The sequence below is a fragment of the Numenius arquata genome, chromosome 8, assembly GCF_964106895.1.
Source record: "Numenius arquata chromosome 8, bNumArq3.hap1.1, whole genome shotgun sequence".
NCBI classification, from domain to species: Eukaryota; Metazoa; Chordata; class Aves; order Charadriiformes; family Scolopacidae; genus Numenius; species Numenius arquata.
The window spans coordinates 40,926,909-41,069,652 of NC_133583.1; the positions used below are offsets into that span (position 1 = coordinate 40,926,909).

Below are 142,744 nucleotides of genomic sequence, written 5' to 3' on the forward strand. Positions count from 1 at the left end.
CATGGAAGTACACTAGGCACATGCGGCTTGAGAGGATTAATCCCATTTCCTTGGTATATAGAACTTGTGAGTCATCACCACTACTTGTTTGAGCAGTATTAAGTGTAAGCATCTTAGTTGTATCTATACACCCACACTGAAGTTTTTATATAAGATTCAAATGTGCCTGATTAACATAAGAAAACCCAGTGCATATTTGTAGAGCAGGTGCAAGCAATGTCTCATCTCTTCCTGAACAAAAGGTTAATACATTCCCACAAGTGACTTAATCCAACCTTATCGCTAAAAATGATATGATTGTAAATGGATATAAATGAAAGTTAAAAAGCTTCAAGTAATGCACTGTAATTATTGGTTAATATTCAAAAAGGGCAGGAAGTTTTAAGAAAGAAATGTTACACCACTAACTACCAATAACTAATTTGCACACACTGCATTAATTTTAATAATTATGCTGTAAAATTTAAGCTTAAGTACATACATCACATGCAATGCAGGAGTGTGATGTAACAAGATCTGCAGCTCATGTTTTGACTTGCAGATTTAAAAATCTAAGTGAATTGAAAGTAAATGTAAACCCAGAGGATTTAAGTTTTATGATTCAAGTTTTTCCGTTGAAAAGGGAAAACAGCAACTTGGTAGAATATGAATGATACTTGTAGTTCCAAATTCATTTTATGGATTTTATTACCTCAGTTAAAATTTGCTCGAGTGTTTCTGCAGTGGTGGCCCCAGTTGTCACGTCACAAGAGAAGGCTGGACGGGCCTGCAAGGAAGCTACCAAGGACTGCCAATAATTAATGATCAGCTGCTCTTTTTAACCGGCTTGTGGAGGGCAGGGAGGTGCAGTAATAGTTGTCGGTATTGTTGTGCTGCTGTTTATTGTACATTTACTAAGAGGAGGTTGAAGAAACTTTTTCTGGTAACCTGAGTTTTGTTAATCTTTAAGTATGTTGGCTGAGCATTTATATGCTTTTGTGTGTCGATCTGGAAGACATGAACTGCATTTTAATTTTTCAATGGGAATTTTTTGTTCAGCTGAATTTTGCTCTGTTTTGTTGATTATTTTTTTCTATTCTCCTTAGAAACAAAGTCTGCACACTTTAAAATTGTTTCCAAAAGAAATTTTTGGTTAAATAGACCTGATTTCAGGAAGTGTTGGATAGAGCTAGAAATTTTAACATGAGATAGTTCTCTCAAGGTTTCGCTAGCTCTTCTTTTTTGCTGCAATTGTTCCAAGACAGTTTTGGGCATTTGTGAATGTGGGAAAAATTTTGGTAGCGCTGCAGACTGGCATAGTTTTTTTCAGAAGCAAAGAGAAGCTATGAAAAAGCTATGAAAAGGTACTCCAGCCAGGCTTTAAGCAGATATAAAATCATGCTGAAGCTTATCCTATTTCTTATGCATAATGCAGTATGTGTATGTGCACAAATATGTAAAAACCTGCCTCATCTAAAAGATTTAATTTAGCTGTTCTTTTATTCATAAGGGTTTCTTAATATGACAGGAGCTAGTTATGCTGATTTATTTAGCCTTTAAACCATCTAGGCATTAACATCTAAGTATGCTTACAGTCCACAAAGAATCTATTAGGCAAGAAAGCGGGTCATTCTTATTTGATTGCTAAGGTGAAGCAGCAATTACAGGGCAAGAAGGCCAAGTGTGTAAGGCACTGGCTAAAGAGTTTAAAACCTAAAGGGTTTTAAACCCCTAAAGAGTTAGTTGCTGGATTGTATTTCTAAAGAAGTACACAACACTGGCTTACTTTGAACAATAGTACAAAGAATGTCTCTCAATTAGCATAATTTCTACAAATGCTTGAATTGCATAATAAAAAACAAATGTAATTGCCTGCACTGAAAGTTGCTTGATTGGATATTGGTAAAAAGATATTTTTTTGAGCAACCTGGTCTAGTGGGAGGTGTCCCTGCCCACGGCAGGGGAGTTGATGATCTTTAAGGTCCCTTCCAACTCTAACCATTCTATGATTCTATATTAAATTACAGAGAACCCAATGATTGAATTCAAGAGTAATAAAAAGGAACACTTTGTTAATTACAACCTGTATTCAACATGCTTTTTTGTACTAATTTTAAGCAATACTATGTAACTATTTGTAATTAATTTTCAGTCTTACCATTTTAGTTCTAGGGTTTACTGAAGATTCCTTGGTCTTAGCTGCCAGAGCAACCTGAGGATTCCCCACGTACCAGAAATTTTCTGGGTAAGATAGAATTGATCATCTAATTTTCTTCTGCTGTGTCTTCTTCTGAAGAAATAGTGAAGCACTGGTATACTGCTAAGCTCACCTTTGCAATATGTTTCCTGTAGCAGAAAGTAACTTGCATTTAAGAAGCAGTCCCTCAGCTTAAGAAACAAACAAACAACTCCACAAAAGCTAAAACACGCAGTGTAACCCTTTTCCCTGCTTACATTAAATGCCAGCTCTGGGAGTGGTTGAGCTCTGTTAACAAGTTGCACAGAAAAATTGTAGAACCTTCATCTTTGAAAACTTTCAGAACTTGACTGGACAAGGCCCTGAGTAACGTGATAGAACTTTTAAGTAGCGGTGCTTTGATCAGGAGGTTGAATTAAATTACACCTGGCCATCCTTTCAGCAGGAATCTCCCCATTAGAAGTAAAATTAGTCAAGTATATTAATTTTTTGAATTGTAGAAACAGGTAAAGATCCGTTGAAATGTGGCTTAGAAGAACCTGTTTTCTTAAGCACAGCTCCTTGGGGGTTTTCTTTCAAGTTGTTTTTTTTGAAAAACACATTCTTGAGTTCTTCCAGAAAGAATCACTGAAAATGATTAGCAGCGCTGACCGGTTGTTCAGAAAGGTGCTGTCAGCAGCAGTCAAGTATCGGTGTTACAGACTTCAGCGGGTATCTGCTGCCCCCTTCAGACCATTCCCAGTGTTAGAGAAAAGTAATTTCCGTTTAGTCAGACATTAACGGCATCCTATTCTGTTGCACTAGTTTTTGGGTGGGGAAAGGGGAAGAACCCTAAGAGGAAAGATATTATTCAGTAGATACTCGGTGAACGTTTCTGTATGTCAGTAAAGGATCTCTGTCGCGTTTGAAATGCACAGCAATGCAACTATCTTAGTAAGACAAACCATACTTCAAGTTACATCTTTGGCTGTCAGATTCAATAGTCACAACTGAGAAAAAAAAGATCTTAAAGCAAGGGCTGAACACCAGGCTGTGGAAAACCTGGAAATCAATTCAAGCGTTCAGGGTGTATTTATATAGTTTTGGTTAAGTGATTCCAACTCAGTGATTCAGTTCTTCATACACAAAATGAATTACAGCCTCTCTCTCCTTTATCTTCTTTTTACAACAGGAAAAGCTTTTGTAGCACCATCAAGACTGGGAGGTCTTATGTATTTCAGCCATAGATGGGGGATGATGCAACTGGATTTTATATTCCTGAATACACCTGTGTGTACATGAAGTATTGCGTATATACATGTATGTATCTGTGGGTATATATGTGTGTTCAACAGCTCCCTAATCTCAGCTGAAATTAAGTACTCCCTTTAAAAAGAACAAACAACGGCTTCATGAAAGTGTAGACCCAGGTAGTACAGTAACAAGGACAACTGTAGATAGAAAATCCTATCATCTCATAAAGTTAACATTTTGTGTTTCAGATGTAATGAGGTACATTTTTTTAGCTTGCTTGAGAAGGTTTTTTAAAACAGATGAAAAGATTGAAAAGTAGATTATTTTATGCATTGAGTGTTCCTTCTGTAGGGAGAGAAAGAAATTATGCTTCTGAAAAGTTGCATTGTATCCATCTCCCACTAACACAACCTGCTGAGATAACAGCAAATATAAATAACAGGCTTTCATATCGTGATATTGCTTTATTATTTCCTCACGCACAATTTAAGCAAAATGGTTAAGGAAGACAGCGATACAGACTTGATGGTGCACTTCATTCCATATACCTCATAACATAAAGGCTCCCAAAGAATAAAACTTACGTTTTTTTAAAGTGGAAAGAATGTATCAGTATTTTTTCAAAACTGAAATAGTTATTTTCCACTCTGGTGAATCTGGATTTTCAAGGCTTCTAACTGAAGCTCTCAAATACATACACTGTATTCTATTTGCTGTCCTGTCTGTATTCATTTTGCTGCTAATAGTTTAAAAAAAAAAAAAGGAAAGAAAAGAAGTTTCCATTTTTCACACCACAGATTCTCAGCACACTAAGGAAAAACTCGACATCAGCCTTGAAGTTAAGTCGCTCAGATGTGACAGAAGGCTCCTCCTGTTCACGTGCGTATTATACATCCATTGAAATGTAGTGCAGTTCATCACTGAGGTATCTTGAGGTTTGCTTTTGTCAGCTTGTGTTGTATTTTTTTTTACCCCTATAAATTTGGGTTTATCATCCCCATTCCTTGGCACTCAATGATGTAGGTATCTTTACTGGGATCTTCCTCTTCCGATTTTGTCACAGTAAATTTGGCCTAAAACAGGATTAGAAATATATCACTAAGTTATAACATACATAAGTTTAAATATTCCATATCTGATGTCCAATAATCATACTGCCATGTGTTTACGTATATTATAGCTCTGATTTAATAAAAAAGCATTTAAATAAAGGCGGTAAAAGTATCTAACCATTCTAAAGGCATTTAACTCTAAAGCACATTCACTTTCTACAGATAAACTTCCATACAAATATTGTAGTAATTATTTTGTCAGTCCTTGTCCTCCACAATCAAGTTCAGTTCACAATGCCTGCTAAACTGCATGTTTCCTAGTTACTGGATGAAAACTGACAGATAAAACTCCCTGAAGTTCTGGACTTACCTTTGTTAGCTGCTCTGCAAAGTGTATAGCCGTTTGAGTATGAAGCGTAATTGGTCCACTTTTCACTCTAGATACCCCGTTGGCTAGTGCCATAAAAATGATGAGCTGAAAGGGAGGGAAAGCTAATTAAGTAACTCTACAGATGCTACTAACTTATTGATATAAAAAAAAAAAAAAGGAAAAACATACAACATATCCGTAGATGTAAAAATGTGGTCTGCCAAGTTTCATAAAAGCTCATGGTGCTGAGTGGTAAGAGTGATCCAAGGCTCAAGGAGTTTGGAAATGACCACTGTAATGCCTATTACACAAGTGCTGCTACTTTTCCACAGTGGAGTTCAGCACTGAATTTCTGTTACTACACTGAACTTTGCTCTCCTTTACCCTCCTGCCTTGAAATTCCCCTGAGTCATGTCAGACTCCAGATTGCTAGATTACTTTTGTGTGGAGAGAAAAACTCAGGAAGAGGTTTTTTTTCATTGTAACACTTTATGATCACATATTCACCCAACAGATATTAAAAAAATCTGGTTTGACTTACACATCACCATGACAAATACTCTGTAAAGCATCACGTAACTGAGTGGTTCCCATACATGCTGAATCTAGCTGTGGCATGTTTCCACCAATTGTACTGTGCATACTTTGGAAAAAGTAGGATGAGTCCAAGACCTAAATACTTCCTTTTATACTACATAATAGTAATGTGTGGGCAGGTGTTTACAGCTAAGGTAATGTCATCCTATCTAGAGCAGCCCAAGATTCTTATCAGGCTGTGTTATTGAAAATAAGATAGTGGATGGTGGAAGGCCTTAATTCTCAAATGAAATTAGGCAAGCAAGGCAACTGGGAACACCTCCTACATATTCTCATTCTTAATATGTAACCAGGGACCTGTTTTTAGTCCACTACATGGAGTCCCAAACAGAAGCAAATTCCTACCTCTTTCTTCCATACCTACTAAGATTTGCAGGAAGGGAAAATCTAAGAATGTTGATGCAAAGTCAGGAGGATCTGGGATTCCCAAGAACATATGTAATTTGCTAATCCTAGCGATGTTGTGACCACACCCAGAAACCTCCTAAGACTTCTAGTTATCAACTAATTAGGTAAAGCCTGTGGAGATGAAATCTACATCTCATTCTTTCCTTGTACAGATTTATATTCTTTACAAGTAAGATATAGATGCATGTTCTTGCTACTTCACCTTCATGTAAACCCATACAGGAGCCTTACTTGGTCTTGCAGAGAATCATCCACAGTTCCACCATGTTTAAGATTCCTAAGCAGTATCTCAGCTGCTTCAATGCCAACTTTATCAGAATTCTTTCCTAACGGAGAAATCCAGGAGATTAGGATGCTGCCAATTATTTAACATTTAAAAAGTACAGAAGTAAAAAAAAAAAAATCAAAAAATGATCAACTTTTAAAACCTTATTCCATGCTTTTGCCTCAAATGTCTGCTTAAAAAAATCCTACCATCTTATGATGACATACCGTTCTTATTTTCTAAGCAGTGGGAAGCAAGTAGCCCCACTTACCTTCAGAGAAACACTTTATTCAAAACATTTAAAACCAAAATAACTTCTGTTCCTTTTAATCTAGGTACACATCTAGATTCAGTGCTGAACAAAAACTTCACAGGTAAACCACCAAGACTGTATGTTCTTAAGTCCAGACATTTTCAACTCGGTGATCCTTAACAATCCATTCTGATAAAAGGCAAGTTCAATAATTTTGTAACTACGCAGAAGTAGCTTAGAAGTATAAAGTGTAAGATTTCATTTACTACATTTAAAACCTGCTTATTTCCAGTCCTTTATTACTAAACAATATACATTTAAAATTTCAACACTCAAAGCATCAGATCTCTGAACAAATTATACTTCAGATTCCTATTTGTTAATAGTACATGAAGTTAAATCTAGAAGAGGTATACTTTATACAACTCTCACCTCTCTTGCCAAGTGATGACCCAGCTAACAAACAACCTGTTGAAGTCTCTGCAACAATGCTAAGCAGAAAAAATAGATTGATATATTAAGAACAAAATCACTCACATTACACTTTACTTATCAAATATGTAATCGAGATCTAGCTAATTAACCAGCCAGGTTACAGGTATCAATAGAAAGTTTGGGCTTGTCTTACATTATTCCACTTCCAGTCCCAAAGGCTTGATCATCAGGTTCTCGAACAGGCTGAATGTTAATGTAAAGATCTCTGATTTCTTTTCTGATGCATCTCACTGCTGCTGCTGACATGTCTTTTGCCAGCTAACAAGGTAAGAGGTAAAAAACGTTATGTAATTATAGTAATACTTTTTTCTCCTAAGTCTAATTATTACAGTGGGTCCCTGAGTAAAGGGGCTACTTGAACTCAAAAAAGAGATTGGTGTAGAACCCCTGAACAAGCACTGAACACCATTTTCCCACAAAATTAAGGTAACATTAAACACTGAACAAATGACAATTACAGTGATGTATGTAGAAGCTTCCATATCAATAGAAATTTAAGAACTCTTCTCCATTCATAGGGAGGAAGATTTTTGTTATCTCAAGAGATAGGATTGTAAACCCCCCCAATTATTATGTACAAGATGTACTCTATAATATATAAAATAATAGTTTTAAATTGCAAGCGGGTGGGGGGCAGATGAAGCTTATCCCATCCTTGTGATCCAACCATAGCCAATACTCATGGCTTTGGAGATTTTTAAGACCAAAACCAGCAGTCCACAGCTCTTCAAAAAGTAGCTCAGTTTCTCCTCTTCCTTCCTCTACTAATTCCTAGTCTGTGTGTGAGAAGGGGCCTTAAGAAGATCCCACCACTCATTTTCTCTAAACACAGACAGGATAGGAATAATAGAAAGAAGGGGGCTATGAAGGAGCAAATCTCTGTTTTATCTTTGGCTAAACCTACCCTTAACTTGTTCTGTCTAATACCCTTAGCAATGGTTGAAAAGTATGATGTAGTCTGACCTTTGCCTGTTACAGTGCACCACAGTTTACCCATAAATCTATGAATGAGGGCCATGATTTCAGATTTACAATAATCCATGTAAACATGAATAATATGTAAATGGGATATAAGATACCCTCAATATATGTTAAAGACTTTTCAACAGTCGTATGAAGGATATCAAGGATACCATTCTCATTTCCTGTTTTAGCTGCTACCACGTTCCTGTGCCATAAATGCATTTCAGAAACACCCAAAATTCTATTCTACGGTCTGAATAACTGAAACTATTTAATAAGGCTACTTAGTTTGTATGTGAAAGACTGCAGAATACATGAACAGTAGAGGTATGTTAAGCAGATTAGATAGAGATATATGAAGTTGGATACTACTGGAGCTATTATTGGCACTTACTTTTATAGGCAGTGCTCCAGCAACAAATGCTCTTCCATATATCTTTGTCACTGTGCCACGTTCTGTTAAGTTTATTGGACTCAGCTCTTTGACTGGTGACATCTGGACTACAACTTCACCACCTCCCTGAGGATAGTAGCCCCTATTTAGATACAGTAATCGGATATAATTAAATGCAAAAATCACAAGGAAAGCAAGAAAAGAGCCAGAAGGCTCTGCATATATTTCACTATATATTTTTATGTTTTCTATCACTGAACATACAAATTTTGTTGATGTGTGCCGTAGAAATCTTTGTAATAGAATTATGTTCTCTGTATTACCTCATAGCACACATCTTATTAAGTACCTAACACCAATATAACTGGCACCTCAGAAAAAGCTCAGTAAGGGAATGCCTGTTCAGCATGCGCTTCCCTCGGAGATAGCCCATTGGAAACATTAAACAGCAGCTGAAGACTCAGCAATGAAACAAAAGACAGGAAAGAACCACATCACATTCATAATATGGTGACACTGCACACAGAGGCAGCTAATGCAGGTTAATTCATGTATTATGAATTCATCCCTCAGCTTGATTCAGGGCACCTTGTGTGTGCCTCTGTGCTCACATTCAGGAAGGTTCAGGAAGACCTGACTCTGATACGTGTCTTCATAACTCACCTTTTTTTTATATCACAATTAAATGTGAAATTGAACTTTTCAACTACTGGCTTGAAAACCTGAAAAACAAACATACATAAAAACATAGGGTAAATCTATTTTTGCGTTTATCATTTCCTACTATTTTATGCAGTCTTCCAAAAAAGAGAGTTCGACACAAAAATTTCAGTTACACTGTTAAAAAAAAATACCAAAACAGATAGCCAGTCTCATCCATGCAGCTTATTTGATGTTCCTCATACTTCATTCTGAATGACACTTTGTGTAAAAGGATTTTCTTATGGAAAGAGGGAGATAAATTCTTAAAAATTCACAGCACTTCTAGAATAAAGAATATATTTTAAGTGACATTTTCTTTAGTAATTAAAAGCAAGCAGACTAGTTGCTGTTTCAGCCAGTTCCATGAAACACTGGTTGCTCTCTACATACAGGACACTGGTCGTGTAATATGCCTGTGCCTAATTCCATAATTACAAATAAACTTGCAGTAAGAGCAACAGAAATACAGTAGTTACATTGCATATATATGCATGAAAGATGCACCAAGCCAAAGGAATTTTCCCCTACCATGACTGTGTAGTCTATCTGAGGAGCCATCTCAGCATTAGTCCCACCTTTTAAATGAAGTTCTGATGGGGAAGCGGCAAACAGCACACAGGGCATTGCCACCTGCATCAGTAGACACACACTCCTGAAAGCAATTATAAGACACTCAAATGTTGTGCGGTCATAATCCATAGAATTCCACAGAATCATTACATATCAAAGGCAAATTACTTTCCACAACATTTACACAAGTATTTGATTTTGAACATTACTTGTAAAGTAAACTCAAAAATTACTTTAAAATTACTAATTTAAGACTTCATGTCCTAAATATGAAGGTTTTTGTTTCACAATAATTGCATCTTTAATACTCCTGTTTGAAATAAAAGTAATGTAGCTTACTTGGTGTACTGTGGGATTATGAAAACTGTAGGTTTAGCTAGCAGATGATAAAAGCCGAAAAGGCTTAGGCAGCAATTTTACATTTTAATACTTATTAAATAAAAAAATATTTAGAAAACTATGAAATTGCTTAGAAGCTGGTCAGCAGCCCACACAAGAAAATACAGGGGCATAGAAAACATGCTTTTACAGATAAGATTCCCCTATCATTGAATTTCTCCACACTTCACAGATAACAAAAAACTTCCAAAATACATTTTCCAAAATAAATTTTCCAAAAGTAAGTTTGTTGAGCAAAACAAAAAAGTTATCTTGCAGGGGTTTCAAACATAATTTTGAATTGTGAAAACAAGAATCACCACTGAACTGAAGAAAACATGGGTTTTGTTTTCTTAAACAGCTTCCAAGTGTTTGTGAACCGTACTGTTTCTCTTTTCTTTTTTTTGGCTTGTCTTAATTACTAATTCTGCTGCATTGTTGCTTACTCAAAAATATCTGTGTTAATTAAAAGACATCACCTTGGTTGTTTAGGCTACTGAAGCTCAGAAAAATATTTCTCTTAAATTAAAGGAAACTTTAACTTATGCCTAACCTAGCTTATGGTATTAAAGTTACCAAAAGCAGTTAAGAGCAGTTATTGGTCAGTCATTATCTGTGTACAAAGACATACCCTGCTGTTTTTGTATCTGCTATGTGGGTTCCACCTTTGATCTTCCCAGGAGTGAAGGTTATTTCTGTTGAGCCAATTTCTCCGCCTTCCAGCTTCCCCTCACATAGATCCCGAATGATCTCCAATCCAGACAGATGCTGAGGCCTTGGAGTGATGATACAAAGTTAAAGATACGTTCAAGTAGACTACATACTCAGGTTGTATTAAAAGAACTACTAAATACCAACTAATAAATACTACAATTGCAAGTTTCAGATCAAACAAGGATCAGAAATTCAGTCTGGCTCCTTCTGGAGCGTGTCCAGAGCAACAAAGCCGGTGAGGGGTCTAGAGCACAAGTCTTTTGAGGAGTGACTGAGGGAACTGGGATTGTTGAGTCTGGAGAAATGGAGGCTGAGGAGAAACCTTATCACTCCCTTCAACTACCTGAAAGGAGGTTGTAGTGAGGGTGGGGGTCAGTCTCTTCTCCAAAGTTAACAGGCAATAGCACAAAAGGAAATGGCCTCAAATTGTAACAGGGGAGGCTTAGGTTGGATATTAGGAAAAATTTCTTCACTGAAAGGGTTATCAAGCATTGGAACTGGCTGCCCAGGGAAGTGGTTGAATCACCATCCCTGGAGGTTTTTAAAAGATGAGTAGACGTGGGGCTGAGGGACATGGGTTAGTGGTGGTTCTGGCAGTGTTAGGTTGATGGTTGGACTCAATAATCAACCTTGACAACTCTATGATTCTGTGACTCTACAGTACTTCTCCCAAGTTTGCAGGAACCAAAGGAGCAGCATTCAGGCCATTCTGGAATTCGCAGGATTCTGGTGTGATTTCAGCAATGGGCTAATGATGGCAATACAGAACTGGAGCCCAGCCAGTAGCTGGTTGCCAGAGCCACAAGAGAGCTAACAGGCTTGCTGTGCTTGTGTTTCCACGCCTCTGAGTAATTTAAACAGGAAAGAAACGAACTGTTCTTAATACTCTGCACTCGGTGAACCACATTTTGCTGAGGCATTACATGACCTCAGCTGTACTTCATGTTTCATACCCTGCAGTCTCCTTAGCACCTCTGAATACGTTTTGAGACGCTCTGTAAGCCGGTGGGCCCTGACAGGAGGCGACCGGGGCAGTGCCCTCGCTTGCCCCGGCAGCCGGCCGGGGCCAGGGGCGGGAACAGCGCTGAAAGGAGCGGGCGGAGGCTCCGAACGCCCCCGCCGGGAGACCGCCCGCTTGATACCCCTAGCTTTCAGCCACAGGCGGGATTTTCTGACGAAAAGGCCCCCCTAAAGCAATGGAAATACACGGGGTTTGTTCTTGGAAGCCGTTCAGACAAAAGCAAGCCGAGAGGTCTGCACAGCTACTCCCCCGGCCCGGGGGGGGGGGATGGTGCCCGCACACGCAGTAACGCGACCCCCACCGCGCAGGGGACAGCCGCCGCGCCAGAGGCCGCAGGGAGGCGGGATGGGGCCGTTACCTGAGGCCGGGCTGGCTCCTCCCGGCGCGGATCCGGCGCACCCGCAGCGGCAGGCCCAGCAGGCAGCTCAGGGCCGTGGACACTCGCAAGATCTGCCCGCCCTGCACGGAGAAACGGTGCTCGTCAGGCACTTCCCACCCGGCCGCCCGCTACCGGCCCGCCCGTCACCGCCACCTGGGGCGAGACAGCGCGACGCCGGCCCGCCACCGATGCTCACCCCCTCCATGATGCCGCCGTCTATCTCCACCCTGTCCCCATCCATGACTGGCGGCGAGCAGAGCTGCCTCTCACAGGGGCCCCCGCCGCGCCGATGGAATCCCGGCGGAGCCCTGCAGACGGCGAGCTCCCGGCGAAGCAGCCCCCCGGGGCCGCGAACGCTTAGCGACGGTAGCGCGCCCAAGATGCACTCCGGTGGCGGAGCAGCCCCAAGGCGTCGGTGCGGGTGCCTAGGCCGGGCGGCGGCGCTGGAGCAGGCGCAGAGCGGAGCCACCTCCCCGGCAGGGGCGGCTCCGCCGCGCGAGGGGCAGCCGCCGGGTCCCAGCGCCCGGGCAGCCGCGCAGCGGGCGGGGGGAGGCTCCTTCTCCCCCTGTTAACGGCCACGTCCCGCCACAGGGCAGCGCTGGGGCGGTTCGGCGTCCCGCAGGAGGCAGTGTCATTCCCGGCGACCAAGCGTCGGCTGGGTCGGCAGCCCCGCGGGCACAGCGCTGCCCCGCCGCGCCCGGTGCCGCCGCCGAGGGCCGGAGGAGAGCGGCCGGACTCCTGCCGTCACAGTTACAAGCGAGTCGTTTTCCCCAAAAGCGAGATCGCTACACGAAGCACGGAGAGACAGGCGTGTTGGCCTGGCAGCCACGGTCAGGACTTTATTACAGGTGTACAGGGAAAGGCCGGGCCCCTCGCGCTGCCCTTCACGCCGCTTCGGCCAAGGGACGCCGCACTCCCTGCGCCGCCACTCTCGGCTCTGCTCCAGGAACACCCGTGAGGCGCTCGGGACAGGTGACACCCTCCCGTTACTTCCCGTGGGCGTCTGACGGGTTCGAGGCGCCGCCTGCGCTCCCCGAGGGGTGGACCGGGACCAGCCGGCTACTCCCCACCCACCGCCCCGCGCTGCGGGCCCCCTCCGCCGCCGCCCTCCCTGGCCCAGGCCCAGGGTGGCCGCCCGCCGCCTGGTTGGCTGCGGTCGGCGTGGCTGCCCTCCGGTTGGCTGCTCGGTGGGAGGTGTGCGGGGCCCCCCGGCTGCCCCTTCCCGGAGTAAGATGGCGGCCGTGACCGCTCTGAGGAGCAGCTGGCGGACTGCGGGGCGCCTGGTAAGGGGAGCAAGGGGACCCTGCGGGTGGTGGTGCGGCCGGTTAGCCGGTGAGGGGGTGGACAACGCGCAGCCATCTTCGCCTCGGCGGCATCTTGAAGCCCCGTTGCTTCCTTCCAGCCGGGAGCGGGCGGCAGACCCTCGGAGCAAACACAGCACGCTCGCAGACTTGCCGCCTCCCTCCAGCCCTCCCGGCCGCCGCCTCCCCCGCGCCGGCGGGCGGGCAGTGCCCGAGCTACCCTCCCCGCCTCCCCTCAGCCTGCCCGGCCGCCTCAGCCCGCCCCGCCGCTGCCCCACAGGTGACCGTGGCCCGTCAACCGGCAGCGCGCGGCCCCGCACACCTGGGGGTGAGAGTGCTCTCGCTCCCCAGGGACCCCAGAACGCTTCCTCCGCCCCACGCTGCTCCCCCGTGAATGTCTTCTCCGTTGCCCATCTTTCCCGTGAAGGAAAGGCGTGCCTCCTGTCATAAGCCACTGGCATCCTTCTCTTACGTTAATTCCGTAGTCATCCGATTCATTGCATCGCCTATACCTTACTGCCGTCGCCGCGCCTCCGCCCCTGCATCGGCCCCCTTTGCGTACCGTGTCTGCACAGAGACGGGGTAGTTACACACACAGAGAGGGGAAACATATTTCTTTGAATCTCAGGAGCCTTGATAGTTGGAAATTAAGTAGTTGAGATACTTTACCACGCTCCAAGAAGCGAATCTGCTTGTTTTGCCTTTTAGGATGCAGGTAATCTTGTGAGCATATACCATCATGAAGACTTCCTTCATGCTTTCTTCTGCCTTCCTGCATTTATAGTCTTCCTGCTGTAGTGAAGAGTGTTGATGTCCAATTGTCACTGCTGTTTTATGGAATGTCAGGAAAAGAAATATCTTTTTGTAACATAACACAAGTGAAACAAAATTAAAGATCAGCTCTAAATTCTCTTATTAATTTTTGATTGTAATAATTCATATTGTATTTTAAAAGCCTAGTAGTGAGGAATTTTTTCAGTGATACTTTTGTAATTATCTAGTTTTAGGCTACATATAAGTCATTTTTCTAATTAAGAATATTGAAAGTGGCAGCTTCTTTTTAGTTTTCTTTCTAACTAAACCATCTACTCTTAAATCCAGAGAGGGAGAGTCTGATAAGATGAAAATGCTCATCTTATCTATGTGCATGCTGAACTATAGAATTGGCTATTTATAGTGTGTGTTTCCTGCAAGCACATTTTAAATGTTGCTAGATACTAATTCTTCTTGTGACCATCTACTGTGAACCAGTGATAAGATCCAAGAAATAATGTTTATTATAATATTAAGACCATTTTTTTTCTAAATATTCTCAATGTTTTTGCAAACACTTTGGCTAGCAAGAGGAAGCAGGACAAAGTAGTGGTGGTTGTGAAGAAGAAAAGAAAGGAGCCTGGGGGTCTTTGTGTTAAGTGGTAAGGAAATAACAGTTACCTGGACACTAGGACATGGTGCCAGTTATTTAGGTGAGGGATGATGTCTGACTGAAACACACTACCAAGAACATTGTTTTTGTTTTGCATACATATTCTGTATCTCCAAGTATATAGTTGCCTATATACTGAACCAATGTAAGTAAATGTTCGTTAAAATGACTCAATGGGACAGCAAATCAAAAGAGTTCTATAGAGGAGCATCCTTTAATGTGAAGTCATTGCCTTTGAGCACAAACTGTTTCATTTGACTTTGAAATTCAGTGTTACTTCATCAGGTGATCAGTTGCCTGCAGGCTGCATAAAAACATTTTGTTCCACAGCCAGCAGTAGTTTTAGGATCAGTGGTGATTTTGAAAAGCACAATGGGCTTCTTTTTAAGGAAACAACCAAAACTGAACAGGGGCAAGACACTTGTTCCCCAAATAGCATACAGCTCCCGTGTTGTCTTGGTTTGAACCACAAGCCTTAGTCCATCAGTTGTCAGCGGCTGATGTGTCCTCAGCATCAGTGAGAGACTGGAGTGGGTCCTCAGTTTCTTCTCCCCACAGTAACTCCACGCTTTGAAGACTTGCACAGGAAAGGTGTTATCTTACCAGGGAATTATCGCTTTAGATTGTCATATAGCATAATAGTGGTGATGTAAGCATAACAGCTAGCACTGTGCTTGTTGGTTTTTTTATTACTGTATTTCTCCAGACATCAAGGTACGTAGATGGGTAAGCTATGAATATTAAAACTAATTTTATCTTTTATATGCTTTTGTTATGTCCTTATTTGGCATTACACAGAAAATAGTATTACAGTGATTAAATACTGAAATTAATAAGCATAGTGTCTTTGTTTCATGTGTTTTCTTTTTTCCCCTTGTTAGAAAGGAACAATGTTCTATGAAGAGATTGGGTACTGTATTACTGCTTTAACATACTAGCACACCAACTTTTTTGTAGAGAAAGTGCAGAACTGCAAACCAAAAAGATTCCATTTTAAAAAAAATGCTGTAGTTTTGAATTATTCTTACAAATATAATTTGAAACAGCATTGAAACTCTTCTGTAACAAAACCAGTCTGGTTTTTTGGCAGTGACATTACTAATTCACTACCTGCATTAGTTACCAAATGTTAAAAACACATGGAAAGCATTATGAAACTTCACATTTAGAAATAGTTCACAGATTTGATGTGCTCGTTGTGATCATCTTCACAGGTAAATTTTGAATGTTTTCCATGTAGGGTCATATAAAGAGAAAAGAGCTTTATTGTAAGTTTGGGACAAAAAAATCTTGTTAGACAAAAAATTGTAACCATGGACTCAAGTGGGAAGAAAAACAATTAAAAATAGGAGAAAACACGCTTGTGAAGATGTGCATTATATATGAAATTTTTAATTGAATGAGAATTTTAAATATGTTCATAAAATAAGATTTGTCATTGCTTAAAATTACCATTCAACCTTATTTTTTAATAGGGAAAATTGTTTGGAGGACTGATGAAAAGTTTGCTCATTATAGAAATTAGAAAAATACGTATTCTATATCAGTAGATACAATATTAGTAGCAGGCAGCTGATAAGTAACTCAATATAACTTTGTTGTATCCTTTATTGCATATTGTATTGTATTAATATTTGTTCCTGAAAGAAAGGTGATATTAAATATAACTTGCAATGCTAGATTAGATAATATAGAAAATATGTACATTGTCAGTTCAGAATTATACAGTTTTCTGAATAATCTACTTTTTAAAAGTGTAATATGAAATCAAATACTTGAACAGTTTGGGGGGTGGGGAGGGCAATCAGGAAGTTTCATATTCTCTGTAATTATTGAAAGGATTTTTTTAAAAAAAAAAAGTTAAAATGAACTTTCCCATGCAGGTGTGCTGTTTTCTGGCTCCTCTAAGAAGATAATTTCTAAATTTTACAGTTTTGAGCTACTTGAGGTACATTGTAGCACCTGAATTTTTTTCATATCTCTAAATTAATTAGAGATAGTATCTACAGATAAATTGTTATTTTTATTGATTTTACAGCACTCTAAGACAACATAACACCAGAATTACATTAGATTTAAGAAATCTTACTAAATAAGAAAGGGTCTGAACTAACTTCTGTTGAGATTAATGATAAAATGCCTGTTTATGTCAATGCAAGTGCTACTGGCTTTGCTTTTGACCAAAATCATGACTGATTACATGATGCTTTAAAGCTTAAGGTTCTGTCTGAAGAAACTTTCAGAAAATTCCATTGACCCTTTAGGTTGATTTCTGGATAAATGTAGTTGTAACCATGAAAGAAAACCATCTTGCACTCAGTTCTTAAAAAATGTCATTAAAGTTGATGTGAAATGATATTTACTTGAAGATGATTGTCTCCTATACATTAACAGAAATAAAAGGGCAACTGCCTGTGCCCCCTGGTGTGAATTCCCTTTCCAATTAGTACTTCTGATCAACCTTTGATTGGAATAAGAACTGACAAAGAAAAACATCTTTCCTGCAGTCTAGAGGACCCATCCAGCATCCATTCTGGATAAGAATATTTCAGATGGCTGATGTAGTTGATATTATGTATGCTTTTTGTGAGTGTGTCCTGATTAAACTAATTGCTTAGAGAAACAATAGCAAGTATGAATCTCTTACCAGATCCTGTCATGATTTTTGTTAATTGGTTATGTTATTGTGGCTTTGATCTCCCCATGTGTTGTGTTAGTGAAAGAAGTTAAAGACCTGGCAAAGCTTATGCTGATTTAATGGTTATTGTACATTCAGTATGTATTCAGTATAACTGTGTTTCTGTAAGAACTTCTCTTATATAAGCTAGAATTAAACTATTTTAGTATTACTATTGCATCAGGAATATTAAAAGAACTCTACTTTCTTTGGTCCATTGTATTAACACTTGAGACTTTTCTCCCCCAGGTTTGCATTCACCGTGTTAGATCGTGCAGCGGCATTCGCTTTATAAAATCAAAATATGTGTGCGTGTTTGACAAATCTGCCCTCAAGTTTAGTCATCAACAGCGATTATTCAGAACATCTGCTGGTAATCTTTTTCATAATAAAATAATTTATTTTATTTTGCTATTTTATGCGTGTTATGTTAGCGGTTTTTCTATGACTGGTATGTAGACTATTTTTGATGCATTTAGATTTTTGTCTGATATATTTAGTATTAAACATGCTGTATTTCCTTATTGTCTGTTTTAAGTTTCATGTGGCCAAATTGTCCAGTTTAAGCTATCTGACATTGGAGAAGGGATTACGGAGGTGACTGTAAAAGAATGGTAAGCTCTACTTTCTTAGAAATACACTAAGAAATCAGCAAGTAGTTTAACAGCTGTATTGTCAATTATTTATCTGAGAAAATGTTTTCTGGGTTACTTGTGAAGGTTTTCAAGTTTCATTTTCCACATTTTAAAACCTTGTATATACCGAGCTTTACATTTTGTTTACTTGCAATCTGGTTTATTTGGGAGTGGAAAAGGTGGAGTGGAAAAGGTGGAAGGAACGGGGTGCCCTAACTGTACCTGTATATAGGCTTTCCTTCAGTGATTAATGGTTTTAGAGTGCGGGAGCCTGTCTTTTATTATACTTACTTAGGCTGAACTTTAGAAACAAACGGCTATTCTGCGGAATCCACATAATGTTATCCTATACCCCTTCTCTATTGACTTTAGTAAAAGATGTAAATATTTAAATTGTTTGTAAAAAGCCAATGATGAATAGATTAAGCAAAATCAAAGTGTACAGTGAAGAAAGGCAGCGTTGAAATGCCTTGTGCTTTGTACAAATAGGTAAAAATACTTCTTTCTGCATAGAAGACAGTTTCCCACTTCCAATTTCCTTTCTGAAACTGGTCGTGTATTGATCCTGGCAATTTGAAACTAAGAACTTAGGTTAGGACTAAGCTGGGCTCATTCTTATTTATAGATGGTTTATAATCTGTCAAGAAAACTCTGCTTTACTAAAGTAATAGTAAAAATATATGTCTGATGATACTCTAAGTCATTGTGTCATTTCACACAACAGGGTACTGGAGCAGTCAGGCAAAAGGTATATAGCAAATGTATCCATTATGTAGAATTTGTCTTCTTATCTGGAATGTGTTTTTGTGTTGTGGGGATGTACATAACTGAATTAATCAAAAGAATACACAGCATGGATTTTTACACTTAACATGTTTTATACTACCCTGTGTCTTTTCTCTTAGGTATATAAAAGAAGGTGATAGTGTGTCTCAGTTTGATAGCATCTGTGAAGTACAAAGCGATAAAGCTTCTGTTACTATTACCAGTCGTTATGATGGCATCATTAGAAAACTCCATTACAATTTAGATGAAATTGCTTATGTTGGAAAACCATTAGTGGACATTGAAATCGATGCTTCAAAAGGTATTGTAAGTCCTTTTTAGCCTTGCATATTTTTTGTTTGTTGTCATAAAGCCATCAGTGATAGAGGAGTTTACTTTTTCATCTTAAAAATCTTAAAACTGATTTTTTTTCCCCCCTTTATAAAGTCAAGAAAAGTAAGTAGAAAAAGTTGTGATATTAGGATTTAAATTCTCAAAAGCCAGATGTTTCCTATTGAAAACTTAGCTTAAACAGCAGCCGTTAGCATGGTATGTTCCTGTCCACAGTAGCTCAAAGTAAATGTTAAAAACTTCAGCTGTCACAGATAGACAGCATGGTCGAGGTTAGAAATTAACAAATGCTTATAATGTAGTAAAGTTAAAATTTGTCTTTTTGTTTACAGGCGTTTCCCCAGAAGAAGATGTTGTTGAAACACCTCCTATGTCTCATGAAGAGCACACTCACCAAGAGATAAAAGGTCATAAAACATTAGCAACCCCCGCAGTTCGTCGTCTGGCCATGGAGAACAATGTAAGTTTGCTGGATCAGGTCCTGCTATGTTTTATCCATCTTTTCTATAGCTGTTTGACTGACTAGGAGGAGAACATTGATCTAGAGGAAAGTGCAGTGAGAAGTGACTTGTTTTCAATACATTTAAAATGTATAAAAACTGTTGTAAAGATGAAGAGTTCTGTGCTTTCTTGTGATTGTGGTGGTTAGGAAAAGAATTACTGGGTTTAAAATGCAGCTAGGATGCTTTAGGCTGGAGATTAAGAAAACCCTTTTAGAATAAAAATAATAAAGTATCAGAATAGATTCCTGGGATAGAAAAAGGAGGAGGGTAAAATGGAATCTCAGCTTTAGCAACCTTGTTCTGTTTTTCAGATTTATATTAGAGCAGAAGATGTACTAGGTGATCTTTTAACCACTTTTCTAATTCTTTTTTTTTTTTTTTCAAGTGAATATGCCATTGGTTTTGAAAGCTTGTGGTACATTTTTAGGAGAAAAATAAAACAATAAGTAGGGAAAATTAAGTGACAAATTGCTTTCCTCAAATTAATATTTCACTATTGATCCTGTGAGGAAATTTAGAGGTAAGTAGTATTCATAGCTCCTCCTTAAAGTATGCAGTCAGACTCCTAGTGGGCCTTCTAGATGATTTGAACAATGTTGAGTACTTAATAAATCATAGAAAGGGAAAGAGAACTGTAGGTATGTTAGATCAGTAACTGGAATAATTTTTAACCATGGCTCACAATATAGGATATTTTTATATTGCTGTAAAACAAAAGTGTCATAGCTTTTTATGTACTTTTCAGATTAAATTGAGTGAAGTTGTTGGAACAGGGAAAGATAACAGAATTCTTAAAGAAGACATACTCAATTACTTGGCCAAACAAACAGGAGCTATTTTACCTCCATCACCGAAGGCTGAAATTATTCCACCTTTGCCAAAATCAGAGACTGTGCCAGCTGCTCCAAAGGACAGAGCACGCAAAATTCTTGTGCCTGTTTCCAGACCCATTGTGTTTTCAGGAAAAGACAAAACAGAACCTGTAACAGGTAAATGATGAAATATAAAAACTTGAGACCACATTCACAGTAGACTACCAGTAAATATTACTCAGTGAACAGTTGATTCCTTTTGATGGGAGTGTGTTTCATGTTATTGTCATGCGAGTGAGCAATAGGAAGACATGCTCTGTAAGAAGGTGTTGCGTGAAAGTATCATTTTATGAAATTGTTCATGTTTGGGTTGGATGGAGTTGGGCTTTAAGTTGCACTTGCTCATTTTTAATCCATGTTTCTTCAAATGTAACAGGTAGGAATTCTGAAACATGTTAATTTGTTGCACTATGAGTCATTATGCAATTATTGGCAAAGTGCAGTGTATGTAAGGGATTATCAGTGCTTAATAATAGTGTACTTCAGCGTTCACACTTGTTTTGGGAAAGAGTGCAATAAAAGATACGAAGGTAAGAAGCAGCACATTAAGAGAGGAAGAGAATAGGTTTTGCTTGCCTTTCAGGCAATGTTTATTTGGAGAGGCTGAAAAGAGTAGTGCAGATTACTGTATTATGATTTCATATATACACATACGTAGGAGAGATACACAGTAATATAATCTGAAGTATTACAATTGTAAAAATTGAGTTGCATGTGCTGAATAACTGTTGATCCTAAAGTGAGCTTTACCCTGTCCTTTTTTTGTTGTTGGGTTTTGTTTGGGGGTTTTTTGGAATAATTTTTTAAATGGAAACAAATAATTGAAATTTCACCATAACTTCCCAGAAGTTCATTTTGTTGGTTTAAGAAGTCAGTGAATATTTTCTAGGTTTTCAAAAGGCAATGGTAAAGACTATGAGTGCAGCCCTGAAGATACCCCACTTCGGTTATTGTGATGAGATTGATTTGACTCAGCTTGTCCAGCTGCGAGAAGAGCTGAAACCTCTAGCACAAGTTCGTGGAGTTAAGCTTTCCTTTATGCCTTTCTTCATAAAGGTGAGACGTGCAGCAGAGCACTGTATGGAATACTGATGCAGATCTTGCCAAAATCTGATCAATGATTGTTGTAAGTTTGGAGCACCTCTATCAACTGAATAATTACAGGTCACAAGAAAAGTCTCAACTTTCTTGTTTATTGCACTACTTATGAATTTATTGCTGGAATTGCAGTTAGGGTTATTGTATAAGCTGTCCTAAGTGGAGAGCTGAGAATTGTTGCTGAATCTCATAACTTTTGTCTTGGGATATTTGATTTGAATTGTGGAACAGAAATAATAACTGCAGATTCAGCTTCAATTATACTTGGGAAAGGGATTATCATTTTTTATATGTCTGTCTGATTTATATTTGGGTTTTGTAAGTTGTCTTTTTCTTCTACTATCCCTAATAATGGCAGAGTATCAACAGACAGGTTTAGGAGAGTTCAAGCCAAATTTGATTCCACTGAGGAAATCCGTATTGTTATTAATCTAAATTGTCTCCCATTGTTCCTTTCTTTCCATGCAGCTCTCTGGTTATAAAATATAAAAATCTATCTTCTTTTTTTTTTTCTTTTCTATTTAACAGGCAGCCTCTCTGGGATTATTGCAGTATCCCATTCTCAATGCTTCTTTGGATGAAAGCTGTCAAAATGTCACATATAAGGTTTGTAAACTACTGATAAAAGTTGTGAACAGAAAACCTAAACTAACAGCTAACAACGGCTTTTCAGAATGTCTGAGCTGATTGTAAGAACCAAAATTATGGTGTTGTGCTGGAAAATAATTTGTGTCTCCAGATTCTGAGATTGGATGTGATGTATTATTGATCTCATTTCAGTAGTTTGTTTAATGAGAGTCACTTTGTTATTCAGGCTTGCCTTAAAAATGCATATTAATATAATGATTTCCTATTTTTTACTTGAAGATGTGCCAAGCATTTAAAATGAGAACATTTAAAATTTAATACAGTAATTTTTAGTAACAGCACAGTGGTTCCACTATTCCAATGCTCAATCCTTATGTATTAAAGTCATATTTTAAACTCTGTTTTGATAAACATTTAGTTTTCATACAAGGTGCTGAAATGATGCTTGCGTGCAGCAAGTGTCTGTTTTCATAAGTGATGTGTACATACTCCTTGCAGCACAAACTTCTTTTGTGCTGTTATATCAATATCTCTCAGATGAATCTTTATATATTCTTTACAGTAAATGAAAGGTAACTCAGTTTCCTTTTTTTAAAAAATTGTAGTGTTCTCTTTAAAATCTGCTAGTCATGTTGTGTTACACATATAATCATCCTAAAGTAAGATATTTTCAGTGTGAAATTGATTCCAGGATTCTGCATTTCCTAGATGTGAAACTGCCAAAATCAATTTGCATTTTGCCAATGTGGAAAGCTAATATTTAAAAATTTACATCTCCTTCTACCCTCGAAGTTGTACAGAGGAGTTGCTTACTGCAGATGGCACTTTCTACATTAAAAAGATATATAAAGAATACATTATTCAAGTGCTTTCTTATGTAAAGTATGTTTTATATTGACTGCTTATGTTAATGACCAGTTAATGAAACTTGTTGCAGGCTTCGCACAACATTGGAGTTGCTATGGACACAGAGCAAGGTTTAATTGTCCCAAATGTGAAAAATGTTCAAGTCTGTAGTGTGTTTGAGATTGCTTCTGAATTAAATCGCCTACAGTCCTTGGGCTCTGCAGGCCAACTGGGAACAAATGACCTCACTGGGGGAACGTTCACACTTTCAAATATTGGCTCAGTAAGTACAGGAAAAATGAGAACTTATATCTGAAAACTGCTTCTGAAATGAGTACCCTGGTAAAGTTTAACATGCAATGAACAAAACCTGTAGTAATTAATGCAAGACAATCTGCTTTAAAAAAAAAAAAATTATCTGTTAACTAATACCCTCAGCTTTTTCTTTTCTAGATTGGTGGCACTTACGCCAAACCAGTGATACTACCTCCTGAAGTAGCCATTGGAGCACTTGGAAAGATACAGGTATATTAAATTTATCTCAGCGGTGTGAGTGTTTAACTCCAGCTAACTAAGATCATCTGTAATGAAAATGAAATGTGGAGTGTCCCTTTGTTTTATTTTTCTTATATAAACATATTTTCACTTTACATTACAGAAACTGCATGGCTTGTGATTGAAAAGTTTTGTGATGCTTTTAGATAACTCTGCAGAGACACCAAATGTTTAAATAGAAGCCTCTTCTGCCAAAGGTTCAGATTTCCTTTCTAGAATCCTGTTATATTTCACTTAGATCTACGTTTGGCCTTCTAGTTATTAAGAAACAACACAAATATATTTTTACAAGTTTGGCAACGTGGCAACAGCTTTTTTGCTCTCATTAATGGAAGAACTTGAGACTAAAAAAGTATTCTGATAATGAAGTATAATTTCATGAGCCAGATAGCTGAATCCATACAGAGCTCTGAGTGGTGAAGGCAGTTTCATATTTTCTGAATGTCAGGCTCTAATTCTCTAATGTAGAGATTTGAGATCAATGCTGGAAATGAAATTAGTATTAATTTAAAATACTTTTTCTATGCTCTTCCTATGAGCCTTTTGTTTAGGGATTGCTTTAAAGAAACCATTACTTTGAGCACTAACAGTGCAATAAACTATTCAGGAAGAAACTTTTGAGTCAAGAAAGGTTTTCCCTACTTCAGTATTTCTGTGATGGTGGAAACAGGATGTAACTGTTTATCATGTAGGTTTGTAATATATTCTAATCCACAGCACAAGCAGTAATGGGAAGATCTTTGTTTTTTGAATGGCACTACTGCTGCCTGTCTAATTTAGCAAAATGTTTAAATTTAGATTAAGAAATTAATAATAAAAAATTAAAGATTTATTGTTGAAAGTATTTAATACTTCTGTTTTTTTCCTTCCTCTGATTTTTAGGTTCTCCCTCGGTTTAATGGAAAAGGTGAAGTATTTAAAGCACAGATAATGAATGTGAGTTGGTCAGCGGATCACCGCATCATCGATGGAGCTACAATGGCTCGGTTTTCTAACCTGTGGAAATCTTACTTGGAGAACCCTGCTTCAATGCTGCTAGACCTTAAATAAAGGAACCATGGCTAAAATATGGCTTTAAACTTTGGATTAGACTGAACAATTACAAAAGCTAGCTCTGCTAGCATGTGCCCTTTGCTACTCACATTATATAATAGTTTTATGTGGTTAAAAGTTCTCAAGAGCTGCTATCAGTCTATCAATTATTTGTTACTTCTTTTAATTAGTAGTGCTGTAATTACTTCTACAGCAGACTGTCAAACTTAATAGGTCACGGTGCGACTTCTGAATGTGGTGATGGAATGTCTTTATTTTGCCTTTTATAATATGTATGGTTGTGAGGCTGGTGTGACTGAATGATGCTGATCTACATCTGCAGTATTTGTAATCTGATTAACCTGTTTTGAAGGGAAATACTCATCGTTCTTCCTTGTTGGAAATGCAAATTTATTTTAACAAATAATATCCAAATTCCCAAAAGAAGTTATGCAAAAATCATATACAAATAAAATGCCTTTTATGCTTGTGGTCTAAGATGTCCAGAGAGCTTTTTGTTGTTTAACTGAGTAAACTTTTCAAGTCTTTTGATAGTCCTCCTGGCAATTACTTGCACAGGTACTCTTTATTGAATTATAAATGAAGAGGCCATATTTATTCAAATGCTTTCTGATAACATTTATTGATAACCATCAGGGCCTTAATACTCTATAGAATATCTTGTACTTTTGTCGGCTGTAAGTAGTTGCAGTACTTAAATACTTTCCAGTTATTTTTGTTTCTTATAGAAAGCATCTGTCTGTTTAAAAGAAAAAAAAATAAAGGAAAAAAGGAGGATCTCATTTGTTGTTCTGTCATTAGGTAAGCCTGACAGTAAGCAGAATGTTTTTTAAAAGCTTGCGTAGTATTATTGATGTTCAGATACTAGAATTTGACAGATTAATCAGATACAACAACGAATTAACAATTAACATTAAAAAAATACTATGTGAGGTACAGACTTTTTAAACTTGGATATGAGGCCCATAATGAATAGGTTCAAGTTAATGCCTTCAGAACAGACAACAGTTATGTAGCTTTAAGGTAAACTAAACGATGATGAAGATTACACTGGTTATTTAACAGGAGATATGAAGAAAACCTTCTAGAAATGTAAGTTGCAAACAGACACAAGAAAAGAGACTTACATGGCCTTAAAAATTAATTTGTGAGACACAAAATGGACATTTTCTCCTTTCTTTAGATATATCAAAAGCTGAGCATTTTCCAAAATTGTAGACCAAAGCTGTCTGTTGCATTTGGTTGTGAAGATGCAGGACAGAAGCTACCAAAGGTAGAATCTCTGCTATCTTTGATGCTGAGACTGAGCAAGAGGAAAGCTGGTAATGGAGGGGAGGGAGCATGGCAGCATACACGTAAGGTGCTATTTATATTGTGGTAAAAGGGTCTTTTATATATAGGTTATTTCTTGCGAAGTTTGACTAATATATCATGCTTATCACCTATTCCATTTTTACCAGATTTATTTATTCCTAATAAAAAAAACTAAAGCCACAAAGAATTGTAGTAATATTGTTTTTATTTGTGAATTTTATGCAGGCAATCCTGTACAGGTGACTCAAACTTCTATTTCTTCTTATCGTAAAGAACGTACTGCACTCAAGACTACCAAAAGAACACAGCTTAATGGCTACTTTCCTACAAGTATATTGTTGTGGTAAGGGCTTAGTTTTTAATCTGGTGACTGTGGAGAAAATAAACTGAGAAAATACAAGTGTATGATAGAAAGCAATAAAGTGATTTTGAAATATTTGAGACAGAATAATTTTGCTCACACAAGGAGCCTGAAATTTCTGTTTCTCAAAACTCCAGTAAAAGAGAGGTTTGTTTTGGCTGGGTTTTTTTCCTAGCTCTAGTTACCTGTCTCTTCTAAGGAGCAGGAAATGAAGTAGTTAGGTTTTTAGTTACGACTTTTTTAGATAAGGGAAAACATTGATTAAAAAACAATGTCGGGGTTGAATCTATACTGAAACTGAAAGAAATACCTATACCAAACAACCTGTTTGATCATTTTTGCTTTTTAATAACTTTTTAATAAAAAAAAAAAAAGGCATAGTTACTGTCTGTTACTGTTAAGCAGTTACTGTCTTTTTAAATAGGTATTGGTGTTCAGGTGTTCAGTTGGGCATGGACAGGAGAGGGTTTTTTTGGTTATAAAGTTCTATGTGGTAATGCTAGAATCTAAGGCTAATAATTTTCTACTGAAAGAGGTTATAACCAAATAAATGATATTTTTAAAATTTCATCTTCACATTTTATACTCCAGTGCAAGAATTTGTTCAAATTATCTAGTTTTATGGCTTCTGCCTCAAGTAGTGACCTGTGATTATTGCTTTCTCTCCATTTGGTTGAAGAGAAAGATTCTGAGAGTTGTCCTTTTATCTTCTCCAAGGGCTCTTTGAAGAAATAGAACACTAAAAATATTTCATGATTGGAAGCATGAAAAGGGGTGAGTAATAACCCCTCTACACATCCTGCTAAAGATTACTTTTCTGTCTAGACTTTGATAATTTGCGCTAAAATTCTTCAACAGGAGAATTCTTCAGCATGGGCAAGAGTAATGAGTAAAATAGTGATATAATACGTTTTCTAGTCTAATTAGTCAATGTTGCTGCTTAATAGCACTTTGAAGCTCATTTATCTTGCAGAGAAACATTACTAGAGTAAAGCAAGTAATTGTCATTTTGAATTCAAAACTAGCTTGTTTTTTATTGTGGACTGTAACAAGTACTTCTGTGTTCTTTTTGTTCACAATTGCAACTTTTGTTAATGTGAGTCCAGGAGTTTATGGGAGTCCAGTCACGTTCAGCAAACTGGGGAGACATTAAGAGTTGGTAAATGCTTGGGGGTTTTGCAGAAGTGCCTCATGTGATACCTTCTATTCTCAGCATAGGATAAAATTAGAACTAGTCTGACATTGCACTGGTGCCTGAGTGAGAGTTCTAAATGGTTTTGGTAGTACAGACAGGATTTGTAATTTTTCTCTGCTCTTGCCCAGAAAGCAATGGGTCACAGAAAATCCTTGAAAACACCAAATAGTTGAGGTAAGTTGTTGTTAAACTCTTTCAAATGCTTGGATGGGAAGCAGTTGGGAGATCTGATTACTTGGGAGTAAATTCGCAGTTGTTCCACAGCCACGCTTGGGAATTCTTTTCTGAATTGTTGGCTGTGATGGCATGCTTATTATGTTTTTTATTTTTGTGACAAATAATAAGATCTAAGAGCAAGAAGTTTTTGATGGTAGTCCTTTTATTATATAATTAAATCTCCTAGAAAACAAAGTCATATACTTAGGCCCTCTTTCATATTTAATGATTCTAAAGCAGTATTTATTGAATATGCTTTCTGCAGCAAAAGAGAGTTGCCTAGTGTAAGCTTTACTAAATATTGTTTCGACTGTATAGTCTGATACTGCTTTTAGTAGTATAAGTATTAACAAATGTCTCTTTTCTGCACAATTTATATAAAATGATTTCTAGTTTTTTACCTAAGAAGTCTTATAGTTCAAAAAATGTCCCAAAACAGCAAGAAATGATAAATCGGGTAAATCGCTTATACTCAGTAGAAGTTTAATCCTGAAAAATAAGGCAATTTGAGTTGTAACCACTAATCAGAGCAAAAACCTCATACAATGTCTTAGTCATTACTGTTGCATATTGGGATGAGGAATGGGATCGCTTTTATGGGGGGGAGGGAAAGAGGATACAATCCTCTCTTTACAGGAAAAAATTCAATCCATTTTTCCTTAACAAACAGAGAACAGTTAAGAATCTTTAATAACAATGTATTCGACCAGATTCTTCTTTATTCAAGCATTATAATTTGATTTATATGCTGTCATTATTACAGGAAGCAATCCTGACAATTTGCGTTTCTTATTATTTGCCTATAGATTTTTAATTGAGTACAGTATAATCAGGTTTTACAAATAAACATGTTAGCAAAAGACATGGTAAACATAAAACAGAATGATTGACAGTTTGAATACAAAAATTTTCACTAAGCAACTGTGGCTTGTCCATGACACATAAAAGTATAATGGAATAAATATGATAAAAAAAGATTGCTTTAAAGGACAGACTTTCAGTAATTATTGTAGGGAAATACATGTACGAAAAGACCTGAAATTCCACTTTTATTTTAATCTACCTGCTTGTCTGGAAGAAAGTTGTCCTCACTTTTTAAATTTGACTGGATGTGTAAGACATTTTTCTTATTTGTCCCTGCAAGTATTAGTAAAAAGTTTGAAAGGGAGGACTCAGATCATCACTGTTCAGAGTACACTGCTCTTGGCATGAAGTTTAGCCCTCCAGGCTTCTCTGAATATCAATATCTTGGCTTCAGTTTACTTCCAAAAAAGTCCTTCCCCAAATGACTACTGTAACAGCAATAAGTGCTTTTTAGGGGGATGCAGTGGTTAGGATGACTGAGTATCTTATTTTGCTGCTCTTCAGGAAAATATATATTAATTATCTCAATAAGACAGATGACTAAGTTTTTAGGCTGATTTTCTGTTGTTTTTTTTTAATGTGGATGCTGACGCTCGATAGGGCTACAAGAAGATTCAGAGAGAGATTTGAAGAATTTAAAAAGCCTTTTCTTAAAGGTAATGCATTGCTAATTATAAAATATATTATAATGAGTTAAACTATGAAGAAAATGAATGCAAATAAAGTATACTAATTTATTTCCAGCAACAATTCAGTTTTTCTAAAGCACAAAACTCCTTTAGTTACAAGTATTTATACCAGGTAGCTGCCAGGATGCAGCTATCAGGATGTAACTGCCTTACATTGCAGGTAACAGCTTAATTTCTTCCTGGGAAGGGAATGAATGCTCATATCTGCATTTAATAATTATGGTCAGTACTGAGCCTACCATTGGAAGGAACTGAGAGAAGCAGTTGTTCACTGACTAAGAATGCAGAGAGATTGTAGGAATACCATTTCTACTTATAAGAAAATTTAACTAGTTGCAGTTATCTATTTTTATAAAGAGAAAGCAGTTGGTAAAATTCTGTCAGTTCTATACATTAAATAAATTTAATAATATAATCAAGTGGGTATTGCAGTATTTCAGTTTTCATGTCACTGTCCGCATCTGGTAGCTGATACGTGCAGTGATGCATTGAGCCTGGAATTCACAGACAGATTCCTGTGACTGAATCTGAACATGCAGGGATCATGTCTGAAACTGCAGTTTGCGTTGGAACGTTCACTGCTGTGAAGACGCTTTGGGAAGTGAGAATACACAAGATAAATGAAGAATTACAGAAAGAGAAGGAATTCAGACAGAGATCTGCAGGAAGGTAGGTAAATTGTAGATCTCTAGGTATGTGAAAAGCTGGACCATATGTTACGTTTCAAAAGACTATAACTGGTCTTTTCAGACTTATCTGGAGTCTTAATTCTTTAGTCGTTACTCCAGCAGAATTCCCACATGTTAGGATCTAGCAATATGGTTAGGTCAAACCAAGAATTCTGTTCTGTATTAAAAATACTAGTTTATATACTCAATCCCCTAAATTCAGATATTAAAATTCTCTCTTATTCTAACCAGTGGAGATTTAGTTTGTTATGCTTTCTTCTCAGTGGAGCATTTAACTGGGTCACTTGGCCTTTTGTCTGGCCAATCTGGCCAGCAATTTCATGAAATGTGAAGAAATGTAGCATTCTATTTTTGGAACTCTTCCTAATCTGTCAGATGTGTTTGAAATGGAATAACAAATTCAAAAGTTACTAATCGAAAATACAAGCGGAAAGAAAGAGAATTAGCCCAATTTTCTTAATTCTTGTTGAAGTACCTTTGGAAATCAAGCTAAAAGAATCCCTATATGATTGACCTTGTTTGATTGCACTTATATTTGGTGGAACTGAAGGCTTACTTCTTAGGAGACTGCTTCAAAATTACTGGCTTTGGATCTTAATTCCACATGACTTTATATTCGGTTGCCCTGCTGCAACGTGATGAAAGTGAATGAAGTTGTGCCTTCTGACTGTAAATTCGAAGAACTGTAAAACAGAATTTGTGTAAATTATTTCAGCCAAACATTACTTTATTTTCCTGTCTTCCCTCAAATTGACAGTGTATTGAGCATCCAGAGATAATAAATGTTGTTTGACATCCAAAAAGGCTACTGTCTCTTTGTTCTAGTAAATAGAACGGATAGTAATTATTGCCTGTTCATTGTTGCACCATTGATCTTTCCCTTGCAGGCTACTACTTGTCTGGGAGGAGAGAGCTGCTTTAGCAAAGCTCAAAGAAAAAGTTATTCACGAAGATGGAAGAGCTATTTTGAGGATAGAGGAAGAAGAATGGAAGGTAGTGTTGATAGGAATGAATGTTGTTTGGGTTGGATGACTGATGCGTTAGAAAACTACTATTTACAACTTTACACTCACAGCTTTACTATTTTTAATCTATGAAGTGCTCACTGTGTGCTTTGCTAACAATGAATTGAGACACACTGTTGTGAGTGTAAAAGCAACCTGCTGTTTTTTAGTACTGAGTATTAAGCATTACTCCTCAAAAATATAGCCCAAAAGGCTCTTCTGCATTAGAAATTATTTACATTGCAAATGATGAGTTTAATTAGGTAAATTCTCATTTAAGATTAGCATACCAGAACTGTTGAAATGTGTCAAGGTGAAAACCCTCTGTGTTGAGGTGCATGAAAATGTTTCTTACTGTTGTTTACTTTCTAAGAGTGAAAATGAGCCAGTTCCCACAATACTATTATTTTTGTTTCTAATTCCCACGGGGAAGCGGCTGTCGAATCAATGACAGAGTGGAAGCTAACAGTCTTCATGCAGAAATGCAGATGCCAGCTCCTACCAAGTGATGAGAATGAGACCCTGTTGAGCCACACCCAGCAATACTCAGGTGGTCCATAGGCCAGTGCTCCTTGTTCAGAACTCGCAGCATACAGACATTGTAGTTTTTAATATCCCTCAGCTCTTCTGCTCTCAGCTGCTCACTGTTTTTCTTAACAGAATAGGAAATACTATTTAGATCACCATTAAAGTGCAAAAAGCTATTTAGAGCAGTTTCATCTTCAGTTATACTGGCTTTGTTTAAAAAAAAAAAAAAAAAAAAAAAAAGAAACAAAGAAAAGCAAGCCCAAGGCTTTTCAAGCAATGACAGTAGTGCAGGTATCTAAATCCTGGGAGCAAAAAGTGGGCAGGTTAAATCTGTGGTCAGAATGACCTGCATCGATGGTGTTCATATTGGGGGTGCTACAGTATAGCTCGAGAAGGAGAGATTTCTTTTTTCCTTTTTTTTTTTTTTTTTAATCACAAGACTGTTACTGTTTCAAATAAAATTTCTACCTAAGCCTGTATTCTTGTTGTATACTAAGCTGAATTTCTTCTGGTTCGTATTTCTTGTCTTAGACACTGCCTTCATGCTTATTGAAACTAGCCCATCTCCAGGAATGGCAGCTTCATAGAACTAGTTTGCAGAAAATTCCTCAGTTCATTGGAAGATTTCACAATCTTGTTGTTCTGGATCTATCCCGGAACTCAATTGAAAGTGTACCTAAAGAAATTGGTGAGCTGTGCTTTCTTTTATTTTAAGCTGCTTTTCTAAGAAAATTAATCTTACATAAACATGCAATTTTTGCCTGTCTGTCAATCCTATTGGGTAGTTAGAAAACAGATGATTTAAATCTGACAGTGAGATAGAGATCTTAAAACCATGGATTCCTTATAAATTAAAAAAATGGCTGGATGGATGAGACATATCTTTATGAAAGCTCACCATGAGAAAAAAGCTTGTAAGCACAGCAGATACTAGACATCAGAATGCAGCTAGAAAAGCGATATTGAGGTCCCTTCCAACCTAGGCAATTCTATGATTCTATGTTCTCCGTCTACAGCATGAATAGCCTATGTTCATAAATGTTTTCTGAGGCTTTTCTGTAGCACTCCACTCAACTAGAGTGCAGTTTTGTACTAGAGTCCTAAGTCCTACTATTTGAATTTCATTGAATCTTTTTTTTTTTTTAAGCGAGAACACAGAGCACTTGTATAACAGAATAACACAAAACAAGTGATACTGTATTTCAAACAAAATGAACATTTATAATTTCTCATTTATGCTCTCTGCAGGCCAGCTGACTAGCCTCCAAGAGCTGCTTCTCAGTTACAATAGAATAAAATCTGTTCCTAAGGAAATAAGTAACTGCGTCAGTCTGGAAAGACTGGAACTGGCTGTCAACAGGAGTATCAGTGATCTTCCTCCTCAGGTTTTGTGGGTTTTGTTTAGTTTTGTTTAATGCATATTTTGAATTTATCAAAAAACAATTATCATTAAATGTTGCACTCCATGTTTTCAGATTTGCTTTGATACTCTGATTTCACAGCTACTCCACAGAAAGACATATGTGAACAATATTGATATGATCAGTCAAACTGAGGCCGCATGAGGACGGACAGGTGTATACCTGTGTAGTTGAAGGACCCAATCTTTGTCCAGAGAAATGACGTGGTAGTGCATATAGGACAGCGATACAATTGATGATAATTTGTTTAGGTCTTCTCTGATTTACCCCACTGAGGATCTGATGCCTTAGCACAGAGAAGTTACCTTTTATGGTTGAGAATAGAAATTCATGCCATGTGCCAGGACGCAACTGTAAGCATCTGTACCAGAGCTGCTAGCTGTGAAAAGGGCTTGCCAGAGTTGACAGCAATCGGTGCCTTGCAAAATTGAGTGAGTCCAAACAGTAATACGTAACAACAAATCTTCAAATGAAAATATACACTATTAATTAGAATCCAGAATTTACAAAATCTATGCGGATACAGTTTACACAGTGTACTGTAGAGCAATAGCTTTTAAATTAACAGCTTACAGCAAATACATAGTTGTATCCTATTGAGACTGCGGTGATGTGAACACTGTGAAGCTTTGGTTATATGTACATGAGAGGCATTCAGTGTTTAGAACAGCTGGACCAGATTTGCAATGAAACATCTCTGCATCACTTGAACGTTGGTGAATCATGCCATCAGGTGCTTTTACAAAGGCCTTAGGCATTGCAATACTGAATGTTGCTGTCTAATTGTTAGAATGTCTTGCCATAATAGTAGACTTCACAACATGCAAGATGTTTAGGTTCAGTCTAAAATAGAGTCCAAAATACATTCCATGCCATCTGACCCACAAAAATCAAAATACTTGACTAATGAAGAATGGCATATTACATGGAGTGTGAAATACTAAGGACAGTGGTATCTTTAAAATTCCTCTTCTTCAGTTTCAAACCTACCTACCTTCCAGACAAGCATGGTAATTGTTAGGTAATATCAGCTAACGTAACTCAGAAACTATTCCATCTTTACTAACTCCAAAACGTGTTATAATATTTTTAATTATTTTTTTTTCAGTCAACATTATTACAGCACTGCTGTAATGGAACTATAGAAACTTGCACTAAATCGCCCTTTCGTTACAGCTCAGTGATTTAAAGAAGCTATCACACATAGATTTGTGCATGAATCAGTTTACTACCATCCCTTCAGCTCTTCTCAACATGCCAAACCTAGAATGGTTAGACATGGGGGGAAATAAACTCCAGGAGCTTCCTGATGCAATTGACAGGTAAATAAAGCTCAAAACTCACATCTTACTCTCAGTTCCATTCCACTGAAATTCTAATTATTAAATCCTACTTCAAAAGATTATTTTAATGTTAACCTCACTGCAAACTTAAGATTTATCAGCCCTAATGTGATATTTTGGATGAGCTGGAATAATCCATTCAATAAACAATAAATTCAGTATCAACTACCCAGTTAAATATTTCTTGCCAAAGACATTTTCGACCAGAGGTTAGGTGATTATCTTGCATATGAGGTTTCTTTTGAGAATTGCTGTATTCTTTATGAGAGTTCTTTATGGGGCTGTAAAAAAGAATCAATTACTTTATATTAATGATGGATAAGATTAATTTTCTAAAATCATGATTGATTGCACAAATACCTATTTTACAGAATGGAAAATCTCCACACTTTATGGCTCCAAAGGAATGAGATAAACTCTTTACCAGAAACCATTGGTAATATGAAAAATCTTAGTACTCTTGTTCTTAGCAACAACAAACTTAAGGATATTCCAGCCTGTATGAAGGACATGACAAATCTGAGGTAAGAAAAAGCAACCGGAATGTAAATAAAAATACCAGAAGTTTTAAAGCCTCCCTTAAGTGGTATATCATGAAGTCACACTAAGGAAAAGGTATGTCAAAGGTTGTACAGATGGGCACAATAATATATAAATTGGCATAATTACACAGATGCACAACAGTGGAGGATCTGGCCAAGAAAGCTTTGTGTAGCACAACTCATTTAAATAAGTAAGCTATGACAGTTACAGTCCCAAATGAAGACCGTAATATATTTTCTCATTTCTGAAAGGTCCAAATGCCCAGTTCTAACTGACATTTTATATCACTCTCTAAAGCCAAGAGCTTACAATGACAAAAAGTAGAACTTTGGAACTGGGAAATCAAGCATTCAGAATTAAATCTGGTATAAGGATATGGATGAAACTCTCCTGTAATTGAGTTGAAAAATGAAAAAGAATGAATGTAAATTTTTAATTGGTAGAATAGGAATTATTATTTTGTATATTGTGACAGAAACTTTCCTGTTGTTTGCATTTTCATTTGAATTACTGGATGCTGGCTATTTTAGAGAAAGAATGCTGGTCTAAATAAATCACGTTTAACCCTGTAAAACAGTTCCTGTTTTCAGATGTTTTGGAAGCAGCATCATCTCTATAAACATATATATATATATATATATATATACACAAGCATAGGCCCAGGGCTAGACCAAGAACAGAGGGAGTCAGGGCTGGCTCTTGCCTTGCAAAGGTGGGAGCATTTGCACTCTTGTTCTCATCCACTCATCTGTTTGTGGAAGCTCAGTAAGGCTGACAATTGGTTGAGAACCTGAAGACAAAACAATGAGGACTGCAATGTTTTCTCCCACCACAGTCAGCTACTGTTGGTATAAGTTGTCTTCTTAGGTTCGTTTACTTAATGCTACCAATATAGTGGTGAGTTTAGTATAAGAAAAGGCTTGTTTTGCTCAAAATACTGTTTGAGGAATCTTAATTGAGTTTCAAAAGAGTTGTTCTCTCTGGACAAAACCTATTGCAAGAGTAACCTTTTCTGGTGAACTGTCAGATTTGTCAACTTCAGAGACAACCCACTGGAGTTAGAGGTAACGCTCCCTCCATGTGAGAATACAGAAGAGGAGGAGCAACAGGAAATGTTTGGCATTGAATTCATGCACATGTATATCCAGGAGTCACTTAAGAGAACAGGTATGGCTTTTTTATTATTCTCATCTCTCTGGAATACAATGAGGAAGGGAAGGATAAACCTGGAAAAAAGAAAGCTAGGATACTATACAAATGAAACGTGAATGATCTTCTTAATAAATAGCATTTTCCAAAAATCTGTAAACAGATTTTTACTGAGGCCAGGGGTGCTTTTATCAGGAGTTGGCAAAGTAGGTCTTCACATGAACGGCACATGTTCTAGTAGGAACATACCAGAACCATGGAACGTTGAAATTAATATGCCTGAGTTAGACTGTCTCTTGTATTTGCAATTTAATCAAGAGTTTACATAGTGTGCGTCTTCCACCACTGTTTGTCTCACAAAGCTCAGCTTCTCCTATTTTTGGATGTTGTCCAGATAGAGACTACCAAATAAGGATGTAAGAGAGAGATGCCTACATTCCCAACATACAGCATTTTTTAGCAATGAAGTACCAACACCTGATAAACAGATGTTTCTCAGAACTTGCTTTCCCTGACAGAATTTCCTCCCATTTCTAAATCACTGCGACCCAAAAAAATGCTGTTACTAGGCTCAAAAGTAACAGCTTAAAGGTTGCAGTAAGAGACCAAAATAAGCGCTTCTGAACAGATGTGGAGGTGGCAGCTGTTACTTGCAGACAGAACTTCATTGCAGATAGAAAATGTTCTCTCTGATCTTCATTCTATATATGGCAAAGGCTTAAAAAGCAAATGACTGAAATGCTCTTGGCTTTAGAACGCTAAGCCAGCTTTTTTCTTATCCATATTTCATGGTTGAATAATCAAATTAGCAAAAATACATCAAGATGAGAATTTACAAATTAAGTTTTCTTCCTTAACAGATTCCCCCAGCAGCACAGGCTGATGAAAGTACCTAGGCCTACTTAAATTTACAGAAAGTTTTCCTGAACTTCTAAGTTAAAATGAAGCATGTTAATTTATTTTAACCCATTGTCTTTCAGGAAATCTGGAAAGTTGTACTTCTGATCCTTCTATCACAAACGCTAATGAATAAAGAACTTAACTGTGAATGGAAGAAAATATGAAGTATACTTCCTCCTAGTAAAGAGGCGTACAACAGGTTTTTCAAATATTCTTAGGTATTTTATTTTTCTGCTCATGAGAACTGTTTTGCATATTTGTAATTCCCAGTGAAACTGGGAAATACAGGACCTTTTCCTGGTCCAGACTAAACCAGTTTTTTTGTAAGCATTGAATTAGCTTTTCAAAAAAGTCCAGATAAGTTTTTTATAGGTTTTTTTTTTCCTACCAATTCCAAATCTATCTCCTGTCACATAGTTGGCTCTGGTATCAAAGACGGACTTGGGACAGCTGTCAATAGGACATTCTCCAAGGACACAGCGGACTCTGTATAATACTGTAGTGCAGCCTTGTATCCGCGTTGTTGTAAATATTCAATCCGTCCATGATCAATCAGCAGTTTACAGAGGCAACCTATCTCCTTTCGTTCTTCAACAGTAAGTATCCTAGTTTCATAAAAAGGAGGAAAAGAATGAACATGTGTCAGAAGAATAGTTTTGTTAATGTTAGCAGTTAAGCTTAGAAAAACTGTTGAAATCGCTGTATGTTCATTTCAGTTCAGGCAAGCATGACTGTTTAAATATTTTGAAATGTCCATGAAAACTGTATTTTTAAAGTAGAATATTTCTATAAATTTAGTAATTGAAACGTTTCTGTAAAATTAGTCATTTTGAGGACCTGAAACAATTTAATATACCAGTATACATAATCTTGCTTTTCTGCAGGAGTCCATTTGCTAGAAAAAAAAAGTTACATACCCTTGTAAAGTATCAGAACCGCTATCTGTCTTGCTGAATGTTTGCTCATGTTCTTCTGTGTCATTAGTTTGATCTTCACTTTCTTCACTTGTAAAGACTTTGGTTGTGGTTTCTCGCATGCCACAAGTAGCCCAGCTACTCATTCTCTGAAAATAATGAAATTCTAATGGTCCAAGACCAACTGATTTAAAGAATTCTCTGCCTACATAGTGTGTCCAGTCACACTTGTGATGGCAACACAGTGCAATAACAATTCCAGCTACAGGCTTCCAGTTGTCTTTGTTGCTTTCATTATCAGCAGAATTGTTAGAAGCCACCTCTGTCTTATCAGTCCTAGAGCGTTTTGTTGCAGGCTCTTCATTTTCTCCCTCATAGCAAGTTGTATAACTTTCAACCAAGCATCTCAAAGCAAGATCTGGGAAAAAACAGATATAGCCCCCTCAAAAATTAGTGATGAACATCATGCCACTATTTATACAGGTTGTATCATGGTTGAGAACGTACTTCCCACAAAGATGAATAAAAGTATACATCACAAACAAAGTCAAAAACCAATTTTAAGGATAACTACATATTACAAGTGTGCTTTGAAAACATGAAAACCCTAAATTCTAAATTAATATTATGAAACCTCTGGAGCTACTAAGGGCTTATCCTCTTGAATATTTGTTCTACACAAGTGAATCTGAAATACTTTGGTTAACAAGCTGGCATGTTGTAGAGAATTTCCTCCCTAAAAAACGTGTGAGTATTTGCTCTAAAAGTTTGATATCTAGGGTACAATTTATTTAATATATAAATGTACTTCTTAAATGTTTAACTGTGTAATCGTTGTAACAGTAACTATATAGGTGTCACATTTGAGATGCCTTTCCCTACTTAGTAGACATATAACATTAGAAAAAGTGTATTAGTTTAAAACTATCAGGACAGAAACACATTCTTCTCACTTCCACTGAAGTCAATAGATATTTAGAATGTAATTGCTACACCTTCACCAACAAAGGCTTAGAGGGCAAGAAAAGCTTAAAAGGACAGTTTGGAAGATCATTCCATTCAGATAGTAAGATTTAGTATCCTAACTTTCTGCAGTAAACACATAAATAATTCATACCTGTCGCAGCACCACACAAATGCTTCCCAATTCCTACCACTGGCAGTTTTTTCTTCTCCAAAATAGGCACCTTCTCTGGAGGGAAAAGAAAAAAAAAAAAAAAAAAAAGAAAAGAAAATAAACACACACAATCCCCAACAACCCCAGAACCTCTATTATTATAGTTGGGGCAATATTTTTTCTGGATAATATAATTTTAGAACACTTAAAAAATGAAATACATGTTTACCACTACTGAAAATACAGTGGTCTGTACATACAGTTATAAGCTATTAAAAGGAAAATTTCTTTTTCTAAAACAAATGAAGAGAATCAGATGCTGTGGCTGAGAAGCATATTTAACCATTTCAGCCTTTCTATACTGCCTATGAAATGTAAATATGACATAATGCTGATGACAGGTGTTCCCACAAATTCTATAGTATTGATATGATTGATATCAATGATATGCAGGACTTACTTTATTCTGTGCATCTAAAACAAACAATGCAAAGGTGTTTACCTTGCAGATTCTAAAAAACCTTCAAAAGTTTCTTACCTATAATTGATGTCCTGTAACTGTATAAAAAGCAGAAAAATTTAATTCTCCATTTAGTGTATATATGTGTATGTATATGTATATACACACAGCATTAACGTGTCCAAGCAACCACTGAGAATAATCTTCAAAACAAAGCACATTTAAGCATGCTACATACAAACTGACTTGAACTCCAGCATTCAAAATCTAGAATTAAGCCTTTATTTCAGAATTACGCAAGCCAAGAAGGAACTTACTTAAAAATAAATGTTGAATATCAACTTGAAGCCTTTCAAATATAGAATCTCTGCCTTTATGTTTTCCATCCACCTGTGTAAACAGAACAAGATCATTAAGTAGATCATTAATAATTATAATTTTTCTTCAGGTATTAATGTTAGACTTTTTTCCTGTCAAGCCAACATCTGCACATTTTCAACATTCTACACCAGGATTTTTTTCTAATAAATTTGCTCTGGGTAAAGTATGGAATGCAGGCAATCACGCTTCCAAAACTTTTAAAATTTAAAGACTTTATGTTATTTTTGAAGATAAAAAGCAAATACTAACAGTTTCAGTGACAACAGTTTAATAATTATACTCTGATAATGTGTCAATATCCTCTCTTACCTTGAATCTTGTAGTTGCCCTTTCCACAAGCAAAAAATGAACATTTTCAACATTCTGTAAGGCAACATCAACCCAGTGAGACAGCTTTCCTCGCCCAGCTCCAAACTCAACAAAACATCTTCCTGGACCAAGTAAATGTAATTTTTCCATATTACCTAAAATAGAAGCCTACAAACATCAAAAGCTTATTTACGAACCAAGCAAATATACACATTGTGTACTGTAACACCTAATAGAAAAACTACTGCTTCACCAAGCTGCATAAGACTTTTTCAAGTCTTCCCTTCCATGAGGGATCAGAGAAAAGATCTTGTGTGTACAGACGAGAGGGATTATAAATTCTGGCTAGTCAGCATCGCCCTGCCCCTCTTCCACTGCTCACAGAACTTCACCCAGAAGTTTTTGGGATAGATTTTGGGGATCAGGTACACTTCATAGTATTCTTCTCTGCTGATTCTTGAAGTAGCTATCCCAAATATGGGTACTATACTGTATTTTCTGCAAAGGATCAGTGCCTGCAGAGCCCTCTCTTTGTATGCTGGATTTAGGCATTTTGTAATACATAGGAATGTAGCACGTGGGAAGAAAGTGCAGGAAACGGACATTTCTCACTTTTAATTTTTTCTTCACGAAACTTTCTATTTTGTTTTGGTATGCAATCCACCTCATATTCTGTTCAATATACATTAAAAAGGCAGAAGGTAAGCTCAGGCTTGTACTTATCTGTTACACAACCAGGAAATCTAGGATCAGCTCTTACAGAAAAAGTAAAAAAATTCCTCTTACTTCCTAGCAAATACAACATTTTACCTTTTGTAGCTCAGATTTACTATGAGTTAATATAAAATAAGAAAATATAAGTAAAAAGTCAGAAGAACACCACCCAATTTGTAATTTATTTCAGTATCCCAATAAAATTCATACTAACACTTAACAAAGCAGCCATTCAAAGGCTATATATGTTATTATTTGAAGAGCACAGAGTTATAGAGCATATCAGATTTCCTCTACATGAAGTGACTAGCATTATGCACACACAGTCATTGAACTTACAGCAGCATAATTCCACGTTTAAAAACATCTATTGCTATTAATAAAGCAGTGACCATACCTGTTGTTTCAAGTGTTTGAAAGCAGATTCCCCATTCTTTGGGTCATTTAAGGCTTCCTGTAAAGCCTGGTGGGACAGGATTTGTTCCTCAAGGCGAAGTTCCAGGCCTGCACACAAACGCAAAGCTTTTCGGTATAGGTTTCCAGTTTCCAAGAGTTTCTCATTTTGTAACACACAGGTTACAATATTCAGACATGAGCTCAATTTGTAGCACTAACAAAATAGTCTGTTGGGAGCATAAATGTATCATCATATATTTATAACAGAGCCGTATTGTTATCTGTAGTGATATTTGAGTGGGAAACAAAAAACACAAAAGGAACGGAAATTATGAACAAAAGATCTGCGTTCTATCATTCTCTCAATCTAGTTTATTCTTCTGAGTAAAATTTAGCTACTGGATGATTGCCTATATCTTAATGATAATTACTTCAGATGTGACTAGTGCCGAATATCTCACATTTTCACAGCTATCTAGCAACAAAAATAACCATGAAATTTTTAATGAATTCAGTTTAAAACACCTTATTTTCATTATTACATAAGCTCACCATTACTTGCTTTTTTCAACTTGATAATTAAGCTTTGCAGCTCTTCTTTGGATAGAGAAGAGATAGGTACCTTTTAAAGGAAACAGAAAAGAAAAAGCACCACCCATAAATAAAAGACCTTTTATTTTTGCTAGTTCTTTAGTGATGTGATAAATTGCAACATGTTATGTAGGTACTGAGTTTTAGAACAAATAAATGTACTCACTTGTTTTTCTGGTATTTCTGCTGCATCTTGTAAACCTGCATTAATATCTTGAACAAAGTAGACCTTTAAAAATCAGAAGAAAGGAAATACGATTCTGTTAATTACCAGGAAGGAAAAAGCTAAATTCTGCAGTGTTTTTATCACTAAGGTATGTAGCAATAGGAATCCACTGCAAACAAAAATATTCCAAGAAGATTTTTTCCTACATCCTGAATCCCCAGCAGAAATGACTGTTCCAACACATTTTGACAAGATTGAACATGTTCATAAGAGTCAAGCTCTCATACTTACTAGACTGATTCCAGAGACCATTTTAAGGTTTCCCAGGTAACACTAAAGGTGCAGTATTGATAAGGCAGAAAGGCAGACAATAAAGAAGCCACCTTCTGTTTTTTTGAAACATCCATTCTATTCCTTCCCTCAGCGCTGGCTGCAGCCACCAGCCTTGCTGTCCGTAACTCACAGCAAACCAGGGCAAAGCAGGCAGCTGGCCAGGAAGGAAGCGCCTACAGCCTCCCTGCTCGCTTTGCTTTCCGAGGACAGTCTCTCACCAAGCCTCTAAAATGAGAGAGACTAAATTGAGAGAGACTGTTCTCGGCGAACATTCTTGAGAAAAATTAATTCAGCATTTTCATTTGTAACTAAGAGAGCTGAAAAGCTGAACTACAGGAGAGGGGACGTGGAAGATGGGGAGACTGGAATGTGAATTCCATTTCAGCAAGTACTTATTCAGCTTCCAGGCTGTCCTTAGGAGTGCTCGCCAGGACTCCTGTCCTCCAGCTCACAGCTGCCGTCAACACGATAGGTAAATTCTCTGCCCAGCTGTGATGTTTAGGGTCTTAAATCTGCAAGGAAGTAGTGCTGAATTTACACTGCACTCACTGGCTTTGGCTTCTCTCGTGAATTACATTTTTTTAAATGTTTTTGTAGTTGGTCTTCATATACAGTGCTAAAATCCAAACAGAAAGAAAAGTAAGTAACAGCCCTTATCGTGTGCACTCCGACAACAAAGGCTAAGCGAAGCATGTACATATACTTACTGTTTCGGATCAAGAGGGCATGGAATTCTTTTCCTGTCATTTTCCTCCTAGTTATAAAACAAAAGTTTTAGACAGCCCTTCAGCATTCATTCAGTGTACCTGTTTTAGAAAAGCTGTAAGGGACATCTGAGTTTCATAAAACATCTACTCAGAGGTAGGTGGGTTAACGAGAACGGAGGAATTAAAACAAGATTCTAATACTTAAACGGATCCTAAGAGAGCAAGCCCGTAACTCGATGGCAGCGTTCCTACTGGGCTGAACTGATGGCCTCAGCACATCCAGGGGAAGGCGCCGGCGCTGCCTCTCCTGCCCGTGCTGCGGGGCCAGCTCAGGCGGACAAGCCACCCCTGACCCCGGGTGCCGTCGGGGCTCGCCGGCCCCAGGAGCCCATCCTCCCCAGGGCCTGCTGCCCCGCCCAGCCAGGCTCGGTACCTCCTGCTGCCCATGCTCTCCGCAAAAGCGCTTCCCAGGAGCCGGGATCATCTTGCAGAAGCGCTTCTTCCTCGCCACGAAATACCCACATCTCCCCGGCTCCGGCGCCGCCATTTCCCTCCCATCAGCCCCCGCGGTGGCCGCCTCGGGCTCCATCTTGAGGCTCCTCCTCCGCGGGAGCCGGGCGCCAAACTCGAAGCTTAAGATGGCGGCGGAGAGTCTGTTCAACCGGCCGGTGTGCGTGCAAGTGAGGTGCCAGGGCTGCGAGGAAAGGTGAGGGGCCGGCTTGAACGGCGCGGTGGGCTCTGGCTTGGTTTCCTCACCAGCTGCGCGGAAACTTTATTGCATCCTTTAGGAAACGGGCTGCCGAGCGACGGGCTCTTTCCTCCTCTCTGTTCTTCCTGCTTTGTGCCCAAACAGCTGGGGGCGAGAGGCGGGGCCCTGCGCGGTGAGCTGAGTAGCGCCTGCTTTGGTCTTGCTTTGGGACTGTTTATGGGGTCCCTCTGGGTTAGAGGGAGGGGGACTCGGTCGCAGGAAGGCTGGAGGTGATCAATGAGGGCTGGAGCGGCTCCTATGGGTGCCATGCTGGGGAGAGGGGGCGCTGGTAGCGGAGGAAACAGGCAGGGGCTTTACAGAAACGCTGTACGGGTGCGGGGGCGAACGCGTCTCCCATGAAGGCGACGTGAGGGCCGGGATTTCTGGCTGCGGGTCTGGCCGGCCGGGCCGCTGTTTGCCCGTCTCCCAGGCCGCAGCGGTTGCCCCGCGGGCAGGCCCGCCTCCTCCTCTTCCTCCTTCTCCTCCTCCTCCTCCCGGAGCGGCACTGCCCCGACAGCGCGGGCGAGCCCACACGTCCGTCCCCGTGGGTGTCTGCCCAGGGGCACGTCGATTTGTGCGTGTGTGCAGGGCTCAGTACTGGTGCTTGGGAACGCCCGGGAACAAAATATAGTGGAATTTCAGGAATATAGGTGCTGTCTGGACCTATTAGTGCGTTAGGGCTACTCTGGCTTGCCTGTGTTAGAAGGTACAGAAAGGCTGATGGCTGTGGGTGTGTTTTGTAATGCAATTAACTTCTCGGGTAATTCAACAAGAAGTAAATGGAGACAAGGTAGCACTGTACGAATGATTATCAAAAGTTTCAGCAGTCATTAATAAATTTTAGCGGGCTTTTCCAAAGGTTCTAGTTTCTGGACAAAGTTTCAAAACATCTGCCTTGCTATTTAAAGTTTGGTGGATAATAAGCAATAAGAAAACCTGAGCTGACTGAGGAGCTGGAAACTGGGGGGCTTTCAGATATCTCAGTAGTAGTTTCTCAATATTTCTGCCTAAGTTTTTGTTTTCAAAATGTCATCTAATTCCTGCAATGTGTCTATAAACACATGTTATTCGGAGAATGTGTTCTTGATTTGTTACTAAGTTTCATCTTTTTGTACACAGGAGGTTAAATGTTCGAGTGAATATTGAGCTACTGTCAATTTCTAATCCTGTTCATAAAAAGGTTTGTGGAATAGTTACATTTGTGTCGTTCATTAGGTTTTACCTGAATTTCATTGTATAAGAGGACAAGTAGGCAAAAGCAAAATAGAATTTTAGTATGTTTGTCACTTGACCTTATTTTATTTTTGATATAATTTCTTGAGTAATTTAGTTGGTTTCATATGGTGTTTTTTTTTCCCTAGCATATTTAGCCCTCTCTTTTCGTTCGGCTGTTCATGGGCCTTAGTAAAGTTGCAAATCAAAAGTATATGGAGACCCTCAAAGGAACCCAAGTTAGAGCTTAAGAGCAGTCTCATGTTAAATATACTCAACACTTTTATGTAAGAATAAGAGCAGCAGTTGTCTTTGCAAAGTCCTCATCTTAACTAGCAAAAATGACAATTTGTATGTGGATGTAACGCTTTGCTTTTTATTGATAAGTGTGTTAGTCTTGAATGTTTGGAATTCATCTGGGAGGGTAGGAAGAAAGTAATGTGCAGTTACTGCAGTAAAAAAAAATCTTTATCAGGAAAAATAGCAATGAGATTACTACTGGAGGTTATAAAATCTTTTTTTGTTGTATGTCTAATTTGTTACTTAAACTGCACATGTACCTACCGTGATGTCAAGATTGGCCATTAGTTGGTTATAGTGTTATTGAGTAAAGATTTGTTTGTAAAGGAGTACAGTATTTCTTCATAAGATTCTGCTACCTTTGACAATGGTAATGTTAAGTTCAGTTAAGAACTGTGCACCAAGTTGCAGCCTGTCTCAGCAGGAGCCTGGAAATCCTGTTGGGTACATCAGTGAGCGATCAGTCTAAAAAGATAAATGCTTGGATCACTTAACGGAACATCAAATGAAGCAGGCATTCTTATCCTATTCAACGACCTGCCCTAGTTGGTTTGGGGTGGCATTAGTTTTAGCATAAGCTAAGTGCACATGTAAATCCCCAAAGCTTGTCTATACACCTCCAACTGAGAGTTTTGTAAGCATTACAGGTTTACTGAATTACTGAAACTTGTTTCAGCTCCGTGTGTGTACATGTGCTGGGGTCACACATCAGTTACGTTGGAAGAGCTGTCAGGGTTCTACTTCCTGTCCTTCCTCTGCTGGGGAATATTATTTTATTCACACAGGTTTGAGCCTCCTGATAGAGAACAGGTGCCTGGGCCTAATGTAGCAGGTGTTTTGCATAACCTCAGCCTCCTAATGAAAGACTAATGTTTACAGAGGGGCAGTTTTTCCAAAACACTATGTAGACCTCCAGTGAACAAATGAGTTTATTTTTAAAAGGAAAGTAGCATAAATGCTGTATTTCCTTATGAGCTTATGGGACTTTAGCTGTATCCATTTTATGTTTGCTTTGCAAAGCTCTGTATTCAAATATATAAGCTCTTCAGAAGGTGGTTTCTTAAACTTTTAGGAGCAGTATGCTCTGAAAAACTTCAGGTTTTGGGAATGATGTGTTTGTGATCCATTGCAGTGGATTGCTAGTGCTACACTATTTCATGATGGGGAAAAATAGCGGATAGTTTTCTTTCTGTAAAACAATGAAGACACATTGAATTTTGAAACCTTTGCTGCTCAAAGTTGAAAGCTTTTACTTGGGTTATTTTTGTAAGAAAGAGTTTTTCTGTTTTTCTCACTGTAATATTTGAAGTTATGTAAAACGTTAATGTTTTCCACCTTCTGAATTAGTTGCCACAATTCAGTCATATTTTTGGCTAAACAGTAAAAGCATTAAATACTGTTTGCAATATTGGTTTACAATATTTAAATGGTCCTACAGGGTGGTTTATAGCATTTTAGATCATATTTAAATGTCTGTCTTTTCAGGATTTAGCTGTTCGATTGACTGATGATACTGATCCTTTTTTCCTTTATAACCTTGTCATATCTGAGGAAGATTTTCAAAGGTAAGCAAAATGATAACATCTTGTGTGTGAAATGCTTCTAAATGCCGGGGGGAAAAAAAAAAAAAGAAGAAATATCTTTAGCTTAGAAGAGTCTATCTTGGAATTTAAGTTTTGGCATTTTCACTTGTTGAGTTTTGTCAGTATTTTTGTAGTATTGTTCTCCTTGACCAGTTGGTGAAACAGCCAAGTACAGGAAAGTGATTGGCTCAAGATTATACAGATGAATGACAGAATGCTCATGTTAAGTTCCCTGCATAGCTACAGTACCACAGTTCATGTTACTGCTTGCATCTTCTGTTTGTCATTACTACTTCTTATAGACTACTGTGAGCTATTCGAAGAAATAATTGCCAGAGGAAATTGCAGGGACACGGATTCACAGACCTGAGCCTTTGTCTTACGGGTTTCTTGCATGCTAACTGTACTCTTGGGTCTCATTTTACTTGCTCAGAATTTGATCATCAAATTTTGGCACCAGGCACGAGCAGTTCAGTTTTCTGCTTTGTTGTTTGGTGGTTGGCTTTTTTGTGTTGTTTTGTTTTGTTTTTGTGTTGTTTTGTTTTGGTTGTGTTTTTGTTGGTTTTTTTGCTGTTTGTTTTGGGTCCTGTTTGGTTTCTGTTTGTTATTTGGTTTTTTTTTTGGTTTTGGGGTTTTTTTTTTAAAGAGATGTGATCCGTAAGTGGATCAAAAGGCAAAAGTGAAACAGTGTTTATAAAATGGATGTGCAGAAGTGTTTTCTTACACAAGGCGTGGCTTTGTGTGTACCCTGTTGAATGTCTGATTCTGTCTTTGAGTTTACTGTGTCTATGGTGAAGGTGCACAATTAAATAAACAAGTAGGTGGATAAAGTTTTGATAATGGTTGAGTCTCTGCTCATTGTCCTTTGCTTCTTCCATGTGCCCTTATCCAATCACTGAACTGCTCCGTGCTGTAAAGAAGGCATTGTTTTTAGTGCAGCCCATTTACAAGAACTCTTGAAATCAAAAATGTCCTCTGGTGATTATTATCCAAGATGTGTTCGCGTTTCTTCTGTGTTCAGGATTGAAAATAACACGCTAGCAAACTTTAATGACCTGATCAGAATTAGTTCTTTCTACTAGCGTAAACAAAGTATTTTATAGGAAATAAATTAGACTTCTATATATTGTTAATATTTTTTTTTTTTCAATCTGTTTATATAGTTTAAAATCCCAGCAAGGTCTCTTGGTAGACTTCTCTGCTTTCCCACAAAAATTTATAGATCTGCTTCAACAATGCATCCAGGAACAGAACAAAGATATCCCAAGGTAGGTAATAAGTGAGTGCTGTAGCACTCTGTGTGTACTTGTTCTTAAAATACTTATCAGCCCCTCAGACTGAGAAGAGTCAGTAGAACAAGGATAATTTAGCATTCCCCTGGGCGCATCTGAGTATCAGTTGGTGGACATGCAGTGCTGGTGTGTCATGTTCCCCCTCCCTTTTTTTTTTTTTTAAATAGTTTAATGCTGGAGAGCTAATCTGAATTTGATGGACCGAGGTGTAAATTGTTCTGTTTCACAGGAGAAGGAAAAGTTATAAGGCATTCTGGCAAAGATTTTTTTCTTTCGTTTCAGTGTTCAGGTGTTAGGATGTGAGGAGGGAGATCTGAGGTCCACTCGTCCCTGTAGTGGCCTTTTCATATGTTATTTTTGTTCGTGTGGGTACCAAGGAAAGCCTTGTCCTGAGTGCCTGGCTCCCCTCCAGTAATCAGGCCACTTCCTGAAGTATCTACTGTGTGCTATGATTTTTAGTCTGTTTTCCTTTTGAATTTGGTTACTAAGGTCTTACTTTGTTTTGGACTCCTAAGTCTAAGATGGGCTTCTGAAAATTTTACAAATAAACAGATTGGTTTTGTACATTTCTTATTGTAAGGTTGATTTCTTGTTACATTAGTTGATATTTGTTTGTAGTATTTACTACAACGTAGGGTTTGCGTTTCATAGTTCTTTTTCAAAAAAAAACTGAACAAATTTTATTGCACCTATCAAATTATATTTTTATTTGAAAATAGCTTGTAGGATCTATAGGTAGTTTTGGGGGAAGAAATATGCTAAACATTTGATTATTTTTGATTTTCCCCTAGGTTTTTGCTGCAGTTAGTTTCTTCAGCATCTCTTCTAGATCACACACCTGTCTCTTTAAATGTAGTGGAGACCAACCCTTTCAAACATCTCACCCATCTCTCTCTGAAATTCCTACCAGGAAATGATGCAGAAATAAAGAAGTTTTTAGCCAGCTGTTTGAAATCCCTTAAGGTAAATGAAGGCGTGTCGTAGCTGCAACTAGGCCTTGATGCTCTGTGTACTTAAGCATTTTTTTCAGTCTTAATACTTCCAAAGTATGTACCAGATTGCATGCTCTGGTTTATCTTGTATTTTAGCTCATGTATGTTATTTGGGTGCATGTTATAAAACTAAATTGTTACTGTCACTTCAGCTATGAAAATATTATGTGTATATTCAGCCAAGCGTTATAATTTGAACTGGCAGAAAACTGGGTATTTTACACCTGCAGCGCCTGTAGTCTGCAGCTCTTGGATGCTGCAGCGTCTCACGCTTCATAGCCTTGTGCTGATTGCCAGATCGACTGCAAGAGTAAAATACTCTAAGTTTTCAGTCTCTTTGTTCTGCAGTTGGGTTTAGGAAAGAATCCATGTGTTTAGAATTCTAAGGCTTTATGGACTTCAAAGAGCTCGTAGCTATAAATAGCAAACTAAAATTGTAATTTTTCTGCAGTTGGTAGCATGCTGGGTTTTATTTAGTGAGAAATTAGTGCTCTCATAGTTTGACTGTTGTCTGTTTCAGTTTCATAGCCTGGGATTTGTGTCTCTCCTACTGTGATGTCATGGCTATAGCCACCTAATAAGCCATTTTCATAACATAAATTTACAGTATTTCACTTGATTGGTTGTTCATGCAATTCCTTTGTAAACAAGTCTTTATGAAAAGATATTTTTCCTTATAGAAACTTGGTAAAAATTTAATTCAGGGTTTTTACCTTGTGAGCCAATGCCTTTTCTTTTAAATGTATTAATTATACATTATTCAAAATTAAGTTTGTTTATTTTTTCCACAAATATAGTGGACATGTGGTTGCTTAAGCAGGGCATGCTGATAAAATGGAAGCTAAATACTACTTGTATTTTGGGAGCTAAGGATTTGACCTGATGTCACTTTGTACATAGGAAGACAAAATGATGTTGGAAGAAAAGCTTAGAAAAACTGAAGAGGATCTTACCAGACAACTGAGCTACACTCAACAGGTAATGTCAATTTTTAACTTTCCTGCTGTAAGTTGCACTTTTTTTAATCTGTGGCAAATGTACCTTCGTGTGGGCTGGTTGGTCAGCCACTCCCCAGCCAAGACAATCGACTTGGGAGTGAGTGAAGTACTGTCTGCTGTAGCATTTCCTGAGAACGAGCAAAGCGTGCAACTGAACATAAAACGTAGTCCTTACAGTACTAAAGCAGAATTTTACTTTATTTTGTACAGAGGTCTGTCTGTAAATGCACATATGCATTGGATGCTAAATATATGGTAGCGTGAAGATAAATATAGTCTACAGATTCTGTGAATAGTTGGAAGCTGTTATATTTGGAAAAAATGTGAAACCATGATAAATAAATCGAAAGTCTTAGACTTCATGTTACTCTACTACTTTTTGATTTTTGCAGTCAGCCCAGTAATGCCTTCTCATTTATGTATCAAGAGGTTGATTTGGGTCAAATTCTAGAATTATCAAGGTGACTTTTTTGACCCTCATGAAGCAGAAAAATTTCATTAAAACTCCTATAATGGAACTTTTTTGGAATGAAATACTTGTTTACCTGATCTTTGCAGTTTCAGCTGGAGTTACTGTGTGTGTTTGCTGAATGGGAACACAGAATTGCAAAGCAAAAAGAGGAAAAGATACTGCTGAAGAACTTTTTTTTCCCTACTAACACTTTGTGTTATAAGGGCAGGGAACGTGAGCAGACAGTTTCTTCAATCTTAAATAGCTGTTAAAAGAAAATAAAAGTGTAAATGAAGATTATTTTATCCACAGTGTCAGAAAGGTGCTCTTTGGCTTCTCAGTGCTTTACTTTTTTGTTTACAGAATGAATGGATATTTTGGCATCTGCTGCTGAAATTTAGATTTTTCTTAATAATTCCATGTCCTTTTTAAGAACTAACAGTAAAGAATCATTGAGTATTGACTGAAATGCTTAAATTTTTAAAACTCTATCTGTTTTGTCAAACTTAAACAGAGCTTGTCAGAGAAGAGCCGAGAACTAGACAAACTGAAAAATGAATGGGCATCACACACTGCAGCTCTAACCAACAAACACACCCAGGAGCTGACAAATGAAAAGGAAAAAACTCTCCAGGTATGATAGTAGAAAAGAATTAACAATATTCTTATATGTTGATAGTTTCTTGGCTTAATTTTCAAATTTATTGAAGAACTACTTAGTTTCTTTGCTTCTCATAGGCACAAGTTCAGTACCAACAGCAGCATGAACAACAGAAGAAGGAATTAGAAAATTTTCATCAGAAAAGTATTCAACAGTTGCAGAACAGACTCTCAGAACTCGAGGTCATCAATAAAGATCTAACAGAAAGGAGATACAAAGGAGACTCCACAGTCAGAGAACTGAAAGCAAAGCTTTCTGGAATAGAAGATGTATGGCTTAGTAATTTCCGTAACCAAACTTACTATATTTAGAGCACTAACACTGCCTGCCTGTGCATGTAATACCAAATATGGCATATTAAGTTTGTTCGGCTCCTCTTCACTCAACATTATTCTTACTGTTTAGTTATATCTGTTTAAATTACTATTACAGGTTTATTGTTGTTTTTTTTAAATAAATAAAATTCCTTCTCAACTTTCTAGGAATGTCAAAGAGCGAAGCAGGAGGTGCTGTCGCTGCGTCGGGAGAACACCACTCTGGATGCTGAATGTCATGAAAAAGAGAAACTCGTTAATCAGCTGCAGACACGAGTTGCTGTTTTGGAGCAAGAGATCAAAGATAAAGATCAGCTGGTGATTAGAACAAAAGAAGTATTAGATGCGACACAAGAACAAAAGGTTCCTTCAAGTTTCAAAATAACTTTCTCTAAAGCTCTGTAGGACCTTCTTAATTGTAGTCTCTGTAGATTAGCAGCTGACTATTTTTATGAATACAGCAAATAAGCTTTCAAATGTTGTTAAAGATTCTAAGTAATGGCATCAAAAGTATAATGGGTTCAGTTTTACAAAGGTCAGTGCTTCTAAACAAGAAAGTGGATGAATTGAGGGACTATAATTTGACTGAAAAGCAAGGTGTGAATTTCTTGTGAGGATTAGCTCAAAGAATTATTGAGGTTCTACTTGAAATCATAAGTGACGTCTATCACATCTTTAGTATAATTTTAATATTCTTTTATTCTTTAAAGGCGATACTGGAAGAAAGTACAGAGAAGAAACAAAGTCATATTGAAAAACTGGAGACAACAATTAAGTCGCTGTCTGCTGAACTTCTTAAGGTTTGTTTAAACTTGCCATTATCCTTATTTTTAAGTTTTTATTTTGAGAATATCTGCTTTATTATATTTTTTTTTAATAGGCTAATGAAATTATCAAGAAGTTACAAGGAGATTTGAAAACTCTAATGAGTAAATTAAAATTGAAAAATACAGTGACAATTCAACAGGAAAAACTATTGGCAGAAAAAGAAGAGAGACTTCAAAAAGAGCAGAGAGATTTGCAGGAGATGGGACAATCTCTGCGAGTGAAAGAGCAGGAGGTACCGTGGCACATTCACCCGCTCTCCTGTAAATGCCGTTGTATGTACTGTGTTGGGGGTTGTTTTTAACTTACTTATTTACAGCAATTAGGTCTTAAATGTTTCCGTGAAATAGAAATAGAACTTTTACTTAGTTAACACCTTTATTTAAAGGTGTAATCAACTTGTCATTTTTTTCATGTTAAACTGGTTTGTAGGAGCCATCCATCCATATGGAAGGAAACTAAAATTGTGTTAAGAGTAGAAAGCAGTACTATGGATGAACGGACACCCTTCGGAGGCATATTCATGTGGAAGTCGGTGGAGGAGGCAAGAACAGGAACAGAGGGAACTTTTTGTTCCATTAAGCAGATTCCCCCGCTGAGAGTCCTTGTGCTATTTAATCAGAGAAGAATTAAGGTCGGAAGGGTTTCTGGCTATCATCACCCTAGCTAAAAGTAGGGCTTATTTTAAAAGAGTTATCGTGTTGCTTTTGTAAAACACTGAGTTCAAACTTCTCTCAGGAATTTTAGAACAACTTTATGGCTCCTTTATTTATTTATATAATTTCTTCAGTTTGTAATTAGTAGTAGCTGCTGGTGGTGTTATAATTATTATGGGAACATTGCAGGTCAGCAAGCTACAAGAACAGCTAGAAACGACAATACAAAAACTAGAAGAAAGTAAGCAGTTACTGAAGACCAATGAAAATGGTAGGTTTATACAATTTCACTACTTCTGCTGTAAAAATGACACAATGATCTGGCTGCTACTGAAAATTAACGGAAGCCGCTTATATTGCTTTACCTGGGCTCTTTTTTGTAACAAGCTGTGTTATGGTCATTTATGGAAAAGAAGCCTCTGGCTGCAGCGTGTGTAACAAGGGAGAGCTGGAAGCAGAGGAGACTTTTGCAGTGGTCACTTGGGGTGGTGTGTGAGGGGGGGCTGACTCCAGAGGAAGGAACGTGCAGGGACGCGGAAGCTTGAACAAAGAAACTTTTCATGAGACTAAGGCTTCTGGTGATGCCTGAGCTTCAGGAGGGAAAACAGCCCAGTAAGCTGTTGCTTTTTTTTGAAGAAGGGCTACTTCCTGTTTGAAATGGCTTGTAAGAGGTGGGAAGTGAGCTTGACCTTTTTCTTCTTTCTCCAGTAATCACGTGGTTGAACAAACAGCTGAATGAAGTTCAGGTGGGCAAGAAGCTGGAGCCTTCTGCCGGTCCCCACGGAGGTGTGAGGGCTGCCGTTTCGCCTCATGGCATGGTAAAATACAGCTTTCCACAGGCGTGGTTATGATGTAGCCATTATCTCCTGAAATGTATGTCCTTAAAAGAAAAAAGCAAAAGCGCTTTCATCATCTTTGGGCTGTATAGTTTTGGGTGGGTGTAGGTTTTTTGTTTGGTTGTTTGTTTTTTTTTAATAACATAGTACCCTGTTGGGTGCTACTTGATGCTCTGGCCTTCTCGGTGAGAATGGTCTAAACTCTCATTTGGTAAAATACACAAACCAACGCAAAATTAGCTTGGAAAAGATGCAGCGCAGGGTGAGGGGGGGAAAAAAGGCAGCATTTTTGTGTTGTGAGGTTAATTTACATACTAATTATCTTGGTATAGGTTGAAAAAGACAGCGTACTATTTGAATAATCTTATTAGTGATATTTAGAAACTTATGACAATAAGGGGTAAGAAGCATTACCTGCTTTGTTAAACACCACAGCTTGTTGGTTCTTACTCTTTGTTGTCCCGTGTATACGGACGCCTGTTGTCACCCAGCAATTGATGAGCTGCTCACTCAGTAGTGGAAAGGCATGTTCATGGAAAGAGGTCTCTGGTTTATAGCTAGATACATTTAATATATTAATCAGTTACGGGGTGTGTAGCTTATTATGAGCTTATAATTATTAGCTAAGTGCTTATCTAACTTTTAAAAAGTTATGTTTTCCTTAAGAATGTGACTCTTGGGAAAGTGATGTTTTCTTCCCATCAGGAAGACTCAAATGTCTTTGTAATTGTGGTTAGTTGATAATTTTGGAATTCTGCATCTCTGTAAGCAATTACTTCAAGACTTGTTTTTCTTTTTGGATGTATTCTGTTTCTCTTCCAGCCCGACCGACCATCCTTTCCCAGCTCAGGAATCAATCACCCTATTTCTCCTCAGTACACTTTCCACAACTTTCCGGAACCAGCACACAGCAAAAATGTCAATTCACGCTGTCCAGTACCAAAGGCAAGCACTTTCACTTTTCTCTTTGGTTAAGAACAGGAGAGCATAAAATATCAAAGCTTAATGTTTTGAATATTTCTCAAAATGCATAAATATTTACTTGTATACTTGTATATCCAAGTACTCTTAGACTCCCTGTGCTGAACACTATCAGCTTGGCTTTCGGTTGCTGCTTCTTGCACGCTTAGCTGCACAGAGGTGCTGTGCAAGGAGTGGCCACCTTAATCCCCCAACAGCTCACTCCGGGGCCGTCGTGTCTGGAGCAGCTCTCTCTGACCTGCAACTCTTACGGTTCTGCAGATCCAGTTTAACACGCAGCTTTCTAAAATTAATCGTTGTTCGGATGTTCAGGCAGCGACCACAGCCACTCATCCAGCAAATAAGGAGAAGTAAGTGTCATCTATTGCATTTTTACTGGGGCTTTTATTATTACTATTTTTATCGAGCCGTTTGTCTTCTATGTGTGTCTGGAACCGAGCAAAACATTTCCAGTACCAAAGCTAGTTCTGTGATCTGCCTTTCTCCATCAATGTCTTAATGAATTTTAATTTGTGGCAGAGGTAACTGGTCACTAAGCATGGTTTGTAGATAACAAAGGAAGAGCCATGCTTTCAGGAGTGGGTCCCAAGGAGTACTGTCCCTCCTGGTGACAGAGGTGAGGCTGTCAGGCGATGGGTCAGTCAAAAAATTAGTTCTAGACTGTTCTTAACCTATTCAGCGCTGGTTTACCTTTAAATGAAGTTCATAGGAAATCAGTAGTTCCACTTCAAATTAAGATTTTTCTGAATGAGTCTGTATCCACAGTTGGTGTTCGTGCACTGCTAGTTAACTACATTTGTTTTAAATTTTAATTAGCCTTTTTTTTTTTTTTCTCTAGTGGTGATAATCTGGGGCTGGATTCAAAGTATTTCAAGAAAAAAGACGACAGCATTCCTTTACGAGGGCTTAGCCAAAACACAGTTAACTCAGGTATGTATGGAATAGGAAAACAAGCCCTTATTTGAAATGTAGCTAGAGGAATAGTTATGGTTCTAAGAGTAGTATCTTGTTTCTGTTGTTCTACAGAGTATCTGAAACCGTACTTGCCCACAAAAGCCCAACCGGCACCGAAAGCTGCAGTCACACCAGCCTCTGCTTATTTTCCTGGATAGTAGACAAGGGCTCTTAAAGTAAGAGTCCTCTTCTAACTATTGGGGCGACCATTTGACTCTTCTGTAATAACCTATTAGTAAAGTATCAACGTGAACTGACAGATTCAGACTTACAAAATTATGTTTTCTTTGAGAAAGATGCCTTGACTGACCTGGATGACTTTTCAGGATACTTGAGCCTGAAGAAAACATGGAGCTTTAGGCAGCCTCAGCCGTAGCGGGAGGGATGCTGCAGTTACGTCACTGGGGCTGTGCAGCATTCTCTTAGCACACTGGAGACCCTCCAGTCTTCCTCAAACCCACTGGAGAGCACTGACTTTTTTGTTACAGGAATTGAGAAGTGTGGCTGTACAACAGCTGGAATGTGCCCTGTGAGAGACCAGTCCTCTCTCAGTACTTTTCTTGCTTCCCCTCAGAGAAAGGACGGTGCAAAGAGGAAGTGCTGGAGAACAGGGTGGTGCAGAGGGTGATGCTGTCCCTGCCACTAGTGGCCAAGCCCGTGGGTCAGCACGACTGCCTCATCCGCCCTCACAGTTTTAATTTTTAAAAATTGCTTAGTTTTGGAACCAGCTTATTGCATATAGACTTACAAATGTATTTAGTATTAAAGGTGCTAAATTATTTCATGGAAGGTATAAAATTATAATTTAAAATTACCATTCTTGGTTACCCTAACTCTTGTATGAATCTGTCAGTATTATATTCCAGAGGCCACCATGCACAGCAAAACATAAGGGGAAGTAGCTGAACAGTTAACTAGTGACAGTATCACATCAGGTAAAAGCTACTTAATTTTTACTAATCCTACTTTACACTGGTAAGACTGCACCGACGTGTAGGATACTCTGCCAGGGGAGTTCAGGGGGGCTGAGTCTGTCGGGCTCAGACACTGCAATCATGTAACAACTTTACTCAGTGCCCTCTTTTATTTGGGGTCCCAGTAAAGAACTGGAGTGCAAGTATTTGTAATGTACAAAATACATCTTTTTAACAAGTACTTACATAGTTTTGTTGTTAATGATATTTCATACCTTTTACCTTAGTTATTTAAGTGCATCCAGAGGATTGTACATTTAAGTGGTTTGTTTTGCAGTGCAAAATGTGTATATTTGTTTATAAATCAGCACCATGTCAATGTATATTCACTTGTTTTGGCATGTGTAAGTTTCAGTGGAAATATTAAATGGTTTTTATCAAAAACTCTGCTTAGTAATGGTGTAAGAGCACTCCACCCCCGTCGCCCCCGCGCTGCACTCCCAAGACCGGTCCATTCCCCTTACCTTCTTCTGGAGTTTTTCTCCCCAGCGCATTCATTTCCCCACAGAAGGCCGCTACTGGACCGGCGCTACGATGGCAGCCACCCCCATCTAAGGTCTGTGCTTCAACTGCTATTTCTACCTAAGTTTTAGTAGGTAAGTTAGTGTAAATTTGGTCTATTTGCCTAGGAGTATTATAAGCCGTTATCAAACAGGAAGCTGGTAATTAAATAGTGGTAGCTTTCTAGCTCTCACAGTCCTATTCAAATCTGAAATGAAACAAAAGTGCTGCTGAACAAAAGGGAGATGATCAACACACTCAGGGCATCCTCTAGAACTTCAATTACGGGTTTAAGAGACGTTAACAATTATTTAAAAATTCATTAAAATATTCAACTTTATTAACAGTATATTTACATATTTTTTTTCCTGCTCTTGGTCAACCATGGTGAATGTTCAAAGGTAAAAAAGCATTAAGCAATAACCACAAGATGAAAACATTTTAAACCTATACAATACTTTATACACAAATTTATACAAAGAACACTTAAATAATACAACTGGACACAAAAATATACACTTTTAGAGAAATTCACATCAGTAATTGTATAAAGCTCTCTTCTGTACTAAGGGTCCTGAAAATTTAGGACTAAAACATTAGCTCTGTAATGCAAAAGGGTTATTGTGACAGTCCTCAAAGGCCACTATATAGCACACGGACAGAGTCAAGGCTATCAGCTCATAGTTCAGTCTGTGTATTCAAGTTTTGAGGTCCTTTATGATTCCGAAGTCTAGTGGTATAATAAACGGTACCTAGAAAGCAGAGTTTTAGAGCCAGTATTAAAACCTGTAAGCTCAAAACACCCACTTAATGCTTAAATGAGCGTTTGGTACTACCGTTTATTCAAAAAATAGAAAGAGTAAATGCACTTACATAAAAATAACTTTTACTGTTCAGCAAGCGTGCTCATGTGATTTTTATATTAGTACAAACTTAAAAAAAAACACCTGCCATATGACTTTTAAAATAAGTGATACCAATTCACCGTCTCCCTATTTGAATACATTTACATTAAGGCTTTGAATCGTCTGACCCAAGACGTTACAGCACGAAAATGACTGGGTGCAGGGGGCTGCCCGTCCCTCTCCCCGAGACGCCGCGTGACTAGAATTAAAGCTCACCACCTTAAGGAAACAGGACACATGCTCATGCCGTGACGTCATTCTTTTTTTGTCTCCCAGCTAGAATGTAAAGTTAAGTAGTAACAGTATTTCATGGCAAGAGACAAGTATGTAACAGTTTGTTTTCAAAAAGCAAATTAGTCACTCGATGGCAACATCTTTGGAGAAACATCCTTTTTGTTTGTTTTGTTTCAATTCTTACAAACTTCATGCAGAAAGATACTTCTTAAGATTACCTTAAGAAATTACATTTTTGATGGGACTGGAATGTGTATCCCAAACTGCTGATGAAAAAAAACAGTCTAAAAGATATTCCTGGATTTTTGTCATACGTTTGTGTCTTGCAATAAGGGTTCTTTAGCTTCACCAGGAGCTTGTGGACTGTGGGGATGGCCGTGGCTGCCACAGTGTTTCTTCCAGTTGCTGGATCGTATGTTCAGGTTGGTGTGTTCAGGAATAAACAAGGCAACGAGTAGCGCCAACAGCACAGAGCATGCGCCAAATAAGAAGGGGGGTCCAGGAATTATAGAATTCTGAAAACAACAACAGTAACAGCACTAAGTATTAATGAACCTTTAGACACACATTAACAGACTACAATTGCTAATTATACAAATTTCAAGAGCAGGATGAACTATTTCTTGCTACAGTAGCCAATACAGGATTTGTCCCCGTGTGGAAAAAATGTTACATCCCAAGACTGAGGAGAGGGAGCAGGTGGCTCTCGGTAACACCTGCCAAGCTTCCCTTCCTAGTGCAAGTTCTTGCTCCTGAGTTTCCTCAACAAATTAATATCTAGTAGGAACTAAAACAACCACAGTCAGCTTGGTTAAAAGACTAAAGGACAACAAAACAAAAATGTACCACACGTGAAAAGTAACTACACTGTCAGGGAGACAAGAGCGAGATGCTGTAGTTATTAGTCCATCCTTCCCTCAAACTATTCTCTTTATAAGGGTCATCAGTCCTCTAATTACTATCACCCGTATCTCTTTGAAAGTTAAACTAAACCGTGCCATCTAGTTCAAACCAAACAGATCAACAACCCTCCCCAAGAGTGATTTCAGAACCTCTTTTTACAGGCTTCACACCATGTAATGCAGCACCATATTCAACAACGGGTGGGCACGCGATCCCTTCCCCATTTCTTTGTTTTGGAATTAAGAAGAAAAAGAAGCCCACCTGTTGTAAATGGTATTCTGTGACCACACTACCTCCTCCTGAGGGGGATTCCGGCATGGGGAGTTCATTCAGTTCAACGTGAAATATATAGAATATGAAACCATAAAGTGCGGGTCCCAAACCATTACACAGTCCTCGAATTCCTGTTATCATCCCTTGAACAACACCTGGGAGAAGTAAAACAGGCTGTTACCTCGATTTAGACATACGGAATTAACTATTTTTAATGGATTATGAACAAATCACTAAGACTTTATTCACTTCACCTTCAAACTGATGCAAGCAGGAAAGTTTCTCTAGATGCTGTTGCGCTATGGGAAGCAATAAACAAGGGGTGCAAAATACCTGTCATTATAGAACAGGCAAGTTTAATTTCCATCTCCCTGTAGGCAGAGAGCGGTGCTTCCCATGGCAGGCTCACTCAGAGGAGCACTACAGAACTCCACCCTCACTCTCGCTGTCACACAGGAGAGCGTGCACTGTATGTGACCTGGACAACTAAGCAAACTTTTCCCAAAAGTGAGGAAAATAAACAGCATATTCAGTTTTTCTAAATATTTTGCTGCTGTTGGGGATCTGTTGAATGTTTTCCCCCCGTGGCAGACAGAGGGATGCACGTATTGCAATTCCCAAGTAACGCGGATTTTAACATTTAGTGAGCTACGCTGAGGTGCGAGGGCTGCCCTGTGCCCGGCTTCAGGCTGACTGACCCTGCGGGGGCTGCCCCTGCGCTATTCGCTGACTGGAATTCAAAGTATTAGGGCAAAACCTACCCTGTTGGTCAGCGTCGGCCGTTCGGGAAACCAGTGCGCTCACAGCTGGGAAAGTTATACTGGACATGGCTGCAACAGCGCCGGCTGCCCACATCATCCTGCAAAAAACGCAGGCTCAAAGTAACTGCTCCGCACGGATGCACTCTGCTTTGAGCATATATACACACATAGGTACACATGTACACACACTGCAGTGTCTTCCCGTGACAACGGATAAGATGCAGAAAAAGACCACATTACTCAGATATTAAAGTGAAATTTACATACCATGGCTCCGATCCAAAGCCGTACCACGCCAGTTGCAGTATTTGAAATCCTAGGCCCAGTAGGATGGTATTTTTATTCCCAATGGACCGCATAAGTAAACTCAGAACTATTGTCTGGCAGAGAGGGGAAAAAAGAAAAAAATAAAAAAGTCAAAGAAAAATAACCTTTTATTCTACATGTTAAATACAGGCAGATAAATTAATAAAGCAACAAAAAACATTAAAAAAATCTAAATGTTAAATACATGCAAATAACTAAATTAATTTTAAAAAGCCAAGTAAAATTCTCCGAAATCAGAATCTGCCAAGCATTCAGGAATCTCTACCAAAACCATGGCAAATAATAGGACTAAACTGTCAGCCCTTCTTTTATGCACAAAGGCTTTAGTTTTCCCAACACAATACTCTCTGGATATTAGTGCGCCAAACCCTGTTTGACAAGCTGTTTTTTCACGCAGGTTAAGGTGAGAATGTTAATGAATTATCAGAGACTTAGAAAAACAGCTAGAGCAAGGGTGGGTCACCTTTCGGGAAGCGCAGCGCTATGGAAGCTCTCCACAGGGCTCAGCTCCTTCCAAGTTACCACATCAATGAAACACACGGGGTAACTCACCTGTGCAATGATGGACAGAATCCCAAGGACTGCTATAAACGCTGCCACGCTTTCAGATGAAAATCCCATTATCTATATTAAAAAAAAAAAACACAATTTGACTATCAACCGTAAACCATGTATCATGACATCAGAAACATCAGCGGGGGAATATGTGATGCAGAAAACCAGTATTATTCAACTCCTCCCTAACTTAGGAAAAAAGTTTGTTGCTTTTTGTTGTTGTGTTTTTTTTTTTAAATAAATCAAGTATACAAAAATAAAGGGGCATAAACCGAAAATAAGAAACAGTTCCCTCAAAATACCCAAACAACCCTAACAGTTTAACATAGTAAACCTCATAGTCCAAGAATAATGCAAATAATTACAAAAAATGAGAAATTGGTTTATAACTCATTCATCTCTCTCCTCTCTTTTTGTCTCTCTAAAAAGAGAGAAAAACAGAAGAGCAAGAGCACTTAAATCAACTGCTGGAAGCTTTTAAATTACACCAGTGATCTATACTTTCTGTATTAACTCAGCAATACTGAAAACTTTCCTAGAATTTTACTTTTGTTCCAATCTGTATCAAAACATTACATTACCTGTCTGAGGTATAGGAAGAAGCTGGAATATTGACCTGCCTCTGGGAGGTAGGAAAGAAAGACTGTTATGCAGATTAGCAGCACAATTGAGTCCTGGCCGACTTTCTTCAGTGACTACGGTGAGAAAAAAGTATTGTAAAACATTTAGTCTTCATATTCAGAGAAACGCACATCCAGCAAGAATCTGAAAAGCACAACAGTTAATGAAGCTCTTCCGTGGTACCACCAAAACATTCCCTGAGTGTTTAGCAAGATTGTTGGCAAAAGCATTAGCAGTGACACATGGTTAAACTCGAAAAACTGTGGGCTTTGTTTTTCAAGCTTGAAATGTAGGAACGTAGACAGACTCTTCCCTGTCTCAAAAGCTCAACATTTGCAAGTAACAAAATATCCCATATTTAAATATCTTACTGCAAAAGGGTCAGCCTGTTCCCATGAAATGGGTGCTCCCCAGGATGCCGGCCTCATCTTCTCTGGCAGCGACTCCGGTACAGCAACAAGAATAAAACAAATGTCTAAAAAGGCGATTGCTGTAGCCAGGACCACAACCAAGCTGTCTCCGTAGACTCGACCGAGGTAGGCACCAATAGCAGGGCTGGTCACTAGACTTGCCGCAAAAGTTGCTGAAACCTAGAACAAATAACAGCTGGTAAGATTTTCAATGATGTAAGTCAACAATATTATTTTCCTCATTTTCAGAAGCCTAACCATTTTAATCAGGTAATGATTTAAAGAAACCTTTTTCCTGTGACTATCTGCTAGCAGCTGTGTGTATTGCAGACGGCCAAAATTTTTCAAGAAAAAATGAGGGGTTTTTTGATAACTGGACAGCAATGTGGTGCTCACAGCATTCTTGCACGCACTGACATAATTAGGTTTAATTAACTATACAGTCTGCTGATATCTCTGGGAAGTGATGAGCTGTATTTAATCTTCATACTAGTGAAATATGCGATGCCTGTCAAGAAAAAAATCAGATGTATAAAGGACTTATTAAATTGAATATGCTGGTTAATCCAACTCAGTACAATGGCCTTCGGAAAGCAGTTCTTGGGCAACCAGCTGGCCTCGCCGTGGAAGGTGTTAACTTTAAAACTGAAGGAACTTTCTCAACCGATCTCAGTCCCTGATGTGTACAGGCAGAAAGAAACTGGTTCTATATCCATTGTGTTCGCCTCTTTCTGCTGAATACAATAATGCATTTTGTAACTTGAACGCAACAAATAATCCTGCTAATCCCTAACAGTCGGGGCTGCGAAGGCGCCTGAGATCTGGCAGGTTACCAGGAGGCAACGGAGAAACAGAGGTGAGTTGTAAGAACTTCAGACAGGAAGGTTCCTGAGCTGCACTGGTTCTGAACTGCAGCACAGCAGTGACTGCAGGCACGAGCAGAAGCGGTCAAGATCTCATGCAATGGCAGTTCCAAAATTAGCCAGGAAGAAAAGGTTAGAATTTTGAAAACAGGACAGAGTAGTACTGGTGTGAGAAACTATGGAGGAATAACTAAAGCCCCTCAAATTACATCACTAACACTGATAATAACTGTTAAGACAGACAGCTGAAAGACAGCTTTTAACACAGTCATATTTTATTTAAGTTAGAAGCAGAATATTCAAGAGATACAGGACAGGTTGACGAGAACAATTAAACAGAAAAACCTTACTCCAAACTAAAACCAACTTGCCAGGGAAGAAACAGAAATAAAATTGTAAAAAGCTTGACCAACTGAAGCGTTCAGTGCTGAATACCACAGGAACAGAGCCGAAGAGATACACATACCAAACCATAGGCCATGCTTCTTTCATGTTCTTGGGTTATGTCTGCTACATATGCAAAAACCACGGAAAACGTCACTGCAAAAACTCCAGAGACAGAGATAACAGCGAAGTACCACCTAAGAACATTAAAAAAAAAATTAGAACAGCTAAGTAGAAACAAAAGGTCTCTATTTACAATCCAAGGACAGTTCAACAGTAAATCATCTTGTCCAACTTTTCCTGATAAATGTTACGATAAACTTCGATAAAGCCAATGTGAACGTGTCTTGATACAGTTGTGTAATTCCTCCTTATTGCACCGAGTACAAAGGGAAACAGCATAATACTGCAATATCTACAAAAAGCTGCTGTTATTAAGAACTTGTAGGAAACGAGGTGTTAGACTAACTTCGACTGGATGCCTGTGACCCAAAGCAAATTGGGAACTGCAGTATTTTGACGATCTGGTCATTGAGAGGTCTCAACGTTACCCTTAGCTTTACGCTATGGACAGTACCACTCATCATCTGAAACATTAATCTACGCTGAGAAACAAGCTACTTCCCAGAAAAGGGACGAAGAATCCATGAACAATCTGTGTGATGGGAGAGAAAACTGAAAATGCTCACGGAGCTACCTGAACAGCTGGCTCTGCCCTGCGCCAGTGCCGTCTGTGTTAGTTCAGCTGCACCCTCAGGGAGAGCACGCGGGTCCAACAGCACTGGGAGTCTGACTCATGCACTACCTGGGGAACGTACGTGCCAGTTAAGAGCTAACTTGCACACAGCGTGAAAGCTGGTGGATTTTAAAATTTGAGAAACAAAATTATAAAATTGCAGTAACATTTTAGGTTACAAATGGTTACTTCATGCACTAGCTAGCATTAGGTAAGGTTTTTCATTTCTGCATAGATGGTTAGTATTTGAGTAATACGGCCCCAATAAAGACCTGCGCAGTTTACTGGAGCACATTCTAGTATCTGTTGTGAATGTGCTGCAGGAGGAAGCAGGGCCCGCAGCACAGAGCTCAAAACCAGCGGCTCTCAGAATTCTGCCCAAGGCATTTGGCATCATGGCAGCTACTTCAGTTTGACTCTGTTCTCCCAGCTTTGTACCCAAGTAATACAAAAGCCTTGACCTTCCCTGGAGCACAAAGAGTATTTTATCAACAACGCTACAAACTGTACAGCAACCTTGACAAGAAACGGCCAATCTAGTTTTACTGGATTTTACTAACCAAGTAAAAATTTACTAACCAAGGGCTGATCTTCATTAGTGGTATTGGTGCACAGGTGAAAAATACTGTTAGCAGCAAGAAAGACTTTCGTCCCCACACATCAGACAGGGCACCTATGAGTGGGGCACTGAGGAACGATAATAAGCCCTAAATGAAACAAAACATTTCAAGTTAGAACTAAGTGGTTAGAATCGCGATAGCCGACCGTACCACAGTCCGACAGCAGGCTGGCCTCTATTTTTATTAAAGCTGATGACTACAGCGCAATGCATCAAAGGCAATATGGGCAAGCATTAATGATTTCTATTCTATTCTGGTTATATAAAATTTGAGATTTATTACCTCAGAGCTACACAAAATACAAAACGCACACGATCCAGTCATACTAGCAGTGTTATGAACAGGGTTTTATAGTTTTATATATTTAGAATTCACTTAAATGTACTTAATTGAAAGTACCCACTGCAGCCATGAGCTCCAAGTAAAAAATTCTGAAATTTTAACATCATGTGTCATTTGGGATTAGTCAACTACCTTTTGATTTGCTGAAACCTAACAGCAGGTACAGACTAAGCAATATCTTAATAAAACGACGCATATTTGCTTTTTTAGCAATAGTTTTATTTATACCCTGAAAGCCATATTGATAAACCTCTTGAATGTTTCTCTCAATAGGCAGCCATTTCTCTATTCCTCCCACCATTCACTTTAAATTGTACTTGTGATTAACTGTTATCACCTTACCTTTACTCCTTGAATTAGACCATTCATAAGAAACGTATGTTTTGGGAAGGTTTCATGCAAAACCTGGAGAAGAAAAACAAACACTGTCATTTACATAATATTAGCTACAAATTAAAAAACAAAAAAAAGCTACACCACAAATGATCTACTTAATCTTTAATTTACATGGAAGGTACTTTGAGATTTTAGCTTTACTTGACAGAGGCCTTGGTTCTCTCAACACTTCGGGAAGGATTCACATCATTCAACTTCAGTGTCTGAAACCTAAATAGACCACAGAGAACCTAGAAAATTATCTCTGACCAGACTCTCCACATGTTACTATGTCATCTGTAGGGGGCTGGGGAGAGAGAGGAGAGACATCATTGTCCTGAAGTGCCTCTTGATCTGGAGACCAGAGCCCAGATACGCAGGTTAAAACAGGCACCTCTCTCACTCTGACTTGTGTTATGTGAGATGGATTCCATTCAGTGACCGACGTGCAGCGTACAGAGCCACACCAAGACTGCATTTTAGGTGGAGTTTGCTTGAAGATCTTTAAGCCTTCGCTCCTTTTAATTTGTAAGCATGTGTGACTTCTCAAAGATTAAATTGAAATGCAAAGCAACCAACTACCTTAGAAAATAATTTGGTATAAACATGTTGGAATGACTGTCTCACTAATCATAGGGAAGCTTTGACTGGTATAACAGGGTCTGTACTCTGAAGCTTCCATTTAAAGCACAGCCAGGTCAGCAAAGATCTCCCTACCTACACACACAAACACTCTTGCATAATTTTACCAAATTTCAAGTGTATTTCTGTCCTTACATTTGTAATGTGCCAACTTTTTGTAGCATCTTGAAAGGAAAGATAATTTCATTACTGTCTTACTGGTTTCAAGTCAGAAAATATTTACATGTAAGGCTGAGCATTAGCAGACTTGCGCATAAACAGCTATGCTGCAGCATTGCACTGCTTTAATGAAATAATTTTGAATTCCCAATTATGTGTAAAAATACAAAACTTTTCACTCGCACAAGAGAGCAGCTCAATGATATATAATTTTCATTTAATTCAGAAGACTTTCAGTGCCTTCGCAGTAATCGCCCCATCTCCCATAAGTGGATCACTTACCACCAGAGTGGGCGCTGTCAAGAGTCCCCACGCAAAAAACTCCAAGAAGATCACTATAACGGCGTGGTAGACACTAGGGGAACCTATTCCTTGGGGCTAAAAGAAGAGAAAAAAAAACCGTGATTAAAATATCTAACAATCTTTCACAGTAATGAGAAATGCATCTGAACGCTATAAACAGAAGGATTAAGAAATGAAACAGGACTCAAAACATCGGAATACAGTTATTCAAGCTAACTGGTACTGCGTGAAATTCCTTTTTTAACCCTTTGCTGCTAATGTCCTGAAGTGTCTTAATCCTCTGCAGAATACAAAGTGTGCTCCCATCTCAATTGAAAAAATAAATCATTTATACTGCCAGTCTGGGAAACAAGGATGCTACTGAAAGCAGAAACAGACTCTTCAGAGAGTTAATTCCTTTTCCTTGAGAAAAATACTTAAGACCGCACAATGCTGCATGGAATCAAGTTTTCATAATTTCAAAACATGGTAGCATTCACACTCAGCTATCTCCAAGTCTAATTACCTGGTCCATCAAACCGCTTCATAGTACTTCTGTTAGTAAAAGGCACCACGGCTACACACAAAACTTTGATAGCCCAAAATCAGGAAAGAAAATCTGAAATAATTAATGGCAGAAGTGAACCTAAGCAACAGCACTGTTCCCTTCCCAGATACTGAGAGCAGGCCTACTAGCTACAATGTGCTTCAAATGTTGGAAGAGATCTGGGTAAAAGATTTGAAATAAGTAACTTCAAATTCTTGAGTGATTTAGCATAATCAGAAGCAGCATAGGTGGGACAACCTGCTCATCTTGTACTCTCTGTAAATGCTACCTTGTCTAACAACATGCCACAGTTCATCATTTGCAAATTGAGGAAACGGTGCACTAAGTATTTTCGTATGAATGTCATATGAATAACTCATCTGAAATCTCACGTGCATTCTTCAAGCTTAGAATTGCTGCCTTAACATCTACTTTCCCGGTTTTGTGTGAAGGTGAGTTACTAACAGAGTGGCACTGATTTGATTAGACCTAGCATTTATACTGAGCAAACACAGGCACGCTAAGGTCCTCAGCTGCTTCTCAAGAAGGTTCAGGGGGATCTTATCAATATGTATAAATATATCTGATGGGAGGGAGTAAAGGCGATACAGCCAGACTCTTCTCAGAGGTGTCAGTGACAGAAAATTCTGCTTAGCTCTTGAGCAAAACAAACCCCTGCAAACAGGCTGCCCGGTGGGGTTGTAGAATCTCCATCCCCAAACCTGACTGGACACAGCCCTGAGCAAACCGTTCCAGTTGACCCTGTTTGGGGGAAGAGAGTGGGTAGTTGGATTAGAGGTGTTCAGAGGTGCCTTGCAACCTCAAATACTACGCTATTTTAAGTTTCAGTTAGGCAATACTAGACTCTTTCTTTTACTACAAGATTTACCCAAGTCATACCTAGCTTTTCTTTCCAGATTCCAATATTTCCAACACAGGAAATAACCCAAGCCTTTTGAACAACTATATGAAATAAATACAGAAAACCACGCTGGCCTATTGCTAGGCCATTCATCCCTATTGCTAGAAAAGATCATAATTTTCAAAAGTTACCACATCAATATGTAAAAGGTGAGCTACGAAAGTACCTTAGCACTCTACTATTTTTCTTTCCCAAGTTCTCTTCAGTAAATACAGACATACCATACCAACATTTCTACTATTTTTTCATCCTATTCTCTTACAGAGGTAAATTAACAGTCTTTATAGGTACAGAAAGTAGCTATAATTATCTTCACTTCCCACAATTCCTTTCCCTTTCCACCCACAACCCTTATTTTAGTTTTGGGTTAAAAATTTATCCAGCTCTTCACAAATGGTAAGTAACAATCTTAGCTGTTTGCCTCAGTCCAATACAGAAAATCAGGTTCATTCCCATAGTGCCCAGATGCCTGTCAAGTTACTGGCTTCTGACTCCCCCAAGGTATTACCAACAGTGAGGCAGGAGTCAGGAACTGTCCCGTCCCTCCAAGCACCAGGGGTCACAAGCACCTCCACTCTGCTCACATACAGCAAACACAAGCTCAACAGTCTCTATGCCGCCCTTGTCCCATTGTGGGCAGCTACTCGGAGATCACACGCACAAACCAAAACAGCAGGATGAAACCAGTGGCTGCTCTACAGAGCTAAACTGTTGGCGATTTCAGAGGCATACAAGCAAGTGACTGCTGCCCTCTGCCATGTCACCCAGCTGTAAGCAACCTGATCAGATGTTTCCATTACATTGGCAGAACAAACAGAAGTGACATTTAGATCACTAGGGTTAAACTTCCTTGCTTTCTTGTTGCTAATGCTCACTTACCACAGGTACTCCAATTTGTTATCTATAAAAAAAGCAGTAATTTAGTCACATTTAGATCATCACCTCTATAGCTATTTTTAAAGATGGTTGCAACTATAAAGCAGCAAAAATACTCCTGAGGTGGACAAAAGGAGATTAATAGGTGGTTACATTACAGTGCATTAAGATATATTATGTGCATTCAGTCCACAAGACCTAAGTACTAGTCTGATGTACCCTCCTACCCCAACATGTACAGCGCAGGCGTTGGGTGTTCAGCCCTGTCTTACGCTACAAACCTGCCCCGCTGCACTTTACAAACTGGCTAATGTAGCGTAATGTAATGTAGTAACCCAAGTGCAACCAAATCAGAAGGCCTTACACCTGGCTATGAAAGATACGGAGCCTTTGTGTGAACAACCTGGAACTGAGATCTTCCCCAGGAACAGCAACCCTTCTTTGCAACCATGTAGCCAGAGCAGAGCACATTTATGTTTGACAAAATCTGTGGCACAAAACAGTGCTGTAACAATGAATGCCCCTTTCTCTAGTTACAGAGAAAATGTCTTTAACCAAATACTTTGCACTATCAGTCATGCCTGTGATAAAGTGTATATACCAGGCATCTGACAACAACAGAACAACTATCAAAGCAACAAAAGCATCAGATAAGATCATAGCTCCTGCTCCTCCGCTGGAAAGGAAAAGGCACCAAATAAAGCACTAAGCTCTAATTCTCTCTAGCACTGCCCAGGGGCGTCTCCTAATTCATTTCATGACTGCTACAAAAATGCATAATCTTACATAAGATGAATTCCAACGGGTCATAAAGGAAAGCAAAATTAAGAACAGTGTTGAAATGGCTTCACTGGTGTTACTGCCTCTCCTCTGGTGAATCTGACAACACACACTTGAGTACGCACACTATCACACGTATTTTTTCTGCGATACAGCTACTAAGCTGCAAGAAGAACACCACAAAAATACCACCATGCACCAACCCAACCTCCTGCACCACCCACCGCCTTGCCAAGGGGACCAATGTAAGCGGTGGCAGGAGGAGAGGCTTTGCAGAGGCAACGGGTGGTTTATCCTTTTTGCTTGTTTTTTCTTTCCACATCAGAATCAGTGATTCTGTGTGACAATAAATTAAATTGACTAAAGTTCCCCACCAGTAAACTCTTTTTGCCTGTGACACTGCCTCATTCAACAGCTGTATATTCTTGCTGGCAAAAAGTCACACAGTTTTCTTTGATGTCAAACAGTTTCAAAATAAACCAATCAGGCTGGAAACTGTACAATTAGACGCTTGATTAATTACTAGTTTGCCAATTGTAGACATTTGAGACGTGGGCCATTTTCATTTACCTTTTTCCGTAATGTCACATAGTTGGGTAATGTTGGGCATGTTGGGTAAGCAAAGAAACTAAGGAGACTGAGCACAGGCAGCTAACGAAACGTTTCAGCAAACATTAAAAAAAATCCAAGCATAAAGTTTTTGCTGTCATTACAAAGAATACTCTGCTATACCAGACTTTATAACTTTAAAAATGTATTTAAAACAAATAAATTCTCAAAACATTTATTTGAAGGCAGAAAATATCACGAGCTTGTATTTTTGTTATCTAACACCAACGCATATACCTTCATCTAATGTTTATAGCCCATTTTTCCCCTGTTCTAAAAACAAGTGAAAGTCGTACAGAACTCATCCAACTTTGCACTCTGCTTCTGAAACTGGAGCAGACAGGACAAGACACTGAATGCAGCACTGTAAGAGTTACTGAATGCAGTTACTACAATATCCTTCCTCCTCACTCAGCAAAAGAAAGTTAAAGTTGAGAGATAAAGGACACTTGGAAGTATATTTTATTTTAATCAATGATTACTCCAGAGAGAAATTCTGAAGCACCATGTCCCATAAGTAACAACATTTACTCTGCATTTATTACTTATTCTAAAATATTTCACATTTAGCATTTATACAAGGTAGTCTCATACATTTCTATCTTTATAAAGAGCAAGAAAACATGTACTGGAAAACACCACCATCCATCACTGGAATTAGTTTTGTTTCTTACCACTAAGTAATCCAGACAGCTGGTCACCAGTTCAATGAACAACTATAGTGACTATGACACCTCCCTCTTCTCCATTATTGTCCCCAAAAGATGAACTGAAAGGCCCCAGCAATTTAGTCTGTCAAGATGTCTCTTTATTTGAAATAATGATAGTGTATTTAGAAGAGTGCTACACAATCAAAGCTACACAATGTTACACGGTGCAAAAAATCCAGGGCGATGATACATTGGAAGTAATGCTACTCATCAATTAAACCAAACAACAAGCTCCAGCAGCCCAAACATGTAACAGCTTCCTTTCTTTTTAAAATTTATGTATTTAAGAGGAAGCAAGATAGTGGGAGGGAACTGCAAAACACTTCTTCCAGACAGCCCTTATGGGACTTCTCTGATGCAAGAGTTTGTCCCACTTGCCGGCCTATTCTTCCTCAGACTATGGAAACAGAGAGGACAGAACGCTGCTGTGACGGTGATCCATCCCAGACGGGCTTTGCACCACCAGCAGAAATGCATCCTCACCACACTCAGCACTTCCTGCTTTCCTTTACAATGGCCAACTGGCTGCCGGCACCGTCCCAGGCTATTGTGCAGCCAACTGCTGCTCCCAAGCATAGAGCTGGCTTCCTAGCAGCTCTTCCTTCAGATTTCATTTAAATAATTTTCAATGCAAAGTTAGGCTTCGACACGTCCGCACGATCTCAAGCAAATGTAAGTGATCTGCAGTTCTATGCTTAACTCCTGAGAGGACCCTGTTTTGTACACTTGCTCCTGAGCCCTAAAAATCGGCCCACACTGAGAAAGCGCACTTACGAAGACCTGAACTGGCGTGACACCCTGACAGGTGTTTCTCGGGCAACTACCTCAAGGAAACCAGCCCGGGACGCCGGAAAGAAGCTATCGGGGCTACAGCAACCCGCAGCATAAAACAAACTGAAACCTCGCCACAGAGCTCAGCTCGCCGCCGGAGCACGGCCCGCTCGCACGCTGCCAGCTGCGGCCGCCCAAGGCCCGCCGGCCCGCCACCCCGCGCCGGCCCGGGCCCGGCCGCACCTGCCTGGGCCCCTTGCCCGACCGCTGCCAGCCCTCCGCATCGCCACGGGACCCGGGGCTTCGCTGCCGCCAGCTCGTCCCACACCGGCCCCGGCCCCGGCCCCGACCCCGCCGGGCCTCACCGTCCCGCCGTCCTTAATGATGATTTTCTTGGCCAGCATGATACTGCGGTTCACGGCGCGTTTCTTCTTCTTCCCCCCCTGCGTCATTTTACCATCCTACAGCCCCGGGGGGGGAGCGGGGGCAGCAGCGGACCCTCCCCAGCAGCCGGGCCTTCGCCTCCCCTGCCTATGCGGCCGCCGCCACCCCTCACACACCCGGCGCCATCTTGGCCAGCCACCCCCCGCGCGCAGCCGCCGCCGCGCATCACGCGATCGCCCCATTGGCCGGACGCTGGTCACGTGCGCAGGACGCAGCGCCCGGCCCGGCCCGCGCCGCGCCGAGGCCGTCGGCCCGGGTGGGGCCTCGCGTTGCTGCCTTTCGAAAAATTAATGGTTAGAGTTGGAAACAAATAAATACATTGAAAAAAATAAATCAAAGAGGCTGGGCGAGGCCGTGCCCGCGGGAGAGGGAGCCCGCCGTCCCGTGCCGCTGCTTCCCGAGCGACGGCCACCTCCGGGCGCACCTGTGTTCTGGAGGGACTTGACTTTTTTCCCCTACCCAAATGCCACCGGCTTCTTAAAATACGGGATCGCGGCCTTTCTCGCCCCTCCGACGCCTGGGTGCCTCACGTACCTCCGCGAGCGTCAGTCCTCCGAGCTGCCCCCTCCCAGCCGAGCCCAAGGGATGGATACCAGCCGCCTCCTCCCTCCCCGAGCTGGCCCAGGGGCCTAGAAAAAGGAGCAAACCAAGGCATTTCATACGGGATATACTTGCTAGACGTCGATAGACATTTCTAGAGCCAAAGTACATAAGCACACATAGAATCCATTCTAAAAACCCAACTCGGAGGCATTCTGCTTTCCTACACTCCAGTTTTAAACTTGGCCTATGACAGCTTTAACAACTTCAGCCGTGCAGGCCATTTCAGGCTCTGACTTAAGACACAGCCCACAGGTAACGAGATAGCAGGGACTGGCTTTCCCAAGGCATCATACCCCTTGTTAGTGGAGAAAATATTTTAGAAATACGTACTATTATTACTAATTATTCTGTGGCTTTTTATTTATTTTATTTATATTATTTTTATTAATATTTTTTTAAATTCCTTCCCCACTGATGTCTGGCAGCACTAAATGGAGCAACATCTGTCCACATCCAGTATACGACGTTCACAATTTCAGACACAGCTCTCCATGGCCATATCCACATACCAGTCTTTTCTCCATGTTCTTCACTCAGTCCTCCATCTTCCAGCCCTCTTACAGCATATCCCTATGTCCCCAGCTCCTGTGACATCCCTGTTTTCCCTAACCTCAGCTGCCCATTAACGCCCTCTTTGTTCGTACAGTGGCTGCTGCACTGAACCTCAACCCTAATGTACAGCCCTGTACTCCAGCTCCTTTACAGCACTATGGTAAACAACAGGGTATAAATCACCACATAAGATCATGTGAGCTTAAGTTAAACTATTAGCCTTAAGACCAAGCATCCTCTTACGATCTTATCATAACGCAGCTTTTAAAGAATTTAGAATTTCATGAGGCGCGTCTCTCCTCAGGCCAGCGGATCTACTCTGGTCTCAGTGAGACAAAGGCAATGGAGACTCTAGATCATGACACAAAGTGCGGATCTACTGTGGTACCCACAGGGGCAGAAGGACGTTTGCAGCCACTGGAATTAGCAGTCATTTGTTACAAACCTTAATATGTTAAGCCAAGTATGTGACCATTGCACTACATTTCAGGGTTTCTCACCTCTTCTATTTGAAAAGGTGAGCAGTCCTAAAATTTTGCCGTGGTTTCAAGTCTACTCCTCGGAGAAAGTGCTGTTACGTTTTGGTGGGAGTGTCATAGACAGACATGTACATGATACATAAGGAACTCATGTAAAAAGTTAATAGAACTACATCTCAGCAAAGAAATTTTGTAACTAGGCTGATTAAACAGCTGTTTTTCCATCCACACCTTAATATTAGACCAACCCCTGTTATTGATGTCATTATCGCAAAATACCACTACTGAATCACCAGCTGCCTCCTGGTAACTTCTGGCAAATCTCTTCTACAAAGGATTACAGTGTTTTACAATCACACACCATACTATAACTTGGTACTTGATACCCAGATGCTCCCTACCACCTCCAGTTTCAGGAAGCGTAGTCCTGAACAAGGAGATCAGGATTTTCAGACCAGTAGAGCGGAGAGACAGACAGTCACAGCAACAACGGTGGAATGTGATTCACAAGAAGTCATGATACAGTGGACAAAAAGAAGCATGTCTTAGTCAAATTTCTGGCAAAATTCAGTAAGCTGTATGTTAAAAGATACCACTAAGAAACATATTACAACAGCCTTCTGTAGTTTATAGAAAATTATGCCAAAAATTATATTCTGAAATAATAAATGTTAATTAAAACATTGTTTTATTTCTGCTAAAATATGCATAAGGCAAGCCTCTCTATTTACAAAGCTCTCAGTTTTACATCGTATTCTTAATAAAGACAGTGATTAATTTTAACCAGTTTATTACTCTAGTGACATTATCTACACATACAGGAGAAAAAAATACAGTATTTTACCCCAATATAGATTAAAAAAAGATGCATTCCATGGTTCAGCAGTGTTATACCAAAAAAATAACCTGTTTCCAAACTGCCTGGAAACAACATATACTGGAATTGTATTCAGCGTAATCAGAAACAACTACCAAACATCAACATATAAAAAAATCCTAAGACTACCTTAAAAATTTTGCTACAATGTTTGAATGTATGATTTCTATTTGGGTTCATATATGTAAAATTAAATTTAAAATATATTGACAATAAAGACAAACTTTTGAAAATCTAAAAAAGTGTTCCTCATGGCAGCAACTATAAACATACGCTTAGCATATAAGCAATTTTTACTGAGCTATACATTGCTAATGAAATTAATAAGGCTATTTACAGTCAGAACGATGATAGAAGGTTGAAAGCAAGAGTTAAAAATGTCATGTCTACTCTTGGATGCAAATGTGCAAGAGACATTCAAGAATAAGCACTGAATAGCACCTCAGGACAGTTGGGGTTTTTTTGCTTCTAGAAAGAGTTAGAAATTCACCTAGCAGGAAATAATTTGAAAAAGTTATAAATTCAACTGAAGAGAAATTTGTAAACCGGAGCAGAAGATATCATCTAATTAATCCCACTTATTTTGTTACATTTTCCCCTGCATTTTTTCCAGTAAAAATATCTTAATTCTAGATATTTAAAAACATATAAGGAGCTTACCTGGAAAGAGTAGAAACTCTTTAGTAACTTCCTGTGGAAAATAATCAGCATTAAAAATGAACAGAACAATGAAAACAAGGGAAGAAAACACTTCTTGGACGATCTTACATTAACTGAACAACAAAGGTAATGATACACTACCACATATATGGTATAATACCACATTATAAATAAACATTACCATTCTAATACACAAAAACCCTCAATGATTTTTAATATCTCATTCTTACAAAACATGGATTTCAGAGAAGAAAACAACGAATAACCTTCCTCATTCACAATATCCAGCAAGAAACATGCTCAACAAGAGGAAAATGAGCAACAGCTTCAAATTTGGAAAATGTCAATTGCTTAAATACAACAGAACATGCACAGCTAATAAGGAAATATATTAAAATATGAACGTTACTGACAATGAAAACCAGAAGAAATGCAACATTTCGTTTATCAATTTTAAAATAATTTAACAAAATCAATTACAGTTTTTTGAATTACAGCCATAAAAATAAGTTAGGAACAGAAAACAATTATGTACTTCTAAAAATCTGTGGAAGAAGTGTATGAGTAACTGAAACACAAGTATATGCTATCAAAATAAGATCATTTTTTTAAGGAAAAATAAAATAGTTTCTAAAAAGTCACAAGCTGGATCTAGAACATTAATCTACCCATTAGCAAAACTAAAAAAAAAGGGAAGTTTTCTTATAGTTTTTCTAAAACAAAGAAGTTAAATAGAACTATAAAATTATTTGAATTCTTTGAGAAAAAAATATTATTGGGCACTTGTGGCTAGCACAGAAATACAATGTTTAAAGAAAAGTTTATCTTACTTTATTAGACTCAAGATTTTTCACCACTGAACTGCCGATTTATTTTGGTTTGAAGACAGTTCTACATTTATTGTTATTTGACCATTTATCATGTATCCCAGAGATTCTCAAATAAAACTACCAAGTATCCAAGTATTCAATAAATACTAGTATTCCCACTATGCAAGTCTTGAAAAAAAAAAAATCATGTAATTCAAGTTATTGCAAATAAATACCTAGCTATAACTTTATAAATATTTAAATAAAATTCTGCTAAGTATAGGTTAGCCTCCTAAATATACAACTGAACTAACAAATCCATTGTCTACAAGTCAGAAAAATAGTTCAGAAAAACAGGTTTCTTTTTGGAAAGTTAGACTCCTACAGATTGCTTTTAGGGCAAACTCAAAGCACACTATCCCCTACTTCCCAACGCTCTGTGCTAGCTGTGCTTCTTTGGTTAGTTAATGAGTTATAGACTTGAATTAGGTTTTTGTTGATTTTTTTTTTTAATTTTAAAATCCAGATAGAAAAGTATCTCAATGAGAAAATATGCATATGCTGTCAGTTTGCAAAGGTTACAGAAATCGGCAAACCCACCTCAAATCCCTTCTGTTCTTAAGAAACATACGCTGTCTTCCCTCTGTCTAGAATAATTCCTTTCAACCTGGAGTGCCTCAGACGAGAATCTTTCCTTAGCCTGTAAATGGCCAAGGAAAGCTCAAAATGCAAACTGCTATTTCCTTTGCAGCAAAAAGTGTATGAAGAGATCTATCCCTCTACTGGAAAATGTAATGGAAGTGTCAATTGGAAGCATAGAAGAGTCACTGATCTACTGACAGGAGTTACTGTTCCTTAGTACAGTAGATATGTTGTTTTCCAGAGCTGTATGGCATCCTATTCAAAAGCAAAGAGCACATATTCCTGCTCTTTCCTTTAAACTGATGCTTACTGACAAATATTGATGGGTGCACCTGAAGTATTAAAACTGGGTTGTATGTAACAGAACTCCAGCAATGTGGTGATTATTCGGTTCCTTCCTGTGTAACTGTCTTTAAAGTGTTCTCGACCTGCTTCTTATGTTTTTTAGAGAAATTCCTCAAGGAATTGACCAATTTCCATGACTGTGATTTATGGAATTAAAAGTATTATCATGTAGGCCAAACTCCAATTCAGGTATTACTACCAGCACTTCTCAGATCATTTCAGAGTTAGGCTCTTCCCATTCTACAGCAAGCGATACTGCAAGCCACTGTTCTATGCATCTTACCTCACACTGTATTTCAGTGGCGAAATTACATTGAGTAATTTTTCAAAGATTTTGCCACATTGAGTGTTATAGGTAAAAGGTTTAATATTAACATAGAATGCCAATTTAGGGCAATATGAGATAGTTTTCACTACCAAGTAGCAAAGCTCCTGCAATTATGGCATGCTGGGATAAATTCACAGTTCACAAAGCTTAGCAAGCACTTGGCATAACTCTGAAATTAACGTCTTGCTCTGATAGGATAAACAAACAAAAAGCTGATAATCCATGTCATTGCCAACAGAAGAAAAATGCTATTTTTACTTGGCTGACGTAAGCAGAATTTTTCCTTTGCCATTTACAATACTTCATTAAAAAAATCTTACGAGCACTCTTACAGAATCTCTTTGTTAATCCACCACTAAAATGTGGGAAAGAGGATGCGGTACTTTGCTAAACATTTTAAAACACCTCTCTCACAACATGTTCATTAGCAGAAGACAGAAGAGAGAAAGAGTGTGAAGGGGGGAAATAAAAAAAATCATACATTTTTACCACTTGTCATTCTGCAAGTAAGGGACGATTGATATACTTTTGTATAAATGTATATACCTTTACAAGTGCAGCATGTGGATAAGAAGTCACTCTGCATTAATATCCATTGTGAATAGGTCTCCTGAACACAAGTGATTTTTAAGACAGCTTTTTTTGTTTATTAGTTCTGGCTTTTTTTTTTTTTTTGGTGTTTCTGGTTATATGCAAATACTTCAACAAGCGAAGTGTTCATAACAGTGTAATTGATCTAAGTTCTAATTGCATCTAGGTTTGTTTGTGAAGGGTTTTTCTTGGTTTAAAACAGAACAGCATGCTTTTATATCTACCTATTGCACAATTAATTACTTTTTCATTGTGTTTCCTATTAAAGTAATTCCTCTATTAGACTAAATAGCTCCAGAGAACCCATTTTGGTCTGTTGGCTCAAGGACTCCCAGGAAAAAATAATAATAATAATTAAAAAAAACCAACCTCTAATTAAGCCATTACATAGAAATGTACTGAAAGAGTCTTGGAGAGTTTATGAGTAAACAACACCTGTTTAAAAAACACCTCTGTAATAAAATGCAGTACAGTATAGAAATGATATACCATAATAGCTCCAGATGGAGCTGCTACAGACAACAATGCACTTAAAATGTTTATTATGGGCTTTTTTTTTTTTAAACTGTGGTTAAAAAAATTCCCCAAAGGATATTTAAAGCATAAAAACTACTTTAAAGGTTCTGCCAAAAAGCTGTTTTTTAATCAATAAAAATAAAAAGAACAAACATTACATCTGGGCGAGCACTGCATCATAACCCTACTCTTAATGCCAGGTTAGTGCAGTAACCTCCGGCCTGTGCTCACAGAGCTATTGCATCTGTTGGAACACCACAGCCTGTCCTGACGAAGGCTGGAGTATCAACAAATGTTTCGCTCTGAATTTCTCCCTTTGCGTACTTAGGTGAGAACATTAACATTCTTACAATAGTTTTATATAAGCAACAGAATTACAATATTATGATTTAATAACAGATTTCTGCTATTAAATCAGGCTTCTAAAAATATAAAAATATTGGATATTGTGAGTGTCTTTCAATCATACTTCAATCTTCACAGTTTTAATAAGGAATACCTAATTAGAACCATCACTTCAGAAGTATGATGTGTATTCAGCTGATTTCATGTAAATAGATAAACAGTTAAAAACATTTACTAAGATTAAGTACAGTCAAATTGCAAAAACATACAATCTGACAATATTGTCATGTGCTCTTTCAAAGAGTGCATAGGACATATTTCTGCAGCAGTCAATACAGTAAACTCTTTTGATGCAATCCCAGTCAAAGCTGTAAACATTCTTAATTGCAGTTTCTTGGAAACTTTTTGTTCCTTTCAAGTTTTTATTAGCAAGTTGCACTGGGCATTCCCCTGCCATTTTTTTTTTTCCATCAGTTACAGACAGTATCATCATCCACCTTTAACCCCTCTGGCTGTTCAAAACTACTCATAAGCATTTCTTCAATAGATTCAGGGTAGTAATCCTTTCCGTGCAGTGCAAAATGACACTTTCCACGTGCCATTGTTAGCAAGACCCGCAATGCATGATCTTGAGAAGCAGGCTGATGAGGAAGTCTGCTATGCCTTAATGGGATTTCCTGCAGGTTTTGGATCATAACCGTATAGGAAAGTAGCTGCTATTACAAGGACAGCTCCGAAGAAAAAGACACTGAATAGAATAAGGATGAAAAAAAAAAAAAGGTTAGCTCATTTAGTTGATGCAATTTTATTTACATAATACAATCAAAAGAAAGGACATTTTTCCTCTGTGAATAAAGAAAGATAACTTGTATTTGTCCCATTTATAAAGAACAAAATAATTCACATATATTTATTATAAAGGATGTAGGAAGAAGTTGAAATAAGAAACTTACATCCACAAAATAATGTACCATTACACTAACATATTCTGAAAATGAAAATTATAGTTTCATGGAACAATCGTCAAAAGTAATCAGACCAATTGTTTTTCTGTTTTCTCTTGTTTTTCTTTTGCTTAAAGCTCTGTGCAAAACACAAGCAGAAACTAAAGAAGTGCAACTACCATGGTTACCCAGCCACTTTTAACATCTTACGTACATCACGTTATTGGAGTTGTGTTTGCTTTGAAGTCCAAAGCTTATGTCAAATTACTGCTGCCCAAGAACCAGTTCGCAAGTCAGTATAATCTAATTTTTGGCAGATACATAAAGATTTATGTAAGGAAAAGATAATAAAGGCATCTTTTGTATTATGACATATGGTCCTTTCAAGTTGTTTTGACAGTTACAAGTCTGAAACAAAATATGCAAAGCCAACAGACAATCAGTACACATTTTAGAAAAGAATCTTGTCATAAAGACATGACAATGTTGACAATTTGATCTTCTGAACCAAATGCTAAAAAAACTGTGGCACATGATATGATAATCCTTCAGAGAATACAGTTATCCTGTTTCTGGACATGATCCACTGCAACACATTCAAGCACTTAAGTACTTTACATCTATTATCCCAATCAAAAATATTTGTTGAAGTGACAGAAACAATCATGGTTTCAGTTCAAATAAATTCAGTTGGCATAAGCAAGGTACTAAAGATTAAGTTTGATTAACTCAAGTTAATCAAGTTTTATTAAACGAGATTGCTTTAAGTGCTACATGCTGCTAGCTGGCTCCATCACATTTAATCATTTACTTCTGTTTTCATTTTCACCATGTTTGCACACGCTGATAAGTTACTTATTAATTTCCCATTTCAGCACAGAGGAATTCTTAAACTACTTTCTATTTGTTTTGCGAGGACAAGTATAGGCTACTTATAATTTAAGTTCAATGTCTTCCACTTTTTAAGCCTTGTTCTATTTCCTGTTTTGAATGTTTAAAGTAAACTCCTTCAAATATTGCAAATAATACTTTTAGATAAGAAGATGTTTCTTTGTATCAGATACAAAAGTTGTAAATATTATTCAAAATATTTTTACACTATGAGTAACATACATGAAGTTAATTATAAGCAAAATCCTAGTAACGTATCTGAAAGTCGGAATATCACTTCTACACGCCATATATTAATATGTATTGCCAAGATAAGCAGTATTCTGGAGCCTACCCACGTACAAAACCTGCAGTGCACAGAATTACTAAAATCTGATTCACAAAACATAAGGACACAGTGTATTGGGCCTAGAACCACATAGCAAGCATTTTTGTCTCTCAGTTGAGTGTTTTCACTAATAAATATTGTCTCTAGAAAAAAGCTTTGCCTTTGGGCTTCCAGGTGTCCTTGGGCTGTAGTGTAACTTCCATGTGTGTGTGATTGCAATTGTCTCAGAATGTTTTGAGATTGGATGAAAACCAAATAAAAAGATCATCATCATTATAATTGTTTGGCCATAACTCCACTTGCAATGAGATGACTTGTGGAAGATCTGTCCACTTAGAGGACAAAGAGGAAACAAGAGATAGGCAACCCCTTTGTCATGATCTTACTCAGAACAGCCAGCAGGTGGGGACTGGTTCAAGGAGCAGAGCCAAATGCAGTGCAAAGCAAGCGTCAAAACTGAAGAGCTTCAGCATAAAAGCAAAGTAGGAGCTGAACAAAACTGAGGGAGATCAGGGAGGGAGGAAAAGAAGAGAAAGGGACAGTGAACTAAAACCACAGAGCCTGCAAGAGAACGGTTTGGCAAAAGCCAAGAATTGAGATTCAATTATTCCTCACCTGTGGGGAGCTGTATCTTACAGAAAATTTAATCTTGCCAACTATACTGAAAAAATGAAATACTAGTTACAGTATGCTATGAAATCTAAATATTCTAAAAGCGTGGCTTGGACTGTTTTTTTTATTTATTTTTGCAGCTATATCTGGTAAGCATTAAGTTTTCAACTTTTTTTTTCCTTCAGTATACCTGGAAAATAATTCTTACCTTGTAGGGACAAAATCTTGCAGCCAGAAATAGGAGATCAACGTTGACAGTATAATAGAGAGAGAAGTTGCAAATCCCTTTAAAATGTTGTCCGCATACTTTATAACAGCAGCAATCACCAGCCCTCCAAGTGCCTGAAAAAATACTGAGGTTCAGATTTGCAGCCTGACAGTTCCACTGATAGCACATATTTTAACAACACGCGCTTACTTTAGGAAAAGCTTTTGTCTATGTTTAAGAGCATTACATTTATTTTATGTTATGGATATGTACTGTTGAAGATAAATATTTGAGGAGTCCTTCTTTCCCCATTAAAGAAATTGTTGATCGTATTACCATCTTTAAATTAATGGAAATGCTTGTACTATACATTTCTAGCCATGGGATGAAGGGTATATATATATTATTTTTTTTAAAGATTGCAAAAGAAATAATGCTTACATGCTTTTATGTTTCACAATGCTTAGTCATATACTTGCTATATATTTTCCAGGTTTTTATTTAGAGGTTTATTCTAATAGTGATAGATCAGGCTTTTGACGATAGAATTCTCAATGGCTTCAACGACACCCATTAGTTTTCCCAGTCATTTATAGAAGAGTAAATCCCAAGCACCTTCACAGAAACATGGGATGCAAGGTATCTCACCTGTAGAACAACAACTATCCAAGTAAGTTTATTGTATCCTTGAAAAAATCCATTCTTTGACAGTTGTTCTCCGTCATAAATGTATACACCCATCAGTCCAAATATGCTACCAAAAAATCCTGAAAGTACAAGATTGATTTAAAAGCTTTAAATCAAAAAACATGCAAACAGGTTCCTTGTCATCAAGGACTGCTCACATATATCTAATTTTAAAAATAGGACCGCCACTTGCAATACCATTACATTCAAATGCAATCAGGATTCAGACAGATATTCTCTTTTAAAAGCTATTTTCTACACTTATAACAAGTTCTGTCTATTTCCATTAGGACATTCTTATATACTTATCTTCCACTGCTTTCTACAGGAATGGGGTGATTGCTTTCTACTGGAATGGGATGGCGTATAGCAAAATTCATTTAAACACAGTTTCAGTTTTCCTGAAACTAGTCATAACTGAAGGCTGAAGTCACACTATAACGTGGAGAGAAAAACAAGGAAAACTTTCAGTGGAGGAGACGGTCACTGACCCAGCAAGAGCAGGACCTGTCAGTTTGACAATTCAGACAAGTATCTTAGAAGTGGGGTTCTTCTGAACCGGGTCTCAAACACAATGAATGTTTACTAGTAGAGACATAATGTCAAAAGAAGAAATCGAGATGAGATTTAAAAGTTTATAATTTTATGAGACTAGTGTTCTTCTATCAGGTGGGAAATTTTCCTAGTCCCCCCAGGCATGGAAGTAGTGTAAGCTCCTTCTCTATGACTGACATATGCTCTAGTCCTGAGCAGGAAAGGGGGAACATTTTTTCCATTCCATTTCTGTGAAAAGCTGATCTCTATTTTCACCACATTGCTTTGTGTCTGAAAAGGGGGCATTGTTTTGACCAAAATAAAACCTTCCATGTGACAAGAAATAATTCTTTTTGTAGACGTAACTAAAAATGTAGGGTTCATTTAGATTAAACCAATTACTTCCATTTTCCAATTGATTTGCTAAATGAATAAATAAAATCAATTATTCATACATCTCTAATATGATACTGGTATGCATTAAAAACTGAATTTTTCGAAAATTCTTCAAATATCTTTTCCAATATTTTCTACAGTGCTAATAATTCTCTACAGATATAAAAATGCCAGCCAGGTTGGACATACGGTTTTTGTTATTTGTGTTTTAAGAAAAGCTCTCCCTCAAAGCTCTTCCTTATGACCAACCTGCACCCGAAAGATACAATGTCTTCTGTGGGCAACTATCTTGCACTTATAGAAGGGATACACTAACGTATTTTTGAAATTGTGGTTTCACATTTTAAATATTTTCTAAAAGCTGTATCAGGAAACTCTCTATGAAATATGACAACATAAATTTCATTTTTGAACTGAAAAAAACCTTAATAATAAAAAAATTCTACTGAATTTCATATTGAGGCAAATTTAGCTCACTGAAAAAATAAATACAAAAAATGAGGTGATTCAATTTTCACTATTATCACACACATTGCAACACCCCTGTGATAAGCACAGACATCTTTAACCAGATCAGGTTGCTCAGAGCCCCATCCAACCTGACCTTGAATGTTTCCAGGGATGGGGCATCTACCACCTCTCTGGGCAACCTGTGCCAGTGTTTCATTACCCTCACAGTAAAGAATTTCTTCCTTGTATCTGGACTAAATCTACCTTCTTTTAGTTTAAAATCATTACCCCTTGTCCTATCGCAACAGGTCCTCCTAAAACAAAAGGATATTGCTTAAGTCATATTTCCAACCTATAAACCTGGACAAGATTGCTTGAGGTGAGAGAAAACTCATTCAGGAAAATGGATCAACTCTGTGGCCAGTTTAATATCTAAGGTCTAGAAGACGCAGAACTACTTCAGTAGTCTACTGCAAAAAGAATCCTGCATAAGATAACAACATTCTTTAGAAAATTTTAAATACAAATTCAATTGACAGATTCTGTACAAACTTACAGACACTTTATAAGCAAGTTAAATCAAGAACTAGGATGAGATCAGAAAGCAACTGCCAGAATTCTATCTCGCAGAGTCTATACCTTTGGTTTTAAAAGTACATTTATGCAGAACACTAAAATGTTGGTGATATTTTTTATTTTTATTTTACATATTTATCTTAATTCTTCAAAATGCAGTATCTCTAAGAGATGACTAAAATTAAACTTACCAAGCTGAATGTTTCTGATCCACACAGACTGCTTAGTTTCCTTTAAAATTTTCTCAAAATAAACCCCAGCAAATCCACTAGAAAAGCACGCTATAAGAACTGCGATCAGGCCTACAAATTGAGATCCTGCTGAATGTTCCTTAGCTGCTGTTGCTTGAGAGTCTGAAGGCCACTAAAAACAGTTATACAAAATTCACTGATAAAATCAAGTCATGACCATCTATAAAATGCAAATTTTTTTCTAGCAATAGTAACAGTTACTAAATGCAGACAATCACATGCTTGCGAAGTTCTGTATTTTGTACCATAAATACTTTTAAAGGGCTGAAAAGCCAAAATTTTTCTTTCTACATATTTGTAAGGAGTAAAATTGTGCCTGAACTGGGAGAATACCCACCAATTTAAACAGGTCCAGAATTTATTATAAGCCGTAACTGCTTCTCTATTCCAGCATGACTTATGGTCATTCAGTCACCAACTTTTGCCACCCAACAGTTAATTATTTTACAAATATAAGCACACTTAGAAAACCACTTACGCCAGCTGCCTTTAAGATGTGATGAACTGCCTTTTGCATGTGCACCTCTTCACTGATTATGCAGACGACTAAAGCTGAAATATATTAAGCTAAATCTTGCAATATATCTAATGCTAACAGAATAAAATGCAATGCCATAGACAAAAACATACTGAAGAGTCTGTTAGTTATCAGAATGTTTTGTTCTCATTTTAATTATTAAATTTGAAAACTCAAATAAAATTTAATCCTCAGAGTTGTTTCAAATATTTAAGTTTTAAAATAAAGATTTCAAGGATACACTAAAATCTGCTAAAAATTCCTAGAATATTCTCTTATCTCATGATCCTGCCCTCTGAGAACTACAAGCCTCTATGCCTGCACTATTTAGAAGAGAGGCCAAGTTTGCCTCTTGAAAAAATTCAAGTAAATTTCCCATGCTGAAACCACATCATAAGGTGAGCAGCAGGACTGTGCTGTACAGAAGATCTGTGAATTCCTAATGTCTGAAGAAGTGTGCTAATAAGTACTGCTATCACTGTTATTTATTTGCAGGTTGCTCCAGAGGCCCTGTTACATTCTACAAGAGAGCACCAGGACATGAGAGAGGTGTTATCTTCTGCATTTGAACCATTTCTGTTGTCATCTAGCCCTGGCCAGTTGTGATTCATAGTTCCTGACAGTACTCATGTGCAGCTATAGAATCAGAAAGCTGTATAACCAGTATAGAAATGTAAGTTCCTTGAATAAACACATTAAATAAACACAAACCACCTGTTAAAGTTTACCTGCACAAATGCCACTCCTGTCATCAGTATTACTAATGAAAGCCATTGGTATACACCCAATTTCTTGCTCAACATGGACACAGAAAACAACGCTGTGGTAAGAATTTTCAGTTGATATGTAACCTAGAAGAACCCAGAAACAATTACTATCATATAAGTTGTGTTTTTTTGAAACTTACAGAGAAATCCAAATGTACAATACCTGGTATGTGGCTGCATCTAGGTTTGACAATGCTACATAGAGCAAGTTATTCTGAAGTGTATAAATTCCTGAAGGAATAGCAAGTTTAAGAGTTTCCATGGGTTTATTAAGGATTTCATCATGTAGCACTCTGTTCAGAGTCCGTAAATTGCACTCTGCCCAAAGAAACAATAAAAGAAATAGACATTCACTCAAAGGAGAGTAAAAAACCCACAAAACCAAAGATAGCTATCACTGCTATCAAGACCTCAAAATACTGTTTGACTTTCATGAGCTTCATATATGTAAAAAAAAGACACTCTGTCTTCCTAGAATAATATAACTAGAACAATTATTCAAAATATTTTAAGTAAAACTTACTGAAACCATAACAATATTTGAAGATGATACATTAAAGAGTATCACCTAAAAATGCACATGTAGGAGCTTAGAGAGTCATCAATATTTATGCATATACAATATTTTTAAGCTGTTGAAGATAAAATATGTGTGTCAAGAAACCGGATAAATTCAGTATAAAATGTACAAAATAAGAATTTGAGTAAATCTGAATATATATATATATTTTTTTTTAATCTTAAAACTGTGCTTATTCCTGTAGTAATGAAATTGCTTCCTCCCTTCTGTATCTCCTGTTTAATATAGGCTTCTAAATCATCATTCATGGTTTGGACACACTTAAAGCTTTTCATTTTTTCCTATTTCTACATATGAATTTATTAAAATGCCTGAGCAAACACAAGCTTCAAGCTGTTAGTAGAAAAATTATCCTTGCACTCCTCAGTATTCACATTCTTTAAAGAAAACTCTTCAACAAATATACAATATCTTCTGTCATGCGTTGAGGAGTGAAGTATGATTAGTGTCTTTCCAAGACTATTTCTTACATGAGAAGGGAAATGCTTTGTTGCACACCTGTACTCACATGGCTGATTTGCAGTTGCCACTACAATACAGCATATTGATAAGGAAAATTACTTGGTGCAAAATTTGACACATACTGCTGTCTTTGTAGACCAATAGAACACAGGCCAAAATCTTCAGAAGTTCAGCAATAACTACTGCAGTAGAGGATAAGTAACGAGGTCCTTCTTCTTTCAGTGTCCGAGAATAACGCATGGTCAAGACTAAACTTGTGGTCTGAAAAACCAGGATGCCCAAGGAAACGTATTTTAAATTGGTAGACATTTCTTCACTTTTTTCTTCCTGTAACAGGAAAAAAACCAAACACAAACACAAACCCAGGCTTAAAAGCTAATATTGCAAACAGATGTTTCCCTTAGAAATCAGCACATTAAAAAATGTTGCCCAGGGAGCTCAACCAAAGGAAAACAACAAACCTAATCTGATATTTAAAAAGAAAAAGGAGGTTAACAGTTTAAAGTGTTTTTCAAATACACAATGACAAATGGAGAAGGATATCAGAATATTAGGAGAAGTGATAACTAATAGAGAAATGAAATATTTCTTATCTGTAATAATAATAAAGTAAAATAAGGATTAACTGATAATCAGCTTCCCAGTAACAGGTTTCACAAAAGAAATCTCCCAATCATGGATTTCTTTATGTAGGTGAAGGCTCAGAAGATATTTTCAAAGCAAAAAGGCCCCACGCTGTGGTACTGCCGAATGCCAGTACCCTTGCTGCAATGAGTTACTCCTAGAATGAAGGGATCTTCTCATTCTTCCATCTCTCTAAAGTTTTACAGATTGCAGTTTCTGCCTTGTCCGATGACACAGTGCCAGTATAAGATAGGGTGATGCTTTAAATGAAAGTGAGAGGTATGCCTGATGCTGAAGGAAAAGGAAAGTTGTGGGAAAGTAGGGTTAGATAGGAAGACGTGGGATGGAGGAGCTGCAGGGGAGACAGCACTAAACCTGTCCTACCGATTATCCTGCTCAGAGAAAAATCAGTTGAGTAAAGCTGTATCACTCTTATCTTTACCACAAACTTTCATTAAGCTGACATGGTTTTCTTTGCCCTTTGTCACCAATTAAAGCATTCACTTAATGCAGGACTATCAGAGAAAGTGATTCTCATTTTGCAAACATAATATATTACAAGGAAATGAAAAATGCATCACTGCTATTCAGAATATCATATATTTTTCTGCTATTCTTCATATTAAGTATGAAGAATTTCCATATGCACAGAAATTAATGCTCTCTATAAGAAATTAACTACTACTGCCTTCACTGCCCACATATTCAAAACCAGCAGTGTTTTATAATGCCAGTAAAATCAAACCAGTAAAAGTTAACAAATATGTTTTCAAGTAAAAGAAAAACAGTAACAAGTCAAGACAATGAATGTGGTTCTCACTTGTAGAAGTCTAGAGATGGCATAAGCAGTACTTACTGGATGCATATGCCAGAGCTGTCCCTATGCATATTTTACACCTACAGACAGACAAGTTTTGACTCATTAACTATCTAGTTTTGTACACACTGCTGAAGGATGTGCTGGTGCCTCTAAATATTTGCAGCTGAAACTGAAGCTGTTTCTTGCTGACTACCTCAAGATGCGTTTCATAACAAATTTACTGCTATTTTTTCAGAAATCTAAAGTGTTGTGCTATTCAAATATTTATGACTTGCCTTTATCTTGTCTCTAAGTATTAATAGATTTTCTCCAGTCAAGTATAAGAAGTCAAATTAATACCTATATGACATGGATACTTAAGAGACATTGCAGTAGTGTGCAAAAAAATATGAACTGTGAACAGCCACAGAGATATGAAATACATACTTGTATCCTACACAATAAAATTGTTTACCTCAAGAATCATACGGATGTAAAAATATTTGTAAAAGGCTATCAGAAAATGAGGAAGAAAAAGATGCCAGGATGCAGAAACCAAGGAAGAAATACACAAAGATTTCTTTAGGGAATTTTAATAGAAGATACTTTTGTATGAACTATGATCTCATTTAAGTTGCTGAAGAGACAAATACTAAAGATGCAATTGCAATGGACAACATAAACCAGACAGAAATGTAAAGCACGAAGGAGAAGAAAGCTGCAGACAAGGTTCAAGATTTACTAACTTCTTCCACAGGTTCTGCTGGAATAACCCTTTACATGAGGATGTTAACTGTAGACTTACGCACCCTCAACAATAAAATGGAGAAGATCAGTTAGTCACAGGAACATCTTCGAAGAACAAATTTTCTACAGCTGAGAACAAGGAGGAGAAAGAAGAGAACAGCTGCTGTGAAGGGATGAAGAGGGGATATGCAAAGTCAGAGATCATACTCTCTGGAGAAATATCAGCAGCATAGAGAAGACAGAGGGAGAAAAAGGGAAAGAAAAAAAAATACAGAGAGAGAAAATACAGAACTGAACTTTATGAAAAGGTCTGCCTGTGCTACTGGAGAAAACTGACATTGCAAAACATATTCATGTGAGCCAACTTGCACAATTTCTTCCACCTTTTCCATCTATCTCATTTTTCATTATTGAGACCTGACAATCTGGAAACACAAAGAGCAATATATGGTCAAGATGAACAACACCAAATTTCATGAAGGCACACTTAGAGATAAATAAGTTTTTAAACTTTTGGGGTTTCAGTTTTCAAAATGCTTCTGAACAAAATACAGATAATGGGAACACACGTCTCCTGAACTCAGACCCAAATTTCTGCATTCTGTGAGCCTGTGAAGTGACAAAGGGTTTTACAAATGTTCAAAATTCTCAGAGATCAATTCCTGAACCTTCAAAATAGGTCACAATATCAGAAAATAATGTTCACATTAATTTCTTGCTGAAATACAACCATCATTTACTAAGCAGCTTGAAATGTAATTTTAGAAGTAAATCACCAATACCTTATTTATGAGCAAGTATCAGAGCATTCAGCATGGAAACATATCAACAAGTGCAAGAGTTTAATACACCCATCAGCAAAGCTGTAAGGAATACATACCACAATATCTTCTCGAAATACAGTCTTGTCTTTATTAGTAATCATGATAAAAAAGGGAACCTTGCCAGACAATGTCTCAAAAAGGTGCCAGAAGCAGAAAATATTTCTTTACCATAATTCACTAATGCAGTTTCAGACTTTCCAAAATTCACACAAAATTAACTTTAAGCATCCAGTGCGATAGCTGTCAGTGGTCAGCAAGACAGGCTTGTAGAGAACAAGTGTGGCAAGTTTCATGCTGTACTTGCAAATAGTTGGTTCTCAGAGCAGGAACTACAAAGTCCTGAAACTTACTATGTCAATAAAATAACCACCCTTTAATGAGCACACATAATATCTTATCAGCTCGCTCTCCTCACCCCTCTTTCTTTCTTTTAAACGAGCTGCATATCAGTTCGTAGAACTCGATGCAAACTGGGGATGAGGTCCAGAAGAGGAGCCAAGTACTGACCTTCAGACAGTTTAATTGTCTTCAGCTGCAGTTTCACAGCAGGTTTAGATTTACAGATTCCTACCGGAGGTGTAATGCCTCTCTTCTAGACATGAGTTCCTGCTACCCTCACTGTAACAGACTGTGCAGTCATATACTAAATGAACTATTGTTTTCATTAACAACCCACACTTTGATTGTCTTAAACCAATAATGAAATGAAAATTCCCAGCGCATTTCCCGTACAGAGTTACAACCAGGCTTAGATTTCTTATTGGGCTTTGGACAGACTACTTAGTACTCTGCAGGATGCATCTGTCCCAAAAATCAGATTTAGGTTTGCTAATTCAAAGACTATAAGTTGAGTGGTCACATTAATTCTGTGACTTTTGAACTGTATCTTACAGTGAGAGGTGCTAAGTACCTGCAACTCACTGACTGTAATGTAGCCTGTCACATCTGTTAACTTAGTGACCAGGCTCATCATTCTTCTCTTTTATTAGTTAGGTTAAAAAGAAAAGTAAATCACCGATGTGTAGTTCATTCGGTATACGATCTACACACACCCTACAGCCAGCAATATGGAAGGCAAGGAAAGAAATTAAAGGCAGGTCTATATGGGAAGTCAACATGCAGGAAGCCAAGATGGTATTTACAGCCATGATAAAATGCAGATGGGTACTGTGTGAAGAGTTGTTCTCCTTAAAGGAAGAAAACTCAGGAAAGGTTTTACAGACTCAGAAAACAAAACAAGACAATCTATATGGGAAGTAATACCTTCAGCTCATTCAGCACAGTATCATACTGTGCAAATCTGTTCAATGGAAGTGGAAAACCATAGAATCATAGAACTATTTAGGTTGGAAAAGACCTTTAAGATCACTGAGTCCAATCCTTAACCTAACACAGCCAAGTCCACCACTAAACCATGTCCCTAAGTGCCACATCTGCACGTCTTTTAAATACCTCCAGGGATGGTAACTCAATCACCTCCCTGGGCAGCCTGTTCCAATGCATGATGGCCCTTTCAGGGAAGAGATTTTTCTAAATATCCAACTGAAACCTCCCCGATGCAACTGGAGGCCATTTCCTCTTGTCCTGTTGCCTGTTACTCAGGAAAAGAGACAGACACCCACCTTACTACAGCCTCCTTTCAGGTAGTTGTAGAGAGTGATAAGGTGTCTCCTCAGCCTCCTTTTCTCCAGACTAAACAACCTCACTTCACACATTTCCATTTCATAATATTCATTCATACAAAATGAATAAATTTCTGACTTGCAGATTTTCATTTCCTTTAGTAATTTCTTCACCACAGGCTAAAATTTCATATTTTACATTTTATTTTTATATCGTCCCTACACTTTCCCTCCTAAAATACCAGTAAATTCTAATGTTCGCAGATCAAATACATTAAACCAAAAGGAACATAATCAATTTGACTTAATGAACAGTAAACATACCATATATATTTTATTTTCCTCTATCTATTCTTAACAAACCTCACTAACATTAATCAGGATTTACTACATGAGCAACAAGAACATTACAGGACATCCCTTAACTTTAAGATTTTGTCTTTTAAAGATCTGATGCTATAAACTTTTGAGTTTCTCAGCTGCTAAATATCTACAGTAACATAATTTTGTGCAAAATTAAGGATTAGTTTATGAATTTATCCTATTCTTGAGTTTGTAGAAGATCTCAAAATCTGACAGAATTACTTTTGTTTGAGGTATCTAAAACACTAAAAAAAGACAATTCTAGAAGGAAACATGACTAATTTATTTTATATACTTTTTAGTTAAACTACAGAGACTAGAGCTATACCACATATTATGGAGATCGTTCCAGCAAGCATGGCCCAACACCATCTGCAAGAATGAAAGAGCAGGGGCACCTCCACAGATCCAGGCACTCCCAAAATTTCACACTATGCTGATACAAATACATTAAGATAAAGTGAGCACAGAACTGTTAAGCCTCAACTTTGTCTAACATCAAGTACCTAGTTGATTAGCACCTTTTAGACTCACTGCAATTTTAAGGTTGGGATACCTTACATTTTCACACATTATTTTATAAATAACAAGATAGTTCATGCATAAATGATCCAAATTTGGTTTATTTGACTGTGCATTTCTTCTTCATCAATTACATTGAAAGTTCTTTCAGTATCCCGAACTATCCAGTACTCTACATTATATTTCAATAGTTCAGTCTGAATTACTATGGATGCTTTTCTTACAGTCACTGCAGCTGCATGACTATATTAATTAAATTTAATTTTCCTTAGTTTTCTGAAACTTTAAGAGAATATCTGATAAAACTTAAAAAAACCCAGCATCCAAAAAAACACAAGCACCCAACACTATCTCAAGAAGTATCTCACACAACAAAAAAAAAATAATTAACAATGATTTCCAATATGTCACATAGCAAAAAAGCAGGCTAAATTCACAGATTAAAATAACAAAATGCTGTGATTTGACAGAGCAATCCACAGTAAAAGTCATGCATGCAATTACTTTGTATTTTAACTACCAGGTAACAGATGTGACAGGCTACATTACAGTCAATGAGTTGCAGGTACTTAGCACCTCTCACTCTAACACACAATTAAAGTCACTTAAAATAGTTTCGGGGTACCTGTGGTCATGATGTCAATAAATCAAGGTCTCATTTACCACTGACACATCTTTACAACAAGTCCACACAGATAAAATGAGAGGAATTCATGACAGAGGGAAGGTAAAGTGTCCTGCTGATTTAGGCTCCCATCCTGCAATTTCCACCTCACTGGCTGAGCCTAGGATTCTGCACTGGCACAAAAGCAAAGGCCTTCCTTTGGCCTAAGGATGAACCGTATTGAGAGTGAATGCATACAGAGTAACAGAAAATGGTGAAACGAGGCCTTTCCAACAGGCCACACAGTTAATATTTGTATTACTTTTTACCCATTTACCAAAAGATTTGACATGAAAATAACTTCTACTGGCAACTATTTCTTTATTCCTCCCTACTCTGTCAAAAGGAAAGTTAAATTAAAAAAAAAAACAAAAAAAACATTACTAACTACTATTATGCTTCCAGTCTTCACAGTGATGGAATTATGTGAATTACATTCCTTCCAGCCTAGCTGTGAAATGTGTTCACTGCTGATGGTCTTTTAGAGTAAGAAGCCAAGTTATAGGAGTTACTGCTATTGCTAGCTCTTATTGCATTTTATGATGAACGTGTTTAAGACTGCTTAACCAAAAGGCACTTGCACATTAGCTAAAATACAAAGCCAAACATAAGCAGACAACCAGCCTCTTAAAACTGCAAAAGGTCAAGTTTAAGAACGAGAAACAGAGAGGAAAGTAAAGCACACTATTTCATTCCAGTGGAACAGGTATGCACACAGTTCCTGGGCATTTGCTTTGAAATCAAGACAGCAGATTAAGGACACAGGATGGTGTTCTTGTATTTCTTAAATGAAATGTGAACCCAGTTCTGATGCTACACCTGTACAAATATAATAAGCTGGCAACAAAAAGCCCAACTGGAAAGTGGAGCAAGAGCTACCTCACGGAACTTGAAGAACATATTTTTATAAGACTTCCTTCTATGTTTTAGAATGTCACAATCTTTTCCATCTTCCTCACACTTGATACAGGTTTCTTCTCTATTCTCTCCCATAAGCCATCTATATTTGTCAGCTGTTTCTCCCCAAATACACGGCACTTTTCAACTAAACCACTGCAAATCATTTTATCATTTAAAAACTTACCTTGCTCTTTTTTTTGTTTTTCAGTTTGTTACTCATTCTTCTTGCTGAATACATTATAATGTGGATTAAGTACACTATGGAAAAAAATAAGCTATGTTTTTCTTAGAGCTTGTATACTTCTTCTTAAGAAGTATTACTAAAAGCAAATCCTCTAGCAAAGTTTTTTCCTTACTCTTCTAGCAGAAACTGAGCAACAAAGATTTTTTTCACAAGAAGATTTCCTTCAGGCAGTATTTCCAATTTCTCCATTTACATTAAAAAAACTGGTGAAAAAAATTAAAAACATTACTTTATTAAAATATTATTTTCATGACAAGGATATCAAGCACAATGCAGTAGAACACTGGTGGACCTTGCTCCTGCAACGTCATCTAGCTCCCCAGTCACAACCCTATCCTGGCCTTTTAAAATAACACAGATGCTTTTTAACATTGGCAACTGCACTTATGCACAGAACAGTTACACATTAAATTGTAACTGCTAAAGATTAACCAACAATTTCTTTTCAACTTTGCTCCAAAAACCTAGGCTTTTGCCAAGGATAGTGGAGGCTGTATGAGTAATTCACTCAACCAGGAAATTCCACCATTGCCAAGTCTAACAAAGGGAATGCAATTACATATTAACACCTAATTTCAGACAATGCTATAAATTGGTTGAGACTTGGGTAAGGTCTTCTTATAGTTTGACAGACCTAGCAGAAAGGGAACTTAACGCTGCTGAGGTTCTTTATGATCTCACAAAGTTGTGGTGTTTTTTTTCTTTTGTGGGAAAAAAAAAAAAAAATCACCATTCTAATCTGGTAGGAATGTCTCAGGCAGGAAACATTGGGCATTGTGAACCTTAAATGTAAAATTTGTAGCTAAATACTCTTTAAGGCCCCTCCTCCCCACCCCACCCTTAAACCTTTGCATCAAACCTAAGAATACAAAGATAAGATTTGATTGATGAGAATTTGGTTTGATGAATATTAAAGAAATCACATATTGAGTATAAATATTCAGTATCCAGGAAATTGAGGTCCTCATTGAGCTGAATGTAACACCAGTATTTCTTGTAAGATAAAGACCTCAACTATGTGCACAGTAGTGCAATAGCTTTATATTGACATAACATAACATTGACATAACTCTGCCTGCCAGCGTGGAAATTTGATACCACCCTAACTGAGGCCTTAATTGCATCTCTCTTTTGCAAACAGTACATACACTGTGTCCATTGTATAGATCACAGTATCGAAAGATCCTAATAGACACATTCAGATTCCGTAAGGGAGGAGGTATTCAGTTCCGTTTTAGCTCAAATGCCCATCCCTCCCCTCAAGCATACAGGAGTGCAATGCCATGAACTGAAGCACTGCCTGAATGCAACTCCTGCAGATGTATCAAGACCACAGATGAGCTCAGTTTAAGGTGCTAAAAGACTAAACACTGAAAAGAGCTGGGGTTCAGTTACAGCTTACACTTGTGCTATTTATGAATTACTAATCAAGTCTGGGTGCTCAAGGCAATGCAGCCACCCTCAGTCAAGGTGACCTAGTTTGAGCAGAAAACACAAACCAGATACTACAGTGAAAATAAGTCTGTAGACACTTATTGCAGAAAGCTAGTAATTACAAATAAAATTAGACAGCTGAACAGTATACTTCAGGGGTATAAGACAAGAAGGTTCAAAAATTCAAGGAGAAAATGCTGAACTCCTAACCATCTTACATTACTATGCTAGATCCTAAAAGGTCCAGATATTAATAACCCCTCCACTGCTCTAGAGACACCCTCTATTGATGTGATCCAGCTGTGTGGCCTCCTGAGTTCCAATGAAGGCACTGAGCCTGCACAAGCAGCATGCATATAGGTATGAACTGAAGTAACTGGTGAAGAATAAGGACAGGTGGCAAGCAATTCAAGATTAATAAGAGAGGAATAACTATATCTAGCAAGCCTGTCCCAAAGATCAAGAATGTATTGCCCTCACTTAACACTGTCAAATCTGGAACTGCTTTAAGCAGATACATGTGATTTAATTTCCTTAGGTACCTGGTTCAGATGATCCCTGCCTTTTTGTTGTTATTGCAAACAGCAGCATAACTAGCATAAGGAATTAGGCTGTGTAGGTAGCCTGTAGCATTGTTAAAGACATAGAATCACTCCTAACAATACATTGCAATAAATAAAGCAAACTTATACTTACTACCACTATAGCCTTTCCCAAAACCAGTATTTTTGCTACACATTTTACTTGTACAAACCAGAACATCACGCACCCCAAACCAATGGATCCTTATCTCCCATAACTGTAATTTTCAATCACAAGTTTTCACGATGCCTAACAATGTACAAGGGAATCATGAGCTAGTTTCTATAGGAAGAGGTTATTGTTCCCAACATTGGAAAATTTTAAGATTTGGGTGGGCAGGGGGCTGGGCCATCTTGTCTAGACTGTGCTTTTGCCAAGAAAGATTGGATCAGGTGATCCTTGAGGTCCCTTCCAACCTCCTATTCTATGACTGTAAATAAGTTTCTCCATAACTAACGCCTCCCTCAAACTCACCCTGCAGCCTCTAAAGAAACTTGATCCTGCTTATTCTTCTATAAAAGAAAAGCATGCATCACAGAGCTAGAGTCTACTCTAGTAAACTGCCTATGCAGCAACAGCTTCTGTGGAGCAGGTCCTGTGTACTAACTTAACAAAGAAGAGCTGAACAGGTCCAGGCTCAACTCAGTCCATATACAAAGAGTTCAGATGAGTCAAGTGCAGTACCTATGGAGAAAGGCAACACCAAAGATTTTGGGAGAAACAGTCAGTCATCTAGCGTTCATTCTAAACCCCATTTTGTCAGCCTGCAAGTACGTTCTTTGAAAAGCAAGGGTTGCCTCAGATCCCAACCTTCCTGTGTAGAGACCACTACGGCAGATAAACTTCCCACTGTGGTGCTCACTCAGTTTTTGAAAGGTTTGCTGCAAAAGTTCTTTATGTCCCAAATAACACATCCCTCCATTGCAGAAAGCAGTCTCAGTCTTCTCCACCCCATCATTCCTTAAAAATCTTTTCTCTGGTATCCAAGTCTTCCTCGCTCTGATTTAAAATATAGTTTATAGGATTCAATAAAACAAAAGACCTTGGAGTACCTTTTGGTGTTTGTTTTTTACCTTTCAGTCTATTCCATAATATGTATTATCTCATTGTGTTCATTATCTCTGCATGTTCTGGATTTCAGACTTAACCCATAAGCTTTGTACTGCTACAGTGTTTCTCACATCAAAAACTCAGGATGAAATTGTGATGTCATGAAAATACTCATGAAGCGTGAATTTGTTAACTTCACAGACAGCATTACATCAAGCTTAGTGAGCACCTTCTCAGCAGAGTGCCAGCCACACCTACACCGAGAAGAAACCCAGAAAGTGAGCCACAACCTTAGCAATGACACAAACGCCGACCAGATCCGTATCTCTTGCCAACTTCACAGATAGCTGCATCCCTACAGTAACTTCTCCCTTCCCCTCCCTTCTTCCCTCCCTCCCTCTTCCCCAGACCGTTCCATTTACAGACATTTCTCTCAGTATCTCCTCAACCCCACTCTCCCCCTCCCCAGGCTGCTCCCACAGACCTGCTTCCCACTCCATCCACCAACCCCAAACGTCTCCCTCTCCCACACCAAGGGCCTCCCTCAGGTTTCCTCCCTCATCCATAACGCTTGCACCGCTCCCTCCGGGGCGGCCTCAGCCGGGCTCTACTCCTCCCGGTCCCAACCCAGGCCTCCCACCTGCAGCACCCGGCCGCCGGCCCAGCTCGCCCCTCGCTGCCGGCTCCGCTCGGTGTTTCCGGGTGCCGCGGTCCCGTCCCGCAAAGGCTCGGGCTGCAGCCGTGGCTCCGCCCGCTCCGTTCCCAGGGCCGCGGCAAAGCAGCGCGCCCCGCCCGTCACCGGCCCCGCAGCCGCCACGGCGGGCAGCGCAGCGATAGCTACAGGGCTGTGGGGTGAATACTCGGTAGCCGGAGCGGCGGTGGCTGGGGCAGGAGGGATCCCGTTCCAAACGCAGCGTTACCCACCCGCACCGCTGCCTCCCGCTGCCGCCGCCATTGGCGCCGCGGCTCCGGCCGCCCCAGTGGCCGTTGGTGGGGGGGCGGCGCGAGGGGCTGCGCGCGGGGCCGGCGCTACCACAGCGGCCGCCGTGGAGGGAGCGGGGTTCCCTCAGGGGGACGGGGCGTGTTTCACCGAAAAAGTCGTCTTTTAATAGGGGTATTCCTGCAGCGAACGGCACGAGTATTTCGTATGAAATCCATGATGAATTTATTAGAGCTGTGCAAGGCTAGTTCGAATGGACCTCTCACAGAGGACCGTTCCAAAGAAACAAATTGCGTGGCAAATCTTGAAGATCGTATTTAGGCAAAACTCCTTTATGCTTCAATTACAGCTTCAGATATTTCGGTTGATTTACTGATGGTTGGCAAAGGACCCTATGTCCTGCACAGTGTGTCACATGAGAGACAAAAATGGGTGAAATCCTGGCCCCGCTGACAATGGCAGCAGAACATGAATGGAAATTTATTTCATCAATTACAATTGTAAAGCAGGGGAGACAAGCACACTGCTAATAAATGCAGTTTTAATACTAGGCACATGTTCAATGGGACATTGATGAGGAGCATGCTTTAGGAGAACGCATGTTGTTAACACCAAGGAAGGTCAGCCCATGGCCAACGCTGATGGAGAATGGATGCAGCGCCACTAGCAGTGGTCACTACATGAAGAGATGGTGGCCCTGGCAGCTCCCAAAGAGTTTGCTGCAAGATACGGAGCTGCTCCTGAACTCAAAAATGGGCCATGGTCTTTCTGTGACCGCATCCACTGTACCTGCTTGCAAGACGTCAGCATCGTTCTTGAAATTAAACTTGCAGGTGTATTGGGTACTACAGGTTAGACTAAAGACTTGAGAAAAGGAGCCAAGATACTATCAGTTATATAAACTTAATTAAATTTCCATTCCTTCCCGAGGGAAAATGCGTTGTTTTTCAGCAGCTTTTACACTATCAGCGTAATCTGGTATGCATTGCCTCATGTGCTTCTCTACAGAACTGTAGGTATCTGCAGTCGCTTTGAACAGTGTTCAGTATTTCTTTGCTCTGAGCTGTTTGGCTTCTCTAATGAACAAACTTTAATTAACCCACAAAAATTTCAGTCCCATGGAATATTCTATTTTGCTTTGCAACCTCCATATTGAACTTGCATTTGATCACAGTAAACTAAAACCAATACTCTGATATTATTTTAGCATCTTTTCTTCTGTCCCATGGAGGACTGCTTATCAAATGTTTATGTTAGCCTTGTTTTATGCAAAGATAACCATGCACAGTGCTCAGTTTGCATATACAACAATTTGTTTGACCTCCGCTTTGGTTAATAACCAAATATTTTCTAAGTATTTGTTTGTTGCACCAATCAGATGTTCATCGCATTCCCCATTGGAAATAAAACCAAAAATAAATCATATAGGTAGGGTACAATATGCTCTCTTAAAATGATGCCTAAAACACTGACAAAACTAATGACATCTACTAATGACTAAAACCAAAGGTAAACTAACAAGAGACATGACATACTATCTAGACATACAACATAACAGCCAACTAGCATCTGCCAATAAGGGTGTTTTTTTTCTTACATCAAGTAATTAATCTAATATTACTGAATATAATCCATGTCTAGGATGCCAAGCAACTCTTCAAAAGTTCATATAGACCATTTTGATGTAGCAGCAGCGAGAGCAAAGGCACTCAAAACGCTGAATAACAGCAGGAGTTGAGGAGTGGAGTGTTTCCCAGCAGAGCTCTGTAGAAAAAAAAGAGGGCAACTTCATAACGCCGATTCAAAATAGTTCAATTTATTACTATTATAAAAGCATCAAAAGTTTCAGATAAATTTTTTCCTATTAGCCCCTTTTGTTATGTAGACATTTCTGGTGTTTCAAGGTCATGTGCCACACCTATAGTACATGTAAATCAACAGGTGTTCAGTTTTCAAGTTTTCCTCATTTTTGTTGATACTATTCCCCTTTATTATGTTGCACATGTATTCTCAAACATGTATTCATATATAGGAAATCTGACAGATACCTCACAGTATAAACGATACTTTCAGTTTCCTACAGTATGTATAGAAAGAAACCAGTAGAAACTACAAAGAGGAAAAGTGCTTACCACTTGACTGCCACCCGAGGAAGGTGAATTCTGAAAACAAACAAACAAATAAATTTAGAAGTGTTCCCACACAATGGTTTTGAACACAGTTTTGGCTGTGATCAACAAAATTTCAATAGCATAACCCACAGCACAGTTTTAATTTGTTCGAGAGGAAAGTAGCTTTGCATAGATAAAGTAAATAGTTTTAATTACATACTCTATCTCATCTTATATTTGAAAATTTCAGCTATAATTAATGAAAGGGAAAAGTCTATTTTTCTCTCATTCTACTAACATATTTCATACAGAGTTTTCCATCCCTATAGTTGAAAGGGGATGTTAAAAGCTGATGAGTACTGGGAAAAACAGAGAAAAAAAAAGTGCAAAACCAGGTATCTTGCCAGTGAAAAACTCAAGAATCTAGATTTATAAAAAAAAAAAAAAAAAAATCAACTGAGCCAACCCTATAAAAATCTACACAGAGAACAGGAGTTTAAAAATAGAGGACAGCAGAGTGTAACAAGGCCACTAACTGGAATGTGAAGCAAGATGGATTCAGATTTAAAATGTAACATAATGAAATAGCTTTCCCAGGCTGAGGCCATATTTTCCACAGTGTTTTTTTAAGTATGCTCTAACACAAATGGAAGTAATACAGAATGTTCTCTTCAGACCAAATCATCCCGAAATTGCTCTAGAAACCACCCGGGTTCTTTGTTTACTAAGAAAAGAAGATGAAAATGCTGTGTTGAGAGTATTCTTACCGGTTTCCCAGAATAAGTGCTTCCTGAGGCAGAGCCGCTCTGTAAAACGGTTATAAATAATTTATTTTTGTTGTATGAGATTCTTAGTGAATTGTGTCCAAAGAGCACAAAGTGGTCTTGAAAATGCCCTAGATATTAGTAGTTTTGATACTGACTTTGATTTTACCTTTTTCCTTGCACTTTTTTCTCTATTTTAATTGAATCATCTCAAGTAAGCACAGCTGTCCTCTGTATTCCATGAACAATTTCAGAGGATTTTGAAAGCAACGTATCATTGACCAAACTACAAAGTTTGAAACTGAAACAGTTATCCTGATATTTAAATACAACATTCTTAATAGAATGATCCAAGCATGTTCCTATGAGTAAGTAACAGAGTATATAAAATTTTGCTATGGGAGGAATGAATGCTGCCTCATTCAAAGGTTCAAATTTGAACAAAATATTCCAATTTTTATTGGTCATTTTTCTCAGACATTTACCATTGTAGCATAATTTTAAATTTCACCCTCATTATTGTTACCTATTTAAATACCAATATCCACATTTCTACCTTGGTTGTGGAATACTGAAAGAAAAATATCCTTACTGGCTTTCCTTGTTGACTGCCTCCTGAGGAAGATGAACCCTGAAAAGAGATACCCATTTTCCAATCTAAGCCTATTTGTACTTCAGTATATTCTTGTTATTTGGAATAAAGGACCACAGGAGAATGAACACTATTTTGTGTCCAGTCTTCCAAAAATCCCAGGGAAAAGCTTCTCTGAAATACAAATATTTAACATCTTTCTATTACAAGCATTCTTTTGAATGATGTATTAGTCAGAGAATTTAAGTTCTCAAGAAGAAAGAGCTGTTTTGTAGTTATAATGTGTTTATTATACAGAAAAGAAAAAATAATAAGGTCCAATTAAACTTTAATTCACCTGGAATCAGTCTACAGTTAGATGGGGGGGCAGGAGATATATATATATAGATAGATATATATATATATAAAGATATCTATATCTATCTATCTATATATGTATCATCTATCTATATATAGATGTTCTACAAGAGTCTTATTCAGTTTTCTGGCAAACTTGCTCTGCTTATTTGAGTGGCATTGCCAAACAGAACTCGTACAAGCTGTGACTCTAAGAAATGCCATCAAATATGGCATACACTATGTCTCACTTATGATTCACAAATAAAAAAATGTAACATTTGTGCCCACTTTTTAATAACAGGTGGATACATCTTATTTCCTGTAAGAGACAAACTAAAACATTGTGTGTGCTTATTTATATCTCCTGCCATTGAATGACAGCAAGAGCAAGGTTTACATTACATAGTAAAAAAAGTGGTCTCAGATGCGGCAAGATGAAAAGACGCATAGCTAGATGTCAACTATTATTGTCTTCAAAAAGAAAACAGAAACATTTTCTTCAAAGTAGAAGCTTCTCTTCTAGCCAGAAATACTTAAGACAAATGGTTATAAAATCGATGGAAAAAAGTGAGCCCTGAACACAAAGTGTACTATTACTATGAATTTAAACAGAAATAACTGTTCAGAAGTCCCCTACAAAAAAAGTAATGAAGATCCTGTAATCTCACTCTGTGATTACTAGAACCAATCCAGAGACTGAATAGAAGTTCAGTTACAGAATAAAATGCTGGCTGAAAACTGTGGAACAGTGTGAAAATAAATATTTGCATTTGTTGAGATAAGTAAATCATGTGACACTCTTTGCATATTTAAGTAATTCTCAGAAAGATGTCTAGTCCAAATTAACTGCATATAAACAGATGTATAAGAAAAAAGAAAAGTAAACTTGAATTTTTTTTACTTACTGGTTTACCATATTGTCTGCCTCCAGAAGGATATGAACCCTGTAAGAAATCAAACATCTCTTAATTGAATGAAAAAAAATTTCTATTACTATCTTGAGACAATTTGTGCATTACTTAGGACAAACTTATTTGGGTGTTGTTTGAACAAAAAGTAACTAGGGTACCTAAAACTTAAGCTATCTACTGCACATGAAAACTATGGCAATTTGTTATTCTGAATCAAGAATGCAGTGTTATGAAATACAGTATAGCAATTACAGTTTTACACAGCAGTAATTCTGTGTAAGAATTACTGTAGGAATTGTAACCAATTCTTTTATTCAGCTTGCTGAAACAGCTTTAATTGCTATTACTTCAATTATTTAAGCTCAATAAAAGGGCCAAATGAATGTATCTTTCAGCATCAAGTAACTGACCTGATCCAGACAGTACAGGGAAAGAGTCAGGAGTGATGGGAGGGGAAGAGAGTATACTCACCTGCCCACCATACTGGCTGCTTCCTGAAGATCCCTATTAAAAAAAAAAAAAAAAAAAGTCACAGGAAACTTAAGTGCTTAAACGTAGGCAAAATAACAGCAGTTACTTTTTTTTTCCTCCTGTGCAGAATGAAACACCACAGAAGCACTTTTTGACAGGAGATCTCAGTAAAAAAGGTGCAGTGAAAGACTTCTGACTTAATTCCACTAAGTTCCCTAACAGTTCAAAGTAGTAAATTTGGCAAATAATCACAAACCACCTGCTAAGACTATTCTTTGACATAAATATACAGATATAAGGTGTCTTTAAATATGGCTCTGTTCAAGAGAAAAAAAAAAAAAAATCTGCTTTATTTGTGATTTTCTGAGAGGTCAAACGTGTTCAGAGAGCATCGTGTGTATTATTGTAAGAGCATCCTTATTATTCCAAATGAGCCATTTGGGAAAAAAGTGGTTTGCAGCTTTTAAAATCCTCTCCATGCTACAATATGCGATCTTCTTAATAGGAGTGATACTGAACTCAAATGCTTGCCAATGGAGTAAAAAAAAATTAAATTATTTTTTAGTATAGCAGAGTGAAACACTACGAACAGAGTAATACTAATGAAAAATATGTTCCACCTTCTTATTAGATAGCCATCCATTACATCTGTTAACTATTTGGGCTACCAAGATTTCGTGATCAGTGACAAACTAAGTCTACAAAAGGTACATAGAGAGCTGCTTACAGTAAGAGACTCGAACTGCAGCTGAAGATGGGGAAAGTAGTATTATTATGGGTAACACCAGAATTTATATTTTCAAAGCAATATCTTTTTTGTTATATGTTGTAGCAAATTTCCAAGTATTTAATTTAAACAAACACCAAAAAAAAGGGATAATTTCAATATAATTGAAAAATAACACAGAAAACAGATTTTGAACTGGTGTCATAGTGATGTCAAACTGAAACATAAAAGTGGTTAATTAAAATTATCACTTAAAATTATCACTTGAGATAAGAGGTGTTCTGAGGTAAAAAACCTTAAGTTATGATCTGTGCAGTTTCATTAAACTGAAGTTTGTCCATGCTACTCCATTTTAATTACTGAGAAATGGTACCTGATTTCAGATATTTATTCAGAGTAAAATGACACTGAAAAACTGAGTGGCAGTATATGCACTGCATTGTATTTTTCATTTCATAAATAGCAAGTAGGAAGAAGATCTTGAAAACAAAGAAAAGAAGTTACTTGCCTGTCCACCATACTGACTGCTTCCAGAATAAGATGAACCCTGTAAAAAGAACGTGGAATTTTTCTAAATAATTTTCTTAAATACCATCTGGCATCAAAAATCACCTATACCTAATCTAAACACTCATGAAGAGAAGAACTAGAAGAGCTTTAAGCAGTTATTAATGCAGTGGCAAATGGCTACTTATCCATACATCATATTAGTGGTTTATACAGTAAGATGAATCCTGTGAATTATTCTTTAGTACTTTTTTTGAGGTAAGAAAGCTGCTATAACTACAAAGTAAAATCTTGACTCTAGTGTATAGAAAGATAAAGAGTGATTCAATAAAAGCCACATGGACTCCGTGGAGTTATTGTCCCTATCTCTGTGACTAAACTGAACTCAATATTTAATGGCTTCTGGGCAAATGTGGCAACTGAGCCATGTTTGTTCCTGAGGAGCTAATCTGTGTAAATGTTAAAGACAAATTGCCTACCTGTCCACCACCATGGTAGCTGTTTCCCCCAAAAGAGCCCTGTATTCAAGAAAAATAGCAATGTTTACTCTGTATTAAATTCAACATCATGGAGAGAAAAACAAGAGAACACATTGACCTGTTGCAATGATCAAGTCATTTGCACTGATTATTAATCAACCATGTAGAAAGGTATACTAAACAAGGTAAGGATTTTGTTTCGATTCATCCTTATTCCTTCAGATTATTTACTTGCAAAGAGAAGTAAGATGATAATTTATATGTTGTTTGCAGCACTGTTGAGAATCAGAAGTGGCATATATACCACAAGTGGTACTTACAGCATGTGGCTTTTCCTTGATTTCATAATCCAAGAAAGAGAAATAATCATCTAAGCAATTTTGACTATACTGAAACAACAGATAACTGAACCTTCCCTCAAAAGTAAATTAGCTCAAGTTCAGCAAAGGAGTGGTGTTTTTGTTTTTTGGTTTTTTTTTTTTTTGAAGTATTTACAAAAGTATAGAGAATACACTAATTGTACAGAAAAATGGAAATATCTTTAACTCTTTTAATGTGTTGCTCTGCTCCCACTTCGAAGCATTTGGGGCGAAGATTTTAAATCTAAGTTTCACTCATTCAATCATACTGATAATAACCATCATAAGAAAAGCACTATTACATAAACTATGAGATATTTGGGAAACAGGTTCTTAGAAAAGTCCCAGGCCTCTCTTACAAACCAAGAGAAATTAAATGCTTTGAAGCGGTTTTTCATGTCTGGATATTTTACAGAATTAGGACTAGTCTTCCTTTAATAAAGATACTGGAGAACATTACTACTTGTTTAATCCAGGTTGGGGAAATTGCAATTTATTTCCCCTGTATTTTTTTCAAAATAGAAATGCATCTGGGTAGCTAGTTTTGAATGCTATGCTACAGTTGCAAGTCACTTAATGTTTTTGTCCTTAGCAGGTTCAAAATTTCTCATTTTGGCAGAATGTGAAAAAAAACTTTAATCATACATATAAATTCACAGACATAATTATTTCAAGAAATGTAGTTCCTTAGGAATTTTCCAGTATGTGTACATACTATGCAAAATAGACAAAGACAAAGAGTACTTACTGAACTTCCACCAGGGCACACACATCCACCCTGTATAAAACACAACCAAACATATTTTCCTGAGTCTATGACTGGAAGGGACTTCTGAATTAGTAAATAAAACTCACATTCTGCTACTGCAAGAAAATGGACTATAAAATCCTGCCCATAGACTCATCAAGCTCCATCTAAAAAGCAGGGTTTTTTCTCTCTCCACTGTCCTTTCAGGTTAGCTGTGCGCTTACTGATCGCGTTTTTAAATATAGTCTTCTATTTTCTCATTTTAAACTTACAGAAAAAACTTTACTCACCAAAAAGATAACTAAAAAAATTCTGAGTAGTACTATTGAAAATACTTTGGGTTTTTTTTTTTTTCCTAAAGAGGCCAGAACACCTGGAATACATGCAGTATTCTTTCATGCTACAGGTGCTATAGGAAACAGTAAAGATGAATTCCATTGGAGGCCTACTAGGTGATTTCTACTCTGATAAAACTGAGAGGTGGCCAGGGCTTCACCATTCAGTGTCTCAATTTCCACATCCAATCTTCATGAAATGTGTAAGAAGAAAAATGTTTAGCACCAACGCAAGTACAAAAGCTCAACTACAGCTGCCATTCAGACAGTTACTACTGGCTACTATAACCTGTGGGGTGTCTGAATGACATGGGAAAAGAAAAGAACATATTGCTGAGGCTTTGGGAAAAAAGGACAGTGGTGAAGGAAAACAGTTCTTGTGAAGGAAAGATACATAAAGCAAATTGTGAGTGGCTGACACTCGCACAATTGAACGGTATGGATAAAAAAACCCTTACCTGTCCACCAGACTGTCTGCTTCCTGAAGAATAGCCCTGGAAAAAAAATTAGTAACTAATTATTTCTGTGTTGCTAATATTCTCACTTGTTCTCTGTGGTCATTAGTCATTCAAATTGCTTCTGCTTTTTTTTTTTTTTTTTTTTTTTTTTTTTTTTTTTTTTTTCTTCCCCAAAATACAGGTCAGTTTTCCTAATGAACTGTGTACCAAAACTGCAAATACTATGAAAGTAGAAATTTTACCTGTCCACTATACTGGCTGCTTCCTGAGGCTATACCCTGAAGAAATGAGAAAGCATTTATATTTGTTGCACATTCTTTAACTTATGACCTGTCATAGAAAAGCACGCTTTTATTTGTCTTCATGGATTTAAGTGTCACAGGAATGTGAACACTTCCTGTATAACCGTACTGAAATCTATTGGTCTTTACAATGGCTACTGTTTAAACAGAACAATAAAGTTCAAATCAAAGTCTGCTTCAGGCAGGTGTGAGTAGCGCCGCTGCACTGGGCTGTGTGCTCAGGGCAGCCTCCTATGTTTTGCTTTCCTGAGTGGGCTGACACAGCAGAAGGTCATCTATTCATCTGTTCTGCCTAAACACTGTTTTGCTGTAAGCCACCCTTTTATAAAATACTCTGTTTTTCACAAAACAGAAGGAGAGAAAGGTGAACAATGGAAAAAACAACCCATAAATAGAAAAACAATTCTCACCTGTCCTCCATAATGGCTGCCACCTGAGAAAGATGGACCCTGAAGCAAAGGTGTCAATTATTTCTCTATCAAAAAGCTTCTTTAGCGGTTTTTGAAAGAAAGACTATTTTCTTTCTCTGTTGTACAATGCAAGATTACAGAAAGATAAACACTCAACCTATTCCTTTTTGTGTTCTATGGAAACTAGGGGTGGTCTGTAACATCCGAATCTTCCATAATACTGAGCTATTAGGATTATATACCTTATTTCAGGAGACTGTGTTTGGACTGAAAATGTCTTTCTCCACTAATTCTCTCTCCGATAAACCTGACAATAAATGTTTTCAAAGGCCAAGGATGAGTTCGTTGGGGATTTCACTCCATAATAAAGGCTATACCACTAGGTAGCACTAGGAACCCTATCCATCATTTTTCACTTTACAAGGGCATGCAGCACCTCTTAACAACTCCTGACCTTCTCCCCTGTTGCCCTCCTGAGACATATTGCTTCTCTGATATCAACTCTTATATTGCATTTTGCTGAAGGAAATGAGGTATTCCACGGGTTAAGGTAGAGGGGGAATGCAATATGCTTCCAGCCACTCCTTACTGTTAGAGCTAAGAAACCGTGACAGCAGCAGAAGGGAATTGGGTCCAGAATGAGAAGGGCAGGTTGGAGAGTAGAACAAGGCCAGAACCGCATTTACTGTGATACAACAGAAGGACCGGCCCTTCATAATTTTCATATTATTTCAGATCATGTCTTCAGACACCTGATCATCTATTACTGGTTTAACAGAGTTTACTCAAAACATTATTTTTTCAGTCAACAGAGAAATACCAAGTTTTGATGTAGAAGCTGGGTGTTAGGATACAAAGGAGAAGGACTACAAAGGAGAATATTCTCACCCATCCTCCATACTGGCTGCCTCCTGAAGAAGGTGAACCCTGAACAAAATGAATTAAATGATCTCTACATCCATGTCATAGCTCTCCTTTAAACCATATTGCATGTGAAGGAGAGGTACTTAATTTCTTTCAGTGCAAAACTGAGTCGACTGAACCAGTCTGTGCAAAAAGGAGTGAGACTCATGTGCCTTTACCCTGATGCATCAGAAATTACATCTCCTAAAAACTCTCCTGTGGCATTGTATCACATACATTTATAACTACCATACACCTAGCAATAAACTAAAGAAGACATGGGAAAAAGAATTAAATCCATCTCCTTAAAATGTTCTTTTACATAGAGAATTACCAAATCTCTTGGATAAAGTAGTAAACACTACAAGGGAAGTATTCTCACCTGTCCACCATACTGGCTGCCTCCTGAGGAAGGTGAACCCTGAATATCAACAAAAAAGGAAACTGAAACTTCTTTACACCCATTTCATAGAGTTAAAGAATCATTTCATAAGGCTTTTAAAAATTTTGGTCAGCTTCATGAAGTACTAATTTATTTCAGAAAGACACGACCTTTAGTCCTGCAAATTTAATGAGCCAATTGAGTCAACCATGTATTTCACGTTCTATTTTTTCTTAGTCTTAAATAATGGTTTTCATCTGATCTTGTTTTATTTAATCGCAGTAGCACCACAATGCTATAGAGAAAGATTTACTGATAAGATTTTAGACTAAGATAAATAAAGCTAAGGTAGACAGCCAGGTAGAAAATGAATATACTACAAGTTTGCATAGGTCAAAACTATAAAGTGGGGACTATTAATGCTTACTTGTCCACCATAATGGCTGCCTCCATAAGAAGATGACCCCTGGAAAAATATTGAAAATCAGTTATTTCTGAATATCGTATTAAGGGTGACAAGCAGCAAAGACATCTGCATTTTGTTATTTGACTGTTTTTTTGTAATCTTCCCAGAATAAACTCTCTATTTTTGTCTTCCTTGAATTCACAATATTACTACATAAAATAGATCACTATAAAGTTTCTTGAGATATTAAATTGATATAGCTGTCTGGATAATCCTTTATTTGGTAAGAGTCAAATAATGGTAAAGCAAATATATCATATAAAATATTAAAAGTAAGAGCTTACATGTCCACCGTACTGGCTAGCTTCAGAGGAATATGAATCCTGTAAAGAATACCAAATAAGTGAATTACCTGCTGTAGGATTTCCTTAAATCAAAACATGGCTCTCCCAAAACAGTAGGAGCAAGAGAGCAAGGTAAGAGTGAAGGCAGGTGAGCAGGGCTTTCAGTATGCTTTAATAACTAGAGTTCAAGCCTTACAAGGTAACTTGGGGAAATACCTGAGTTCCTAAGTAAGGGTGTAAGGCAAAAAATACTGCTTTGTTTGTGTGACTAGTTGGGAAGATTAAAGCAGCATTCTTTCAAATTCTTTTTCTGCTCATTTCTGTAGAATGGCATTTCTTTATTTGGAAAGCTGAATCCTCGGCCAAAGCTAGCAGTAAAAGATTGGTTTTTAGAGTCCTGTTAGGTAGCCAAACTAAGCAAGTTTACTGAAACCTCATACAAGAAGTTGTCTCTTTAAAGAGGGGAGATTTGATTTGTTTTTCTTCTTCATGGAATTAGGTCCACTAGGAATCAAGAATGCTACATTTTGATTCATACCTATTTTTTGTGTGAGCTTTGTTACACAAGTTTCACAGAAACAAGGTCATTATTTGCTAAAAAAGCCATCATGTATAATTTTTAGGACATATCAAACTCAATGATGAATTTCATTTACTGCGTTTTTGCTCTTTAAACATAGTTCCTGTATGAAAACTGAATTTAATTCAGTTTGTGAATAACCATCCTTTTCAAAATTGGCAAGGTGGCTCTGACTTTGGAATGAGTGCTTACTTGGCTACTGTACTGGCTGCCTCCAAAAGATGATGAGCCCTGGGGGTGGAAAAAAAGAAAAGAAACCCGTTATTTTTCTCTAACAGAACTATTTTAAAGCAAAACTTCTTGAAGGACAGCAGTATATAAATTTCTATTTTAAACTTTTTTGTTTGGGCTTTAAATCCACTCAAAATGTAAAGTCTAGCCTTCCCTACTTTGTTAATACATCTAAAATTTAGTATGTACCTGTCTACCAGAATGGCTGCCTCCAGAGCCTTTTCAGAAAGGAAATACCAGTTATTTCACTTCAAAGGATCTGACTGGATAGCCAGCTTATTTCTTTTAGGTTAAAATCAGAACACTGAAGAATGACATCCTCACAAAAAAACTTTTAATATTCATTCTTGCAGAGTATTGCAGACCTTTTGAGCACTCTGAGCTTCCACAAGATCTGCTAAGCTCATACAGAAATGAAACAGTTTTGTGTTTAGTATGTATTGTCAAGCATCTATCAGAAACGTGTCCTTCCTAAGGAATTTTAACTGTGTAAAATGAATTTTCAATTGCCCTGTAAAGAAGATAAAGACCGTGTTCTGAGGTAGACTGCAACATATAGTTGGGGGAGAACTAAGATCTACATTCAGTATGCAAAATCCACTCTCCCATGATGAGGTGCTGGGTGCATCTACGCATTAAAGTACAGATCAGGAGTGCGACTTTGAGACAAAACTCATAATAGTCACCTTGCTCACTGTAATTTGTTTAGAAGCCTTTCAGATTAAACTAAATTGTAGAATGCTCTCCAGGGGCACACTCAATACATTCAGGTAGAAAGTAGACTTTTGGTCCATGGGATCAGATCAGACCAAACCAAACCCTTCCTTAAATGTGTATAGTGCAGCCATTGGTTCATCAGCACTGATAGTTGCACTCTACAGAGCTGTAGAGCTGATGAACATTAAAAGTTGATGAACATTGCTTACATTTGCAGAGGAATCACTTCTGACTAAGGTAGGGGATCCACCCTGTAAGGGAGGCAAAAAAAAAAAAAAGAAAAATTAGGCTTTGTTTTTATTACAAACTAAAAATGAAACAAAACTCCAGAATGCCTGTTCTATGGTGTTTTAAAGGAAGAATATCACTGTCTGAAATTAAATTACACTTACACTTCACTTACTTTTCTTAATTTGCCGAGATACCAAATAATTTTTTTTGGCCTGGAAGACCATAACTCACAAGGTATCATTTTGTATTTATCTACCCATGACACAAATAAGAACGTTACCCAAGGTGCAGGAATATCCTTTACATACTACATGTTGATTGACACCATATGATTTGCTTTGGAAAACATGTATCACCCTATTTCACAGTCTTTAAATAATTTCATATGGACTTAAAAGCACAAATGAGAAGTGGCTCAGTTTGTGTTTTTCATTTAATTTGGTAAACATTGATTTCTGAGACAGCTTTTTAAGGTTAGCAAATTTTGTAGACAATATTACTTTAGCTTCCCTTCATGACAGATCTTTTGTCAATTAATTCTGCTACTTAATGCAATCAAATTTTGCATTTTTATTTTTTGAGAAGAGATACACATCTCTGTAAATACTGTATGGTAACTGAAAGTCACTGCTCAGAGAATACACTTTCCTGCCAACTTTGGGAGTTCCTGGCTTGTATCAGAAATAGTGTGATCAGCAGGACTAGGGAAGTGATCACCCCTCTGTACTCGGCACTGGTCACTGGTGAGGCTGCACCTCGAGTACTGTGTTCAGTTTGGGCCCCACACTACAAGAAAGACATTGAGGTGCTGGAGCATGTCCAGAGAAGGTCAACAAAACTGGTGAGGGGTCTGGAGCACAAATCTTATGAGAAGCAGCTGAGGGAACTGGGGTTGTTCAGCCTGGAGAAAAGAAGGCTGAGGGGAGACCTTATTGCTCTCTACAACTACCTGAAAGGAGGTTGTAGAGAGGTGGGGGTCGGTCTCTTTTCCTAAGTAACAGGCGACAGGACAAGAGGAAATGGCCTCAAGTTGTGTCAGGGGGCGGTTTGAATGGATATTAGGAAAAATTTCTTCAGCAAAAGAATTATCAAGCATTGGAAGGGGCTGCCCAGGGAAGTGACTGAGTCACCATCCCCAGAGGTATTTAAAAGACATGTAGATATGGAGCTTAGGGACATGGTTTAGTGGTGGGCTTGGCAGTGTTAGGTTTATGGTTGGACTCGATCTTAAAGCTCTTTTCCAACCTAAATGATTCTATGATTCTGTGATTCTGAATGATCTTGGCATAATGAGAAATAACTCCTACCATGTCAGTAATATGTAAGTCACAGAAGGAACAATGAATATAAAACTAAGAGTACATTCAAATAAGTTAGAAATAAATAGGACCACAGATAATTTTCCAGTTAAATAATTTAGTAAAAGAAAATGTAAAGAAGAGTTTTCCGTAAAAAGAAAACACTTACTGAACTTCCGCCAGAACAATCACATCCACCCTGTAAAGATTGCAGAAGATATTTAAGATATCAAGAGCAAGGGACTGAAAGGGACTTCAGTTACAACTCAGATGATTACTTTTTCTACCATCCCAGGTATGCAAGCCATAAAGTTACAAGTGCCCAACTTGTAGAAATTAGTCTATTTTTTATTCTCTTCATCCTATGCAACTATTCCCGCACTTATTGCTCTGATGGGGCAAAAAAATTCTAATTTTGTTATCTACAATCTTTAGCTTAAAAACCTTACTCACCAAATGGACAAGTAAAAAAATTCTGAGTAGCGCTACAGAAAACAATTTTTCTTCCCTCTCTCCCCTGCCAGAGAACTTGGAATACATGCAGTATTCTTTCATGCTACAGGTGTTACAGAAAACAGGTGATTTCTACTCTGACAAAACTAACTGAGAGATGGCCAGAGGCGGCCACTTTCAATCTGCAAAAACTATGCAAGAAAAATGGTTAGCACCAAAGCAAGTACAAAAGCTCAACTACAGCTGCCATTCAGACAGTTACTACTGGCTACTATAACCTGTGGGGTGTCTGAATGACATGGGAAAAGAAAAGGACATGTTGCTGAGGCTTTGGGCAAAAAGGACAGTGGTGAAGGAAAACAGTTCTTGTGAATGAAAGATACACAAAGTAAATTGTGAGTGCCTGACATTAACACAACTGAACTGTGTGTGTAAAGAAAAGCGTACCTGTCCACCAGACTGGCTGCCTCCTGAAGAAGTCGAACCCTGTAAATGTTATATTTTCATTTAAAAGATTTTCTTTAAGTTTGACGTGTATATTTGATTACAATGTATTGTCTTTTACTCTCTAAACTATGTTTGAAAAGATCTATCCGGTTAGGAACACAATTTTATATATAGAAAATTTTATATATAGAAAAATTAATGAGGATACCCGTACCTCCCCGGTAGTCTGAAAACTTAGGTATTACCAATCTGGTAATATTTTCTTGAAATATATATATTGGGGAAAAAAAAACAAACCACAAAAAAAAAATATTGAAGAAAAATTTCCTACCTGACCACCATACTGGTTGCTTCCGGATGAGGATGAGTCCTAAAAAACAAATAAAAATAACGTAATTTATGTTAAAAAAAATTAACTAATTACTATTTTAAAAGTATAAATTAATACAAAATATTTATTACTTTCATTTGTTTCCTGGTGTTAGAACATCAGTTAGTACATGAATTGTATTTTGCCCACTCTGCTTACACTTGGGCTTTTATGTAGAGATATATAAGGAAAACATGTTTGAGTACCCAATGAGTCTTGCTCCCAGATAAAAAAATTGCTGTAATACAATAGCAGGACTCATGCTTTTTTATAACAGATACTTCAGGTCAAAAATATAAAGAGTATTTACCTGTCCACTGGAGTAGCCACCACTTTGAAAAGATGATCCCTGCAAAAAGTTGACCAAATGTATTTTTGTTAAAAATGGCTTCTGGAAACCACAACTATGTTGTTGAATAGCCATACACACATTTTTAAAAAATTCATTTAATTTTTTTTTTTTTTTTTAAACATTTTGCCATTTAGTTTTACAAGACATGATGGCAAATGTAATGAGAAATTCTAGGAGTTAAACAGTTGCATATAATTTACTCAACAGGATAATTTTTAAGTAGAACAGCCATTTTGGAAGGGAACTGCAAATAATGAATAAAACAGATGCTTACATGTCCACCTGACTGGCTGCCTCCTGGGGAATAAAAATCCTGGAAAAATGTATTGAAATTACATGAAAAAAACAAAAACTTCCTTTCTTTTGTAGTATGGAAAGATCAGGATGGAAGCTGAACAGTACTTCACATTCCTTAATTTTCTCTCATGGATTGTTCGAGAACAAGAAAAAATGTCTTCCTCTATAAAACAGCACATGCCCCTTTTTGCCTGTTGATAATTGCGCTTTTGGTGGAAGATATTCTTTTGGATATAATGATTAAAGAGTTCTTGTATCTCCAACAAAATAATTTCTCAGTCTGTGTCATTTAACTCTCATTAAAATAAGTAAAATGGGTACCATCTAAAAATGACAGGAAAATGGAACCACTCATATTGAAGCCTTTTGCAGCCAGGCAATGAGCAAAAAAGCACAGGAATCTGAACAAGTAAATTGTGGTACCCTGTTTGTGAGTTTGAGATTCAAGAGCACACCTCAGCATCAGTTGGGATTTCTAGCAGTACTTTAACACTTTAGCCATATTGTCATTCCCTCTGTGCTTGAGGACTTTCTATCCCACACTGGAAGCTGCCACACCACCAATTTAGGTGGCTAGCAGTTGCCAAGCACTGGGCAGACACCCTGGCAACATGTAAGGAAGGAGTGCTTACCCGTTCACTCTGCCGGCTGCCAGATGGCAAGGCGGAATCCTAAAAAATAGTAGAAGCTCATCATTCCATGGCAAATATTTCTTTTTTTTCTAACCAAGGGTGGAAGGCAAAGAAAACTACTGCTTGTTTGCATGACTTGTTGGGAAGGTTAAAGATGTAGGCTGTAGCATAAGCAGAATTCTGTCAAGTTCGTTCTTTGCTCATTTCTGGAGAATGGCATTTCTATATTTGGAAAGATGAATCCTGATATAGCGTAATAAATGAATGAGATCACACCTCTGTTATTTCCTCTTAGAATGCTATAGGGGAAAACATCAGCACTTTAAAAGCCATCTTGGTTCTTGTAAGACCTCAGTGGTACCCATCAATGTTGTTTATACCTTAGGTTTTTTTTCAGAGGGCCTCAGGGCCCTCTGTAGTATCATATTTTAGCTTTGCTGGATATCCACAAGAAGGTTTTGATACAGAAACTGTGTGGAAACTAATGACACACTATATTGGTGACTGAAGTGCACAGCTGAATTTATAAAAATTTGAGGACAACAATTTTCTACTAACCAGGACACTGGAAAACATACTTATTAGAAATGCAGTTAAAGTATAATCAATCACTTAAGACTCTGAGAAAATGAGACATTAAACTTTGAAAGTTTTATAAACAGCTTCACCAGAATTAATAGGAAATATATTTTAGTCAGGAGGAAAGGCATGTTCTCAAACAGAAAAGCAAGCAGTTCTCACCACACTACATGAAAACAGACCATTCCTATGCAATATATGGATGAAGGAACTTGAATCTTAGATGTCTGGCATTGGAAAAACACAAATGAAGTGTACTGTGAATTGGAGATAGAAAGAGAGAGAACTAGTCTGTGCAGTATTGATAAGGGAAGTTATATTGTAGAAAAAGAATAAAATGAGATAATGACTAAGGGTTATGTATGATGTGTTTTCTCAAAAAGACAAGAAAAAGTTGAGTTTTAAAATAAATCTGTATTTTAAGAGCAATTAAGCCTGAAAGTGGGAATTGTTTTGAAAGCCCAGAATAGTAAACATATATGGAATATACTACTAAGGAAATATGTCACAAAAAATAAGCCTTAAGAAGAAGAATGGCTGATCTGACATATTGATAGTACCGTTCTTGTACTTCAATTAGTGTTATTGAGTTAATTTAACTCAGTGAAAAAGTAGCCAAATTAAATTTCTAGAAGTACGATGTATCTGGTTGCTTTGTATACCATGAGCATATACTAAGTTTCAATGGAAATTGTGAAATAAAGGAAAAGAGCGTCCTTTGTAAATACTGCTTCCATAATAATTGATTCACAAAATGTATGATTGTTACAAGTCAGAACTGTTGTAACTACAATTTTAATTTAAGTCCTTATCATATCACAGCACAATAATGTGACATAAATTAAATCTACATTTTCCTTTATCTATAGAAACAATATAATTTCAAATAAGTTATTAAGTTACTGCAGAAAATTACTAAACAACACAGATGATTAGAATGTACTGTGAAGGAGCTCTTGAAGATAAGATGGTGAGATAAAGTCCATGTAAGCACCTAGATTATTTAAAAGGTAGTATATTCTGATACTGATATACTTGAGAAGAAATGCTTACACTGTCATTAGCTTCACTGGCTCCTATGGAAGGTGAATCCTGTAAAGTAATGAAAAAACATTTGTTTTCATATCAAAGTAGTCTTACATGATCTTACTTGTGGAGAATATGAAATAGAAGAATAAAAATAACCAGCCACTTAGAATCTCCAATTTTACGTAAACCAGGGAATGTGCAAGAAAGATATATAACTTTACCTGTTGCTTAAGCAGAAGAGGTTAAAAAAAAATTCCAAAATAACCACTCTTTACATTCAAAAATCCCATTATCTTTGCTTGCTTTCTAAATCTTGCACCAGAAGTAGCAACACGACACAATTTCCTATGAAAAACCAATCTGGATTATATGCCTTACTATTTTTAATAAATAAATCTATATGCCTTCAGCTGGTTTAACATGAGTTGCTAAACAAAATGGTCCCTACAGAATGATCCCACAATGAGATTCCCCATCAACAAATGCAGACTTCAAATACAGTATGTGCATTGCCCTAGACTTTCAACAGCTTCTGCATAAATAGGGTGTGTAAAGCAAATGCACAGAATATTTTTCTTTTGAATGAGCTAATGCATAAACAATAAAGAAGTTAAAGCATTGAGTAGTCACACTGGTGCAATTGCTTTATAAAGTGCATCACCTTCACTCCATTATGGAAACATTTGGAGTTGTAAAAGGGTAAATAAAAATAAAGAGAAACAAGAGGTAAAATAGCATTTCCATGGTCATCACTTAAAAATAATTGAAATATGGAACCCAGTGCACATAAGAACCAACACAGCAAGCTTAAGCTTTTGATGTATGAGACAAAGAATATTTACCTGACCATAACCTCCAGTACCGCTATACGTGGAAGATCCAGTACCACTGTATGTGGAAGATCCACCCTGTTCAGAAAACATAAATAATTTTCATATTGCCAAAAGATATTTTTTATTTTATACTAAATGTAGGGATCCCCTTCTGGGGACATTTGAAAAATATGAATTTTACTTAGTTATCAGAATTGCTACTGAGCAACTTGTAGTTATGTCCCTGTAAAACACCAATTTAACTTTTTTAACTCAAATTTTATTTCCACTTTTGAAGAGACCTTCCTCTTGCAGATAATTCAAAGCTAGCATTTTTGAGGAGAATAAGCTTTAAGAGTTGGAGACACCCCACTTTTTACTCCCCTATAAACTTTCAGGCTACTTAGTTAGAAGTACATGCAAATTCAGACTGCAAAGAAAAAAAACCTACCTTCATTAAAATATAGTGAGAGCCAAAATACAGGATATAGCAGTATTTTGCCAGGGTATTGGCCCTCAGCACCCTTTATACAAAGAGAAAAAAGGGTATTTACCTGACCGTAGGACTCACTGCTGCTGTCATAGACAGAAGACCCTCCCTGTGCAGAAAATAAAAAACCACATTATTATTTTGGTTCCCTCAAGAAAGAGTTTTCCTTCTGAATAGGGAAGTATGAGAATGAAAAAAACAGAAGGCTGTCACCTTTACAATTGAGGAAAAACACTTACTTACCTGTCCATAAGCTCCACCAGGATTGAAGGAAGATCCTCCCTGTACAGAAAACACAAACATTTACTGTTTTGTACTTAAAATGTTCTCTCAAGGAAGACTTTTAGACTGCTCCCGTGCAGGCACAGTGACCCAAATATTTACCTGGTTACCAGAGTAAGAGCTGTGGGAAGAACCTGGGCCCTCCTGAAAGGAAAACACAGACCAGCTATTTTCTTGCAGATGAGTATTTAAATACCAGTGTATCTGGTTCTCTCTTTACACTCTTTCTCCCCAATTCTGACCTAACTTTTATGTACCTAAACAAAAATCAAGACCAGTATTACTGAACTGGAAGAAGTCTTCTGGCAGTAATTTTCTTAGCCTGCAGAAGCTTGAACTCTGCAGATACCATTCTGTGCTGTTCCCTGTCAAACTTCACACCACTGGGTTACAACAGGGTTAATTTAAGATTCTATTCTAAGGGACAACTGTCATGTCTGTAATTATAGCATGTCATGGGACCCACACTATTGGGAGTGAAAGAACCAGAATGTTGGGAGTCTGTGTTGTCCTGGTAAGGGAGGAAGAACAACTACCTGTCCATAGGATCCTCCAGGATAGAAGAAAGGCCCTCCCTGTGCAGAAGACAGAATGGGTTACTGGTTTATATTTGGCTACTCCTTCAGGGAAGGTTTTAGGTGGAGCTTCTGAATAGGGCATTTAATCTGAATGTTTACCTGGTTACCAGAATATGTGCTGTGTGGAGAACCTGAGGCTCCCTGAAATGAAAACACAGACTAGCTATTTGCTTGCAATCAGGATGGTGTAAATAGCAATGTACCTAACTCTCACTTTAGGCCAATATTGTTAAAGAACAAGGAAGTTTTTATCACTAATTTTTTTAACTGGATAAAAGATCATTCCATGGAAGTTGTAAACACAATTTAGTCCTTTCCTCTGACAGACTTCATCTTGTAAATTACAAATGGTTAATTCAATTGTTGGGGGTTATATTTCAGAATAGTCACTATATTGGGAATACAGGAATGAAGATAACAGAAGGCTGTCTTATCTTCACAAACGAGGAAAAACACTTACCTGTCCGTAAGATTCACCAGGAGAGAAGGAAGATCCTCCCTGTACAGAAAACACAAACATTTATTGTTTTGTACTTTAAATTCTTCTCTCAAGGAAGACTTTTAGACTGCTCCCATGCAGGCACAGTGACCCAAATATTTACCTGGTTACCAGAGTAAGAGCTGTGGGAAGAACCTGGGCCCTCCTGAAAGGAAAACACAGACCAGCTATTTTCTTGCAGATGAGTATTTAAATACCAGTGTATCTGGTTCTCTCTTTACACTCTTTCTCCCCAATTCTGACCTAACTTTTATGTACCTAAACAAAAATCAAGACCAAAATCAAGATACCATTCTGTGCTGTTCCCTGTCAAACTTCACACCACTGGGTTACAACAGGGTTAATTTAAGATTCTACTCTAAGGGACAACTGTCATGTCTGTAATTATAGCATGTCATGGGACCCACACTATTGGGAGTGAAAGAACCAGGATGTTGGGAGTCTGTGTTGTCCTGGTAAGGGAGGAAGAACAACTACCTGTCCATAGGATCCTCCAGGATAGAAGAAAGGCCCTCCCTGTGCAGAAGACAGAATGGGTTACTGGTTTATATTTGGCTACTCCTTCAGGGAAGGTTTTAGGTGGAGCTTCTGAATAGGGCATTTAATCTGAATGTTTACCTGGTTACCAGAATATGTGCTGTGTGGAGAACCTGGGGCTCCCTGAAACGAAAACACAGACTAGCTATTTGCTTGCAAACAGACATTTAAGTGAGTGAGTCCATTCCTGAATTTCTGTTCTTTCAAACTAGAGATTTCAAACAGGACATTACTGCAATCATTGAAAGAGGACACTGGTTGTTTTTGTTAGAGATAAGGAAACCTTTAGCAGGTACTTTTCTGTTCACATTAAAGGACCTGAAAGAAATAGTAACTTTTCATTTTACTCTTTCTAATCACAGAATCCTGTGTCATACCTGGCAGACTATATTGTTATAGATGATCATGACGCTGGTCGTGTTTTTAAAAATTGCCAGATTACTGAACTTCCAAAGTGTAAATAAGGTTTAGGAGGGCAGATTTTTCAGCTCACCACTTAAAGGAGAAGACTATTTACCAGTACCTAACATCCATCATTGTCTCCCCTTTATACAGAAACCAGACAAAGTGTTATTCTGTGATTAGACTGCTTCTTCAGAGACTACTTGTAGACTGAGCTCTTGCCTTTGGATGAAGCTTAGAGAAAAAGTGGAGTAATTGCAGTGTGAGGATCCACATAAGGAAACCTATTATTTCGTATGAAACAAGACAGTTTAAGTATGTGTAGCTTTGACTGTTAATTTATAATATTTTCCGGGTTTGAAGAGACCTTCATGTAACTCGTTTCTTTAAAATTTAGAAGAAAGCTTTTTTGCAGGAATTTTCCTCCAGGGTTAAAGAATCTTCACGGAAGTAGATGACTGTCTCTTTTAAGTGAGATTTATGAATGCTGGTTTATTTAAACATATCCATCTACCTATACTTTGGGTTTTTTTTTATTCAAAAGAGTGAACTTGCCTATCCTGGCCAATGTGTTTACATGCTAATCTGCCACATGTAGAGGATTAACCCTGGATAGAAAATAAATCCAGTTTTTAATTCAGTTCGCTCCTTTGCAAAGATCACTGAACTTTACCGTTGGGTGAAGACAAAGATCAAGACTATTGCTACCTAGTTTATCATAAATTAATTCTGTCAGCTAATAATATCACAAACAAATACAAGTCTTGTGTATCAAAGTGGGCACATCTGCACTGAAAACTGGTTTTCTAACATATCCAATTTAGATATCTTATTTTATTCATGTTGAAAATTATTGTTTGCTAGCAACTAAATACACTCAGGATCCTCCCCCCCTGGCCAAGCTGTGGTGCCTCGCTGTTAAAAACTAAACCAAAAAATTTAAGCATGCAAAGAGAAAGGCTCTGTTAGAATGAAAACTTGCATAAAGACATCCATCTTTTTCCTTTTAAATGGATTTGCTTATATAGCACTACAGTCACATGACAAATAAAGAAGATTTTCCTCAATGCAGTTTCAGTATTAGTTATTTTAATAAATTACTCTATCTTTTAAAACATGTAGGTCATGATTACTGTTCAGCCTTAATTATATGAAAGAGGCAGTATTTTACCTGACCAAAATTACCATTGCTATATGTTAAAGTTAATGACAGTTAAGTTCAGAAAGCAGTAATTTTTTATACAATTAGTTTGTTTAAATAGCATGCTTTTTTAATAGAAATAATAATCCATAATATGATTCTTATTGAAATTGAAAACTGAAAAAAAATATTGCACCATTCAAATGGGTTTATCACAGAATCACAAAATCACAGAATCTTAGTGGTTGGAAGGGACCTTTGAGATCATCGAGTCCAACCACATTAAAAAAAAAAAAAACCACACAAACAAAAAAACACAACACACAAAACCAAACAAACAACAACCCCCCCCCCCCAAAAAAGAAAAAAAAAAAAGCACCCACCAACTAAACCCCACACCCACAACCTCACACACAACACCCTACCACAAACCAACAATCCCAGGCACTAGAGCATGCCCTGAAGAGCCACGTCTACACGTTTCTTAAATACCTCCAGGGATGGTGACTCCACCACCTCCCTGGGCAGGCTGTTCCAGTGCTTGACCACTCTTTCAGTAAAGTAATTCTTCCTAATATCTAATCTAAACCTCCCTTGCCGCAGCTTCATACCATTTATGTAAATACAGCTTCAATAAAAGCTTCAAAAATAAGTGTTCTGGTAGAAGACAGGTGACTTTAAAATCCAAGTTCACCTGGCGAAGCCAAGTGAAGCCAGAAGCCTGGTAAAGCTAGTCCATAATGCCCATGTAATCACATTCCTTGGGCTTTTTCCTGGCACAGGGGCATTGCCTAAGAGAAAAATTTATTCAGTGGCACTGATCGTGAAATTGCAGTGATGCTCTTTATAGGAAAGAATAGTTTAAATACTGATTTAAGAGATTATATTTTGAAATGTTTTTCAGATTTTGACATTTTAATCACAGTATTTTATTGCACCAGTGAGAAGGACAAGGAACCTAAGCTGCATGCAATTAAATTCTGTGGTTACTGCAGTGCATATTGACTCCAATTTCTGAAAGTAATGAATAATTAGCACATAATAGTCAACTGACAGAGCATCTGGATTACCAAACACAGTTCCAGAAAGTTACTGGCCAAATGGCAATTATGCAGATAAAGTAAAGTGAGACTCATTCTTCCATTTCATTGTATATAATTCTATCCATACTAACAAAATTATCAATAATGTTTGGTGTTGCCCAAGTGTCCATGCTTACTAGGTGCTTAATTCAAAATACTCCATTATGTAGATGAAAGTATAAACTCAGAGAGAGAATTACCTGTCTATTACCACTGCTTCCATCAGGACAAATGCAACCACCCTATAAATTAAAAAAAAAAAGAGGAAAAAATTAATGCTTTGTGAAAGTTTAAAATAAAATCTTATTTCAGATTTGAAACTGTGTTTAGTGGAAGAAAGACCGCAGGATTACACAGTAGTTGTGACCTTTCCTATACCTAGAACAAATGAGAGGACAGCATAGCTCTCTACATTTAAAGTTTGCTTTGGAAGTTAGCCTGATACTACATCTCTCAGTGCTATGTCTCAATGCCAGATGCCTCATAAAGAGAGAATTATTTGTGTAGTCAAGAGAATCATCATTGTGCTCTTACCAATAAACTGTATGTGAAATTGAAGCAGTGTTAAGAAGTGATTTCAGAGAGCCATTTCAGATAAATTTAATCTGAACAGGGTCACTTAATTTACAATTAGATGCATAACATCAACAACACAAACCAAAACAAATAGAGAAAAACAAAAAATAGAGAAAATCCTGACCTGACTATTTGATCCACCACCAGTTGCAATAAATGATCCACCCTGTGAAGAAATCAATTATTTTTTATAGAAGCATTTTATCAGAATCTAACACATATAAAATTATGTAGTGAGAGGTAAGGTGACAAACTCTTTGTACTATTTCCCTGCATGAACAAACATTATCTGTTCAGAGCTCTGTCTGAATCATTGTGAAAACATAGATTTGGATGAAACTCAATTAGTAACTGGGTAACCTACATAGGGAAAAGGTATCAGGAAAACTAATTAAGAAAACCGTTACTCTCTGGAGCTCAGAGATCTGGCTATACTACTGAATTAGACTTCAAATTCTCTGAGACAGAGGGCTATTTTAGTGTTACATCTACCTAATGCCGGGCATAGTGGGATTCCAGATCTCTGGGAAGCTGATGGGTACCAATACAGTACAAAATATTAAGAAAAATAGAATCAGGTGCCACTCTGGATCAGTTAAATTTCACATAATTCTGTAACATATACACTGCTGCAGCAGTATGTAAGTCTACAGAACATGAAGGTTGGACCTACTTTTTTTTACCAGAAGTACATAATCACTAAGATGTATCTTGTTACCAAATTCTAAATGAAACAAAATTATAAGTAAAATGATAAGTATCTAAAGGGTGGGTTGAAGGAGGAGGGAGCCAGACTCTTTTCAGTGGTTGCCAGTGAGAGGACGAGGGGCAACAGGCACAAGCTGGAACATAGGAGGTTCCACTCGAATATGAGAAAAAACTTCTTCACAGTGAGGGTGACAGAGCCCTGGAACAGGCTGCCCAGGGAGGTTGTGGAGTCCCCTTCTTTGGAGATTTTCAAGACCCGCTTGGATGCAATCCTGAGTAACATGCTCTGACATGCTCTGGGCAATCCTGCTTCAGCAGGAGAGTTGGACTAGATGATCTTTACGGTCCCTTCCAACTCTAAAAATTCAGTGAAATATACCTGGCCATTACCTTCACTAGAGCAGGACTGTTTCTAAAAAACGATTCTAAAACTATTTCTTTTGTGTTTTGCAGACAACTTTTACAAAATGTTATGTAAAGAAACTTTTACAAAATGTTATGCTTACCTGCTTAGTGGAGTGAAGGAGCAGAGGAGACAGTATATTCTAGGCCAATTATCATTATTTACAATTGTACAAAATTATAACATTACAGGTAAAATGCTGGCAAATCAAAATAGCAACCCTCAGCACAGATAAATTAGTGGAACCTAATTTTCAGAAATGAAAAATAATTTCTCAGAAAGCTCCTTGCAATAAGATCATGCAGTAGGCACCATGTTATTACCTGGATGTTAGTGTGGCTGCTATTTGAAGTAGAAGACTCGTTCTGTGAAGAAACAAGAAATTACTCATTTTTCTGTAAGGGTAATAAATTAAAATACATAGTTCTATTGGGAAAGAACTACCTAACCTTAAATAGAACACTCTGTTGTGGAAACTAGATCCTTATTCCTATTTTTGTAGGTAATACACCAAGGAGCTGTAACACCAGCAGTAGTTCAGAAAAAGTGACAAGAATGGTTTACCTGGACATCATAGTCTCTTCTGCTCAAAACGTGTGATGTATCCTGTAAAAAATAAAGACATTTACTATTAGGAGATGAAAACTCTATGATCAGTGACAGGCTTTCTTTTTTTCCATATTATTTATTTACAACAACTCCAAACCCATCAATACATACATTGAGCAGGAATGCCTTATCATTTTTATAGGCTACTGCTGAGTCTGACTTGAAGCTGTTCAATACACATATCTGTATCTCCTCCACAACATGCACAATAAATTACCAAACATTATTCTTTCATTATTCTATCTTACTTCAGCTAAAATTTTATCTGTCCTCTGTTCGTATGACACTAATTTAATTTGAACTGTAGTTTGGACCAACTCTGTATGTGCTTCCTGAAGAACAGGAATTTGAGCTGCCCTGTACCTCATAGTAGGATTTTCATGTCCTTTTTTCATAGATATATAAAAATATATATATGCACACTTCCTTTAAAGTAAATTCACCCAAAGAGCAAATAGCCAAGCTATTTTATTTTACCTTTTCCTTAATTAGGAAAAACATAATTAGAGAAATAACTGGGACAATTTAGGTATAGTTAGAGTAAAAATCCTACAAACAGTAAAAAATAAATGAAAAAAAAAGTTACTTACTCTGGCAACAACAACTTTCTTCTTTGCACAACCAGAACTCTGTAAAGGAGCCAAAAGCCAGTTATTACTTTATAGATGCAGCTATCCACACAAAATACTTTCAGGAAAAATCTACCTAAACTTGTCAAGGTGGCAATGTCCAGTGAACTGACCTCACTCTCACTAAATAACACAGTGGAAAATATTGTATCAGAGTTATTTGAAAAAAAAAAAAAAGTAACTAACATTGATAGACCAACTATGGAGCAAAAGAGGAAAGTGTCATCTATCTGCCAAAACCCTCATATTGTACAAACAGGAGTGCAAACCACATCAGCCTATTCCTGTGGAATCAATACAAAATTCAGACTTAACTGCACCATAAAACACACCTACTAAACAGCGAGGTAGCAAAGTCTCACTTTCTTTTAGTATTTTTTTTCCCCACAATTCAGTATGAAATTGTGAAAGTATAAAACAGTTTGTTTATCAAGCTACGTCTAGAGTACATTCAAAAGGTGATTCTACTTTAAAGTAAATTGGCTTAATTATCAGTAATGGTTGTAGTAACAAAAGCAAAGTTTGTGTCAAGCTCATCACCTGAATTTTGGTCAGTTTCTCAGGAGTTCTGCAATCTGCCATCAGCTATGCTATGCCACAGATATCATTTTACTATCATTAAGAGTCTTAAAGCATATTCTTCATTAGTTTTCACCTTATCACACCTTCATTGGAAGTTCCTGCCTAGTGGAGTCTCCCTCAGCACAACCACTGTCATTTAGAGAACAATCTGTATAATAAATTTTGTTGGGTTTTTTTTTGAACATTCCCCTACCCTTCTTCGTGAGAAGATTTAGAAGCAAACTCTTTTACAATGAAGTCTAGCAATACATACTGGATAATGATAAGCAAGAGAATAGTAGCATAGTGAACAAAGGGGGAAATGATGAGAATCTTAAACAGGGTTTGCTGCTGAAGGATGTTTTTTTGCAGAACCTTTTGCATTAAACGTAATGCAATGCATTCAATTTAAATACAAGCAAAAGCAAAAGATGTTTTCAGGAGACCTCCTTACTTCCTAGCATACATTTTTAGTGCAGTACTAAAGAACTAGAGAGGAAAGTTAGCAGTAAAGTATGAGGCTGACAACTGAAGAAAAGGCAAGTAGCTGGTAACAGAAGGTTACTCTAGATGGCAGTAACAGATGGAAAAAGCTTTTCTATGAACAGAAAGAAGTACAGAAAAATGCCATTCATTTACACAACAGTATATTTGCTTGGTCACAAGCTATCCATGTTAATCACAGTTTCTGCTTGTAGAAGAGATGGAAAGTCTTGACAAAGAAAGTATTACCGGAGGATAAATGTTACTTTACAATGCTAGCATATATAAGAGTTTAAATTAGAACAAGTGGAAAATGCTTGAGGTGGCTACATGCCTCATGTACACAGATAGTTAATTCCCAAATAATTGTCCAGTTAAAGTGCATGTACTACAATAAATTGTGTTAGAAGTATTGGGCAGTTTAAAATGTTTAGCAGCCTTGAGAATGGCTAGAAGGGACTAACTACAGAGAAATATAACATCAGATATCTCATTCTTAAATTAACTTTTTGAAGGGTATTATAAAGCATTCATACACTACAATTAGAGGTCCACAGGTCTAATGTAGAAGTGTTCTGTTACTAACAACACTGTCATTAATCATAATAATTTGAATACTGCAGAAGAAAAAAAAGTACTTACCCGACCATTGGCACTATAGGTAGTGTCATTCTGGAAAAGAATAAATTATTTCCTTCTTTAAGAATTATTTAAATACAGTAAGTCTACAGAAACCTGATTCTTTCTGATACTACATACAGACATAATAAAAATAATTTGCTGCTCACATCTTTCACAGCCTTGCCTAAATTACTTTGAAATCCTACCATTCCAGTCTGAAAAACATTTTAATAGCAACTGTAGATTGGTAGAAATGTAACATGAAAAGCAGTGGAATATCTACCACTCTATCTTCTCTCTTTCATTGTACATATTTAAAGCTTGCCTACAGGATTTTTTTTCCCCTCTCCAGCTTTCTTGTAGGCTCCCTTCAGAAACTGGAAGGCCGCTATAAGATCTGCCCAGAGCCTTCCTTTCGCCAGGCTGAACAATCCTACTTAATTTCATCTAGTTAAATGCATTTAAAAGCACAAAACGTATCTGTAAACACTTACATGACAATTTTCAGTAAGAAAAACATGCAGTTGCTGAAACAGCTATTAGTGTGGGAACTCAATGTTCTTTCTGGATCATTCTGCTCACAAGACTGCATCAAGCAGTGCAATATTTTGCCATCTACATGAAAAATGTTGTGATTAAAATATATTAGAGAAAGTATACTCACATCATCACAGGCATTGGGATTATCATCTGAGAAATCTTGTGAATCCTAGAAGGATATCAGATACTAGTTATTTCCTCACAAAAAATGGATTGTTAGACATACAATTTAATGTTGTACTCTGCAAGACAGAATTTAGGCTCATGGAAAGAAAAGGCTGAGATAAATTAAAATACGTTATTTAAGAGGAAAATAAAGAGCCAAATACACGGCTGCAACAATTGCTTACAGGGAACATTCCATTCTTCAGTAAAGCAAAAAAACAAAACTAATCCAAACCAAAAAGACTACAGAAACTATTAAATTTTATTACATCTTTGAGAACGATGATGCAGGGACTACAGAGATTAGCATAGAATAATATATAGGTAGGAGAAAGAAAGAACTAGTTACCTGACCATCATAATAGGTGTCTGAGGAGTACGATCCACCCTTTAAAACAAACAAACAAAACAAAATCAGAGAAAATTATGATGCAGAAAACCTGATTTTGAGCAGAGGCTAGAGCTTGTATGAAGTGATGTAAAAGTAGGGAAACAGGGCATTACTTACTTGGCCACCACCATAGTTTTGTGAGAAGGATCCACCCTATAAAATAAAGAAATATAAATACTACTTCAGAAGAAACTGATTTTGTTGGGGGGCTGTAAAGCTGGAATAAACAATTGCCTGGGATTCCTTTGAACAAATACAACTTTCTACATATCCAGATAACTTATCAGATATGAAGAAAATCCTTACCAGGAGAAAATCATGGTCTACTTACCTGGTTGCCACCATAATTTTGTGAGTATGATGATGATCCACTCTGCTAACAAAAAAATAAATTAAAATTAATAGCTCAATATTGCAGATCGGATATTGATCAGCCATCGTGGAACCAGTATGAAGTAAAACCTCTGTCGGAGGAAATAATAATCTCTACTTACTTGGCTACCACCATAGTTTTGTGAGGAGTGTGATCCACCCTGTGAAAACAAAACAGCAATAGTTATAATGCTGGAGACTGAATTTGATCAGAATCCACAGAGCTAGTTTTATTAGGTTGCTGAGTTCTTTCTATGTAAGTGGAATTTCAGGGCTGATAAAAAAATTACTTTTGAAGAGAATGAGTTACAGGCTGGAGCTCAGGAGACTCTGCAAGAGTCTATACCCTCACGAGCAAGAAAACTGTATTCTGCATTAGAACTGCTTAAAATCTTTTCCCAAATGGATAATAAAGAGCTACCTACCTGACCACCCCGTGATCCATCCTGTAAATTAGACACAAATTATGCATACATTAGACACTTACTATGGATTATTTTTAATGAAGTTACAATACTTGCTTAGGAGGAATAAGGAGCAGAGGCAGATACCCAATATAGATACAATTTCTAATGTAGTAAGCATAGGTCAGAGGGGAAAGACTACGAGCTCCTGTGTATAGAAAGATAGTGCATTCTAATCTCATAATTGGTAAGATTACATCTATGAATCTGAAGTTGGTACTAACTGAGTTAGTGGCAAAACTAGTTTTGGATGCATCTTAAAATCAGAGGAGGAAGGCCATTTACCTGGTGGCAGGGATTGCTATCATATGAAAACCCCTGTTAAAAAACAAACAAACCAAAAGGTAAATGCCCAAAATTTCATTTTCTTGCAAAGTAATTAGCTTTCTTAAAATTACTTACGTGAGAATTAGTGTAACAAAACTCAACATAAAACTTTACATAAGATTAGTTTAATTTTATTTAATCCTTTATTTATTTTATTTAAAGTCTGTGGCTTTGCCCTCTGTCACTCTCATACCCCCATACCCACAAGCACCAAGACACATGGACACAGATGACCAAAGCAGGATTATTTGTATGGCACATGGAAAGTGAGGTAGGCTGGCAACTGCTGTCTTTCTGTATCATCCTAGTTCCTCTTGATTGCTAAAGACGAAGCGGGGTTTTTTTTGGACTGTCCTTTTAGGAATCAACAGTTACTGTTGTGTGACTGCCTACCTCAGAATGTTGCTAGATTCACTCATCATAGATCTTAGGAAGGGCTGCTGCCCAATGCCTTTCATTTCCCTGTTTGGGGTATAATTTGGCTACGGCCAGTCTTCCTGTTGGGATAACACAATGACACAATGAGTTCTACCCTGGTTGTCACCCTCCCAGTATTAGAGCACAGGTCTTCTGTTGGTAAGTCAACCTGAGATGTAGCTTTGGTGGTAGTGACAGATTCTTCAGAGTTTATCAGTTTAATTACTCTTAACTGCATCCTTGTACTGCTTCTTGCGATGTTTTCACATGCATTTCCATTCATATGTAACTCATACCAATCCCAATATTTCTGCTAAATACTTCTGCTAAAAATTTCTGTATTTATACTTATCTTTAATTTTTGTTGCTTTCCGCAATATATGTGTTTGAACATAGGTTTACTACCATGGCCTCAACCATGACCCTTTCACCTGGGATGTCATCATTAAAGACACTGTCTTTACACCCTTGTAGGGATACACAAGTTGAAATGGAACCAGGGTGAAAACTATTAATCTAATTCTTATTCCACAGGAGCCACTCTCTGATCCTATTGCTTCCTATAGGAACTAAATGGAGCAACATCCAAAAATCATTCTCAAGCAAAGATTTTATATGTTTACTGAGTAGACAGATGAATCACTGCTTGTCTGTTTTCTTTGTGTAATACTACATGGGAGAAGCCACTTCGTTTTGATTACAGTGTTCAACAATATCAAACTTTATTGAGCTCTGTGCTAGATAATTCTATGCTACAGTGAAAACAAAAGATTCTAACTAACAAATATCATATAAGTTATCAAAAATATGTTACTACTACAATGAAAGCTGGGTCTAGCTTTCAAACAGTTAGGAGAAAGAGGACTTACTTGTCCACAACCACTGCTGCCACCTGAAGAAGGAGAACCACCCTGCTTGAAAAAAAAGAGCAGCTCAGTAATCAAAATATTCCTTTTCTCCATTTCAAATTCAGAAATAAATTTTAAAGGGCTTTAGCTGCCTGCCTGCTTAAAAGGTAGAAGACCAGCTACTGTGAACTTTCCTGTAAAGTAATTGCATGTTGAATATTATAGTGCATCAAAAAGCTGACACCTGAATGCACTGCTTTCTATATGGGAAAGAGCTGCTTCAATGAGCCTATTGTTCCCAGATCCATATGAAAAAAAGTTCACAACTCTTACTTATAATGGCAACTTGCTATATTATTTCAAGAAACATACCACAGAATATTTAATACATATTTGGGAACATCACATTGATGTTATATACTGACTGGTGACTGACTGATGCTTACCTGGCCATAGGAACTGCCACCTTGAGGCTGGGAGCCCTTTAAGAAAGGCAAAAACTCATTTTTAAACAAAGCTGTACTCTTAGCACAGCTGTGACAGAAAAACCCATTTCCACTAAAGGTTCCTCTGTATACTATGTTCTTTTTCCTTCACAGTAATTCACTGGTATGAACCAAAATCAAGGGCCACTCAGCAACACCAAAAAGGGGGAAAAACCCGACCAGCACCCATTTACAAGGCAGGATCGTACAGAAAAGCTCAATACATTTTAGCAGAAAAGTCTTATCTGGCTGTAGGACTGGCTGCCTTGGGAACCCTTTAAAAAAGAGGGAAGGGGAGCGAAGGGGAGGGAAGGTCATTAGGACCTTGACAAGGAGACTTCTACAAAGAGCATAATGTTTATGGAAATACAGCTGCACAAGGGTTTCCCCAAAAGAAAGAGCCTCTTCCTGAGCCTAAGGAGACGGAGAAGTACACTAGCATCTGTGCAGCAGATTGCCCTCCTCTCAGTAAAAGCCATGAATCAAATTGAGACAGAGACTACCAAAGGAAATATCACTCTCAAAAACTGCCAGTCATACTGGCCACAGAAATATCAGTGAAGAACTTGGTACAGGATATCTAGTTGGCTTACCTGGCCATAAGAACTGCTGCTGCCCGAGTAACCTGAGCCACCCTACAACAAGGAAACCATTTGGTTATTTCCCTTTTGTAAGGGATCCATCCTGCATTAGGAGAAGCAAGCAACTACACTCTAAAGCTGTGCTGCTGGGCAGTATGAAGAGCCTGGAATTCCTCCTGGCCCTCACAGCGATGCTGACCATGATGATTTCACGTGCGGGGATTTCAGACAAACATGGATAAATTTTGGGTGTGAGAATAGACACTTTCAGAGAAAATGTCCCTTCAAGTTCAACTGCTGAGTGACTGCTAAGTGCTTTTGCAGTGGCATGGCACTCCGCTTTCTCAAACAATGTATACTGACTGATGCTTACCTGGCCATAGGAACTGCCACCTTGAGGCCGGTAGCCCTTTAAGAAAGGCAAAAACTCATTTATAAATAATGCTGTAGGCTTAGCACAGCTGTGATAGAAAAGCCCATTTCCACTGAAAGTTCCTCTGTGCCATGTTCTTTTTCCTTCACAGTAATTCACTGGTATGAACCCCAATCAAGGACCACTTCACAACACCAAGAAGGGGAGAAAACCCCAACCAGAACCCATTTACAAGGCAGGCTCCTACAGAAAATCTCAATACATTTCAGCAGAAAAATCTCACCTGGCCATAGGACTGGCTGCCTTGGGAACCCTTTAAAAAAAGAGAAGATAATGAGGGCCTTGACAAGGAGACTTCTACAAAGAGCGTAATGTTTATGGAAATACAGCTGCACAAGGGTTTCCCCAAAAGAAAGAGCCTCTTCCTGAGCCTAGGGAGACGGAGAAGTACACTAGCATCTGTGCAGCAAATTGCCCTCCTCTCAGTAAAAGCCATGAATCAAATTGAGACAGAGACTACCAAAGGAAATATCACTCTCAAAAACTGCCAGTCATACTGGCCACAGAAATATCAGTGAAGAACTTGGTACAGGATATCCAGTTGGCTTACCTGGCCATAAGAACTGCTGCTGCCCGAGTAACCTGAGCCACCCTACAACAAGGAAACCATTTGGTTATTTCCCTTTTGTAAGGGATCCATCCTGCATTAGGAGAAGCAAGCAACTACACTCTAAAGCTGTGCTGCTGGGCAGTATGAAGAGCCTGGAATTCCTCCTGGCCCTCACAACAATGCTGAGCATGATGATTTCATGTGCGGGGATTTCAGACAAATACGGATAAATTTTGGGTGTGAGAATAGACACTTTCAGAGAAAATGTCCCTTCAAGTTCAACTGCTGAGTGACTGCTAAGTGCTTTTGCAGTGGCATGGCACTCCGCTTTCTCAAACAATGTATACTGACTGATGCTTACCTGGCCATAGGAACTGCCACCTTGAGGCCGGTAGCCCTTTAAGAAAGGCAAAAACTCATTTATAAATAATGCTGTAGGCTTAGCACAGCTGTGATAGAAAAGCCCATTTCCACTGAAAGTTCCTCTGTGCTATGTTCTTTTTCCTTCACAGTATTTCACTGGTATGAACCCAAATCAAGGACCACTTCACAACACCAAGAAGGGGAGAAAACCCCAACCAGAACCCATTTACAAGGCAGGCTCCTACAGAAAATCTCAATACATTTCAGCAGAAAAATCTCACCTGGCCATAGGACTGGCTGCTTTGGGAACCCTTTAAAAAAAAAAAGAGAAGATAATGAGGGCCTTGACAAGGAGACTTCTACAAAGAGCATAATGTTTATGGTAATATAGCTACTCAAGTGTCTCCCTCCCAAAAAAAGCCTCTTCCTGAGCCTAAGGAGGCAGAGCAGTACCCTAGCATCTGGTAGACTGGTGACTGACTGATACTTACCTGGCCATAGGAACTGCCCCCTTGAGGCTGGTAGCCCTGTAAGAAAGGAATTATTGATTCATAATTATTGTATGTGCGAAACAAGATGCCTCTTAAGTTACTCTCTTAGTGTGGAAAAAACCTCCAGAATAAGACACAGAATAAGAGTCTGCTGTTTAACTAGAATTATTTTGATATTTCTTATTCTGGATGAATATCTGATCACACTGTATTTCTCAAGTGACTATCATAGAGTAGTTTTATGACTGTCTCAGACAAGATTCTAGTCTTATAAGGTTTTCTAGGACACAGAAGGTACACAACATTTTCTTATTTTGTTTCCTTTCCTGGTGTTTCTCAGACACTGGGCTAAGATGGCTACTGGGAGGTGAATACTAATTTCCTATATTTGTATTTTTGGTGGCCCCCAGTTGCACAATTCTGTTCCTCTGAGAGAAAATAGGGGCGAAAATTTCATAGCTATCTTAGGGATGCTTTAATTCACATAAAAACTGTAAAGGAAGGTAAACATTCATTAGCTGCAGGCTCTAAGAAAATATTTCTGCAGCTGAGGACCTGAGCCAGTGTTCTGTAACTCCTCAACACTGTTTGTCTGTACTGAATACAAAGGAGACAGCGAAGAACCGACTACAAATGTGTCTTGTACGATGTAAATCAATGGGAACAGGAACAGCACCAAACTGACTATTTCTACCATAAATTTTAAACCTCCATACCCATGGAAAAGATCGGATAGCAATGAGAAACCATGCTTCCTGAAGATATCCATTAAAAAGACAACTGTCATTTTCACAAGAAAAGTTTTCAAATTAATTCAGAGATTTCTTTCTTTTTTTTTTTTTTTTTTTTTTTTGAGAACTCAATATAAACTGAAAAAAACCCATGTAAAATCTGCTACCATTTGCAGTGCCACGGCACTCCACTTTCTCAAGTGCTAAATACTGACTGATGCTTACCTGGCCATAGGAACTGCCACCTTGAGGCCGGTAGCCCTTTAAGAAAGGCAAAAACTCACTTATAAATAATGCTGTAGGCTTAGCACAGCTGTGATAGAAAAGCCCATTTCCACTAAAGGTTCCTCTGTATACTATGTTCTTTTTCCTTCACAGTAATTCACTGGTATGAACCCAAATCAAGGACCACTTCACAACTCCAAGAAGGGGGAAAAACCCAACCAGACTCAAAGTCCATTTACAAGGCAGGCTCCTACAGAAAAGCTCAATACATTTCAGCAGAAAAATCTCACCTGGCCATAGGACTGGCTGCCTTGGGAACCCTTTAAAAAAAGAGAAGATAATGAGGGCCTTGACAAGGAGACTTCTACAAAGAGCGTAATGTTTACGGAAATACAGCTGCACAAGGGTTTCCCTCTCAAAAAAAATCTCTTTTGGAGCCTAGAGACAGCTGTATGCTAGCATCTGTGCAGCAGATTGCCCTCCTCTAAGCAAAAGCCATGAATCAAATTGAGACAGAGACTAAAGAAAATATCACTCCCAAAATCTGCCAGTCATATTGGTCGCAGAGAGATCAGTGAAGAACTTGGTACAGGATATCCAGTTGGCTTACCTGGCCATAAGAACTGCTGCTGCCCGAGTAACCTGAGCCACCCTACAACAAGGAAACCATTTGGTTATTTCCCTTTTGTAAGGGATCCATCCTGCATTAGGAGAAGCAAGCAACTACACTCTAAAGCTGTGCTGCTGGGCAGTATGAAGAGCCTGGAATTCCTCCTGGCCCTCACAGTGATGCTGAGCATGATGATTTCACGTGCGGGGATTTCAGACAAACATGGATAAATTTTGGGTGTGAGAATAGACACTTTCAGAGAAAATGTCCCTTCAAGTTCAACTGCTGAGTGACTGCTAAGTGCTTTTGCAGTGGCATGGCACTCCGCTTTCTCAAACAATGTATACTGACTGATGCTTACCTGGCCATAGGAACTGCCACCTTGAGGCCGGTAGCCCTTTAAGAAAGGCAAAAACTCATTTATAAATAATGCTGTAGGCTTAGCACAGCTGTGATAGAAAAGCCCATTTCCACTGAAAGTTCCTCTGTGCTATGTTCTTTTTCCTTCACAGTATTTCACTGGTATGAACCCAAATCAAGGACCACTTCACAACACCAAGAAGGGGAGAAAACCCCAACCAGAACCCATTTACAAGGCAGGCTCCTACAGAAAATCTCAATACATTTCAGCAGAAAAATCTCACCTGGCCATAGGACTGGCTGCTTTGGGAACCCTTTAAAAAAAAAAAGAGAAGATAATGAGGGCCTTGACAAGGAGACTTCTACAAAGAGCATAATGTTTATGGAAATACAGCTGCACAAGGGTTTCCCCAAAAGAAAGAGTCTCTTCCTGAGCCTAAGGAGACAGAGCAGTACACTAGCATCTGTGCAGCAGATTGCCCTCCTCTCAGCAAAAGCCATGAATTGAATCGAGACGCAGACTGCCAACCATGTGCACGTTGATTATTTGTGATGTTGTGTACTGTCCTCCCTGTGGCTTTGGTCCCTAGAAGTCATACCTACGCTTGTGAAACATTTTCCTGGTTGCCTGTAGTGGTACAGAGAATATTGACAAACATTTGGCTCCACCCCATGCCCCCAAAGTGGAGGAAATCTGAAGAACCTTCATACTTGAGTTCGTACTATGGCTATTCTCATTTTTTACTCTGCAACATACTTTGTTATCATGATGTTAGTATTTGTTAAATTCACACACTTGTTTTTCACACAAGTAGCTTTGTCTCCTGAATGACGTTGCACATAGGTCTGCAGTCATGATTTACCGTTGTTCTTGATATGGATAAGCAACTATCCTTCACAACTTTTGGAACTTTGAGATTTAATATATGTGGGGTCTGAATCTACCAGTCTGGATTTATGGTGTGATACTTAGCCTAGAATAACTTCCTCTCAGTACCATAACTTTTATGCACCTTTTAGAGGGCGCATTGAGTGGAATACAGTCATTTCACTTCAACTATTTTTGTTTGGAATGCTTATAATTGTATTTCCGTGTGTGACTGGTTGAACACCAGTAGCAGATGACATTTACATGAACAAAAGTCAGAGAAATACAAATATCTGCACTCTGTGAGATACATTTTAAAATGCAGGAAATAAATTATTTCCAATTTATGCTGGCCCTCTTTTAGTGAAGTCTACAGGAATATTTCTAGTGCTTTTTAAGTTCGCTTACCTGAACATAAGTACTGCTGCTGCCTTGCTGTCTTTGTCCACTCTACTCAGGAACAAAAAAAAATGGTCATTTATTTTTAAGGGGAATTGCTTACATACTAGGACATGTCAAGAAGTAACTCTCTCCTTATATCAACTAGACAGTTTGAAAGCCAGAAAGAGTTCCTTATGCATGTTCTTTATTTATGCTATCTCTACATGCCACAATGTTCAATACTTCCGTATATAAAGACCCTTCATAAATAAGGTGTTAAAAGTATCTATACATCTTGATATCATTTTCTTAACGAAAATTCATCATATAATACATCGTAGTGTCATATTGTCATGTTTCGACTGAATTTAAATAATTCTGCCCTTCAAATGAATCAGGCGAATTGCCATTGAACTCATAGCCATTTATGTTCATATTATGATTGATTTTTTCATGAATAAGCACAACAAACTTTTGACAAAGGCTTTGTCAAAACAAGAACTGGAAAAGCCACATTTAGAATTTAACCAAAGGAAAAGACACTGCAGAAAATCTTTCAATTCCCATGAAGTACATGGATCATGAGAGCAATCAAATGGTCTTCAGTTTTATTTATATGTATATATATGCACTGTATGTATTTAACCTGTGTAATCAAAACATTATACATTTAAATTCAGAATTAAAATAACAAGGAAATCTTATTCCTTTCTCTGCCAGCATTCGTCACTAGTTATAGAAGAATCTAATGCTATACATTTTGAAAGCAATGATTTTCAAAAGACAAATTTCAGCTGGGGTAACCTACTACTGACCTTTCAATGAAAGTGAGAATTTGTAACAGTCTGAAGGACTAACATGTGAAGGAAGGAAACCCTAAACCGTGAAGAGTGGTAGGCAGGTGAAAATTGCAAAGGACCCAGAAAAAATATGCCTGATATTCATAATACTTTACAACTATGCTTTTAATGAGGTTGGATTTTAATCAACTTCCCAAGCGCCTCGTTATCAAGCAGCAATGTTACTAATACAACAGCAAACAAAAGTTCACCTAAGCACTAACTAAGCAGGGTTTTAAAAACTATAATGCTGAACTAGTTGTTTCTATTAAAAAACAGATTTTTAAATGTTCTATTAAAAAACAGATGTTTAAATGAACATGGAACTGTGCATATTTGATTTAATATCAAATAACATTCAAGCTTAAGTTCTAGAATTCCATCTACCTTCCTGAGCAGATTGAGATGGTTAAATTTTACAATTTTTGAGAGCGCTATGGAATAAGCAGAGGTTTTAATATTTTATGGCTGTAGGAAACTGCTGCATTGGTCTTTAATCAGCAACCAAGTAGGATATCCACTTTTCTCTAACCTAAAAACATTCTACTCCATCACTGCAGTTTGTGGATGTCTAAGATAACCATAAGTTATCCATACTTATTCTCAAAGAGATGAATCATTATTTAGTTTACTGAGACAGGGCTTTGATTAAAACTCAAATATAATGGAGAAAGAACGTCTACCTGTATTATGATCCTAGTAGCAGAACTTCCCAAACTCTGAAAAAAACCAAAACCAAAAAACCACAACAAAGAACATTTAATTTGACTTGTATAAATGCAATGCAGTTAAATAGAAAATACCAAGTTGTGCTATTTTGCTTGGTAGAATAAAGGGAAAAGTCATACATGTAATGTACTGAGTATCAAATTCTTAACACTTAGCGCTAAACCAGTTTTTCCTCAGCTCTGAAAGTTTTAAGAGGCAGCCTGACCCTACTAAGTAATTTTCTACACTTGCATTTGCTTCTATTACAGCTTATCTGGAGAGCAGGAGAGCACAGGCTATACCCTCTTGTACTACCAGTCAGCTTGGCTTTGCCAAGTGCAGTGAGTGATGCTAAGACATCATCATCCTTCCAGTCTGTCTCACATATACCACCATACATACAAATTCAATTCCTGATCCAGTTATTTGTTTGCTGAATTTTGGGACATGAGGGACAAATGTGAAAGGGTAGCAGACATCATCCTGAGGCAACTGGTTTGATCCTGTAAGAACTATTACTATTCTAGAAATCATAAGAAAAAAGTATGTTTACCTGTGGGTAGGTATGACGCTGCAAATGAAACAAAATAATCTTTAATTATTTTGCACAAACAGAAAATTGCAGCACAAAAAGGGCCCTATCTTTTGGATGCAATACACAACCAAATGCGAAAGCAAGGAAAAAATAGCATAGAACAAACACATCTTAATCTTCATTCAGGTTAGAACAACAACAACATGTTTGATTAGAAACTAGACATCAGAAAAACATATGTATCAAATGTTACATCATACAAACTAACTTTAACTGCCTTAAGGCTAAACTTACTTTTGGCTGACTGTACCAGTTCCAAGCAAGCAAGTGGAAATTTAATAGTTTAAAAATGAAAGTTGAAGTGAATTTACAAAAGAAAATTGCAATAGAAACAGAAAATCAGAACTATTCAGGAACACAGATGCTGTATGCATTGAGAGGCCTGGAATCTGCAGCTAATCCAGTATCTCTGCAAGTACTAACAGCAGTCATAGAATCATATCTTACTACCAGCTTTCCCTCAAGATAATTATGCACCTAGGGTAAACCCTGCCTGCCAAAGAGTTGTCTCCATACACCAGGAGTCTTTCTTACAAATTAAGCGTGTAGGTATTTGAAAGCTTTTTGAGTCAAAATTCTGAGTGTTGTAGAGAAAAACTTACCACAGGTGGAAATGGGTTGCTGTTGGCAACGACCACTACCTATAGAGAAATCAGAGAAAGGTGTTTACTCATCATAGTGTTTATTTAAATAATAATATATGTTAAGAAATTGAAGAATACTGAATTCTCTAAATTTACAAAGTCTGATAATAATGCTATGGATGATCACTTTTATGAAGAAACCATCTTTATAAAAATTTATAATGCACATTACCAAGCAAAGGATAATACATATGTATACATGATTTACATAAGAGTATAAGGAGATAAAAGACTTGCTCCCAGTCACACAACTCTATCGCTACAGCGGCAGAAGCAGGATTTCATGTATTGTGCCATACAATATGTATCCTTTTTGATCTTCAACTTTCCACCCCAAACTGGACAATCAACTTCTTTTCTCTTTATTCAGTATTATGCTAAAAGAAGGCTGGATATTGAGTTCCTTACAAAAAAAACCCACCAAATGAAATAGTAGTATCTTCTGTTTTAGGTTTTAATGTTTTTTTATTAGAAGATCTTTTTTCCTTTTTTTTTTTTAAAAAAAAAGTGAAAACAGTTTTGTTATCCAGTGGTGTAAAAAGGAAAAGAAGAGTCGGTGTTATCAGTAGTAAGAAGTAAAGAATTCAAGTATAAAATAAAGGAGAATAAGGAGAAGCATTATGTTTTTAAAATAAAATAATCTATCAGTATGTTTTGAATTCTTGAAACAATGGGAAATTAAAATAAAAAAAAAAATAATCTGTGAGGACATAAATAGGTGCACTGTATGTTTACTGAACACTCCATAGTATTAGCCCTGAGCTTCCTGGGGACTGAACTGAGAGGAATATGTAAATATTATGAGTCAAATTAAACAGTAACATGAATTTTATTGATTTCACTTGCTTTGAGTCACATTCATTCTCCAGCCCCATCTGAATAATAATTACATAATCTATATCCTTAAAAGTCATAATTACATCACAATCACTGTCTTAACTTTTTTAAAACAAGTCCCCATAAACATGTATGAAATTTTATTTTATGCACAGTTAAGTCAATTATCAACAAAAGCCACCACAGCACAGCTAGTTAGTATAAGGCATCCAAGAACAAAACTGATTCAAACCATATAAATCAATCTGGATTAAAACTTTGAAAAGTCTTAACTGCTAAAAGGAACTGTAATACCACTGAAATAAAAGGAGTCATGCTAAGTTACAACTGTAAGAATTTTTTCCCTTTGAATTGAGAGGAAAAGGAGTGCTTACCTTCTTACTGGAATCTGAACTGCTTGAAGGGACAGACTGTAAAGAATACAGAATACATTTTTTGCTTAGGTGAATGTATGACTAATTAACTACAGCACTATATTCCACAAGATCATTATAGCTAACACCGTTACCCTAAAGTGCCAAACAAAACAAAATTCTGAAGAAAAATATTAATGTACAGGCAGTTAATAAATAAACAACTGAAATAAATCAACTGGTTTAATTTTTTTTTTTCTACAAACCCCTGGTTTTACACAGCACTGGGTAAAAGCTGCAAATGTTTCACCTAACATTAAATAGGATTTTTTTTATAATAAAACTAATCTGTTGGTAGAAAAGAATAATTAATCTCTTCTAACTTCATCAAAAAAGAAACCAACCCAAATCCAGAACCCATCCCCCAAAATGAAAAACCTTACCGTTGAAATATAAACTTGAATAAATGGGCTGCACCATAAGAATAGAAATGTTTTAAATGAAGCATAAAATAACGTGCAGTGATGTTTTCCATTTCATCAACCCATACCTACAATTGCATAGGCAAAAGCCACAAAAGAGACTTAAAATTCTTAGTAACTATCAAAGAAAACACTGACTTTTGGAAAATCATAATAAAAGTTACTGGTGTTCATTTACAGAATAAATATGATTTAGTTTCTGTGCAAAACAGAAGTAAATAACTTCTAACAAAGTTGATACTACAACATACACTAAACATATAACTCATCTGAAGTTATTTCTAGATAAGATTATTATTTAAACATTTGAAGTCAGTCCTCCTTTATCCCCTTCCATGAATTTTATTATTGTTTTGTAAAATTTGGGCATAACTGCTTAGTTTCTGAATAGCATAGGAAACTGAAAATATCTTGGAAAGCACATGGTTACCTGACCATAGGTAAGACCACTGCCAGATGAGGACGCACTCTGAAATCAAAACATAAATCAGGTATTTATTTGTATAATAATTATAAGTCGTCACTTTTTTCCTTAGAGGATGTACACTTCAAATCAAACTGATTTTATCTATACTTAAACAAATCTGTGGCCATACTAAAGCTGCTTAAAGATAACTGAAGTAAAAATTTTCAAACATTCTACTCTAGTCATAAGATTAATGTTGTTCTATCACAAATACAGTTTACACTTACATATTAAACAAAGATTAAATATGTTTAATATTTAGGAATTTATAAATATTTAGGAATTCCTAAAATTTAGGAATTAATATAACTAATGATGTATTAAAGTTAAGCACATGATTAATGAGTCTCTTGGCTTTCAGTTCCTAACAGCCATTAGAGAATGTGCTGTCTTTCTGATAAGATTTTTTTACTTGCTTTCGTGATTTTGAAAATGGAAAATACGTTAGATTTTAAAATAAATCTGTTTTCAGGTGAAAAATAAATGATTGACAATAGAATTTT

At 37.7% G+C, this 142,744-nt stretch overlaps 7 protein-coding genes across 22 annotated transcripts; 3 read left to right on the forward strand and 4 right to left on the reverse strand.

Annotated features, from left to right (window-relative positions):
* Positions 1-3,859: 3,859 nt before the first annotated feature.
* On the reverse strand, positions 3,860-12,406 carry RTCA (RNA 3'-terminal phosphate cyclase). The gene is made up of 11 exons (XM_074152070.1): positions 12,167-12,406; positions 11,950-12,050; positions 10,488-10,631; positions 9,437-9,560; positions 8,870-8,928; positions 8,207-8,348; positions 6,983-7,107; positions 6,787-6,845; positions 6,068-6,162; positions 4,832-4,936; positions 3,860-4,482 (listed from the first exon to the last, which is right to left on the reverse strand). Exons 1-11 carry the CDS (start codon positions 12,209-12,211, stop codon positions 4,384-4,386), a joined length of 1,098 nt encoding a protein of 365 aa, XP_074008171.1. The 5' UTR covers positions 12,212-12,406; the 3' UTR covers positions 3,860-4,383.
* A 770-nt stretch (positions 12,407-13,176) lies between these two features.
* DBT (dihydrolipoamide branched chain transacylase E2) lies at positions 13,177-26,673 on the forward strand. 5 transcript variants are annotated; one of them, XM_074151222.1, is made up of 12 exons: positions 13,185-13,253; positions 16,581-16,645; positions 17,624-17,747; positions 17,913-17,988; positions 18,915-19,096; positions 19,458-19,585; positions 20,374-20,617; positions 21,390-21,556; positions 22,127-22,204; positions 23,124-23,315; positions 23,486-23,557; positions 24,470-26,673. In XM_074151222.1, exons 6-12 carry the CDS (start codon positions 19,496-19,498, stop codon positions 24,635-24,637), a joined length of 1,011 nt encoding a protein of 336 aa, XP_074007323.1. In that variant the 5' UTR covers positions 13,185-13,253; positions 16,581-16,645; positions 17,624-17,747; positions 17,913-17,988; positions 18,915-19,096; positions 19,458-19,495; the 3' UTR covers positions 24,638-26,673. The 5 variants fall into 5 exon arrangements, with proteins under 5 accessions (XP_074007322.1, XP_074007323.1, XP_074007324.1 ...); XM_074151219.1 differs by lacking the exon at positions 13,185-13,253 and adding an exon at positions 15,824-15,911; XM_074151221.1 differs by lacking the exon at positions 16,581-16,645 and having other exon boundaries at positions 13,177-13,253; positions 21,390-21,514; positions 24,470-25,531.
* An 847-nt stretch (positions 26,674-27,520) lies between these two features.
* Positions 27,521-38,970, forward strand: LRRC39 (leucine rich repeat containing 39). Of its 2 annotated transcripts, none has more exons than XM_074151932.1 (10): positions 27,521-27,684; positions 29,191-29,246; positions 29,819-29,948; positions 30,856-30,961; positions 32,032-32,188; positions 32,749-32,885; positions 34,098-34,243; positions 34,636-34,788; positions 35,835-35,974; positions 36,937-38,970. In XM_074151932.1, the coding sequence occupies exons 3-10, from the start codon at positions 29,824-29,826 to the stop codon at positions 36,987-36,989; spliced, it is 1,017 nt and encodes a 338-aa protein (XP_074008033.1). In that variant the 5' UTR covers positions 27,521-27,684; positions 29,191-29,246; positions 29,819-29,823; the 3' UTR covers positions 36,990-38,970. The 2 variants fall into 2 exon arrangements, with proteins under 2 accessions (XP_074008033.1, XP_074008034.1); XM_074151933.1 differs by having other exon boundaries at positions 27,543-27,684; positions 29,748-29,948.
* Positions 37,062-43,504, reverse strand: TRMT13 (tRNA methyltransferase 13 homolog). 5 transcript variants are annotated; one of them, XM_074151925.1, is made up of 11 exons: positions 43,378-43,504; positions 42,945-42,991; positions 42,787-42,853; positions 41,905-41,967; positions 41,700-41,769; positions 41,149-41,255; positions 40,038-40,205; positions 39,665-39,737; positions 38,888-38,962; positions 37,774-38,188; positions 37,062-37,461 (listed from the first exon to the last, which is right to left on the reverse strand). In XM_074151925.1, the coding sequence occupies exons 1-11, from the start codon at positions 43,489-43,491 to the stop codon at positions 37,266-37,268; spliced, it is 1,395 nt and encodes a 464-aa protein (XP_074008026.1). In that variant the 5' UTR covers positions 43,492-43,504; the 3' UTR covers positions 37,062-37,265. The 5 variants fall into 5 exon arrangements, with proteins under 5 accessions (XP_074008026.1, XP_074008027.1, XP_074008028.1 ...); XM_074151926.1 differs by having other exon boundaries at positions 41,149-41,218; positions 41,705-41,769; positions 43,378-43,493; XM_074151927.1 differs by having other exon boundaries at positions 40,038-40,091; positions 43,378-43,493.
* A 33-nt stretch (positions 43,505-43,537) lies between these two features.
* Positions 43,538-57,100, forward strand: SASS6 (SAS-6 centriolar assembly protein). The gene is made up of 17 exons (XM_074151931.1): positions 43,538-43,650; positions 44,812-44,872; positions 46,690-46,769; positions 47,951-48,055; positions 48,871-49,042; positions 49,972-50,049; positions 51,035-51,154; positions 51,259-51,450; positions 51,664-51,858; positions 52,206-52,295; positions 52,376-52,555; positions 53,166-53,247; positions 53,685-53,794; positions 54,635-54,757; positions 55,055-55,143; positions 55,632-55,723; positions 55,820-57,100. The coding sequence occupies exons 1-17, from the start codon at positions 43,583-43,585 to the stop codon at positions 55,903-55,905; spliced, it is 1,923 nt and encodes a 640-aa protein (XP_074008032.1). The 5' UTR covers positions 43,538-43,582; the 3' UTR covers positions 55,906-57,100.
* Positions 57,101-57,534: 434 nt separating this feature from the next.
* MFSD14A (major facilitator superfamily domain containing 14A) lies at positions 57,535-72,421 on the reverse strand. 2 transcript variants are annotated; one of them, XM_074151935.1, is made up of 12 exons: positions 72,195-72,419; positions 66,615-66,710; positions 65,499-65,561; positions 64,774-64,901; positions 63,541-63,655; positions 62,173-62,391; positions 61,762-61,875; positions 61,178-61,249; positions 60,566-60,678; positions 60,299-60,396; positions 59,526-59,692; positions 57,535-58,876 (listed from the first exon to the last, which is right to left on the reverse strand). In XM_074151935.1, the coding sequence occupies exons 1-12, from the start codon at positions 72,279-72,281 to the stop codon at positions 58,670-58,672; spliced, it is 1,479 nt and encodes a 492-aa protein (XP_074008036.1). In that variant the 5' UTR covers positions 72,282-72,419; the 3' UTR covers positions 57,535-58,669. The 2 variants fall into 2 exon arrangements, with proteins under 2 accessions (XP_074008036.1, XP_074008035.1); XM_074151934.1 differs by having other exon boundaries at positions 58,670-58,876; positions 59,553-59,692; positions 72,195-72,421.
* Positions 72,422-77,591: 5,170 nt separating this feature from the next.
* Positions 77,592-98,571, reverse strand: SLC35A3 (solute carrier family 35 member A3). Of its 6 annotated transcripts, none has more exons than XM_074151557.1 (8): positions 98,523-98,571; positions 87,346-87,550; positions 86,345-86,499; positions 86,143-86,265; positions 84,838-85,009; positions 82,652-82,770; positions 82,004-82,137; positions 77,592-79,768 (listed from the first exon to the last, which is right to left on the reverse strand). In XM_074151557.1, the coding sequence occupies exons 2-8, from the start codon at positions 87,530-87,532 to the stop codon at positions 79,678-79,680; spliced, it is 981 nt and encodes a 326-aa protein (XP_074007658.1). In that variant the 5' UTR covers positions 87,533-87,550; positions 98,523-98,571; the 3' UTR covers positions 77,592-79,677. The 6 variants fall into 6 exon arrangements, with proteins under 6 accessions (XP_074007658.1, XP_074007656.1, XP_074007657.1 ...); XM_074151555.1 differs by lacking the exon at positions 98,523-98,571 and adding an exon at positions 94,473-94,526; XM_074151556.1 differs by lacking the exon at positions 98,523-98,571 and adding an exon at positions 90,274-90,318.
* Positions 98,572-142,744: the final 44,173 nt, after the last annotated feature.

What these genes read in the sequence shown, in the direction of transcription:
- SASS6 (XM_074151931.1), top strand. Translation starts at nt 43,583, where the DNA reads ATGGCGGCGGAGAGTCTGTTCAACCGGCCGGTGTGCGTGCAAGTGAGG. An exon ending in AGCTTTCTGGAATAGAAGAT is followed by an intron (nt 51,451 to 51,663) that starts GTATGGCTTAGT and finishes TCAACTTTCTAG; the next exon opens with GAATGTCAAAGAGCGAAGCA. An exon ending in CCGTTTCGCCTCATGGCATG is followed by an intron (nt 53,795 to 54,634) that starts GTAAAATACAGC and finishes TTTCTCTTCCAG; the next exon opens with CCCGACCGACCATCCTTTCC.
- RTCA (XM_074152070.1), bottom strand. Translation starts at nt 12,211, where the DNA reads ATGGATGGGGACAGGGTGGAGATAGACGGCGGCATCATGGAGGGG. An exon ending in AGGAGCCAGCCCGGCCTCAG is followed by an intron (nt 10,632 to 11,949) that starts GTAACGGCCCCA and finishes CATCACTCCAAG; the next exon opens with GCCTCAGCATCTGTCTGGAT. An exon ending in ATGATTCTCTGCAAGACCAA is followed by an intron (nt 4,937 to 6,067) that starts GTAAGGCTCCTG and finishes CCTCCCTTTCAG; the next exon opens with CTCATCATTTTTATGGCACT.
- SLC35A3 (XM_074151555.1), bottom strand. Translation starts at nt 94,526, where the DNA reads ATGTATTCAGCAAGAAGAATGAGTAACAAACTGAAAAACAAAAAAAAG. An exon ending in CAGGAGTGGCATTTGTGCAG is followed by an intron (nt 85,010 to 86,142) that starts GTAAACTTTAAC and finishes AACTGTTTTTAG; the next exon opens with TGGCCTTCAGACTCTCAAGC. An exon ending in CAAGATTTTGTCCCTACAAG is followed by an intron (nt 79,769 to 82,003) that starts GTAAGAATTATT and finishes TATTCTATTCAG; the next exon opens with TGTCTTTTTCTTCGGAGCTG.
- MFSD14A (XM_074151935.1), bottom strand. Translation starts at nt 72,281, where the DNA reads ATGACGCAGGGGGGGAAGAAGAAGAAACGCGCCGTGAACCGCAGTATC. An exon ending in TCATTAAGGACGGCGGGACG is followed by an intron (nt 66,711 to 72,194) that starts GTGAGGCCCGGC and finishes CTCTTCTTTTAG; the next exon opens with CCCCAAGGAATAGGTTCCCC. An exon ending in GGCTTTGGATCGGAGCCATG is followed by an intron (nt 60,397 to 60,565) that starts GTATGTAAATTT and finishes CGTTTTTTGCAG; the next exon opens with GATGATGTGGGCAGCCGGCG.
- LRRC39 (XM_074151932.1), top strand. Translation starts at nt 29,824, where the DNA reads ATGTCTGAAACTGCAGTTTGCGTTGGAACGTTCACTGCTGTGAAGACG. An exon ending in TAGAGGAAGAAGAATGGAAG is followed by an intron (nt 30,962 to 32,031) that starts GTAGTGTTGATA and finishes TTCTTGTCTTAG; the next exon opens with ACACTGCCTTCATGCTTATT. An exon ending in AAGTGTACCTAAAGAAATTG is followed by an intron (nt 32,189 to 32,748) that starts GTGAGCTGTGCT and finishes TGCTCTCTGCAG; the next exon opens with GCCAGCTGACTAGCCTCCAA.
- DBT (XM_074151219.1), top strand. Translation starts at nt 15,824, where the DNA reads ATGTTAAAAACACATGGAAAGCATTATGAAACTTCACATTTAGAAATA. An exon ending in CGTTGTGATCATCTTCACAG is followed by an intron (nt 15,912 to 16,580) that starts GTAAATTTTGAA and finishes TTTCCCATGCAG; the next exon opens with GTGTGCTGTTTTCTGGCTCC. An exon ending in CAAAACAGAACCTGTAACAG is followed by an intron (nt 20,618 to 21,389) that starts GTAAATGATGAA and finishes AATATTTTCTAG; the next exon opens with GTTTTCAAAAGGCAATGGTA.
- TRMT13 (XM_074151925.1), bottom strand. Translation starts at nt 43,491, where the DNA reads ATGGCGGCGCCGGAGCCGGGGAGATGTGGGTATTTCGTGGCGAGGAAG. An exon ending in CAGAAATACCAGAAAAACAA is followed by an intron (nt 41,770 to 41,904) that starts GTGAGTACATTT and finishes TTCCTTTAAAAG; the next exon opens with GTACCTATCTCTTCTCTATC. An exon ending in GGGCAACTACAAGATTCAAG is followed by an intron (nt 39,738 to 40,037) that starts GTAAGAGAGGAT and finishes CTGTTTACACAG; the next exon opens with GTGGATGGAAAACATAAAGG.